This window comes from Apodemus sylvaticus, chromosome 10 (assembly GCF_947179515.1).
Source record: "Apodemus sylvaticus chromosome 10, mApoSyl1.1, whole genome shotgun sequence".
Taxonomy (NCBI): Eukaryota; Metazoa; Chordata; class Mammalia; order Rodentia; family Muridae; genus Apodemus; species Apodemus sylvaticus.
In genome coordinates, this window is record NC_067481.1 from 81684391 (window position 1) to 81801890 (window position 117500).

The 117500-nt window shown below is 47.0% G+C and overlaps 2 protein-coding genes across 3 annotated transcripts; one reads left to right on the forward strand and one right to left on the reverse strand.

The window, feature by feature from the left end:
- Nucleotides 1-11735: 11735 nt before the first annotated feature.
- Nucleotides 11736-17576, forward strand: Fabp6 (fatty acid binding protein 6). The gene is made up of 4 exons (XM_052195976.1): nt 11736-11802; nt 14459-14634; nt 16182-16271; nt 17492-17576. Exons 1-4 carry the CDS (start codon nt 11736-11738, stop codon nt 17543-17545), a joined length of 387 nt encoding a protein of 128 aa, XP_052051936.1. The 3' UTR covers nt 17546-17576.
- An 8180-nt stretch (nt 17577-25756) lies between these two features.
- Nucleotides 25757-88746, reverse strand: Ccnjl (cyclin J like). Of its 2 annotated transcripts, none has more exons than XM_052196896.1 (6): nt 88529-88746; nt 88038-88142; nt 59395-59608; nt 34080-34382; nt 31244-31403; nt 25757-29538 (listed from the first exon to the last, which is right to left on the reverse strand). In XM_052196896.1, exons 2-6 carry the CDS (start codon nt 88098-88100, stop codon nt 29118-29120), a joined length of 1161 nt encoding a protein of 386 aa, XP_052052856.1. In that variant the 5' UTR covers nt 88101-88142; nt 88529-88746; the 3' UTR covers nt 25757-29117. The 2 variants fall into 2 exon arrangements, with proteins under 2 accessions (XP_052052856.1, XP_052052857.1); XM_052196897.1 differs by lacking the exon at nt 88529-88746 and adding an exon at nt 88334-88425.
- Nucleotides 88747-117500: the final 28754 nt, after the last annotated feature.

A 117500-nucleotide genomic window follows, 5' to 3' on the forward strand; every position in this document is an offset into this window, starting at 1 on the left:
CAGGTTGGCTCCATCCTGCGATCTGTGCCAATGTGAGACACAGAAGGACAGACATGGGATCGGCCTGCTCACCAGAGTGCTCGCAGCAAAACCTGAATTTCCCTCAAGTCAGAAAGACAGTGATGCTTGGCCTGCCTAGGAGAAACTGAAGGGAGACTTGATCATCTTAACCCTGCCAACAGCGACTTGGCCGTACGACTGAGCAGCTGCCCAACACCTCTCTTTCTGACAGAAACTAAGGGAAAATAAGTGTGCTTTACCTCACTGGAGGATAAACTGAGGCTCCAGCCCAAAGTGAAATGTGGTGCTAAACAGGTTCAAACCCTGCTGTTACAGGAACCTGGACAGGTTTCTTAACCTCTGAGTATAGTGTATTAGGGCTGTGAATGCTTATAGCTGTGTCTGGAGCTGTCTCGTGCCAGGTAAAGGCACAGGAACTCCCGTCCTTAGGTCCTTAGGGGCATTGTCTGTCTCTGTGCCGTGGACTCGTCTGAGAAATCCCGGAGAAGCACAGGTCTGTTTAGGATACATTATCAGTGTCAACTTGAGTGTTCTCAACTTGGTTACATAAGAGAGGAGAGAAGAGTCTTCCCTCGGGGAACAAAAGAACTAGCAGAATCCAAAGGCTTTTCCATCTCTCTGAAGAAGATGTTGTCCACCAATATGTTAGTCAAAAAAAGGCTTAAGCAAAGAAGGGAAGAAGCCCTTCATTCTGACCATGATAGCTCCACACTTGCAGCTCAGGTGGTAGTTAGGTAGAGATGGTTTGGAACACTCTTGAGGCAGGGGTAATGGCGCCCTGGTGGAGCCCTCACAGAAGAAGCTCTGCCAGTGACCTTTGACCTAGCTGTTCTGCTTGAGGGGGTCGATCCTACAGATAGACTCACAGAGGTGGAAATAAAACAATGCAGGCCATTTCCAGCTACCATTTTACTCACCACAGCAGAAAATTTAAAGTCAGGCCTGCCTGGTGGTGCACAACTATGACCCTAGTATTAAGGAGGTGGAACAGGGCCAACCTCGGCTACATAGAAAGTCTGAGGCTAGCCTGACTATATGAGACCATGTCTCAGAAATTAAGATAAATTCCCTCTTTCTCCTACCAGGATCAAATCTCTACTGCTCCCAATGGCCATTGTATCTCTCTTCTCCCCTCCCCTCCCTTCTCTTCTCCCCTCCCCTCCCTTCTCTTCTCCCCTCCCCTCCCCTCCTTTCCTCTCCCCTCTTCTCTATTTTTGTTTGTTTTTTGGATTTGGTTCTTTCGAGTCAAGGTTTCTCTGTGTAGCCCTGATTGTCCTGGAACTCACTCTGTAGACCAGGCTGGCCTCGAACTCAGAAATCCACCTGCCTCTGCCTCCCAGAGCGCTGGGATTACAGGCATGCACCACCACTACCTGGCTCTTTTTTTTTTTTTTTTTTTTAAATAAAAGAACACACTATGTAGACCAGAATGGCCTTGAACTTAAGGCGATCCTCCTACCTTAGCCTCCCAAGTGCTGTGATTACAAGCGTACACTATCACATCCATGCCTGGCTTTCTTTCTTTGTACTTTATTTTCTCCCTCTGCCCCTCTCACTCTCACATTTATCTTCCTCCTAATCCTTCTTTAATTAAAACAATTAAAAAATTAGGTTTAGTCATTTTTATTTTACTTGTGAATGTTTACCTCCACACGTAGGCATCTGCATCTTATGTGTGCTTGGTGCCCTAGAAGGTCAGAAGAGAACACTGAACCACCTAAAACTGGAGTTACAGATAGTTGTGAATTATCCGGGTGCTGGGATTGAACCTGAGTCCTTTGCAAGAACAAGTGGTCTTAAGTACTGAACTTCTTAATTTTTTTTAAATTAAAAGTAAACATTTTAAATGTATGTAGGCGTGTGTGTGTGTGTATGTGCATGCATTTATACATGTGTGAAGTCAGAGGATAACTTATGGGAGTCTGTCATCTCCGCCATGGGAGTCCTGGGCATTGAACTCAGGTTAGCAGGCTTGGTGTTTAAGTGCATTGTCTTTTGGCCTCTCCTTCCTACTTTCAGACAGACTCTCATTCTGTAAGCCAAGCAGGCTTCCAACCTGTGGCCCTTCTGCTCGACCTCCTGAGCACTTGGAGGACCGGTCCTGCGGGACCACACCCGGTGCCACCGTGTTTCCTTATTCTAGAACACAGTGTGGTGAGTGTGGAGAAGCCCTTCCCCAGGCAGGAGGCCTCACCCTGCTAGCATCCTTGAGCTCTGACTTCCGGCTCTGAGAGGAGAGATGGGGGGTAAGGAGTTTTACAAGCATCATGGGTGGGGGAGGGAGGGTGGGAACAGGAAGGGAGTAACAGCGCCAAAGCTTTCCCACTGGCTGCTAGGCCTGGAGGTTGTTTAAGGCATGAAAGCAATACAGACTTCTACTTCTTTACTGCTGGTGTGATGTTTTTGATGGGTGTGACAGGGGCAGGATCTTCCGCTTGGCTGGGGACCCAAGGCCTCCCAGTAAAAGACGAGATCCCAGTTATGATTAAGTAGCTACATCATCAGGGATCCTAGCCAAGAAAGACTCTGCTGATGAGGGTCAGCCCTGTGAACTTTCTCTACTAAGCATGCATACATTTCTTTTTTTCCTCATGCTATAGCCCCTAGCTCAGGATAACAGAGAGACCTGTATGTGTACATCTCTTCATGTGTATAGGCAGACACAGTTCTTCACTCATGCCCAATCAGACCTGTCTGCTAAACAAACAAGTGCACACTCACATACAACACCCACATAGACATCTCCTATTCAGCGCACACCTTCAGACACACAGTGTGCCCAGACAGCCACCCTGACATTCAGTACAAATTCCCATTGTGGCAGTGGCCAAAGGTGGCTGCCAGTGAGCCTTGCATATTCCGGCATCACCTGTCAATAAGAAAAAACAATCTATTCTCTTCCTCTTGAGTGTTCATGGAAGCAATGTTCTGACATTTCTGCACCTGTGCTTGAAGAGGACTGGGAGGGGGGTCATCTGTGAATGAATCCAGCCAGCCAGAGGCTGCTGTGTTGGAAGGAAGCTCCAGCTAATCACTTGAAGAGAGAGGGGAGCCATACTGGGGAGCATGGATATGCCAGGTACCTGAGTGAAGCCCGCCCAGCTGCTACACATCACACCCATGGGGTGCCATCTGACCATTCGACTCCGCCCTTATCCAATTCTTCATCTTTCGGAACCATGCAGAATGTTTTTTATTCCAGGTGTTATTATATTCTAGGCTGGCCCTTTTTGGTCAAGGATGACCTAGAACTCACGACCCTCCTGCCTGCACCTTGATGTTTAAGCTTGCACTGCCAGGCATCCAGGGCTTTACTGTAAAGCAGGCAAGCACTCTATCAAGAGGGCTATCAAAAGCCAGCCTCGGAAATGGGTATTGTTATGTACTCCAGAGAGATCTGAAACTCTTGGCAATCGTCCTGTTTTAGCCTCCCAAGCACTGAGATTATAGGCATGTACTACCAGGCCTAAATCTGGACTACTCCATACCATGAGAACTCTCTGTCTCTCAAAAGAACTCCCAGGCTCCTAGCCATTGTGTAAAGTAACCAGGAGCCCTTGCAAGACTTAGTATGACATTTGAAGTTTCAGCATGTTAAACTATGAGCAAAGTACATTTCCTTTCTTTTTAAAGTTACCTAGCCTCTGGTATTTTGTTATAGCCATAGAAAAACATGCGATACACGATGCAAGCAAACCGCCTGGATGAACCATTAGAAAGGGCTCATGTGAAACTATGAGACATACACATCCGAAAACCATAGTTGGCAAGAAACGAGAGGTAAGCTGGGAAGAGAATCAGTGGGTGTGGGCTCTGGAACTCAGTCGCCTCACCTCTGTGAACCTCAACCTCCTTATCTGTCCAAGGGGTACAGTGATAGCAAATGGTGTAATCCGATGATTAGATGAGATAAGCTATCTCTTACTGCTCTGTGGACTGTGCTATACATCACCTTTCAGCCTGGAATGGCACTTCAAATACAAAAGCATCCCTCCCAACATTAGAGATCCAGGTCTAAACAGCAGACGGAGAGATGGGGCATGTATCTTCTGTGGATAGGACCTTCTGGATGACTTTAAAACATTTTGACCTTCAGGTACCCCAAAGAAAGAGGAATATAGGAATTGCCAGGCCACTTCTTGGCATTATCCGCATGTCTAATCCTTTCCATAATTTAGCTGCCTGCCCTACATAATTACTTTTCTTTGCATCTGAGCTTAGAGCAATAGTAGTTCCCAATAACTAGAGGCTTAATAAGGCTAACTCATAATAAGTGTCCTGCAGAATTACACACTGCATTAACACCAAATGAGTTCATTAGAAATTCATTAGGCATGATTCCTGTGGCTGCCACAGGAATTAATCACGGTTAGCCAGAGGCAGGAAAGTGGGTGATGGATAATTGCACACGGAGTGGGAAGTTCCCTGGCATTTGACTTTGGCCTGAAGCAGCAGTTTTCAAGAGTCATAGATGGTGTTTAGGTGTAAGTTTGCAGGTGAGGTTACGTGGATGTTGTCGGACAGCCTTCACTCTTCCTTCTCCCTCTTGGATGTCGAATCTGTAGGCACAAAGTTAGGCCACCTTCTCTTTTAGCTCTGATTGTAAAAGGTGAACTTGGCACAACTGAGTCCATGATGGAGGCATCGTTTAAGCCAGCCATAAATCTCAGTGTGTAGACAGTTCCACTGCCGAATGAAAACAAAGACCCAATCCAATTCCATAGTTCTGGAAAAGTCTCTAAATGCACAAACCCTACCTTCTGATATCTGTAGTTCCACTTCTGTTCTTGTTAACGGAAGCATGTCAACCCAAGAAATGGTTTTTATGCTTAAGAGCTCACCCTGGGGGGCTGGAAGGATGGCTCGGCAGTTTGAGAGCACTGGCTGCTCTTCCAGAGACCCTGCGTTTAATTCCCAGCATCCACATAGCAGCCAACAACTGTCTGTTAACTCCAGTTCCAGGGGATCCCATACTCTCACGCATACATGCAGGCAACACACACACACACACACACACGCACACACACACGCTCACCCTGTGCCCGAGAGGTTTTCTCTGGTGAATCTACCACAACACTTCTGGGAAGTCTCATTGTGCTCTAGTCTTCTGGCCTGTTTACTATCAATCAGCTATCTTCCAACGCAATCCTACCATGTTCCTCAGAGAGCTGATCTTTGAAGATACTGCAGCTAGTGAATCTTCATGGCACTATCAATCAAGGCTCCCCACAGTCTCTCACTGGACCAAATACACCTTCGTTCTTGGTATATTTTTGAGACAGGGTAGCCTAGACCGACCTCCAGTTTGCTATATAGCCAAAGATGAATGTGAATTTCTGATTTCCCTGCCTCTACCTCTAGGATGCTGGCATCACAGGCATGAGCCACCACATCTAGTTTATGTGATGCTGGGGATTAAACCCAAGGCTCTGTGCATGCTGAGCCTGACAACTAAGGAGCTAAGGAGCTGCCTTATTCTCTCAATTCTTCTTCTTCTTCTTCTTCTTCTTCTTCTTCTTCTTCTTCTTCTTCTTCTTCTTCTTCTTCTTCTTCTTCTTCTTCCTCCTCCTCCTCCTCCTCCTCCTCCTCTTCCTCCTCCTCTTCCTCCTCCTCTTCCTCCTCCTCCTCTTCCTTCTCCTCTTCCTCCCCTTCTCCCTCCTCCTCATCCTCTTTCTCCTCTTCCTCCTCCTCATTCTCCTCTTCCTCCTCATCTTTCTTCTCTTCCTCTTCTTCCTCCTCTTTCTCCCCCTCCTCTTCCTCCTCCTCTTCTTTTTCCTCCTTCTCCTCTTCTTCCTCTTCCTCTTCCTCCTCATTTTCATCCTCCTCCTCTTTCTCCTCTTCCTCTTCCTCCTCCTCTTTTTTAGACAGGCTCTCACTATTTGCTCTGGCAATCCTGTAATTGAATAGATACGTAGACCAGGCTGGCCTCCAACTCACAGAAATCTGCCTGCCTCTGCGTCCTGAGAGCTGGAGTTAAAGGTATGGGCCACCACTCCCAGCCCATATTTTCTTATGAGCTAATATTTGTTAAATTAGGCTGCTGCTGGCTTATGACACCTTACTTACAACTTTGGTATAGATATAATGTGAATTTGGTAGAAACCAAACTTTTGGGGGTACAGTGCTAGGGATTCAGACACAGGGTTAGTGTCATGCCAAGGATTTTTGCACTTTGTCTGTACTGTACACACCTAGCCCCATACTTTAATTTTGATCTTTTTCTGGGCTAGTGATATGCCACATAATAGCCGCTATCCTCTGTTTGCTTATTATCTGAACATCGGTGGAAGTTCAGCCCCACCCCACATGCCTCAACTGTTCATGTCAATGCCCGGTCGTCTGTACTGCTTTTATTGTCCTTCTTTATGCATGCACTTTCCCTAACCTTAGTCTCCAATGCTAGGACTCACTCTGGTTGAATAACTTGTGATGTATCCACACAGCGAATGACAATTTGTCTATCCACAGTGGTGTCTGGAACTTGGTGTGGTGGTGCACTGCTGGAATCCCAGTAACCAGGATGCTGAGGCAAGGAGAGGGTTTTGGAGTTCAAAGCCACCCTGGATTACACACTGAGATCCTATCTCAGAATAAAACACAACGACAAATGCCAGGTATGGTGACACACATCTGTAATCCCAGCACGGGGATGGCTGGGGATCAATCCAGTCTAGGTGTATTAGTGATTGTTCTCATCTATGTGACAAAATACAAGAGAGAAATGACTTAGATTTGTTTTGTCTCATGGTTTCAAAGAGTCTCAGCCCATCACAGCGGAAGGACCATGGAGACGGGAGTGGCTCATTCTGCCCGGAGGAGTTTGTGGCCACAGCTTCTCACACAGGACAGACCAGGACACAGAAAGGAGGCCAGAAGCGGCCATGAGCATAACCTTCAAAGACCTTTCCTCAGTGGCCTGCTTTTCCACCATCCTGATTCCACACACTCAAGATTCCAGAGCCTTCAAAATGCCACGAGCTGGGAACTGGCTATTTAAAGTCGGAGCCTGTGAGGACTGTGTACAATAGAGCCCTGTACAAAGATGGTTGGAGCCAGAGGTGGTAGTGTACGTGCAGCCAAGTTTCAGACGTCCAGGTGAAGCCAGGCAGCAAGTGCCGTTCTCTGCTGAGCCAACCCACAGATTCAGTGCTTTCTGAACTGACAAAAAGTCAGTTTTGCAACACACATACCAGTCTCTGGTCTCCAATCCTAGAATTCCTTATCCCGACCAGGTTTTCTTCTTTTCTTTTCTTTTCTTTTCTTTTCTTTTCTTTTCTTTTCTTTTCTTTTCTTTTCTTTTCTCTTCTCTTTTCTTTTCCTTTCTTTTCTTTTTTCTTCTCTTTCCTTTTTCTTCCTTCCTTCCTTCCTTCCTTCCTTCCTTCCTTCCTTCCTTCCTTCCTTCCTTTCTTTCTTTTTGTCTTTTTGCTCGTTTGTTTTTCTCTTTTAAGATCTTCAAGGAAATATGTTTACCAGACACAACAGGGCTGGTGCACACATGAACTCACAGCGCCCTGGGCAGCATGCACAAGACCTATGTAAACTCAAGCCAGACAAAATCCAAGCACAGAGATGGGGAAGTGGCACCAAGCCCCCTCCCTAGCCAGGTTGCTATTTGCAATTGACAGCTTCTAGGGGAGGAAAAACTCTGTTTTCTTCAATGGAGAGCAACTGAATGTGTCGTCGGAACTCCAGGGCAGGCCTTATGCCCAGCAGCAGTTAGCAACAACACAAACCGGACTCTGGGTTTGTTATTTTTTGGTGTGTGTTTCTTGTTTTAAGAGAGAGAAAGGACACGAATTGGGTGAGCAGGGGAACAGGGGAAGATCTGGGAGGAGGAGTCGGCAGGGGTTGGGTGAGGAGAAGACGATCAAAATATATTGTATGCAATTCTCAAAGAATAAATCAAAACATTTTAAAAAGTGAGTCTTGGGGGACTTTCTAGATGTGAACCGTAATACTGGGCTGTATAAGTAAGTCCCAGGTCATCCTGGGACTGAGACCAAGCCTCTGAACGGTTGGATCTGGGTGGCCCCAGCTGGTGGGGATGTGGTTGGAGAGCTAGTAGGAAGGTGGCGTGTACTCGGTAGCTGTTGTTCTGAGCAGCGAGAGTGGGGTGAACCCAGTGCTGAGGGGGAGGAGAGCTGAGCGGTTAAAGCCGGCCGGAGCTCACTGGACTGCGGCTGCGCTGTAGCTCAGCTGTAGAGTGCGCAGTTGCCTTGTGCGCAGGAAGCTCTGGTTCTGGTCCTCAGTGTTAGTTTGAGTGTCTTTGAGTGTCTTGGTTCATGTTCGCTCGGAACCCCCAGCACTGAGGAGGTGGAGACAGGAGCAGAAATTCAAGGTCATCTTTAGCTACCTAATGAAGTTGAGGCTAGCCTAGACTACATGAGATCTCCTTCTCCCAACCTCCATCCAGAAATTAAAAATGGAAAACCCTGAGGGAGGAAGTGGTATATCCAAGGGAAGGAAGGAAGCTAAAGGTTAGGGGCTACAGAGGAGGTGTGGGAGGGGGATACGATGCCAGGCTAGACTACCTGCTATGTCACTCCTCCCTTACACATAACCCAGGGCTCAGGAACTTGAGGTAATTAATTGATAAATATACTTCACACGACCTTGTGAGGACCTGGATAGTGAGTGTGAAAGGAAGTCCAGGGTTCCCCCTTTGGCCGGGCACCCAACATCCAGGTCCCTACTCCTTTCTTTACATATTCTCCTCAGGATGGTGGTGGCTCTTTGAGACACAGCCAGAGTCTAGGTGAGAAGTCCCGGTGCCCAGGAAGAGCAGCCTTGAGATCATCCTTATCTCCATGGGGCCATATTTGCGCCTCTGGTTCGATGACCCCCATAAAACCTGCAATTGGAGTTCATTTACCTTTCTTGGGAGAATGTTCAAGCAGACGAACCTCAGAATAAGAGGATAGATATGGGTGTGGGTGGATGGAGGGTGGTGGGCCAGATGCACCATGGGAAGAGGGTGCTGTCGAGCCCGCCCCCACAGGTGCTAGCTTTGTTCTGTACCACTCCCTTTCCTGTCCTTGATGGCTGGAAGAAGCGTTTCTCCCAAACTGGGAGAAGTTGGTGGGCGGGGAGCTAAGTGGCGACTAGAGAAGCCAACCCGCCAGCTTCTCACTCATGACTTCTGGCCCCACCGCTCTGAACTTCTGTTTGCTACTTCACACACTTGTTTTTGAAGAGTCCGGTGAAATTAGCCGCAAATGCCCAATTCCTGTTAGCTATTACTGTCAGTGCTATTTCATCAGTGTTGTCATTCTGTAGGGGAGATTCTCATATGGCTATGGGAGAGAATTTATTACCTTGCCCTGATTGTGTGTGTGTGTGTGCGTGTGTGTGTGTGTGTGTGTGTGTGTGTGTGTGTGTGTAGTTCTCTCTTTTTATCATGTGGGTCCTGGGGACTGAAGTTGGGTCATTAGGCTTAGTGGTGAGGGCCTTAACCTTATGAGCCCTCTTGCTGACCCTGCTTTATTATTTCTTAAATTAATCAATTATTATGTTTTAAGATATTATATCACTTGATGGCACCAGCTGTCCTGGAATTCTAGATAATCCTCCTGCCTCAGTCTTCTAAATTCTAAGGTTACAGGCATATACCACAATGCCCTTCCAGATATTAATATTTTAAACATGAGACCCTTTTGGTGTGGTGTGGTGACCTACGCCTTTAATTCCATCCCAGGAGTCAGAGGTAGGCAGATCGCTGAGTACAAGACCAGCCTGGTCTACAAAGTGTGCACCCTGTCTCAGACTTGTTTGTTCCAGGAATAGCATGCTCAGTAATAGATCCCTTTGGTCTTTTTAAATTTGTTGTGCAAAACAATAGGGGTGGGCGGGAGAGATGGCTAAGGGAGGTTGAGAGCACTGACTGCTCTTCAGAGGTCCTGAGTTCAATTCCCAGCCACCACATGGTGGCTCACAACCACTTGCAATGAGATCTGATGCCCTCTTATAACATGCAGGCATATGTATGCTCAAGCAGAACCCTGTATATATAGTAAATTAATAAATCTTATAAAAGAAACGATATGGACAACATCTTGAGCTTTCCTGTGTACTTCATGCTGATTGGTCCTTCCCTCCTCCCCGGAGCTCTCTCCTCATCCTCCTTGCCTTCCTTCCCATGATACCCTTTGCCCCCAATATTTGCCCTTTCTATGTTTCCTCTCCCTTGGAATCTTTTTCTTCCTAGTCATATGGGCCCCTTGCTTGCTTAAGAATCTGTCCGTAGCAGCTGGTCCTAACGAATCATCCGACATACATACACCCAGAGGTATACACAGAATAATTATGTGTGATTGATTGATTGTGGTGCTGGAGATAGACCATTCCCTTGCTAGGCAAGCTCTCCACCACTGAGCTATTTAAAATAATACAAACACCAAATGTGTTGGTGTGCGCCTATAGTCCCACCTTTAGGGAGGGTAAGGAAGAAGAATCAGGAGATTCAGGTCATCCCTAGACCACGTAGGGGGTTTGAGGCCTGCCTGGGCTGCTTGAAACTCTGTCTTGAATGAGAAAAGCAAGTAAGCAAACAAGACAAAAAGGAAAGAGGAAAAACTCCTGGTGGGGATAAGGAGTTCTAGGATTGGAGACTGGCATGTGTGTGTCAAAGCCGACCTTTCCCTTTCGTCAGTTCAGAAAGCTGCATCAGAGAGGTGGCTCAGCAGAGAAAGGCACTTGCTGCCAGGCTACTCCTGAATTTTTGAAATTTGGTTACACCATGGCACATGTGTAAGCACACATGAGACAAATAGACAGAGACAGAGACACAGACACAGAGAGATGGATAGAGACAGACAGACAGACAGACAGACAGACACACAGACACACACACAGAGAGAGAGAGAAAGAAAGAGAACCCACCAGCCCCCCTGGTTTGGGAGCAAGTATGGTCAATTCTGCTCTGAATAGAAATGACAGGATCTCATAGAGGGAAGACCCCAGAACAGGAGGGTTTTTGTTTGCTTGCTTTTGGTTTGTTCCTGAAACAGGTTTGTGTCCTATAGTCCATTCTTTCCTTGGCCTTATGACAATCCTCCAGCCCCGGCCTTCCAAGTACCAGTATCATAGGTGTCAGCCACAGTGCCCAGGCGAAACTTTGTAATTAAGAGTGGTAACGGTGAAGACGCTGACGCGGGCTTTTGCATTGCTACTGTTGTGTGGCCCAGGAGCCACCCCACAAGCAAAGCTGGCATCTGTCACCCCAAAGACAGGAGCCCCATGTGTAAAGTGGCACCTGTCACATCTAGCTTACAGACTGCACTTGTGTGCCTTGGGTCTGGCTTGGCCTGAGTGCTCCCTGGGTGCTCCCTGGGTGCTCCCTGGGAAAGGCTTGTGCCTCGTTCTTCTGGATTGCCACATACAGTTCAGTGCACAGGGCTTGGTGAATGAAGGCTGAGGAGAGCTTAGGGATGAGCAGAGAGGTGAATGACCACACTCTGTGGCCGTCCTGGCCTTGGCCTTGCTGAGACTGGTAGTGGGACTGTAGGTGGTTTTCCCCAAGGTGAATAACCCTTGGGGTTTTCTCCTGCCCACATCATAAAACATCAAGCACCTCCCAGTTAGGGGCGGACTGGTAAGTGGGGTGACTTTGGGGCTGAGCCTTGGCAGTTGGGAGTGTTTATAAGCTGGGACTCCAGACTCCTCAGTACCAGCCTTCTTCCTCAGCTGCTCCCTGCTGCCAGCTCTCCTCCAGCACTATGGCCTTCAGTGGCAAATATGAAATGGAGAGTGAGAAGAATTACGACGAGTTCATGAAGCTCTTGGGTGAGTGAACTTCTTTGTATCCCTTCGCTGGGGCTGGCTGCTTATAACCAGCTCTCGGATAGGAGCCCAAACTCTTGGGGTAAAGTTGGAAAGAACTCATCCATCCATCCATCCATCCATCCATCCATCCACCTACTCATCCATCCATCCATCCACCCACCCACCCACCCATACATCCATTCATCCATCCATCCATCCATCCATCCATCCATCCATCCATCTATCCACCCACCCACCCATCCATCCACCCACCTACCCGTTCAGCCAACCATCCATCCATCCATCCATCCACCCACCCACCCACCCACACACCCATCCATCCATCCATCCATCCATCCATCCATCCATCCATCCATCCACCTACCCATCCATCCATCCATCCACCCACCCACCCTCCCACACACCCATCCATCCATCCATCCATCCATCCATCCATCCATCCATCCATCCATCCGTCTATCCACCCACCCACTCATCCATCTATCCACCCACTTATCTGTCCATCCATCCATCCAACCATCCATCCATCCATCCACCCACCCACCCATCCATCCACCCACCTACTTGTTCAGCCAACCATCCATCCAACCATCCATCCATCCATCCATCCATCCATCCATCCATCCATCCATCCATTCACACTTTTGTTGAGCAAACACTCTGTTCTGTCTCTAAAGATAATCAAAGCTATAACACATCCTTTCATTTTAAAAGACTTAAAAGAATTTAGTATCTCTACTTCATGTATGGGAAGTGTGAGGTTAAAACAAGTTGGGTCAACATTAAAGGCCACAGAGTAGTAACTGGTGAAGTGGAGATCTGATGTTTATTCGTTTAAATGTTTATTGTTGTTGTTGTTGTTAGAAGCAGGGTCTCATGTAGTCTAAGCTGGCCTCAAAATCACTATATAGCTGAGAATGACTTTGAAATCTTGATCCCTTTGCCTCTCTCTCTGAGTGCTGAGATTACAGGCATATGCATGTCTTGTTTTATGTAGTGTTGGTGACCACAGCTGGGGCTTCACTTGTGCTAGGTCAGCATTGCATCAAATTGAGCCTAAGCCCTAATCCCGCTCAAAGTTATTGAATGTCTGCTACATGCAAAGGCTGTCCCAGTATTTGGGTTGTTTTGTTTTTGATTTTTTATTTTTTTTAAATGCCATCTCTCCAGCTCACTGTCCCAATATTCTTGATGAGGCATTCTTGATGAATGGTGTCACTATATCCTGCTAGGGAGAGATGACCAAGGAGTTAATGTAGACACCGAGTTTAACAAGACAATCCACATAGCTCAAGTTCATCAACAAATTATTTTCTTCCCTTACTGTACTATTTCGGGAAGAGAGACCAGTTTATTATTATTATTATTATTATTATTATTATTATTATTATTACTGCTTGCCTTTTATCAATGGTCTGTTGTGAGTTGACCTTTGACACTGGTTAGTTACAAAATGTCAAAGGGAGAGTAGATTTGACTATCAACATTTCAGTGCACTAGCATTGAGGCTATGCAATTGTCAAGGATCAGATGGAGCTCTGGTGGTAGAACGGCCTAGCATGCATGACACTAGCACTGTGTAACCCAGGCATTGTAGAGTGTGCCTATAATACCAGCATTCAGGAGACTGTGGAAGGAAGGTCAGAAGTTCTAGGTCATCCACTGCTCAAGGCACTTGGGACTGTCTTTAAAAAAAAAAGGAAGGGCGCTTCCAGTTCCATGAGACCCGTGGCCATCCTCTTGTGGCGTTTGTCCTTTGTTCTTCTGCTGTGTCAGAGTGGCCCTGAAAGCAGAGCCCTGTCCCTCTGTCCTGTAAAGCCTTGTGGACAGGTTACTTTTTTTTCTGAGTCTTCATTTCTTTGGGGTGTGTGTGTGTGTAAGATTTATTTACCTTTATTTTATATCTGTTAGAGTTTTGCCTGTGTGTATGTAAGCACCTGGGGGTCCCCAGAGGTCAGAAGAGGGCACTAGATTCCTTACAGCTGGAGTTACAGATGGCTATAAACTGCCATGTGGATGTGGGTGCTGGGAACCAACTCCTGGTGCTCTGCAAGAGCAGTAAGTGTCCTTAACTCTTGAGTTCTCTCTCCAGCCCCAGATCTTATAGAAGCATTAGAAGACTCAGTCTGAAAGGTTGCATTCATTCTAAAACTTCCTGGGCTTGGCAAGTTTTTGCAATATTGATATGTTACTGTAGGAAGATTTGTTATTTTTTAATTAAGATTGTTTTTATGTATAGAAGTGCTTTTCTCCTATGTATGTCTGCTTACCAGTGTTACAGAAGGTTGTGAGGAGTCATGTGGGTGCTGGGAATTGAACCCAGGTCCTCTGGAACAAGTGCTTTTAACTGCTGAGCCATCTCCCAAGCCCTCACAATTTGCTGTTATTGAAGAGCACCAAATAGTTGGGAGGAGCTGTGAGAGATAGGACCACATCATATCAGCTCTGGACCTTACTGTCACCATTTTGTGAATGCAACCATAGTGAGATGGTGTTCTACTCAAGCACTGGTCTCACAGCAGAGCTGGGCTTTGAAGCATGTGCTGTCTGTCTCAATCACCTGCAGGCGAGCCTGCCTCTGGGGAGGAAATCTCCCTCCCCAAATCCCAGGGCTATACGTAGATCCCGTGTGTTCTCTGTTTGTCCCTGGGCCCAGGTCTTCCAGGAGACGTGATTGAAAGGGCACGTAACTTCAAGATCATCACAGAGGTCCAGCAGGATGGACAGGACTTCACCTGGTCCCAGTCTTACTCTGGGGGCAACATTATAAGCAACAAGTTCACCATTGGCAAAGAATGTGAAATGCAGACCATGGGGGGCAAGAAGTTCAAGGTGAGAGACCCCTGGCTGCCCTTCCCTGTCTCCCCAAGACAGAAGTTGGCTACTCTATTTCAGATATGACCCCTCTGCTCCCCAGGTTGAGCCTTCAGCATGAAAAGCGTTCTTACTCGGTAATTTAATGTTTCTGCTGGGTAATGGCAGCCAGCAGCGGGAAACACAAAACTGAGACAGAGCAAATGGCTGGTATGATGGGGTGGCAGTGCACAGCATTAATCCCAGGACTTGGGGGACAGAGTTCCAGGCCAGTCTGATCTGCATGGTTCTGGGACAGCCAGAGATACACAGAAAAATCCTGTTTCAAGAAACAAGGAAAGAGAGAGAGAGAGAGAGAGAGAAAGAAAGAAAGAAAGAAAGAAAGAAAGAAAGAAAGAAAGAAAGAAAGAAAGAAAGGAAGGAAGGAAGGAAGGAAGGAAGGAAGGAAGGAAGGAAGGAAGGAAGGAAGGAAGAAAGAAAGAAAAAAGAAAAAAGAAAGAAAAAAGAAAAAAGAAAAAAGAAAAGAAAAATGCTGAGCATTTAACATAACTCACCTCAGACACTTACTTAAAGGTCTATCTATCATCTCCCAATCTATTATCTACCTGTCTATCTATCTATCTATCTATCTATCTATCTATCTATCTATCTATCTATCTTATCTATCATAATCTCCCTATCTATCTGTCTGTCTGTCTATCTATCTATCTATCTATCTATCTATCTATCTATCTATCTATCTATCTATCTATCATAATCTCCCAATCTATCATTTATCTATCTATCTATCTATCTATCTATCTATCTATCTATCTATCTATCTATCTACCTATTTATCTATCTATCACATCATCATTATCTATCATCTTCCTATCTATCTATCTATCTATCTATCTATCTATCTATCTATCTATCTACCTATTTATCTATCTATCACATCATCATTATCTATCATCTTCCTATCTATCTATCTATCTATCTATCTATCTATCTATCTATCTATCTATCTATCTACCTATTTATCTATCTATCACATCATCATTATCTATCTATCATCTTCCTATCTATCTATCTTCCTATCTATCTATCTATCTATCTATCATCTCCCAATCTATCTATCTATCTATCTATCTATCTATCTATCTATCTATCTATCATCATCATCATCTCCCAGTTTATCATCTATCTATCTCTCTATCTTCTATCTGTCATCTATTGATCATCTATGTCCCCCAGAGAGGGTGGTGTGGTATGGGGGTAGTGTTAGACTACTAGACACACTGCCATGACCAGCTTTTTTTTTTTAATGTCAGTGCTGGGGATCCAAACTCCAGTCTCTTTACCCGCGCAGCAATCTCCCCACTACCCTCCCTTCCCCTTGCTTTTGAGACCCTTGGGCATGGCAGGCAATCACTCTGTCAACCGAGCCAGCCCTACGTGTGTTATTTTTAAAACAACCTAAGAGATGCCAAATCAGAATCATTAGGCCATGACTGGAGGCTTCATATTCAATGCTTCCTCTCTCTCTCTCTCTCTCTCTCTCTCTCTCTCTCTCTCTCTCTCAGGCTATCGTGAAGATGGAGGGTGGCAAGGTGGTGGCAGACTTCCCCAACTATCACCAGACTTCGGAGATCGTGGGTGACAAGTTGGTGGAGGTGAGTGTACCAAAGTTCGTACTATTTCTATTTTAGAGAGCCACTTGGTGAGGCTCAAGGACAGCCTGTGGCTTGCCCCAGTTCACACAGCTAGTACATGTCGGAGGCAAGGCTATACCAGCTGACATCCAGAGGACGTTCTCAGCCTCTCCTAGAGGATCAGTGAGGCTCTACCACACTGTCATGTTTCTTTTCTCGTAGAATAAAAAAATACATCTAATCATGGTGGCAAATGCCTTCAATCCCAACACTCAGGAGGCCAAGCCAGGAGGATCTTGAATTTCAAGTCAGCCTGGACTAGAGTGAGACAATGACCCCCAAAATCACACACAGACACACAGACACAGACACACACACACACACACACACACACACAGAGGTCAGGGGATATATCTTAGTGGAAAGTGTGTGCCTACCTGCATGAGGTTCAACCCTTAATGCTGTCAAAAGCAAATAAGAATTAGAAAACCAACAAAGTGGTGTTGAAGCATTGACAAGGAAAAATAAAAAGAACCAAGGTGGGCCAAAGGGTAGAGGGGCTTGCTGCCAAATCCGAGGATCCGAGTTCAATTCCTGAGACCCACATGATGGACAGGCGAGCACTAACTCCTGGTTGCCCGCTGTTGTCTGACATCCACATGCACGCTGTTTCCATCCACACACATAGGAAAAGAATCGAAGTTAGTATCTTCTGCTCTGGGTGAAAGCTAGCCCGGTGGGAGTAGCCTTGAACAGTTTTTAATGAAATGCCAGTCTGTGGGTTCTGATTTCCAAAGCAATGTTCCCAGGCCTGGGGTGTGCAGGGAGAACCGAGGGCAGGGGACGCAGAGCAGCAGGTTTGTGTCCACAAGACTTAATCTTCAAACACTGAGCCAACCCTCAGTTTGTTCCTCTGTACGATGGGAACAACCACGTAGGTCTGTGGGACCGTGTAAGGGGATTAGAGATAGAATTCTTGGGAATTAGAGATGGAATAGTGTGGAAAGGGGCCTGGCATGCAGCGGTCAAAAAGAACTGTGATAGCATAGGGGTTAACATGCCTGCAGCCCGCCATTCTGGCCCCCGCTCAGCAGTTTACCACATTTTCTCTGCGGCATGACTCCTGTAACTGACAGGGAATCTAAGGCCCAGAAAGCAGTGCGCCTGCCTTGCATCCACCCAGTGCTGGCGATGGTGGCTGATGACACACTGACTCCCTCTGGTCTGGTTTCTTCTTTCAGAACTCCACCATCGGGGATGTGACTTACGAGCGCATAAGCAAGAGGCTGGCTTGAGCCACCAGGCTGGGCTCGGAGGGGCTACAACCCACCAATAAACGTGGTCCGTGGTTCACCATTGCTAGCTCTAGAGTTGCTTTGTTTCTGTTTCCGGGAGTCTTAGGGCCACCCCTGCCTGAATCGGAGTAGGAAAACGCTCGGGATGACTGCAGGGGCCAAATGTTAGCCCTGAGGTGCCCGAGGGTTCTACTGTGGCAGAGAGAGGTGTGGATGTTGAATGTGGGATGCAGGGCTGTGTCCTCGGGAGCCGCCACAGGTGGAGCGCCGGGGCACACTTCTGCGGACCTCTTGCTCCATCTGCCATCCGCCATGCTCTTTAAAGGCTCCTTTAAGGGCACTAGATCGGAAGTAAAGGAATGGCTGAGAGGGTAAGAATGCTCCTCAACTATGAAGACTTGAGTTCAAATCCTTAGCAACTGAGTGAAAAGCCGGGTGTGGCTTGACTGTCCCTGTAACTCCAGCTTTGTCGGGAGTAGAGACTGGAGAATCTCTAGGACTTCACGCCCTCTAGCCTACCTCCAGGTTCAGTGAGATATCCTGGTTCAAGGAAGTAAGACAGACTTATGTGGCAGAACCCCCCTCCCATATCATCCTGGGGCTGCCACACATGTGCACATACACCACACCCATACCTCACACACACACACACACACACACATACACACACACACACACACACACACACACCTAGACACACACGTGAGAAGACACTGTTGTGCAAGGCACAAATATCCTCTGAGCCCGAACAACTGGCAATTTTGGGGAGTTTTGCCGTGCCCACGTGCAAAAGGATTATTCCCTTGTGTAAGGGGTAGGGAAGGTCACAGGACCCTTAGGACCCAGCCTAGCTCTGTCACCTGTTGTATTCGATGGGGCCTTAATTGCATATGACTTCAGGGAGGGGCTAAGGATCTAGGTCCTGGACGACTAGGGAAGGGAGACTCCGTCTGTGTGGCTATTCTGAAGCCCTCATCTCTGCTGGGTAAGGCTTTCTAGGTAGCCTGTTGCGGAGAGGAGTACCCATCCCCTGTAAGGAACCCGTCACCTATGTTCAGTAAGGGAGCCTAATAACCTCTCTGGATCCCTGGAGTGAACTTGGGCAGAATGGAGCCTTGGTTTGCTGTTGGGACCTTACAAGGTGTAATCATAATAGATGCACTCGTCTGAGATGGGTGACAGAATTTTCAAGACAGGACAAGCCTATCCTAACTCTTGGTGGGATGGTGGTTCCACCATCAGGAAGGGCCCTCCCTTCCAGGCTCCAGAATATGGCAGCCCTGGGCTCTTCAACAATCACCCAAGGCAGCCATTTCAGCTTGGCTGTGGAACTTCTCTCAGCCCCAGCATATCCACTGGCGAAAGGGAGCCATGAGGACCAATGGCTGGAAGGAAATGGTAGTTTATGATACAGCAAAGGTTCATAGACAGGCAGGAGGGAATTCCCCACATGTACTGGACTGGAACAGGATATCCAATGAGAGAGGCTTCAAACTAGCAAGCCAGGAGACTAGGTCTAAATTTCTGTTTCCCAGAACTGGACAAGTCCAGGCAAGTCAGTTTCTAGAAAAATCCCCTTGAGCAACCAATCAGAATCTGCCCTGCCACTTGGCTTGAGGCAAGGGCATAGACAGCGACGGTTTCCAGGCTTCCCCAGCAACAGTTTCTAGCCCACCAGCAATGGTTCTAGACTGTCCTAGATATAGAGACAACCAATTAAGATAAAGGTCACCTACCCTTTCCCGGAATTTCCCTAAAGTGCTTTAAATTGGGTCTGTGTGCTCACTTGGGTGTCTCCATCTTGGTAAATGGAAGACGCCAGGATACTGGGTTTCGGCGTGCTGCAGAATAAAACACCCTTTTCTTTTGCACATACTGTTTGAGTCCGGGGTGTCCTGCTTCGATGAATCCTGGACCTCACACTGGGAAGCGTGGTCAGGAGGCTGCTCACTCAGGGTGGGGGACTGGAGCTCTGGCTTGAGAAGTGCTTGAGTTTAGCATCTGGGTTTGTGTCTACTGACGGGAAACTGAGTCTGTCCAGGCACAGAGCAAGTCAGGCAGCCTGCTGGCCCCCTCACTACAATGGGCCTAACCCAGGGCACAGAACAGGCCTGTTTCCATCTTCTTTTAAAGTGTTTGCCACATCTGGGTATTCTCTCAACTTCTTTTCATCCAATAGTTTTTTTTTTTTTTTTTTAAATAAAGTATTATTTATTTTTATTGTGAGAGAAAGTTGAGGTCTCTTTTCTTTCTTTCTTTTTTTTCCAGATTTATTTATTTTATTATATGTAAGTACGCTGTAGTTGTCATCAGACACTCCAGAAGAGAGAGTGTCAGATCTCGTTATAGATGGTTGTGAGCCACCATGTGGTTGCTGGGATTTGAACTCAGGACGTTCAGAAGAGTAGACAGTGCTCCTAACCGCTGAGCCATCTCTGCATCCCCTGCCTCAGCTGGGATGACAATAGTGTGCCACAAGGCCTAGTTGATAATTCATGTAGGAACACATCCTCTTCCAAGAAGGCTTGTACCACTGTGCTGCCTTAGCAGCAAGCATTCCGGTGGGTACTGACATGACCCTGTCTCCCTTTTTACAAACGAAGGCGGTGGCTCAGGGCTGGGAACAGGTAGCAGAATCCTACCTGCAAGTCGGCATCACTCACCTTTGACCTTTTAACAGTTTCGCTTTGCCAATAGCAAATGAGCTTGAGTTTCCACATAGAAAAGAGACCTTGGGGCTGGAGAGATGGCTCAGCGGTTAAGAGCACTGACTGCTCTTCCGAAGGTCCTGAGTTCAAGTCCCAGCAACCACATGGGACAACCATCTGTAACGAGATCTGACTCCTTCTGGAGTGTCTGAAGACAGCTACAGTGTGCTCACATATAATAAGTAAATAAAACTTTAAAGAAAAAAAAAAAGCCTGGTGGTGGTGGCACACGCCTTTGATCCCAGCACTTGGGAGGCAGAGGCAGGCAGATTTCTGAGTTTGAGGCCAGCCTGGTCAACAGAGTGAGTTCCAGGACAGCCAGAGCTACACAGAGAAACCCTGTCTCGAAAAACCAACCAACCAACCAACCAACCAACCAAACAAACAAACAAACAAACAAACAAACAAAAAAAGAAGAAGATGCTGAGGCAGGAGGATTGCAAATACAAGGACTATATAGTGCTTCTCAACCTTCCTAATGCTGCAAGCCTTTAATACAGTTCCTCCTGTTATGGTGATCCTTAACCATAAAAATTATTTTGTTGCTACTTTATAACTATTTTTGCTACTGTTAATGAATTATATAACAGAAATATATGATATGCCCGATATCTGACATTCGACTCCCAACATGGTCAAGCCCACTGATACAGACTTAGTGTGCAAGTCTGAGGTCAGCCAGGGCTAGAACGAGTTCCGGGCTAGCCTGGACAACTTAGCATGGCCCTATCTAAAAGTAGAGAGTGCAGAGAGGACTGAGACTGGAGCCTAGAGGCAGAGGAGTTGCCCAATCTGTGTGAGGCCCTGGGTCCAACCTCCAACACTGAAAAAAAAAATAGATCATCTCGGATATACAAATACTGCATGGAAGACACAGGAAAGAAAGTTTAGTTGGATGTGGTGGCACATGCCTTTAATCCCAGCACTGAGAAGTAGAAGTAGGCAGATCTCTGTGGGTTTGAGGCTAGCCTGGTCTACAAAGCAAGCATCAGGCCAGCCAAAGATTCAAAACAAGGCCCTGTCTCAAAAGAGCAAAGTTTACCCATCCTCAGTGTGGCATCTGGCTTGCAGCACAGGTACCTACCGCGTGGTCCTTCATGTAATCTCTAGTCTTTAGCTTACAAAGCTTCTTGGTCTGGGACAGAGGCTCTGCCCAGTTCACTGGCAGCATCCCCTGCCTTTCCTTGCTCTATCAAGACTCTGTCCATCCTTTCAAGAACAGCATCGCAGTCTCCCAGGCAGCCATAGCCAGAAGCCCGTGAATTCCATCATTTTGCCAAGACTTATTGCTAATTAAGTGAGCTAGGTGAGCGTTAAATGAAAGGTGCAGGGAGGATGTTTCCCCTCCAGGCGGAATAATCACTTGTAGTGGGCCTGGATAGTAAGCTGTGGAACAACAGTTAACCAAAATTAGGCTGAAAATTGTAAGAGGGAGTAGGAGGAAGGGAGGGAGGAGAGAAAGCCAAGGGAGGAAGCCAAGGAAGGAAGGAATAGGGACATGGGGACAGAGGGCAGGAGGCAGAGGAGAGGAAGGTAGGGAAGAGTTCATCTCTGTAATTGATTCAAAGATAAACTCGAGGGTTGGTGACAAGGCACAGCTGGTAATGTGCCTATGTTGAAAGCATGAAGACCCGAGTTCGAATCCCAACAGAACCTTAAGAGCCAGGGATGGTGGCATCCGCCTGTAACCGGGACACTAGGTGGGTAGAGATAGGTGGATGCCTGGAACTCAGTGGTCACACTAACTTAGATGAGTAAGTGACCACAGGTTCAAGACTCTACTCAAAAATAAAGGCAACTAACCAGATCCAGTGACTATACAACTTAATGAACTTACATAGGTAGAGTTGGCATTCAAGTATTTTTTTTAAAATGGTGTGTGTTATTTTATTTATTTCCAAGTTTTTTTTTAAATAATAAAACAAAAGCAAAGATATCCAATATTGAACTCTGTCTTCCATATGCTTAACCACACGACCACACTAACAAGTACATACTCCCTACACAAATAACACACACACACACACACACACACACACACACACACCAAAATAAAATAAATTATTAGAGTTGACAGAGAGGGAGGCAGTTTTATTGTAAGTCTCCTGAACCCAGGAAGTATGTAATCAGACAACCTCAGCTCTTGACTAAAAAATGTTTCACAGATAGAGAAACAGGTTCAGAGAGGGATAGAGATCTGCCTAAGGTCACAGAGCAGCAACCCAGGCCTGAGAATATGTGGGCTGGGCTTCATCCCCTGATGGAGACCACGGTTTTGCAGGTACCAAGGGCAAAGTGTCACCTTGCAGGCCTGCGAGCAGGTAAGGGGTTAAGGTCTTCTACACTGGAGTTCAAGTCCCTCTTCCATACTGCCAGGGATCAAAGACCCTCTTTTGTCACCCGGTAGCTGTGCCACCTCTCCTGAGTCTGTCCCCTCTCTGAGCCTCTTTCTCCATCTATAAGTGGGGCTCTGGTGAACTTACCCTAATAGAGTCGCTGCCTATAGCAGCTCACCCATTGTTACAGCACCACTCTCAAGTCAGCGTCACGCGGAAGCATCACTGGGCGTTGCTGAGCCTCTCGTGACCCACCTTGTCGCTGTGTTCAGGGGCTTAGCTAGGCCTTCTCTTTCTGAGCCACAGACAGTTAGGTTCAGGTATTATTTATTTTTTGAGATGGGGGGTCTCACTATATAACCTTGAACTCACAGTGGCCACCTGCCTCTGTCTCCTAAGTGCTGGGGTTAAAGGCGTGTGCCACCATGGCCAGCAACAGCTCCTTCTTTTGGAGGCTCCTAGGATGGTTATGAGAAATATTAACCAGGGCCTGGAGCAGAGTAAATGCTCAGCTAACTCCAGTTGCTGTGACCCCTGCCATTATCACCTGTTGTATTGAAAGGAGGTAGCTCACATCTCAGATTTAAAAAAAAAAGATAACAAATCTGAGCCTTTGCCCACGTTCCCTTGGCATACTTCTCTCTAGCCTTTACCCTGTGCATGCTGGCATGCCAACATTACCAGTGAATACTACCTGAAACATCTCAGCTCAGATTCCAGACTATTTTGTAGATGAAGTGTTTGTCTTATACATACAAGGTTTCTTTCTCTTACACAAATGTAATGGTTCAGTTATGGGAAGCAAAGGCATGCAATATTTTCCCATTCTTCATCATGTAGAAACTAAGTGTATCTTTGAATTGTATCATGTTTCCTCTGTTTTGTTTTTGTGTTTGGAGACAGAGTTTCTCTGTGTAACAGTCCTGGATGTCTTGCAACTGGCTTTGTAGTCCAGCCTGGCCTCAAACTCACAAGAGATCCACCTGCCTCTGCCTCCTAAGTACTAGGATTAAAGATGTGTGCTACTATATCCAGTAGAATGTTTTTCTCTTTTAAAAATTACATTTGCTTATTGGTTGGTTGTAACAAGGTATCTAGTCCAGGCTTGTCTCAAACTCACTATATCAAAGATACTGGTATGTTCTGTAGTGTGAAACATTCAGCCAGAATATTAGCTCTTTATGTAAAAATTCTAAAAGACACTATCTATCCCATCAGTATGCAAATCTACTTTCTTTAATAAGTGCTAAATTTTATGTACTTAGAATTGTTTTGAAATAAATGTGGCTTATTATCAGTAAATGTTTTTTTGATTTGTGTGCTTTTTTAAAAGAGATTTATCTATTTATTATATGTAAGTACACTGTAAGTACACTGCAGTTGTCTACAGACACACCAGAAGAGGGCATGAGATCTCATTAAGGATGGTTGTAAGCCACCATGTGGTTGCTGGGATTTGAACTCATGACCTTTGGAAGAACAGTCAGTGCTCTTAACCACTGAGCCATTTCTCCAGCCCTTCTATATCCCTGTATATCCCAGTCATATACAAAATTTCTTATGTGTAAAGGGCTTGTGAGCGGCAAGCAGGAAACTTCCAAAAGTTTGAGATTAGGGCATTACTATTACACCAAGTGCATCTCGGGTGGTTTGATGCAAATACAGGAATAATGAGAATTCAAGAGTACTGCAGGGTAACATAAGCCAAAACCTCAAGCACCATTCTCAACCCCAGAATACAGCCATTTGCAACTAGTTCATTCTTTGCCATGGGGACTGTACTCTGCATGTAGTATGATCAGTGGCACCAAATAATTCCTTTGGCTCCCAACATGATCTTGGCTGCAGTTTCCTGGGACAATGCGCAAGGAGCCCATTGCATGGGGATGAAGTGAGAACACTCTAGATGAGAAGTCAAACAGCTTTGCTGTCAGGGGCCAGGCACTTACAGTATGAGCCCAGAAGGAAGCAGCTTCTCCTTGGAAAAGGAGTCTGGGTGTCACGACTCTTCACACAGCTCAGCTCAGTGAAAGAAATACTGTATGGAACCAAGGAGGAGTTTTGGGTTTGTTTGTGGAGAGCTCCCCTTACCAGCCTCCCCAGGGCTGAGATTACAGGTGTGTACGCCTGTACCTAGCTGTGCAACAGAGAAGCTGAGAACTCACAGGGTCCAGATGTGCTTTCTCCTCTGAGCATGGGAGCCAGGCCTTGTATATTTAATCATCCTTGGATCTTCGAAAAATTCTCTTATGAGGAAGCTGGCTGAACATGCAGAGTCTGGGGCCCTGTCCTTCTTAGAGAAGACTCCAGGTCACTCTGTCCCTTGTTCGGGGTTTGATCTGCTGCATTCAGGCAGACAGCCCTTGGGAGCCTTTAAGGCTACTTCTGCTTGTGTGTGTGTGTGTGTGTGTGTGTGTGTGGTGTGTGTGTGTGTGTGTGTGTGTTTGTGTTTGTGTGTGCATGATGCCATCTCTGCTTTTTAACCTCTTCTAGTCATGATCTGGTGTGGCAACAAAGTCAAAACAGAGCATCCGTGTCTGGAAGAAATCAGTTGTTCTTTCTGCTTGAAAGCTGGGGCTGTGACTCTGTGGCTCAGCTTTGTCTAGAGCTCATACCAGGCCAAAAGTTCAATGGTCTCCATGGAAACAGATGGGGAATAAAGCCACAGGAAAGGATGTGTCTGAAGAAAACTCGTTACTCTTCGTACACTCAATTTATTTTATCTGAGTCCCCTCAACCCAGAGCGCCTTGCCTCAGTGGGTCTTGCATACAGTGAGTGTGAGTGTTGTTCCAGCTCTCTACCAAGACACGATTCCTGAATGACATCCTCAGTCTGGTCTTAATCCTCGTGCCTTAGAGTATCACCCAGCAAGCCACCTGTGCTGGGCAAATACCCCTTGACCACACATGACGGCAGCTTTCATAATGGTTTTCCTGCAGGACAGAGCAGAGGGGTCATGAGCAGACTGTGACATTCTCCACCACAGTGGAGACTGCGGTCCACAGTTCTACCACATTCACACATTGTAGTTTTGAACTAGGGTCTCACAGTGTAGCTCAGACTCACCTCAAACTCACAATCCTCCTGCTTCAACCCACTGAGTGATAGGATGGCTTGGTTTTAACCGTGTGTGTGTGTGTGTGTGTGTGTGTGTGATACATGTTTCTTCAAGTGTACCTATGCCACGGCATGTGTGCAGCCTTCGGCACTGGTCCTTGCTTGAGACTAGATCTCTTCTTACTTGCTGCTGCGTATCCCAAGCTAGTGCTGGGATTACAGACATACAATACCGTATCTGGCACGAAACAATATGCTTTCTGGAGATCTAGCCTCATGTTTTTGCCCTTGTAAGACATGTACCACCTAGATATCTCTTCTGTCTTTTGCTTTCCCTTTCTTCTTTCTCTCTTTGCCTTTCTCACCTTCTGTGGTACTGGGAATGACACCAGATCTCTGCATAGTAGCCGAGTACTCTGCAGCTCAGCCAGAGAGCTACCTTCTCAGCCCTTGAAAGGTGTCTTAGCTACGCAGTGGCCTCCTGCATCTATCTTTGCTATTTGGGAGGCCAAGATGGAAATATCAGTTGAATCCAGGTATTCAAGACCAGCCTGGGCAACATAGTCTGCTGTTACTGCAAACCAAATGCAATTATTATTATAATAAATAGCAGTCCATCGTATGTATCATTTTAATGATACTGGCCTTGATGTGCATTCTGTTGTTGATCATGAGACCCCAGCAGGCAAGTGTGGTCACCACCCCCATTTTAACGGGTAAGAAGACAGGGTAGGAGAGGCTGCCCAATTCTCTCCCAACAGCTACTAACTATAGTTAATTATGTGGGTTCACTCTGTGAAGCTATGGTGCTGTTGTTTAATGAAAAACTAGTCTAGGCATTGCTGTGATGATATTTTACCCCCAGATGTGATTATTTCTTAGATGTGTGACTTCAAGAACAGCAGGTGAATGGGGTCTCACTGAGCTAGCTAAAGGCTTTTAGAGAAATGACTAAAGTTTCCCAGAAAAGGAAATGTTGCCTCAAGGTTGCAACAAAGAAATTACCCAAGTTCCTGGCTTGATGGCCAGCTCTGGGAATTTCAGACTTTCACTGCTGTGTCCTATCAACTGTTAACCTGCTGGCATGAAGTCTAAGAATCCCGGGTTTGCCAGCCTCCAGGTTGGGAGGTCATGCCCCACTCATTCTTCCTGCTTAGAGGGAACGACTCAGGTCCAGAAGCACTGGTCTTGTTGCTGACAGCTCCAATACTGTAAAAGGTCTCTCACAGCCTCCTGTGAGACCACACCTGGTCCTCAGCTGGTGGCTTTGTCTTGGGAGGTTGTGGAACCTTTTGTGGTTGGGACCTTGCTGGAGGGAGTAGATCCCTAGGGACCCAGCCCTGACACTGACAGCCTGGCTCTACTTCCTGTCTCATTTCTGCTCCTGATCCGTGAAGATCTTCCTGCCACGGCTGTCACAAGCTCCCCTTGCCCACCATGGCTTCTCTGCCACCGTGGACTGCATTTCAAACCATGAGCTGAAATAAACATTTTCTCCTTTAGGTCGCTTTATTGGCTCCTTCTGTCACAGACACGAGAAAGCTCATACACTTCTTGATCTCTTTCACCTCTCACCCAAAGGACACTCCCACTGAGGTAGAGCAGAGACAGGCGGGAAAGGGCTGACCTGCTAAGAGATGTCCAGACAAAGGCAGCAGACATCAAGAGCAGGCGATGTATTTATTGCAGGACATCTGGTCCTGAGAATCAGGCTAGTTCTGGGGCCCCAGTGGAGATGCTTCTCTCAAAAGCCCCAGCCCGGAGACAGATATAATAGACTCCAAACCAGTTACACACACACACACACACACACACACACACACACACACACACACCAAACGAATGTGCAGGTTCCTATGCTAATTGAGAAAATGGCAGCACCTCCTCTGCATCTAGCTGTTTCCTTATTCTGTCTCCACGAGACATTCATTTGCTCAGAAAAGCCCTATCGCCGTGAAATCTGACTCAGTAGCATGTGGCCACCTTCCTGGCAGTCCCTGCTGTGGTCTCTTGGATTCAGACAAAGAGAGTCAAGACGGGAGGCGAGGTGTGGTGGCGTACATTGGAGGTTGAAGTGGGAGGATTGGGAGTTCAAAGCAAGATTTGGCTATGCGCTAAGTTTGAGTGTAGCCTTAGCTACATCAGATGGATCTCAAAAAACATAAAAAAGAAGTCTCTCCCCGTCCCAAGAAAAAGACCAAACAAAAACCAATGGAGACACAGTCTTTTCAAAAAGAAAATTACAATTTGTTTCTGTGGTCTTTTGCACCTCCCTTCCAATTCTGATGGGTGAACAGCATGTCCCCTGACCAGAGGGGTAAAAAAACAACCAACCACAAGAACATCTTAAGCATAGGCTATGAGTCATAGTCATAACATATTGCACACGGTGACAGTGTTCCTGAGCCCTCGCACTGCAGCTCCCAGACATGGGCTTTTGCTCCAGCAATCTCTTGCCTGTCAATGCTGGTGACGTATACCACGTTAGTGCCCCCCCCCCACTTTTCTAATATTCCACAGTGTGATTACCCTATCGACCAAACTCAAATCTGGGATCAGTTTAGCCTCAGCACTCTAAGCATGTGATGGAAGGAAGGACCAGTTCGAATCTTTGTCTTCCTCCAAAAAACATTCCCCCCACCAGGGGGCAGTAATCCAAGTCCAATAGGTGAACACTGGCATCCCAGGGGTGGCCTCTTCCAGAGAGAGGAGACTGAGAGGTGGTATCCGGCACTGTTGTTATCCACCAGTTGGTCCCAAGTTGGGTTACTAAAAGATACAGCCTCATGTGGGACAGACAGTGTAGCAATTCAAACTTTTTGCTCCTACGGAAATTTTCAAGTATCACAAAATTCCCTGACACGGTATGTAAACAAGATGGTTCTTTTTTTGTTTTTTTTGTTTTTTGTTTTTTTTCAGGATAGAAAGCTAGACTGTTCCAGGAAGCAGCAGCATGGGAAATATCTAGAAGAATGAAAAAATTTGGGGTGCAAAAACAAAGGACAAGATAGCCAGGCACTGAGCCTCATGGGGTCAGTGCTCAGGCATAAAGACGGGCCATGGGGCCCTTGGAGCAGAGCTAGGGAGAGAAAGACACTCGGGATGGATCTTCTAGGGACGGAGACAAATGTGTCAGGTGCCCCTTCTTTTTCAGTGGCATTGCTGTGAAAAGTAGTCTTTGAGAAACCTGGATGTACGCAGTCCCCAGTGTCCAAGTCTGCTATGCTCCATCAGATACCCCAGCTCAAGGGAATGGTCACAGAGCCATGTCTTGGTCCTCCAGGCACACAGGGAAGAGGTTTCCCAGACAGATGCATCCCTGGATGTGTCATTTTGTTGGCTTGTTTTTGGAAAAAGCAAAGACCCTCTCTATTGAAAGGTTCTTTGCCTCACCTGGATGGGCTCTTCTCTTAGGTATTTCCTTTCTTTGTCTGGGTCTTCCAGGATTCTCCCTGCGGTCCACACGTGGCCTAGCTGTCAAAACAGCCTGCGGGGAACATGTGGCTCTCGCTGAAGTAGCTGCTTCCGTAGGTGGCAGTAAGGCAGTGCCTGGGTTCAGCTGCTATGGCCATCTGCATGCTAAGGGATGCGGGGACGGGCACGGGACACATATCCAAGGGCTGGAGAGCTGGGTATGGCGTGTGGAGGGATGGACCAGTGTCTCCTGAGAGCAAGGTCCCTGAGCGGTGGACCTGCAATGAGTCCCGATATGCCAAGCACAAGTCCTGCGCTGGACTCTGGAACTGGGCTAGTGTTGTTGGTGGCTGGCTGAGGGTAGGGTAGGTGGGTGGTTGGAACAGCACTTGGGCAGGAGCTGATGACGAGCCGGGCACCATGGCCAGTGCCTGGCTCTTGACGGCCACGGCATCCTTGAGGACATTGTCATATGCTCTGAAAGGAAAAGGCTCAGGTGAGTTTGGGAGATCAAAGGCCACTAGACACCTGCTTACCTTCCTCAGTAAGTGGGACAGTGCTACCCCAGCCGATGAGGACACATTATAACACAGCCGCAGCTATCTGCCGACTCCACTCAGGCCTCAGGTCTCAGTGTGCAGCGGTCTCTGTCCCCAAACCTCTCTGATCCTGTGGCAAGATCAGCCAAACTTGTCCCGGCAGCCCCTGTACCTACACATCTTGGCTGTTAAAGCCTCAGAAGATAATTTGGGTCCCACCTGCTTCTGTTCATTTGGCATTCCAACACTTGGTTTGTTTGAGACAGGGTTTCTCTGTATAGCCCTGGCTGTCCTGGAATTTGGTTAGCCTAGAACTCGGAGATCTGCCTGCCTCTGCCTTCCCAGTGCTGGCATTGAAGATGTGCACTACCATCACCTGGCTTGACTTGGGGACACTAAAAGCATACATTTAAAGACTCAGCTAGGGAGCAGGGCTAATATCTTAGAGTAGAGCTCCGTTATCACAGCAAAACTGCTGGCATTGGGACATTGAGAGGTGGCTCTTTGTGGACTAAAGGACTTCTGCTTCTGCTCCCCAGACTGAGTTAGTCAGGTCAGCATACAGAGGTTGTCACTACCCACTGGTGGAAGAGAGAAGTAGCCACTCAAGGGCTATTCTGGTCTGTCTGCCGTCCTCCTGGTAGCATTATTGATGTCTGTGGCTGACAATCTCTATTTCACAGTGTTAGATCTAAAATGACCCTTGATCCCTTAAAAGAGGTTACGATCTCTTAGTCGAAGCCACTTTGGACCTGGTTGGCGAAGGGGTCACTTTTGCAGCTTGCCTGAGAAAAGGAACTTATGAGAGAATGAATTCACAAAATCACATTGGGACTTAGATCAATTCACCCAGACGGGATGGAGTTCAGTTGATAGAGTACTCCTAGCATGCATGAAGCTGAAGTTGACCCTTAGCAGTAAATCAGCTGGCCGTGGTGGCACACACCTGTAACACCAGCACTCAGGAGGGAGGGGCAGAAAGATCGGAAGTTCAAGGATAGCCCACTAACTACATAGACACATTATGTATGTTAGCCTGGGCTATGTGACACCCTGTCTCAATAACAAAATACAACGATAGGATGAGTGTAGACATAAATATAGGAGCAGGTGTAGAAAATCCCCCCTCACATTAGTGGGGTCCCCCAGAGCAAATAGAAGGTCAATATTTCAGAAATGCAGCCAATCAGGAGAGGACTTACACCAGCAGGATTTCAATACACGTGCCGAGATGCTCCTATATTTATGTCTACACTCATCCTATCGTTGTATTTGAATGTCCAGACCCATTCCTCTTTTCCCTCTCTCTCCAGACATAAAAATACAAAGAGAAACAGCCAACTCTCAAAGCCCCATTCTTAGTAGACAAAAGTTTTTCTATTTCTCCTAAGCTGGCCTCCAGCTTTCAATCCCCTGCCTCAGTTTCCCAAGTGTTAAGATTTATAGTTGCATACCGCCATACCCGCTCTCCAAATACCACTTCTGTTGGGAGTCACTCTGCCCATTTTGCATGCAACACCTTATCTGGGGGGAACTATTATCTGTCCCAGACTCAGAAAATACCCCCCCACATTAGTGGGGGTCCCCCAGAGCAAATAGAAGGTCACTATTTCAGAAATGCAGCCAATCAGGAAAGGACTTACACCAGCAGGATTTCAATACATGTGCTGAGATGCTCCAGGGAGTAGTTGGAGACCCTCTGCAGGTCTCTGGTCCAGTAGGGAGAGAGCTGAAGGCAGATCCTGGAGGCCCCGACACAGGCTGCAGCGACCACGGAAGGCTGGAATTTGTAAAATATATGATCTGAAAGAAAATTGCAGAGCGTATTAGCGCTAGAAAGTCACCCCACAGAGTCTCCTGCCTGGTCTGTCGAAGAGCAGACAAATGAATCCACTCAAGGGTTACACAGTGCTGGCTTTTTACAAATGGGGTAAGAAACTAGAAAAGATCAGGTGCCATTGTTTGGGCTTATTAAAGGCTTTGGTGTTCAGTTTGTGGCTCCCGGCATCAGCCTAGAGAGACGATTTTTTTTAAAAGCATTGTCTACATTTCCAGAAAGCTTCAAGATGCTTGCTGATGGACTACAAACAGAACCACAAAAATCTTTCTTCTTTTTTGATTATTATTGATGGACAGAATCTGGCCAACGGCTGCTTGCATAGCAACAATGTCTGGTCCTCAGCAGGCACCGGAAATCTGATGAAAAACAAATGAATGGCTATATGAGTCTGATATTAATAACTTTGTCTAGGCTTACAAAGTAATATTAAAGATATTTAAATCACATTTATTTATATTACTCTGCAGGCACATGAAGTGTGTAGGATATTTGTACATGCGGCGGTCAGAGGACAACTTGGTATAGAGTTAATTCTTTCCTTGTGCCAAGTGGGATTCCAGGGATCCAATTCAACTCCATCTTTGGCTGGACAATCTCACCAGTCCCAGAACTTTTCTGTTTTCTTAAGACATCTGAAGATAGGTTAATGGATACAGTGGATATCCTGTACTTTTCATGGATGATATTTGATATATTACTATTTGCTATCAATTGCTCATAACTTTGAATTACTTCAATTTCTGCCTTTGAAAGTATCAACCAGTTCAGGGCCGAAGAGTTATAGAAAGTCACAGAGTCAGACTTCCAGGTTCAAATCCTGCCACTGACCTTCGGGGAAGTGATTTCAGTGCTTGAGTGTAAACTTCCTCATTTGTATAATGGGATTGACCGAAACAGCTTTGAAAGGGGTCTGTCTTACTTAGGGCTACTATTTCAAGATGGAGCACCATGAACAAAGCAACTTGGGGATGAAAGAGTTTATTTGACTTATATCCTAACTCAAAGTCCACTGACGGAAGCCAAGACAGGAACTCCCACAGGGCAGGAACCTGGAAGCAGAAGCTGATGCAGAGGCCATGGAGGGTGCTGATGACTGGCTTGCTCCCCATGGCTTGCTCAGCCTGCTCTCTTATAGAACTCAGGACCACCAGCCCAGAGATGGCAACCAATCACAGCAGGCTGGGCCCTCCTATACTAATCACTAATAAAGAAACTTCTCTACAGGTTTGTTCATAGCTCCATCTTATGGAAGCATTTTCTCAATTGAGGCTTTCTTCTCTCAGGTAGCCTCATCTTGGGTCAAGGTGACATAAAACTAGCCAGAACAGGGTCACTGTGAAGTCTAAATGAGTTACTGCACACAAACTTCTGCAGCAAGGGATATAGTAAGTGCTCAATCAATGCCTAATAATCTCAAATCACTGATATCCCTGCTCTGGGCTATTTGTCTTATGGTGTGTCAATAGCATTCTGACCAGCATTGAACCTAACACTTAGATTTAAAAATCTGTTTTGGGGGGGGCAGCAGGCAAGGCTTAGCTTTAGCGTGTTTACTCTACAATCACGGGGTAGAACAACCCCAACTGTGATGAGAGCAGAGGCGGAAGAGCACGGTGGCTTGCTGGTTTCTAGACTAGCTGAGAGCAAACCCCAGGGTCAAGAGACCCTGCCTCAAAGGAAGAGGTAGAGCGATGGGTCTATTGCCCTCTTTGTGTGTGTGTGTGTGTGTGTGTGTGTGTGTGTGAATCTCTCTGGGGCTCCACATTGCAAGGGTTAGTGGCACCTAATGAGGTTTTCGTTTGGGTCCATGAGAAAATGCACAGGCGCGCACACACACACACACACACACACACACACACACACACACGCACGCATACACACGCACGCACGCACACAGCATACACACATGGAGAGAGACAGAGACACACAGAACAGAGAGATAGACAGGCAGAAAGAGTGAGAGAGATTACTGTTTTTCTCCAAACAGGGTAACTTTGTGTGAGAAAGTATACATTTGCAGGTACACGTGAGGTCAACCTCAACTGTTGTTCCTTGGCAGTCATCTACCTTGCTTTTGAGAGAGGGTCTCACACTGGTACCCAGGGCTCATTGATCATGCTGTTGGCTAGCTAGCAAGCACGGAAGATTCTCCTGTCTCTGCCTCCTTAGCTCTTGGATGGCAGGTGTGTCTGCCACTACATCTGGCTTTCTCTGTGGATTCTGATGCCTGAACTCGGAACTCCTCACACCTTCACAGCAAGCCTGTTATAGCCTGGGCTGTCTTCCCAGCGCTCCAGACAAGCCAACTCACTGCCGATGCAGATGTGAACATTATCACATTCCCTGTCCTATTTAATCTGTGCGATGATAGCTCCTTGGGAATGAGCTACTTGTGAGCTGGTGCGATTTGAGGGTTCCCATATGAAAACTTCCTGGGTAAGTTGCTAGTCTCTAGTTACTGGTGAGGTTTTGGGTAAGCTGCTATTTCGTTTCTGCGTTATGCTATAGCACTGGGTATATCCTGCAAAGTGGGAGTGATATGGGGGTTCTAGGCACAAGGGAAGGCCCTCTCTGAATGGCACCCCTCTTGAGGTGGCTGATGCCCCTCCTCCCTCAGCCGGCTGCCTCTCTGCTCTCACCTTGCAGGGTAACTTCCAGGAAGTAGTGGGCATACTCCTTGAGGCACTCTTTGGTCTTTCGGAGGCAGGGGGTTGGCCAGGCGTGGCAGTGGTGGTCCTTCTGGCTGATGGAGGCCAAGAGGTAGTAGTCCAGAAAATGGGCGGGCGTGGGCAGGCAAAGGTCCCAGTTGAAAGCCTCCAGGAGCAGAAGTTCTGTGGTCAGCAGCTCCTTCTTGGTGAGAGAGAAGTTTTGGCTGCTTAGGATCCTTGTGTTGTTTATCTGCTCCAGTTTGGGCACGCGGTCTTCCCTGTCCTCAAACTTACCTAAGGTGAGGCAGAAGCAGAATTTACTAGAGGAATCTATACCCAGGTAAGTAAATGCTCCCCTATGATGTCTGGATGCTGTTGATGATATATATGGACAGGAAGGGACAGGGAGGAGGGGCTGCCAGGGAATAAAAGGTCGCATTTGGATCTGGAATCCTCAAGCCATATCACATCCTGCTATGTCATTGTGATGAGATGCCTCAATCTCTCTGTGCCTCCAAATCGCAGGGGGAACTGATGGTTTAATGAGGCTTTTGTTTGAGTCCACAGAGAAAATGCAGAGGAATACTCAGATAGACGCTTAGTAATCTAGAACATCAAAGGCACTGGAGAGCAGTCAGGAGCAGCTTTTAGGTTCTAGGGGAGAGGTTCCCACATTCTCTCTCTGGCCATCACCAGTCCAGGCAGAGCCATATGACCTTGCAAGGCTGACCCCATCTTTCTTGGTGTGGAAGAGGCTGTCCACAGCTCACCACTGTCCTCCATGGACCTCCTATTCTTACTGTGTCAGTTTTAGTTTGGCTTGGAAACAGTCAGTTTTGTTGCCTTGGAAACAAGGTTGCTTGGAAGGCGAGTTCAGAAAAAAGACTGGCAAACTGGGGAAGGCAAGGGGGAAAGGAAGGGAGCCCCAAAGGAACCATTAAGAGGTGCAGCGATGGACAACTGGAGCCTGACCACATACGAAGGGATTCTGAGAAACGGTTAAAAATACAGGCTTTAGACCTAGGGTTATACCCTCAACAGCCATAAGTAGGGGCTTCTCCACCACGAAGGGCCAAGACTAGAAGCTCACTTTGTGAGGCTCTACATGGTCGAGATCTCCAGACTAGGCACTGCTTTCTTAAGATACCACTTTATAGCTGGCAGTGGGCCCTATCTGTCTTACTAAGGGTTTCACTGCTGTGAACAGACACCATGACCAAAGCAACTCTTATAAAGGACAACATTTAATTGGGGCTGGGTTACAGGTTCAGAGATTCAATACATTCTCATCAAGGTGGGAGCATGGCAGCATCCAGGCAGGCATGGTGCAGGCAGAGCAGAGAGTTCTACATCTTCATCTGAAGGCTGCTAGCGGGAGACTCACTTCCAGGCACCTAGGACTAAGGTATTAAAGTCCATACCCACAGTGACATACCTACTCCAACAAGACCACACCTCCTAATAGTGCCACTCCCTGGCCAAGCATATACAAACCACGACACTATTATTGAAGGTTCTTTCAAAGCATTATGTCCCCTGGCCTTGTCTGCACAGCTGTGTAGCCCAGAATACCCTTCTCCATCTCCTCTTCACTCAGTCAAGCTGGATGTGTCCTTCACTTCCAAGTGACTCCCTCGGGTAAGCCTTCCCTAATTGAGCCACTTGGGGGTCAGCCTTGGCCTGGTAACCTGTGATCTCTACGCAGCCTCATAGGGCACAGAGCAGCTGCTGAGCAAATGTGGCGGGAAGGGCATGGATGCCTCTGCCTACCTAATCATGGCTGTGGCCACTGACTCTCGGACCAGTCACCACCTTCTCCATCTCTCAAAGCACCCGCCCCAGGATGCTCTGCAGACACTCCCATTCTAAACGCCAAGGACGCCAGGGCAAAATGAAATGAAACTCTGAGCATCCCGGGATCTGTCTCATTAGGGAGCCAGCAAGAGCCCTGAAAGCTGGGTGGGCATGAGAGGGTGCGTGGATACACACACAACGGGGCGATCTCATCTGGCCAGGGTCAATCGCCTTCCAGTCTGCTGCTGCAGTGGGGATGCCTGCAGAGGGTGTGTCCTCCATGGAAAGCTGGGGTGGGTAAGCACAAACTGTCCATGCAGGTAAAAGCTTCTCTATGGCTGCAATTTGTGCCCCACTGGCATGTGAGCTCACCTCCAGGTGCCCTCCTCCTCACCCTCAGATGTGGTCCCATGGACCAAGGACCGTCCTCTGTGGATGCTGTCACTCATCCTGTGTCTTTTAAAGCTTAGTTGAAAACCGAGTTAACAGCACCACTACCCAATTCTAAGACCTCTTGTAGATCCACTAATGAGTGGGTGAGTGTTTCTCTCTTGCACCGGACCTATACTGTTTATAGTTTTTTGGGGGGAGTTTATATCCCTTATGTTTTTCTCCAATAACCATATATTTGTTTAACTTCATAACTTTTTTTAAATTTACTTTTAATAAGTAAAGAAAGATAAGGAAATTTGAAACAATTTAAATTTTTCTTTAAAGAATTTTTATCAGTTTTTTCCCCTCTTTTGTTTCTTTTGTTTTGAGACATGGTCTTACTATGTAGCCCTGGCTGGCCTCGAACTCACAGAGATCCACCTACCTCTGCTTCCTGAGAGCTGGGATTAAAGGCGTGTACAATCGTACTCTGCTTTTTAGTAGTTTTAATTGTGTGTGTGTGTGTGTGTGTGTGTGTGTGTAAGAGAGAGAGAGAGAGAGAGAGAGAGAGAGAGAACCCATGAGTACAAGGGCTCTCAGGGGCCAAAGAGTATCAGATCCCCTGAAGCTTCAGTTAAAGGTCCCAGGAAAAAGTCTTCTGCCAAGAACATCACAAGCCACCTTTAACTACTAAGCCATCTTCCCAGCTCTTGATCCCCCTTTAAAACAAGTCAATTCACTAATTATAAGAGTGCAATAGGCAAGATAATATATTTTAAATAAACTACTTAAGATGCAGCAATTTTGCCCCTAAACTGCCCAGCTTTCCCCAAACCTTATACAGAATTTAGCTAATCTTTGTCACATATATTAAATTGAACAGCCACTTCCCCCCACCCCACCCCCAATTTGCTGCTGGTGATTGGATTCCCATCCTCACACATGCAAGGCAGTGCTCTACCACTGAGCTACACCCTGGGCCCCATGAGGTTATCTGGAGTGGGGGTGAGGGGCTAGTGGGAGCATAAAGTGGCAGAGTAAGGTTGCTAGCCTAGGCCGGACTGCACGCTGTGCTGAGGGTGGCCCTGAGACTTCACAGCGGCATCCCTGGCAGCCAACCATCTATCTGGAGGCACAGGCTGATGTGTTCAATCAGATTAGTTTCTCTGTCCCTCCCTGCTTTTCAAACCTTTCAGAGCCTTGCTGCCAGGCCTCAGAGGATTAACCCCCCAAAGGTGGGGGGGGGGTCACAGCTTACTGAGAAGGGATCTCACTCTCCTGGTTCCCTCTACTCCCCATACACACAGGGGAGGCCTCTTGGGGGGACCCTCCACATTGCAGGCTGCAGCCAGCCAGGTCTGGGCCTGAATCCTCAATGAGTTTGCTCTGGTGCTGGCGGCACCCTCCAGGCTGTTGTTTTGTTTATGACTAGGAATCCGCCCCACGTGGAAAGACAATGATCTTGCAGAATGGAAAGTGCATCACCAGCACCCAGCACCCAGACGCCACCTTGTCTCTCCAGCTGAGACCTCAAAGGGATGCCTAGCATTCCCAGGGCTCCAAACACAGATGATGAGAGAGATGTGGTCTCCAGCGCCAGAAGAGCCTCGGGAGTCCCTGCTCCCCTTTGTTACCCACAATGACTTCAGCTTCCACATTGTTTCCCAACACACACACACACACTTAGCAGCCAGGAAGGGCTGCTGTGAGTTTCCCAGCTTCGCACGTGCCTAGCAGACATCTCCTCCGCCCCTCCCACATCTTCAATGATCTAGCCCTTTGTCCCCAGGGCTGCCACCACCAAGCACCATTATACTTAGCTGCTTCCTCTTTGTGGGCAAAAATGTTCAAGTCTTTCAAAAGTATACAAAAATGTATAAGTCTTCAGGGCTGCGCCCAGAGAGATGCTAGGACAAAAACGGGAGGGGGGCCAGTCTTCCTTGGCAAACTTTTATTTTTGAAATCAATAGAAATCAGAGAATGAGGAACACTCACAGCTCGTCACACACTCCCCGCCCCCTTCCCCCAGCTGTAGACAGTTGCTTCACACTCCGTTTCTGTGTGCTGTATATAAATACTGGCTTTGCAAGTTACAGATGGGATGTGCCGCCATCTCCAGCACCCCAATATCTCTTCTGAAGAATATCTTCCTATAAACAGTAAGATATTAATAGCACTAGTACACCATCCTGAATTCAATATCCTATCTTTTGTTCTTGAGACAGGGTCTCATGTAGGCCAGGATGGCCTCAAATTCACTATGCAGTTAAGGCTGTCCTTGAACTCTGGTCCCCTTGCCTCTACCTCCCAAGTGCTGGGATAGAAGCCTGCCAGTAACAACATTCTCATGCTCAGTCCACATTTAACATGTGCCAGGGATTCTGAAACACATTTTCTCTCCCTGCTGGTTTTGGATTCCAGAGCCAAACTAGGTTCACACCATGAGTCTAAAATCTTTTCAGTCTTATTTCTCAAGTGCTTTGGGAACATAGAGTCCAGCTATCTTTTAAAATGTTCCCAATTCTTGATTGGCTGGATGGTTTTCTTCTGGTTAGGCACTGTTTGAACAGTGTGCTGGAAAAGCACAGAGGTGATATCCAGTCCTCCATGCTGAGTCACGCTGGGATTTACAGATACGGTCGATGTAGCCCAGAACCAGACAGGCCAGGTTCTATGTCTTAGCTAAGGTGAGAACACGGGTTCTTGCCGTCCTAGAATTCTCCCTTTCCCTGTGTGATTCACAAGTAACCTGTAAAGCCAAGGTGATACCCAGAGATGGAATGTCCTGTTCTCCAACGACTCTGTTTCACGGGCTTGTCATCTATGGATGATATTTTCCTGAATAAATTACTACCCTGGAATGAAAAGGATATTTTGCAAATGCTGTGATTGCACGGACATTTTTCCTTTTAATTTTCTGTTTGTCTCAATTTTAATGGCTAAGAGTTCTGTTGACATCTTATTTATTTATTTATTTATTTATTTATTTATTTATTAGAGACAGGGTTTCTCTGTGTAGCCCTGGTGTACTGGAACTCACTTTGTTAGACCAGGCTTGCCTGAAATCATAGAGTTCTGCCTTCCTCTACCTCCTGAGTGTTGAGATTAAAGGCATGTAGCCTGGCTGACATTTTTCTAATACTAAAAGCAACCATGGACTTATAGAAGAACTCACAATGTCTCCCAGAGATCAGGTATGTAAGCGAAGCACTTCTTGTCTTCCATTTGCACATCTAGCTACTAAATGGCAAGCCTTAGGACTGGTGTGCAAAGATCAGGTCACACTAGCAGACTAAATGGCCAGAATCTCAACCCACTGGCTTAAAACCCCCACTTCCTTAAAAAAGTATTCAGTTTTTATAAGACAGCGCCTCTTAACCCGGACTAGCCTGGAGCTTACTGTGCATCCCAGGCTTCACTCATGGTAATTCTCCTGCTTCAGACTCTCAAGTGTTCAGATTACAAGTGTGAACTCCCTTCTTTTATTTTTTTGTTTGTTTGTTTGTTTTTGTTTTTTTTAGGTTTTTTTTTTTTCCCAAGACAGGGTTTTTCTGTGTAGCCCTGGCTGTCCTGGAACTCACTCTGTAGACTAGGCTGGCCTTGAACTCAGAAATCTGCCTGCCTCTGCCTCCCAAGGGCTGGGATTAAAGGCATGCGCCAGCACTGCCCGGCAGTTTAAACTCCCTTAAAAGGCATTTATCTTGTATGTAAGAATGTTTCGCCTGCATGTATTTCTATATACAACATGGATGCCTATTGGGAGAGGGCGTTGGATTCTTTGGAATTGGAATTATAGATGGCTGTATGCATATAGGCTAGAGGAATCTCTCTCCTTCACACCCTTCCTTCTTTTGTGTGTGTGTGTGTGTGTGTGTGTGCACATGCAGGTAGAGGCCCAAACACCAACATCAGGGGTCCACTTCCATGGCTCCCCACCTGATCTTTGAGTCAGAGTTTCTCGCTGAACCTGGATCTGCCTCATTAGGCTTCACAGGCTGGCCAGCAGGCTCCAAAGATTCTCCTGTCTCTAAAGACATTCTTTTGTCTCTATATAGAGGCTGTCCCTATGCAACCTCTATAGCTCTGGGGTCACAGACACGTGCCATAGAACCTGGTGTTTACTCCATGCAGTGTGGAAAATCTGAATTGAGGTCCTCTCGCTTGCGCAGTGAGCGCTACCTACTGAACCATCCCCCCCCCCAGGCTTTTCTTTATTAGAGAAGGGGGGAAAGGAAGGAAGGAAGGAAAGAAGGAAGGAAGGAAGGAAGGAAGGAAGGAAATGAAAGAATAGAAAATACAGCCTAACTCCAGCCTTCTAAGGAGCCCCAAACACTTCATATTCCAGAGCCAGCTCTTTGTGCTCTTAGTTAGAAACTAGGTAAAAGGTCACATTCCAGAGCCTGCCCTTTGTTCAGAGCCAGGCAAAAAGGCCTTGAATTGGTGATCCTGGCCCCATAAGGTAACTGGAAATGAGCTAAGCTTATCTTGCTTCTGTAAACTGCTTAGGCCCTTACCCCTATCCAGGAGTTCACACAGCTATAGACTCCAAGAAAATAGGAAACTAATTGGTCCACTGAGCGCGGGCTCCGATAATTTAAACTGATTGGCCTAAAAACTATGGAGTGGTACAAATCGATTGGCTTGCATTTCGTGGGCTCTTGATGCTAAGGAATGATTGGTTGGTGATTCTCGGACTTCGTTGTGACCTTATAAAAGCTGTCCCAATTCTGCACTTGGGGGTCCACGGTCCTCTAACCCTGCGCGGTGTACGGCTGTGGAACCCAGAATTCTGGAATAAAGAAATCCTCATGTTATTGCATCGAGACCTTTCTCGCGAGTGATTTGAGTGTCGCCTTTCGAGGCGTGGGGTGCTGGGGCACCCTCGGTTTTGGGGGGTCTTACAGAAGGAAGGAAGGAAGGGAAAAAGAAAGAGAGAAAGGAAAAGAAGGAAGGAAGAAAGGAGGAAGGGACTGTCTTTACAAACTAAAAACCATACAATAGGAAGTTCACCCTTGCAAAATGTACCATCCAATGCATTATGAACTCGACGGTGGCCACGGGCATTATCACCACACATCTCCCGAACCCAGCATCTTGCAAACCTGAAGCTTCGATCTCATGAAACACTCGCTCCCAGTCTCTGCCCACTTCAGCTCAGCAACTGCCTGCCATTCTTTCTCTTTACGAATGGGGCTTCTCTGAAGACTGGCTAGTCTGCTCTCACCTGCTTGTCCTGGCAACTAACTGAGCCAACCACAAGGCGGATCAGACAGCATTCTGGTCTGAATTAGAGACAAGAAAAGTGACATTGCTAATTGCCAGTCCAAAAAAAAAAAAAAAAAAAAAAAAAAAAAAAAAAAAAAAAACAAACCCAGAAAAACTCACCTCTTTTACTCTAGAAAACGTATGGTTCAGTAACAAAAGTTATTTAAAAAGAAAAGAGAGGCAGGAAGGACGTGCTGTAGTAACCCCGTGAGCACGTCACTCAGCTCCAGCACTCACGCTACCTACGCTACCTCTAAAAGAAAAAAAGTTTTATTTTACTTTACGAGTTTGAATGCTTTGCCTGAAGGTCTGTATGGACCTCACAGGTGTGCCTGGTGCCCTCAGAAGTCAGAAGACGGCATAGGCTCCCCTGAAAATAGAGTTATGGGTGCTCGTGAGACACTGTGTAGGTGAGGGAACTGAACCCAGGTCCTGAGCAAAAGGAGTCACCTCTCCCCTACCCCCAAATTCTCAAACAAAACCGCACATAGAAGGTTCTAAGAAACATTCATGACTGGCTTCATGCCTGCTGCTCACGCTGCACGTCCTTTCTCACATGCTCAGGACGCAGCCTGTTTGGTCCCCACATTATTTTATGATTGGCAGGATGACAGAGTCACTCAAGGTCCTTGTTACCCACTCAGGTGCTAAGTAAGCCTAGGCTCAGAGGAGGCCAGAGTTTCTTGGCTAAAAAGAACTGGATTTTAAGGCAGCAACAGCTGGCGATGCTTCTGAAAACAGATCTGCTTGTCATCGGAATGCTGGTGTCCATTTTTTTTTAAACCTCTCTGCCCTCATCCAAGTACAAGAACCACAACTGGATCTGGAGTTGGGACTCTGTGGCCTCCTGGTTACCTAGAGCAGCTGGTTACCTCCTAGCCAGCATGGTGATGATGAGAATGAGAGGGGAGCTGGGTCAGAAAGCTGCTCCTGGCTTTGCCTCATGCCCACGTGGGTCCTGACATCTTTCCAGTGTAGGAAACACCAGGTAGCAGAGGCAGGAACCACACGTTAAAAAGTTTTCTTGTTTCTCCTGCAGGTGACCCGAGTGAAAGCCCCCTACCAGGATGCAGCCCTTGCCAGGGACCGCGAGGTCAAGGTCCTAGGAGAGGTCAGGGTCCTAGGAGAGGTGAGGGTCCTAGGAGAGGTCAGGGTCCTAGGAGCGGCAGCCCAAGCAGAGCAGCTAAGGAGAAATCAATGACCTATCAAGTCTTTTTTTTCTCTTTCTGCCATTTTTCCTCTTAGATTCCACTCTCCTCAGAGCAGAGAGATGTCATCACCAGGAGGGGGACAACTCGGCCTGCTTTATTTATGGCAGCGGACCAGTGACCAGAGAGAAAGGAGTTTCTGGAGGACACCCTCCCTGAGGCTCAAGTTTCCTCTACTTAGTTAGCTTCATGTGAATTTGAGCAGTTGAGCTGATGCCTCACAGGACAGTGGAAAAGGCTCAAGGGACATCCCAGGGAATGTAAAAGGCAAAAGGAAACCAGGGCTGGAGAGATGGCTCAGTGGTTAAGAGCACTGGCTGTTCTTCTGAAGGTCCTGAGTTCAAATCCCAGCAACCACATGGTGGCTTACAAACATCCCTAATGAGATCTGACACCCTCTTCTGGGGTGTCTGAAGACAGCTCTAGTGAACTTACATATAATTAAAAAGACAAAGGAACCTGACACATGGGACGTGCCCATCAGCCATAGCAGCTGCTGTATTAATTCCAGTATACACTTATTTTTTGGTACCAAACTAGCAACTGTGAGAGTCCCGTCAGTCGGGCACTGATGAAATGCTAGCGCGGTAGCCAATGTCAGAAGATACATTTCTTAAAGGTTCTGAAATGGAATGGAAATCATTCCAACAAAAGGCGCCTGTGGCTCCATCCCACTGCACAGGTTGTACTGGGTTCCTCCAAACCCAGTGGAGGCAGCAGTCCTAGCCGCCTCCCTTACCTATGGTACCTTGAACTCAGTCAGTTGGTAATTACAATGCCCAGAGGGTAGACGTGAGACAGAGAGCAGAGCTGGCTGTAATCTCTTCCCACATCTCCTGTCTCCTCAGGGATGGGATTGCTTCCTGCTGGTTAGCACACGAGACAAATCTGCCCACCAAGCTGAGATCTGTGGGAGGTGGATTCTTGGTTGTTTTGCTGCACCCCAGTTGCTGTAGGCACCCACCCCGACCCCCACCACACCTGACTATCCTGCTTCCAAGCAGGATCAACCCTGGCTTCTCGCTTCATGAGGCCAGGGCACACATCCGCCACAAAAACCACCAGAGTGCAGCTTCTGGCCTAAGGATAGCACTCAACAGATAGCTTTGGTTTTCTTTCATAAATGAGCAAATGGTTTCAAGGTCTAGAACTTTCTATTCCACAAGCTTGGACCTCGTATACCCGGTCCCAAGGCAACCCGCAGTTTCTGAGGATGAACCTGTGGGCGTAGGCTTCCCTTAGGCCGGGGTGTGAGGCCAGCGGTAGCCTCTTCCTGTCTAGCCACCACCCAGTGCTCCACGAACACTTTCCTCTTCAATTTCCCTTATGCTAATGAGTGGCTGGATTCCAGAGCTTTTCTAGGGAAGACTGTGAGATCAACAGGATGTTGCTTTTTCTATGAACAATAGAATTTAAATCAAAAGGGCTATGTCACAGTACCTGATGGGGGTCCTCAGCGAAGGTGCCCTTCACCTGAAAACACACACACCCAACAACACCAGCCTTTTTGTAGTTAATGGTGGCAGTTAGGAAGGGTACTTCCTACTGTTACCCAAGGCGGGACACAAGTCTCTTTCCAGGAACTGGGCCACAGATGGAGCTGCAATACGGTCAAAAAGCCAATCAGACAATAGGCCAGAAGTCACCTAAGGACATCTTCCTCTGAAGAGATGGTAAACCACATAGCGTAGCACAGAGGCCCAGGACACACTGATGACATGTGCCTGACAAGGCGTCAGAGCCTCAGCCAGGTCACTGACTGCCACTTACTGTGGACTGAGGCTCAGCCTCTTGGATCTCTGGTTTTTGGCCTCTGAATAACAGGATGAGTTGAGGTTGCATGCTGGGTTAGTGTTCACGGAATGGTGCCCTTTCTAGATCTTGCTTCATCCAGAATCAGCAGCATCCTCGGGTACAGGTACAATGATGGGTTTCTGGCTGTGCCTTGATAAAGTGACAGAGAGCCAGGGACAAAGAGAAAAAGGTCCCTCTACATCAGTGTTTGGCGCTCTATGGGAAAGAAAGGCGGCTGTCACAACCACAGAGCTTGGGGACCAGGCAGCTCCCAACCCTACTGTTCCTACGGGCCTGCCACAGCTGGGTACAAAATCTCTGGTCTCTGTGAAGATGTTGGAATTAGGAACATGCTGGAGGAGCAACCTTTCAGTTACCACTGTCCTTGAGCTTAGGAACCTTGCTGGCAAGAAGGTAGACTTGAGACCCCTGCCTGGCTGGATTGTCTCCTCTTAAGAACAAAGAGAAAGCTCCCTTCGTCTTCCTCATCTCTCTGAAGTACAAAGGCACTCGATCGATGGCTGTCAGCAGTGTGTGCATACGGCAGGCTGGATAAATAATGCATGAGTGGACCTCGGAAGGAAGGACGGATGGGTGGAGGAAGGAGCGTTTCTGAGGGCCTGAATCAATTCCTGGGTCCTGTTTGGGGCGGGGCCTAAGGTGAGGCCATGAGTAGCTGTTTTCCTCAAGAGGAAATTGTGGAAATACCTCCCCGGGTTGGTGGTGGCATCTGGCCAGCTGGGTCACACAGAAACTTCCCTTCTCACTTCGAGGAAGACATCCCTGCCTCAGGATGCAGAAATAGGACCGATGACTTCATCGGGTAGTTTCAGCCAATCCCTGGTTCCATTGTGTCCCACTTTGTAAGTGACCTAATTAACTTTATGGACTGAAATCTAGGATCGTGAGATAGGAGACGTTTGTCACATGTGTGGCTGGTACCGGGGAGGTATGGGCTTTGTGTGGAAGAGCAGAGTCCTGGTCTGAATAAAGCTCCTTTAGTAACTGCTGAGTAAAAACGTCCCTCCCACATACACGGGATGGGTCTGATGGGGCTTCTGGTACCAAACAACAGCAAACCAAGTTTCGGGCCCAAAGGTGTAGGATCCAGAGGCCCTGGATCTTTTGTTCCAACATCTGCTGGGAGCAGAACCAAGGGACAAGAAAGGCATCGTGCGTGTCCACTGCTGTGAGTTGTGGAGAGCCACTTCCTACCACAGGGACAGTCCTGAGGGCTGATGCAATCTCCCAGTCCACGTGGGTCTGTGGCTCAGAAAGCAGAGGACTCCTCAGGAGCTCGCACAACCTGTCTGCTGACCGGTGTCTTCTTGGTACCACCAAGCACAGAGGCCACCGGGTGAAAGGCAAAGGCCGCTGCTGTGAGGCCAGACCTACCAAGCCATTCCAAGTCACCTGCCTGGTCAGCGCCCCCCCCCCCTTCCTGCTCACCTCTCTTCTTAGCTGTTAGCAAAGTTCCTGATGTCTTGAGCCTTGTTTTCTATTTCTGTTAAGTAGGGAAACAGCGACTACCTGCTTAGGGTTTGTTTGGGAATTAGCTGAGTAAAAATGTATAAAAAATATAAAACTCCACATAGCACATAAACCCTCAATAACCATTAGTGATTCCATTTATCACAGAGGGTTTACCTTCCACCTCCACATTCTGATGACAGGGGAAATACACTTCTATTTTTTTAAAAAAGGTTTTTTTTTTCCTGTTTTTTTTAAATTTCCCCAAGAAACAGAGATCACTCTCCCACAGAGGAAAAACAACCTTAGCTCCTCAGAAGGCAAGGCACCGCGGAAGGGAGCCTAGACTCCAGAAGTGGCACAGTAAAACTATCAGGAGATTCCAGAATATGAGCCTGCCGGGTCCAGGAATATCCTGGCAGCAGCCTGCTTTTAACAAGTCAGGAGACGTCAGATTTTCCTAGAAGAGTCCCAGAAACCCCACCATGCCTGGTGACAAAGAGGAGCTTTTTCCTGTCTAGACATCAAAATGCTCCTAATTAAAATTAAGACGTGAAAGGGGAGGGGCACTGCATGCTTCCTAAAGCCATCTTAAAACTACAGTTAACACAACCAATAACAGCAGCGAGTCCTCCTCTTGCCACCAGGGCGGCGCACACCCCTTGAGAATGAAATGGCTTTTTGTTTGTTTTGTTTTGTTTTGTTTTGTGCCCCCCCCCCTCCCAGGGTTTCTCTGTATAGCCCTGGCTGTCCTGGAACTCACTCTGTAGACCAGGCTGGTCTTGAACTGGAAATCAGCTTGCCTCTGCTTCCCAAGTGCTGGGATTAAAGGCGTGCGCCACCACTGCTGGGCATGAAATGACTTTTTTAATTCGGACTACAACAACCCAGGAGTGGGGGTGGGAGGGGTGGGGGGCGCATCTGAAAGGGAAGCTGCTGTGACCAAGGCTCACCCCTTGAGGCTAATAATGAAACTGCTACCCCAGGAAGCTGAGCATCCCAGGAAGGCAAGGCGTGGCTCTGATCTAGAAAACTCTCAACATGGCTTCCCTGGAGAGCAGGGCATATAATAAAGAAGGCCCTCTGGATTATTCTTTCTGGATGTCAGAGAATTGGGCACAGGGAAGGGAGGGAGTGACTTGGTGATATATTGAAAGCTTAGCATCAGGGGGCCCTGGGTTTGGTCCCTGAGCCTGCAAAACAAAAGGAGAATGGGCGTAAGGTAGTCTTGGCATTGATAAGGTGTAGAAGGAGGTCATGATGCCAATATTTGGTGCTGGAGCGATGCCTCAGCAGTTAAGAGCTCTGGTTGCCCCTTCCAAAGGACCCGGGTTCAATTCCCAAACGCAGACACAGTGGCTTCAAGCAGTCTGTCGCTTAGTTCTAGGTTATTTGAAACCTTTTTAAATTTTATTTTAAGACTTATTTCTTTATTTTGTTTTATATGATTGCTTTGCCTGTACATATGTATGTGCACCATGTGTGTGCCTGGTGCTGGTGGGGGGTCAGAAGAGGTGTCAAATCCCCTGGAACTAGAGTTACAGAGGGCTGGGAACCACCATGTAGGTGCAGGGGGGTCAAACCACTGAGCCATCCACCCTTCCCTCCAGCCCCCTGATGTCCTTTTTAAGTCTCCATGAACACAGCAGCACATGGCGCACAGCCGTACATACAATCAAACAAAAAACCCAAACCAACCAAACAAAACCCCTCATATGCATAAAAAAAAAACTTAAAAATATGCAAACATTCAGCACAGAGGGAGTTTATAGCACAGGCCGTCACCAGCTCTCAGGTAGTGAGGACACCTGGGCAAACTGCTCATCTCCTAACAGCAAGGACACCTTGCTCTCTTAGAAGGCTTTGTTCCTGTGTTCCGAGACTTCTTGGCCATGCAGGCCTAAGCCTGCATCTTTAGGAGAGTTTTTCAGAAAGATGGGGCTCAGTTTATTTTATGGCTCTCAGCCCAATGCCTGGCACAGACCCACTCTCTGTCAAGCAGGTACAAGGCTTCAGGGTGAGTGGTCTTCACCCAGGGGTGTGGTGGACCTCACTTCCGTTCATTATCACCTCTCTAGAGCCTGCTGTGTCTCTTAGAGAATGGGGGGAAGGGGGCCTAACACCTGTGTAGAGCGGCAGCTGTTGGGCACTGCACATCAATCAGTTCAAGCAGTTGAAATCTAAGACTCAGTTGGGGAGTGGGGGCTACAAATATTCAGAACCTCAGTTCCCGGACAAAACAAGTCTAGGCTCAAACCTGCTAAAACTGCATGTTGTACAGTTTAAAAGCTTCTGGCCCACTCAGCTGTCTGACAGGCAGCTCACACACAAAATCCCTCTCCCGAAAAGACTCCCAGCCTGCCAGCCACAGAGATGGGAACAGGAAATGGAAAATCACCAGGTCCCCTGCTTTCTGGGCTGTCCTGTTGGAGCTGCTGCTAGGATCTGCTCTACACAGCTCTACCCCCCACCCCCCAGGCTTTGTGGCCACCACCCAAACGCCACCCACTGCTGAGGAGAGGAGCCAGACACTGTAGCAGCTTTTGCATGGCACTGGGTGGGGGGGAGTGGGGGGGATGAATCACAAAATGTAAGGCCCCCTTGTGACCCCACCCCTGAGTGCTGAACCTTTGCAAATGTTCCCATGGCAGGACAGAGGAAATGCAGTGTCCCTCCTAGCCACCTTTCCATGAGCTATGAGGAAGCAGTAAGTTTTCCCCTCTATTTCCAGGGTCTGCTTCCTTGGAGACTTGGGTTTGATTCTGACAAGAACTCTCACATCTTGCCAGATACCTGGAGGGCAAAAAAATCGCCCCTTCCTTTTCTGGTGCCTACAGGGCAGTGATTCTCAACCTTCTTAATAATCCGACCCTTTAATACAGTTTCTCCTGTTGTGGTGACGACCCCCCAACCATAAAATTATTTTTTGTGGATACTTTGTCACTGTATTTTTGCTGCGGTTATTAACTGTAACGAAAATATCTGACATACAGAATGTCTGATATGCAGCTCTGTGAAAGGGTGGGTCGATCCCCCAAAGGGGTCCTGACCCATAGGTTGAGAACCACAGCTACAATGTGGCATCTTAAGCATTCTTAGCTCTGGGTGTAGTGCAGGGAGGAGTGAGGTAGTGGGGTGTTGGGGGGGAAGCTGTTGTGCTCAGCCTCCCCAGGCTTAGTTCTTCCCGGCTTACCACAAGGGATTAAGACAGCTTTCAAGTTCCAGAAATCTTCCCCAAGATCTCCAAAGGGTGCCCCCCTCCCACTCCGTGGTCAGAGCAGCAGTTCAGGCAGAGGCAACAGTTACCGAGTGATTAAAGCTAGGGTGGGGTCCACGGGTGAGGGGGACACTGGGGTTATGTGAAGGTGACTTCCTGGGGGAAGGCCAGGCTTTTCCTAAAATCTCCTGAGATCCACGCAGGAGCCTGACAGGCATTCTGCTGGTCTTTACTGGTTTCTGCCCGAAGAGACAAGATTATTGATTTCTGCTTTAAGGAGCCCTCAAAGCAACTAGTATCTTTTCATTCCTTCTCTGAGCATCCAAGACAGGGCAAGGATGTGAGTAAAATGGAAATGCTCCCACGTAGGGAAGGTCGGCCACCAGAGCACCCTGATGAGAGCCAGGGCAGGCAGACACACAACTCAGCTTTGACAATTTATTGCTTAGGTGGAGACTTCATTGATGGGAGTGGGACATGCTTACAGCCCGGCAGGGGGATGGAGAATTTGAAGCCAGTCTAGGCTATATAGCAAGTTCCAAGCTAGTCTGTTCAACAGAAAGAAAGAAAAAAATTCCTCAAAACAAACAAAAAGGGATCACGTAGACCTACCTCCCAGTTCAATGCAAACTCCTACCGACATAGTTTAAAACGATTTTCATTTTTATTTATGGGATGAGTACCTGCATATAGCATATGATAGGTGTGCAGTATCCAAGGAGGCCAGAATAAAGCATCAGACACCCTGGGACTAGAGTTATAAAAATTGTGACCTGTCATGTCTGTGTGAAAAGCTGAACCCAGGTCCTCTGCAAGAGCAACACATGCTCTGAACAGCTGAGCGTCCACTATAACAAAATCCAGAACAGGCACGCGGTGTTCTCTCTCTCTCTCTCTCTCTCTCTCTCTCTCTCTCTCTCTCTCTCTCTCTCTCTCTGTGTGTGTGTGTGTGTGTGTGTGTGTGTGTGTGTGTGTGTGATATTGGGGATTAAGCCTGGGGCCTCACATATGATAGGCAAATACTCTACCATCAAGCTATGTCTCCAGTCCCTTACTTGCCCAGTGGTCAAAAGATTCTAGGCGTGGGACAGGACTTCATCTTACAGACAGACTCCTGTGAGCAGGGATGCTACAGGAACAAGACTGTTCCTGTACTGTAGCTTTCTGGCTGTAAACAGCAGGGGGAAAAGTGGATGCCAACCTAAAGTCTCATCAACAGAGAGCTCATTAAATAGATGCTGGTGATAAAATGGAGGATTCATAGCCAAGAAAGAGCACAGGCAACTCCCTCATAGACTGAAGAAGACGCTGTGTCTAAGAGCCCGCTGAGGCACATTTATTCATTTGATATTTGCTTGTCTATTTATTGTTGTGTGTGGCACATGTGCCACAAGCACTGCACACATGGAGGTCAGAAGACAACTCTGGGAAGTCAGTTCTTCCCTTCTATGGTTCACTGGTTGGGTCCTGGGAACCCAGTAAAGGGCTTTTTACAAACTGCTTGTACCTGCTGAGGCCTCAGCACTCAGGCCCCAGTGAGGTGGATTTATCCTGATGAGTGTTGGCATCAAAAGACCAGTTTTGCAGACTGTCTCCAAACTCAGGATGTCACACGTATGTGACACCCGTTGCTATGACAACCACATACCTTCCCAGAGCCCACTTCCCACACTCACCTGTGAGTGAACAGGCTACCTCACAACCTAAATAAAATGGAGACCCTTCCCCACTTTCTCTTTTCCCCTTTGTCTTTCTCCAGTCAAACCTCTTACACTGGAACTGCTTTGGCCTGGTGTGCTATGCCCAGACAAGAGCTACTATTCTAACACATCAGTGAGTTTTTGTTCCTCATGAAGGTCACATTCTATAAAGTCACCTTGAACCACTGCCCTTAGGAGAAAGAGATGGGGAGCAACCACATTTCATCAGCCAGTCAAAACACAGCTTATATGACTTTGTATTGTTTATTTCCATTTTACAGGAGGCGTTGGTAGCTCGTTAACATTGAACTTAGGGCATAAAAGCACAAGGAATGTCTAGGAGGTCATACATCTACCTTTTCTCCAAGAGACACAACACAGCTTTTCTGAGCATAGGAAACAGGACAGTAGCCTTGGAAGGCAGGGCAGGGGTGGGGGGAGCGCAAGGGGGCGGGCACCTGAAATAGCAGAGCCGCCAGTAAAATCCACAAACATTGAGGAAACACAGCTCTTACCCAGAGGCAGAAGTATACTTGTTTAGCACAGGAGAGATGACAGAAAGGCAGAGCACCGCCCCCTTCCATCTCAGCTGGGAATACAAACATATAAAGGGCAATTAACAGTTCCAATGCTCTGCCCATGTGCGTGCCTGAAAGCATCCGCATTGATTTTTGCTGAATTTTTGTTTCTTAAATGAAGGGCTGGGAGTGGAGCTCAATAGCAGAGTGTTTGCCCAGCACACACCAGGCCTTGTGCGCCGTTCCCCAGCACCAGAGGGGTGGGCGTCAGACAAACTCATGAGCCTTAATCAATGGCTGGGGAGGGTCAGCTGACTGTGTGCCCATACAGACATAGAACATCTTCACAAAAACACACTAGGTCTGTTTGAAGGAAGATATGGAAGCCTTCCAGAGGTTTCCCCTGTCCAGTAGGGTGGAAATTGATTGTATTTCATTCTTTGGATCTCACTTCTAACTGATAAAGCATTTCTAATTTTAAAGACCTATACTGAGGCTCTGGGCTAAAACAAAATAAAAAATAAAATAAAAAAAATCCCTAAGAAAGGACCCTATCAGACTGGAGAGATGGCTCAGCGGTTAAGAGCATGACCGCTCTTCCGAAGGTCCTGAGTTCAAATCCCAGCAACCACATGGTGGCTCACAGCCATCTATAATCTGGATCTGATACCCTCTTCTGGTATGTCTGAAAACAGCTACAGTGTACTTAGATATAATAAATAAATAAATCTTAAAAAAAAAAAAGAGGCCAGGCAGTGGTGGCACATGCCTGTAATCCCAGCACTCTGGGAAGCAGAGGCAGGCAGATTTCTGAGTTCGAGGCCAGCCTGGTCTACAGAGTGAGTTCCAGGACAGCCAGGGCTACACAGAGAAACCCTGTCTCGGAAAAAAAAACAAATCCAAAATATCAAAGAGAGAGTTAAAAAAAAAAAACCAAAAGGACCCTATCCAGACAGGGGGTCCTTCCAGAGAGAGATCACAACGTCACCTCCCACTCTTCTCTTTCCTGGGGACTCCTGAGGATGGAATAGGGGCCTGAGAACTCAGTCTCACCTGTTAAAAACTAAGATCAGGGGCTAACGAAATGGCTCAGAGGGTAAAGGCACTTGCGGCCAAGCATGATAACCTACTTGAGTTTGATCCCCAGGACTCGGGGAGGAAGGAGAATGATCCTTCTACGAACTGTCCTCAGACCCCCACATGCACAGCATGGAATGTGAATGTGTGCAAATGCTCACGTGCACACACACACACACACACACACACACACTGTCAGAACTTGAGCCCAAGAAGCAGGAGGACCATTATCCCACTACCCCCACCTTCCATAGCTTTCCAGACCTGAGGTGGTCAGCCAGGGGCCGGATGGGCTTTTAGCTCACAGGAAACCACTCGGCAGTGAGCACTGTTTTCCCAGGGAGGGTGTGGGATCCTGGAAGTGGCCACGAAAGGCAACAGAAATCTGTGTAGACAAAGCCAGTGGGGTTGAAAGAGGGGGAAGAGCGGAGGAGGCCGGTGAGAGGGAGCCTGGCTTTGTGTCTACTGGGGTTGACGAGGATATGACAATCTATAGCTTGTCTTCCGGCCAGGAAATGAGAACAGTTTCTCTCTTCCCTTCAATTATAAAGATACACTAAGTCAGGAAGAATAAAACCCAGTTTGTGGATATGGACTCTGAGTATGGGGGGACATTTACATTTTGTGGTTTGTACTTCTGTAGCATATATATAATTGTAAAAACTGCTACTGTATATGCATACGCATGTTTGCTCATGATGTTTATATATAAGTATGCAAACCATGGGGTGCATGGAAGGATCAGAGGACAATTTGGTAGAGTGGTTTGTCTACATTAATGTCTGTGGTTTGTGAACTCAGGTCACTGGGTTCAAGCCACAGACATCTTTGCTCACTGAGCTGTTTCAGCAGCCCTGTAGATTTTTAAATCATTTTTAAAACAAATAATAAAAACATCTTTCATTTTTTGTTTGCTTGTTTGCTAGGCCTTATGTTTAAGGCCATGGGATCTGATACAAAGGCCACTCTGGCCTCTCTGGCTTTCTGTCCTGAGTCACTCACTCTCCCTCTGGTTCCTGTCCAGGGCTAAGGACTCAACAGTCTAGTTACTTTTGAGCGTCAGCCGCAGGTGTCTTCAGGGTCACCAGAGGGACCAATGCAGCCTTAACATATGATCTGGAAAAGGGCTTCCACTGAGATGTGTACCTGAATGGTCACAGCAGCCACAGGAAAGCGAAAACCACCCAAGGATCTGTGGGCAGAGGACTGGATAAATTCACTGCTTCATTCACAGTGGGCACAAGTCAGCAGAAGATCCGATATGAGCTTTAGCACGGACACACGGAAAACACTGCACTGTGCACGGTCCTCCCAGAGTGCACAGGCCGTGCAGCTAGAAGCCAGGTGGCCAAGGCTTCAGAGTTAAGGAACAGGAAGTGCCTGTCTATGAGAACAAGCGCTCCATCACTGAGCTAAATTACTCACTTGTAGCCCAGGCTAGCCTTGAATTTACTTGTAGCCCAGGCTGGCCTTGAATCTGCCTAAGTCTCTGGAATACTTAGGAATACAGGCCTGAGCTGCCATCATCACTAGGGATAAAAAGAAAATATTCTAGACCTATACAGAGTGAGAACTACACACTAGATGGAACGGACTCATTAAATCCCATTGATCTGTACAATTTAAAGTGGCTACGCTGGTGACATATTAAAGTTTCAATTTTATCTTAAGTATAAAACAAATAAACAACAACAACAAAATCCCACCCAGCTGTGTGACTTCGAGGTAAGTTACACAGCCTCTCTGAGCCTAAAAATCATGGGCATATGAAACACGCCCTCCCATGCTGGTTGGGTGGACTCTGAAGTGGGTCTGTGGAAAGAGACCAGGACAGAATATAACAGAGGCCACTTGGCATAACTATTGGGGTGTGCTGAAGCAACTCATCCAAGGTTTGGGAGTTCCCATGTTGTCAAGTAATCCTTTTAATTAGCGGGGACACCAAAAAGACAGTTGGGGTGAGGAGGACAGGTAAGATGAGAGATGAGAAGGCGGGGACTCTATAGCACATTTGCTGTTTTGTTTTTATTATTGGAACAGGGTCTCCATGTGCAGCCCTGGCTGGCTTAGAACTCACTACAGAGATCAAACTGGCCTTGAACTCACAGAGAACCGCTGGCCTCTGCCTCCATAATCTCAGTGCTGAGATTAAAGATTTGTGAAACCATGATGCTTACTGAGGGTTTTTTTTGGGGGGGGGGGAGTGGCTTGCACATGCCAGGCAAGTTCTCCACTGCCAAACTCTAATCCCAGCCCTTTATGGTATTTATGAGTCTACTGTGCTAAGGTAGGAGACACAGTTAACTCAGTCAGAGAGGTTAAGGGGCTGCTTTGCCGTATGTTGGCTGTGTGATTGCCTAAGATTCTTGCTGTTTTGCCTTGTCCTGCAGGCATAGGCCCTGGCTCATTTGATGAGAGCAGAGGGACCTTAGGTAGGAGAGAGGCTCCATCTATGCAAAATTCTTTACCGGCAAACAGCATTATAAGAACTCAGAATTTGGGGGGCTGGAGAGATGGCTCAGTGGTTTAGAGCACTGACTACTCTTCTGAAGGTCCTGAGTTCAAATCCCAGCAACCACATGGTGCCTCACAACCATCCATAATGAGATCTGATGCCCTCTTCCGGGGTCTTCTGGGGTGTCTGAAAATAGCTACAGTGTACTTACATGTAATAAATAAATCTTAAAAAAAAAAAAAAGAACTCAGAATTTGGAGTTGGGAAGACGACTCAGCCAGTAAAGTGTAGCAAGGTTGAATCCCCTGCATCCTTGCACAAAGCTGCAGGTACTTGTAATCCCAGTGGTGGGGAGGTTGGGGCAGGGGGACCTCTGAGCCAGCCTTCCCAAATTGGCAAGCTCCTGGTTTGGTGAGAGATCCCATCTCAAAAAAATAAACTAGAAATCGACCGAAGAAGACACTTGGCGTGGATCTCTGGCCTCCGTGTGCAGGTGCATGCATGTGCATATGCACATACACACAAACACATACAACCCCGAGAACTTGGGGCTGGAGAGATGGCTCAGCCGGTGAGACTGTGCTTGCTTTTGCAAAGGACTCCAGTTTGATTCCTGTTTTCCATATTAGGCTGTAACTCCAATCACCTGTAACTCCAGCTCCCAGGAGATTAGGTCCTCTGGCTATACAGACACACACCAACACACAGACACACACACACACACACACACACACACACACACACACACACTAAAAAAAAATCTTAAAAAAATAAAAAGCAAAACTCTTCAAACTCACAGGTGGGGACACGGATGCCAGGCTTTCTTATCTCAGAGAACTTTGGGACTGAATTAGCAGGACTTCAAGTTTCCCCAGACAAGGTGTCCCACCACCCCTGTGGCTGACAGTGAGCCCAGGAAAGAGGGGAGGAAGGGCAAATAGGATTTCAGGCTGTCACGGGAACTTTTCTTTCCCTGGGCCCTGAAGCATATGCCAGGGGTTCTGAAACTCCATTCTTGTCTGAGCCCATCAACGTGTGGGTGGGGGCGTCTGCCTCTCCATCTGGAAGGCCCTCTTCCTCCACCGTGGCGACAGCAATACAATGGAGTCTCCACTGTGAGCCCTGCATCCTGGCTCCCCAGACAGACGCTCAGGGGGAACTCCATGGCCTCAAGGAAATATAAGTCCCCTGCCCCCAGCAGGCCTCGACGCAGCCCACAGATCACAGAAGCAGCAGGCCAAAGGCCATAGTGTGCCTGAAACATGACGCCTGCTCTGCCCTTCTCTGACGGAGACATCTCATAGGTCTCTGCCTCTCTTCCTGAGATGATAAGATGCTACAAAAGGCTGGGCTCTGAGCAAAATTAGCTCCCACTGATAACTTGCAAATTCTAGCTGGCCTGGGTTAGAGACGGCGCACAATAGGGTCGAGGTCCTAGGGGAAAATAAGACCGAGTTTGGAAAACTTGAAAGCCACTCTCTTGCCAGGCACTGTGGCAGATGCCTGTAATCTCAACACTGTGGGGGAATCACAAAGTTTGAGGGCAGTCTGATCTGTACAGTAACTTCCAGACTCACTAGAGATACACAGCAAGATCCTATTTCAAAAATCAACCAACCAAATTACAAATTATTTTTCCATCCATCCAACCAACCAACCAACTAACCAACCAACTAACCAACCGATGAACCAAATAAATAAAACTCTAAAATAGCTGTGTGGTATACACACACACACACACACACACACACACACACACACACACACGAGTGTGTGATGACCATCACCAAGTGATGGTGACCATAGGGCTTAGAGTGATATGCCAGGGTGAGAAAAAAGTCACAGCAGAAAGTGGGTGCCACCCTCCTATAGCATCAGCTAATAAATATTCAACAACAGACGGGGTAGTAGCACTGCATGAAAGAGAATGTAAAATCTGATTGCAAGTTAAGTGCCAAATATTAATATTAGATGCCAAGGCAAAGTCCTTAACGGCTGCTGTTGAGTTTGAACCTAAGACCTCACAAACATTGCACAGAGGGGTAGAACCCCAGTTCTGAAGGACCCCCAGGCTTCACTCATTTTGCTATTTCCACAAATGCTCTTTTGAGGATTTATCATGTGCCAAGCTCCTCTTTTCTCTCTCTGCAACTCTCTGTGTGTGGTGTGCACGTGTGTTCAGGTATGTATGTGTACATGTTAGGCGCACTTGTGTAAGAAGGCTGGAGGTTGACAGTAGACTTCTTCCTAGATAGTTCTCTACCTTACAGACCAAGACAGGATCTCTCACTCGAACCCACGGCTAGTCTAACCAGTCAGCTTGCCCTGCAGATTCCCTGTCTCAACCTCCAGAGTGCCAGCATTATCACTGGGCTGCCACATTAGCCTGGCGTTTATGTGCATGTTGGAGATTCAAACTTCCAGCAAGCACCTAGTAGATGTCAATTCTAAGTACATGATCCTGTGTGTCTATAAATGTGTGACCTCAGCTGTGCAGAAAGATGGGGGGAGGGAGATTTCCAACAGGGGTGGGCAGGCCAAGTCTACAAAGGCAGCAAGAAACAATGAAGGCAGAGGGTGTACCATATGCAAAGGTCTGCGATAAGACAGAGCTTTTCTGGTGTGGCTGCCATCCAGGGAGCAGCAAAGAGAAAGACATGAATCCAGAAGGGAAAGAGCTTGATAGCTGGACATTACACTGAGGCTCGTGGTCCACAACAGAGTAGTTTTAAATGGCAAGGTGACAGAGCAGATGTGTGGTCAGGAGCCCATCCAAGGTAGTACGGTGATACAGTAAGCATGACCCAGAAGGACAGGTATTGGTCCCAGTTCCACCCCTCTGCTGGGGTGCTGGGCACGACCACTGAGGAGGCAAAACTCAAGGAACTTGACATCGTTTATCCCAAGCCACTGCCCTTATGTGCAGGGCTTCAGGAAAGCACTGAGATACCAGTCACGGGATTAGAGAACACAATCAAGGTGTGGGCAGGCCGGCGCTGGAGAACCACACAGAGAAGCAGGAAAAAAGTGTCGGTGGTCTACAAACCCACAATGAGGCCCGGACAGGGTGCTCCTAAAGTCCTGGACATTTAGATGCTGCTGAATCTCGAGTTGAGAGCAGAGTCAAGGGCCCTCAGGCTAAGGACGGTGACTAGCCTAGGGCTGGGGAGAATGGGAACTCTGGCTTAGCTCATTGGTGATTGTCCTTAGCTTGGTGACTGTTGTCTGGAAGGGCAGAGAGGCCTTCTACGGGAGACTTCCTGTGGCTCTGTAGGCAAAGGCCTTCTCCATGCTCCCCAGGGAGGTTTTGATGGAAGAGACAGTCCAAGTTTCTCTATCCCTTGTATTGACTGTTCATTGTAGAAAATGGATGCATACCCACTTCCCAGGGTGGACCAGAGATTAAATACCTTTTGCAGGGAGGAATGTCCAGGAAGGGAAGTTTATTGGCTAAACCCTCAGGGCCTCTAGGTACCTCATTAGCATGGAGAACTCAGTTTTGGGCTACATGACCAATGTGGGGAGTGTAGACATGGGTTCTAGGCCAGGAATCTAGCAGGGAGAGCGGTTTACCATTTCAGGTGGATACCCAGGTGCCGGGGACTCAGACCCACTCTACCTGACCAAGTTTCCTGGCAGGTTCACCATCTCATAGACAGGTGCCCAGAGATCGGCTGCTCTCAGTGAGGCCTCTTTGGAAGGTGTAAACCCCATAAAGAATATATGTGCTCAGGCCTGGGTACTCCATCATGGATTCAGTGTAGGTCCAAGTAAAATGCTCTATCTCTAGACACCTTGAAAAACAATGCAGGCTGGAGAGATGGCTCAGCAGCTAAGAGCACTGACTGCTCTTCCAGACGTCCTGAGTTCAATTCCCAGCAACCACAGAGTAGCTCGGAACCATCTGTAATGGGATCCAATGCCCTCTTCTGGTGTGTCTGAAGACAGCGACAGTATACTCAGGTACATAAAATGAATAAATCTTTTTCAAGAAATTTAAAACATGTTTGTTTGTTTTTTTAAATATCCCCCCCCCACACACACACCAAACAGTGAATGCCAGGGCCTATTCAGACAGCCCTCATGGAAAAGCAGGAAACACAAGGTCAAGGGCACAAGCCAGGCATGAGGAAGCTACATCTCAAATACTGTCTGCTATATATACCAGCTGGGCAACACAAAGCAACTTTCTAAGCTTCTCTGAGCCTGGAAAACACAGGGTACCAAGACTGTCTTTTAGAGACATCCTGTAGATTCATTACGATCAAGCTGTGACTATCCTTAGTAGTTTCTCTGGTATAGTTTAGGTACAAGAAAGAACAGCAGTTATCAAGACAACTCACACCCAGCAAAGGATGAACGCAGAGACCACGGAAAGCGCAGAGATCAGCGATGGCTTAGCAGCCACTCAGAGGACTGCAGGAGTTTCTACTTACTTGCCAGCAGGAGGCAGGAGACAGCCACCGTGTACAGCTGCTTGGGGGTGGTGATGTTGTACAGGTCCATAAAATGGTCCAAAAGGTAGATGGCGAGGTGCCGGGCTGAGGGGCAGAGGTGGCAGTGTCTGCTCAGCAGGGTCAGCACGTCTACGAAGAACCGACGGCTCTTCAGGAGCGGCGAGCGGGCGCGGAAGGTGGGCAGCTTCAGTTCCTGGAGGATGGGGAACAGAGAAGGCTCAAGGACACTGAGACCTCGGGGCCTGCCTGTGGACTGGTGGGGCGGGCAATGATTCTCTCGACACCCTCGCTCATTTGTTTAAAATCTCAGATGGTGATGCTTCTGTTCCAGAAACTCTGGACCAGTTCCCATCCATCCTCCCTACCCACTGGCCCATTAGGATGGCATTTCCCTGGGAAAGGCAGCGTGGAGACACCCAAAGTCGTGAGAGAATAGTGGCCAGAGGTAGGGACCCACACCCAAACTCTGGTTTCATTGCACAGCCGAGTCATTTTTCCTCTTTTGCTTCTTCTTTGGTAGCTGAGGTTTATTGAGAGCGTATGCCAAATATTGATCAGGGTTCTCTGGTAATTCCCTCTGTGCATAGGATTAGGAGTGATCATTTCCCCCACTTTGGGGAAAACAAAACAAAATTAAACAAAAATAAACAAAACTATAATAAACTAAACTAAACAATACTAGAATATGTTGCTGCACATGACTGTAATCCCAGAACCCAGGAGGCAGAGGCAGAGGCAGGAGGATGTCGGAAAGTTTGAGGCCAGCATGTTCTACATTGTGAGTTCTGGACAATCAAGGCCACATAGCAAGGACATGCCTCAGTAAACAAGCAGATTTGAAAGACTAATTCAAGGAACCAGCAAGTCCTGTCGGCCATGATCCCTGACATTCTGCCTGTCTACACCTTCACACACGGCTTCCTACTCCAGGTTCTGAACACCCCAATTCTCTCTCTCCAAGAAGGTAACTTCTATTTTGTCATTCCTACACTGCCATGTTTTCTGAATGTATCTGCTGAACACAAGAAAAACAAGAGAAAGAAATATTGAACTAAGAATGTGCTTATTTATTTTGGAGGCGGGTCTCACTCTGTGGCTCAGGTTAGTGATAGCTATCACACAGCTGTGGCTGGTCCTGAGGTCATATAAAGCCTCCTATCTCCCCTTCCCAGCTGCTAGGATTTCAGACGTAAGCCATCAAATCTTTTTTTTGAGATTCATTTTTATTTTATGTGTATGAGTATTGGCTTATACATATGCATGTATGTATGCTTGCATGCATTCTGTCTGTCTCTATGCATGTAGTTTGTGTGTGTGTGTGTGTGTGTGTGTGTGTGTGATACATTCCTTTTGGTCTCAGAGGCCTTGGGTCCCGTGGCAAGAGCAGAAAGTCCTCTTAACTACCAGGTTATCTCTCTACTCATTCTTTCTTTCCGTTTTCTCTTTCTCCCTCTCCTTAAAAGAAAGGAGGATGTATATATACATATATATATATAGAGAGAGATAGGTATAAGTATATAGATATAGATATCTGTCCCAGGCTGTGTAGTCCTGGCTAACCTGGAACTCACTCTATAGACCAGGCTGGCCTCGAACTCACAGAAGACCTACCTGCTTCTGCCTCTGATACAAGGTATGCGTCACCACTGCCCAGCAATAGTTGCCTTTTAAGCAAGGTAGGCTAGATACTATTTGTTTAGGAAATATCTCAGTGCTCTTAGCTTTCGTGCGATTTTTTTCCCTCCTAGAAATTCCTGAGTCAAAAGAGCAAAGTGGAGGAAGAAGGGAACAGGCAGGCTGGAGTCAGGAGAAGATGAGGCAGAGGTCAGGTTGCCCATGCAGGCTGCAGACACAGAGCTAAGGGATGTGGGAGGCTAGATGCCGGCCCACGCTGCTGGGCTGTCAATAATGTGGCTCACTGGCTCTGGAACATCACCACCATCTGATTGCCAAAACCACCTCTGAGACTGCATTGCTCACACCCAAGCATCCTTGTTGATCCTCTGGCCTGGACCTGAGGCATGCTGGACTAGTTGAGTTCTCACACTTGGCTGAATGCTGTATTCGAACCTGTCTGTCTGTCTGTCTGCCTGTCTGTCTCTCTCTCTCTCTCTCTCTCTCTCTCTCTCTCTCACACACACACACACACACACACACATTTTAGTGACATTCTGTCAAATAGGGAAACAGAAAAGAACAAAACTAAAGAATATGGGAGGGAAGTTGGCAGGTAAGAGATGACAAGCACCTATTAGTGACATCAAGTGAATTGGCTCCCCCATTCTGTGCCTGCCCACCCTCCAAATTGTGTTGAGGACTGAATCCAGACCCAGGCACATGCTAGGCAAGGGCCCTGCTGCTCTGCCCAGCACGGCATCCCTCTAACCCTTTACTCGACCAGGCGCAGACCAGGACTAGAAAGAAGTGTCTGCTCATTCATTCACCAGAGATGTGAACTCATTCATCTCACTCGGTATCACAAAGTACACACTTCACTATTGACACATTTCACCCCGTACGCACTCTCGAGGCATCATTTTAGGCCCTGTGTGTGTGTGTGTGTGTGGCTTCAGTAAGGCAGACTCAGACACAAATGTAAAATGTGAAACTGTGAAATTCCTAAAGGAAAACAGAAGTAAATACATACAACTTTAGACAAAGCAATGGTTTCATTTTCTTTTTCTTTTTTTCAAGGCAGGGTTTCTCTGTGTACCCTGGCTGTCCTGGAACTCACTCTATAGATCAGGCTGGTCTTGAACTCACAGCTCCTCCTGCCTCTACCTACCAAGTGCTGGAATTAAAGGCATACTTCACCATTGCCGAGCTTAAAGCCATGATTTCTTTCTTTCTTTTTTATTTTTTAATTAATTTAAAATTTTCATATGCATTTGTGTTTTGTCTGCATGCATGTCTGTGTGAGGGTGTCAGATTTTTGCTGTTATAGACTGTTGAAAGCGGCCATATGGGTGCTGGGATTTGAACCTGGCTCCTCTGGAAGAACAGTTATTGCTCTTAACTGCTAAACCACCTCTCCAGCCTCCAAAGTAATGGTTTCCTAGACATGATTCCAAACATAGAAGCATAAAAAAGAAATATAAGCTTGATTTTAAAATTAGACTTTCATGCTGGCTGAGTGATTAAGGGATTGCTGCTCTTCCCGAGAGGACCTGAGTTAGATTCCAAGCCAACAAACCACAGCCGCTTATGCAAATCCAGCTCCAGGGATTTACGTAAGATTTGATACTTTCTTCTGGTCTCTGAAGGTACCCTCACACATACACATATATACACACATGTAAAATAAAAAACACATCTTAAAAAAATAAAACAAATAAAAAACGGGCAAAGGATCGAAAAGGCATTTCTCTAAAGAAGATTTAAAAAGCCTAGAAAGCAAACAAAAACCTATGAATATTGCTAATCCGCAGGGAAACACAAATCAAATCACAGGGAAATAACACTTCACATTGCCTGGGATGGATACTGCTTTAAAAATAGAAAAAACAAAAACAAAGCAAGCAAATATCAACCAACCAACCAACCAAACAAACAAAAAACTCAAGCAAAACTAGGCAAAACAGCAACAAGTTTAAAACAAACAAGTGAAAAAACAAGTGTTGGTGAGAATGTGGGCAAATTGGAACCCTGTATATAAGTAGTAGGAGAGTCAGAGTGGGCATCTTCTGTGGGAAGCAAATCCTCCTATTACATTGTTATCACAGGAGCCAGCCCTGATACAGACCTAAGGGAGACAATAGAAAAAAATGGCTGTGCTACAAAGTTGCAGATTCATGACAGTCCGTCTTCCCTAAAGGGTGGGAGGCTAGGTTGGTTGAAACTTAGGTTCTGGTCTCCTGACCATTTCTTCTCTTCTGAGTTGTCCTCAGAGGTCAAAAGGTCAGGATCAGCTAGCTATCTCTGCAGTCCTAGAGGCCTTGCTCACCCAAGACACACAGAGCCTGGATAAATTCCTTCCTGTCTCTTAGGCTCACTCATTAAGAAACAGAGTTTGAAAGCTGGGTGGCGGCGCACGCCTGTAATCCCAGCACTCTGGGAGTCAGAGGCAAGCTGATTTCTGAGTTCGAGGCCAGCCTGGTCTACAGAGTGAGTTCCAGGTCAGCCAGGGCTATACAGAGAAACCCTGTCTCGAAAAAAACAAAACAAACAAACAAACAAACAAAAAAAAAAAAAAAAGAAAAGAAAAGAAACGGAGTTTGAAAAAATCCTTTAATCTCAAGGCTTTATGGAATTAGCCAGGGAGCTCTGAAGGCAGAAGACTTTTAAAATAATGGGTTTCATTCTGACATTTTCGTATGGGTGTATCACTGTACATTGGTGTGTGTGTGTGTGTGTGTGTGTGTGTGTGAAAGAGAGAGAGAGAGAGACAGACAGACAGAGACAGAGACTGAGACTCATTTAGTCTAACCAGAGAGAGCCATCTGTGTGAGCACTAGATTGGACCTATCCATTACAGCCTGGTGTGGTCACCAGTGGGTACACAACTGGGCACAATGTCTACCAGTAGCTCTTGTGAGTAAGTGTTCTAAGCACACACCATTTTGGGGCACTCAGCTATGCCCTCTTGCAAAGGGATTATCCCAGCCGGGCTTCTTGCCTGTTTATTCCCATTCAGGGTCACAAAACTGTCACCTAAGTATCTAGCCATCCTCGACCATCTGACTCAATGCTGCCTTTATTACACATGGCTTCTGAGAGGGGATAGACTATATAGGATTGGGGAGCCTCTGGGAGGGAGGCTTCATCTACCAAGCCATCAGAAGCCATCATCCCTGCTGGGTCAAGGCTTTCCAGGTATGGCTTTTCCAGAGGAGGTGCACTCACACCCTCTTAAGTAATCCCTCGTTTACACTCTGTTTTTTTTTTTTTTTTTTTTTTTTTTTTTTTTTTCCCGAGACAGGAGACAGGGTTTCTCTGTGTAGCCCTGGCTGTCGTGGAACTCACTCTGTAGATCAGGCTGGCCTTGAACTCAGAGATCTGCCTGCCTCTGCCTCCCAAGAGCTGGGATTAAAGGCGTGTGCCACCCCTGCCCAGCTAATTAATTTATTATATGTAAGTACACTGTAGCTGTCTTCAGACATACGAGAAGAGGGCGTCAGATCTCATTATGGATGGTTGTGAGCCACCATGTGGTTGCTGGGATTTGAACTCAGGACCTCCAGAAGAGTAGTCAGTGCTCTTAACCGCTGAGCCATCTCTCCAGCCCTCGTTTATACTCTGTAAGGAAGCCACCTAAGCACATTGGTTCCTCCAGGGTGAACTGTGGCTGAGTAACGCACCTCTGTAGTTGAGACCTCAGGAGAAGCGACAGACTAACTTCTCCCCCTGGAAAGGAATTTTAACCAACAGTATCAAATTCTGGAGAGAGAGAGAGAGAGAGAGGATCGAGGCCCCCTGAGCCTCTCCCCTGTCCATGCCTGACTGCTGACACGCCCATTCTTGTGAAGACCCAGTGCAGGCGTGAGTTCAGTCATTCCGATGGCTCTGTGTGACCCAGTAAATGGTTTGTCCTTTTTTCCTCTCTAAGACAAGGTCTCCTGCAGCCTAAGACGGCTTCTAAGTCACTGTGCAGCCCAGGATGACCTGAAACTCCTGATCCCGCCATGATCCTCTCAGGGGCAGGAATTACATGTGGGAGTCACTGTGGTTGGCTGATTTATTTATTTATTTTGTTTATTTATTTATTTATCTATCGAGTCAGTCTCTTACAATGTCATCCAAGCTGGCCTCAAACTTGCTAAGTGGGCCCAGGCTGACTTCAAATTCCTTCCTTAGTCCAGGAGCTTCTGGCATTACAGATGTGAGCTTCCATGAGGAGATCAATATTTTATTTTTTAAGTCATGAAGCTATTCTATTCCCAGCTTAAATTAAGAGCATGGATGCCTACGTTACCATCCTTTTGCCTACTTTGTTTGGTGGATTTGTGTGGCTATTCTAAGAGTCCAAACTCCTTTACTGTGGGTTTCAAATGCCAGCACCTCAGGATGAATAAGACAGCAGAATGCTTGATAACTAGCTGTGAGGAACAGAGGGAGGAAGGTGTATTCAAGGCACAGCTCTGGGCCTGGAAGATACAGGAGGTGGGGTGGGGGTGGGAGGGAGCATCAGAAAGGAAACAAAGACAAGCTTTTCTTTGGCTTGGTCTGGCCTTGAATGTTAGCTCCTCCTGTCTCTGCTTCCTGAGTGCTGGAATCACTAATGTGTGTCTTGCCCGTGCGAATTTGCCTGGGAAGATGGAGAAACAGAAGGCTGCAAAGTAATAGTACCTGCAAAGCATAGGTAACATCTAATATGGTTAAAAGCCAGGCAGGCTAGTAATCCCAACACCCAAGAGGCAGAGGCAGACAGAAGCGGAAGCAGAGGTGGGGCAATTGGATCTCTGGGAGTTTGAGGGCAGCCTGGTCTACAGTGTGAGTTCTAGGACAGCCAGGGCTATGAAGAGAAATCCATGTGCAGCACCGGCTCCTTGTGGGTCCCCCAACAAGGGCTGACTCTGGCTCTGCAGCCTGCCTCTCTTGGGATCTCTTTCCCTGTGTTCTTGCTGCCTTGTCTGGCCTCAGTGGGCAAGGATGCATCTAGCTCTGCTGCAACCTGATGTGCCAGGGTGGGTTGGGTACCCATGAGGAAGGGGTTTCCCTTCTCAGAGGAGAAGGGGAAAGGAAATGAGGGTGGGACTGGACTGGGAGAAGAGGAGGGAGTGGGGACTGCGGTCAGGATGTGAAATGAGTAAATAAATAAATTAGGAAGAAAAGGAGCCAAGCGGGTTGCATTTAGGTAAAGCAGACTGAAGAGGGGGTGGGGTACCAGCTTTGTAGCATCTAAAAAAATCTTGCCCTGAGAAAAATGAGGAGCCATAGAAAGGTTTAGAGTAGGGTTTCCAGATGCCTGAGAAGCCTTCCCTAAGATCCCCGCATCAGCCAGTTCTGGGCTCAAGCCCGGCAGGCAGGAGCAGCAGCGGCTGCCCTGTGCTCACAGCCTCCTCAGCATTGCTCCCAGCCTTCAGCAGCTGCCTGGGTATTTCCTCTAAGGACGGGGCTCTAAAGTCAGCCCACACAGTCTGTCAGGCTGCAGCTGCCGTATTAGTCTTTGCCAAGTGACCTTCGCCCGGACCACGCTACCCTCATCAGGGCAGCGCAGAGGCCCCGGCTTCCCTCCCTCAGAGCTTAAGACAGCCAAACTCGGGGAACCCAGTTCCCTCCCTCTTGCCAAGTGAGAAGAAAAGACTCCCCGGAGCGAGCGAGGAGCACCCTGTGTGCTCCCTCACAGGGAGGCTTTTACTTAGAGCAGCTTCTGGAAAAGGAAGGAAGATGCAAGAAAAGGTAACAGGTGGCAGCGCCTGCCAAGGAGCAGGGGCGGGAGGGCTTCTTAGAAAAAACGAGGCACAGGCTGACAAGACCTTGAACTCCTGATCCTCCCGCTTCTACCTTCCAAGTGCTGGGGTGACAGATCACAAGTGTGTGCAACCACACGCTCTTGTGATGCCAGGGATCCTGTATGCTAGGCAAGCACATAACCCACTGACCTACATTCCCAGTGTTTGTTCATCATGGCCGAAATTCTGCTTACTTTCGAGTCTTTCCACTGAACGACAGACTCCAGAGAGCCAAGGCCAGGCGCTAAGTATACAGTTTGGCCCACACCCAATTTAATGGTGGACCCACGAGCAGGTGCTAAAAAGAAATGTATGTTGAGCAAAAAAAAAAAAAAAAAAAAAAAAAAAAGAACGGCTGTCCTTCTTTCTGACTGGGAAATTCAGTTCTGCCATTTACTAACCTTGGGTAGGGATTTCAGCGACCTTGTCTGAGAAAGACGGGTCATGCCGCTGCAAATGTAACAGATTTGGCACCCACCAGTCATCCAAGGGAGAAAGGAGAATGGCCCTTCCCCAGAGCTGAACAATCAAACTCCAGATAAGCAAGGGTTTATCTGAGGCCCAGAGCCTAGTGGAAGGGTAGAGTGCTTTCAAAATAAAGGTAACTTACTTTGCTTAACGTGTAACAAAGTTGTCTACCTTGGGGTGTGTGGACAGCTGGGACCGAGGAGGCCTCTGGTGAAAAGGACAACTGTCTATTAGCCTGCTCTGCGGGGTCCCCAAACCAAATGAAATTAGTCACACTGAGCCTGGGCTTCTTCCTGTCCCCCCCACCCCCACCCCACCCCCTCACCAGAAAAGGGCGCTACTTTGTCATAGGAACAGCAGCAGTAGTACAGGGCTTACATACAACGTGCTTGCCCTGTTTAACTTTGGAAGTTCAGCTGATTAAGCGCCTAACCCAATTAGCCGGGGAGAGGCACTCATTACAGGGCTTTGCCCTAAGGATCTGCATTCTTTATTCCCCAAGCACTCTTGACCTAAGCCTTCGAGGGCTGCAGCGGGGCCTGAGTACAGGAAGCAGGCTGCCCTGGCGAGTGGCCTGGATTTCAGGGACAAAGAAGCAGCCTGCCCAGGGCGGCTTGCAAAGCTCTCTCAAGATCAGACAGGCGCTTGGCAGGCATCTACAGCCAGCTTGGCAGGGTGGGCGGCAGGACCGTTGCCAGGCAGGGTGACCTTCCTCTCAGCACCAGGAGAGCCAGCAGCAAGGTTGCAGGAGGGAGGAGATGACAGGGACAGATTGGAAGGGGCTTCCTGAGGGACCCAGCTCCCCAGATGTTGGCCCCTTATCACCCAAGCCAGGCAGGAGTGCCTTCTGTCCCAGGTGCACGTCGGGATGAACAGATGGAGTCCAGGGACAGATGGCCATCATCATCAGAATTCAGAATCCTTATAAAAACCTGCTTTTGTTATCATAGCAGTTTTCTGTTTGTTTGTTTGTTTCTTTAAAAAATTACCATTGGCTAAAAAAAAAATTTTTTTTTGTAATGCACACACTAAAATGCTCACAGTGGTTATCTGGGCAGGGGCTGAAATAGACCCATATTTTGCATGAGTTTTGCTTTCAAACTTTTCAACAGTTTGAATTTTAAAAAAAAATTTCAAAATAAAATTTTATAATTCAGTTACTAGATTTCCAGCTTGGAGAAAAGAAAAGGTATGGAGGGGACCATGTCACTCCTGTATTGAGACCAAGCTCAAAGGTCCTCTCTCCTGCCCCTCTAATCGGCTCATTATTTGTAACGCCGCCCTGCCTTGCGAGCATCCCATCCACGCGTCCCATCACACCCTTTACAATGTGCACAGAGTGCATCTTCTTCAGGAGTCTCCAACTACTGAGTACTTAAGTTTTATGTTCACGGATGAAGTTTAGGATTTATTTGTACTTGTATGCAAGTGTGTGCCCACACGAGTTTAAGTGTACCGTTAGTGTGCAGTGCCCTTGGAGGACCGAAGAGGGCGTGAAATGCCCCGGAACTGGAGTAACAGGCAGTTGAAGACTGCCCAGTGTGGATGCTGGGCATTGAACCTGGGTCCTCTTCAAGCTCATCAAGTGTTCTTAAGCCCTGAGTCACCTCTCCAGCTTTTCACCGGAATACCCAAATGATGCTTGGTTTCTGATTCAGAGGAATTCACAGCGAAGGACAGTGGAGTTCCTAGAGTTTTTTTCATGCGACTCTCAGAGCAGAGGATCGCACAGCAGCTTCCTGTTCACGAGGGCTCCTGGAACATTTGCCATGGTTGCATAGTATTTCATGACCATGTTGTGCGGTAAGCCCTGATTGTAGAAATGTGGACTGTTTCCTTTCCTTGAGCCCTCTGTTCTGCCACTGCTCTTTTAGAGAGACCTTCCCCAGCCTCTGTCCCATGTGATGGCATCTCAGGAGTTTCTCACAACCAGAAGGTATTTCAAACAAAGTGTTAGTCATTGAATCCCTGCATCTCATGAAATGCAGCCATACACTGCCCACCCAGTAAGGGCTAATGAATACCTATTGAATCAGTGAAGGCATGTGTGGCTAAATAAATGGAATGTCTCGGGGGGACATCTTTCCTGGGTCTTTGACCTTTTGTGCTCCCTTTTCCACTCAGGCTCCCTTAGCTATCCTACATCCTTCTCTGGGTAACCAATATAGGGGTGTCACTGCCCAAAGAGGGGCTCCCCCCTGCTATCACATCGGAGCAACACGTCTGAGCCAGGAAGGGGGAGGTGGTGATGTCAAGTCAGGCTAGATCTCTTTAGAACCACTGTTCCTGGGGCCAGGGAGAAATCTAGTTCAGAAGGTAGAAATGCTTGCCACCATGTCCGATGACTCACATTGTGAAAACTTGCGATCCAAGCACTGCAAGGTGTCCTCTGACTTCCACACACATGGCGTACACATCTGTGCTCACACACAGATACAGACAAGTGCATACACAAAACGAGGGAACATGGACGCAATATGTATTTAAAGGAACCACTGTTTCTGCTGCTCCTCAGCTCTGCCTGGGGCCCTCCAGTGGAAAGAGGGTCACTCCAGAAGGAGAGCTGGAGGGAACAAGCAAAGATACATGAATCGCAACCTGCACACAGCCCCCCACACTGAGTCACATATATCGGCAGCGGGAATGTCTGGCCAGGTCTGCAAAGATCCCAGACATCTGCCCCATCCCCTCTGCCACCCCTCCCTTGGGAGAGTAGCAAACTCTTTGATGTCTGTGCTGGCAGTGCTGGTGTGCAGGGCCAGCCCCAAGTGCAGGTGCATAAGACCACAGCTCAGAGGCAGCTGTAGTTACTTAGCCACCAAGGTCAAAGACGCCTTGAAACCTTGGCATCTGGTGCATCCCGTCTCCACTGGCTTCCTCTATCAGGGGTGGAAATGGCACCCCCACTTTTCACCCTCGGTGTCCTGTTCTGCATTACTTTCTTCAGACATTGGCTTAAAAGTCCTTTCCCTGCCAAACTCTGCCAATCCCTCTCTAAACGTCTCAGAGGTTTCATTTCTTCATGGCCACTAGGTCACTCCCACTGTCCTTCCCTGATGGACTTACTAGCATGGGGGTGGGGATTGGGCTCACATCATTCAGCTTGTGAGCCCAATACCCCATTCAAAAGAGATGCGCAACACTTGCCCAAAGCTCCCATTTTCAAGAATGTCACTAACTAGTAAAACCAGATGGGTGAGGGCAAGGTGACATACTCATCACAGTGGGATCTTCACACTCACAAAGACCACAAGGGAAGTCTGACAAACCTGGGGAATGGAGAAGTCCAGGGGAAAGAGGGAACGTTTTTTCTTGCCTAGGTATAGATAACACAGGTACTTTCACGGAAGACGATGAACCACAAGAAGGATTGTAAACATGTGCAGAGTAGCATGATGCACATGCATGGAAAGGTCACAATGAAAGCCATTATTTTGTATGTAACTAGGCATATTAAGAAGACCATGAAAAAAAAAAAGATATACTATCTATCTACTGATCGGACAGTTCAAAGCCAATGTTTCCCAATGCATGTCCCATGTGACGTGGTTCTCTGGACCAATTTTGGAAACAACGCATATCAAACATGCACACTCCGAAAACACACGACAACACAGTCCCTGAAAGATTTGTTTGGCGTAGAGCATTCATACAATTTTGGGGAACGTTACATTAAATTTATTTCGCCACAGAATACCACCGTTACCACCTCCGCTGGGGGAGGGGCGTGCAGAACGCCCAGCATCCCAGAAAGCCTGGGACCGAGTGCTCTAGGGGTTTGTCTGACGAGCGCCAGTGAGTGCTGGGAAGAGGAAAGTCCTGAGCATTCCTCAAGGCAGGATTCTGGTGGAAATCCCTGTCCCAGGGCTTCATAATCCAATGATTCCTCTAAGCCCGGAGACTTATGAAAAGCTTTCAGAGATTAAGAACTGTAGCTTCCACTTGCCAAACGGCCGCGGTGAGAATTTCCCCGTGGCCATGGCATTAGCAGTGTAAGAGGCATCGTTGAGAAGCTGCGGACGGACGGATGGACAGACAGACGCTGGTATGAAGAAGCCCCAGGCAGCTGAGGGTTGGGTGGCTACCTAAGGCACGGGGACTAGGGTCAGGATGAAACGCACGCCATGCTCCATTTCATACAAAACACTTTCTATACAATTCTGGTGGTTTCCAGTCCTCTGTAAACACTGACCTGCTGCCTCTAAGGAAACCTTGTGCTACATACTGCTTGCTAGACTAAGGGGACATGGCCACCTTAAGGCAAGGAAGGACGCGGTCTTTCTTTTTACTCACTGAGATCAGCTCCCTAAGCTTTTACACACCTGTCAGGATTTCATGTGTGTTTGGCTTTCTCAGTATGAGAAACTTTCTTCTTTTTTTTTTTTTTGTTTTTTTGGGGGTTTTTTGTTTGTTTGTTTTGTTTTTTGTTTTTGTTTTTTGAGACAGGGTTTCTCTGTATAGCCCTGGCTGTCCTAGAACTCACTCTATAGACTAGGCTGTCCTCGAACTCAGAAATCTGCCTGCCTCTGCCTCCCAGAGTGCTGGGATTAAAGGCGTGCGCCACCACTGTCTGGCATGAGAAACAATTTTGCACCGCCTTCTGATAAATACAGAAGTCTATTTGACAGCCATACACTCAAACTTAAAATACATCATTTGGAAGGCTATATATTTATCATAAAGCAAGGGGTGAGGAAACACCATAAGCAGCTAAGGTGACTGGGAGGAAGTGGGGACTTGCAAACCACGAGAGAATATGCAAAGAGGGGAAGGAGCTCTCCAAAGGTCTCTGAGCTAGATCCCAGCCTCTGCCTCTGCTCTCAGCCTACTGTTTCAGCCTGAGGAAGCATCTTCAGGGCACGAACAGCCACTACTCAGACACCGTTTCAACATTCTTCAAAACCAACAGTGCCAGTAACATACCGTTCTGCGGAAGTTGGGCCCAGTTTCCTTCCAGGGGGTGGGAAGTCGTGCCTGCGACATCTGTCACGGGCCCCCTGGACTCCTCAGCAAATGCCATTTCCACATTTGAGTTCGACATAGCTTCTCATTCCTGGGAGCCACAGCCAGTGGCTCTCTAATCAGCATTCAGTACCCGGGTACAGCCAGGACGTCTGACAGTGACTGCACACTATACATGCCTGCTCACCCTTCACTGGTATGCATCCCACGCATGGCCCCGAGGCCTCCAAACACCCCCATAGATAACATTCAGGGTGTCTTTCATCACCCCCTCCCCCACCAAGGTCTTCAAATCAGCCAGCTTCCTGATAGGACCACATCCCTCACACCTCCTGGACTGAGGATACTCCTCCTCCTACACCCTCTTATCTAGGGTCGGATCAGTGTGACCCTGCTTCACTGATGGTGTCGTAATTGATCTGGTTCTTAGAATTCTCTTCTCTGTGTCCCTCCTCCATCACCCCCTTCTCTTCATCTTTCCCTCCCCACTCCTCTCCCCTTCTCTTTCTCATGGCCAGCCCAGCAAGCAGAACCTTCTTCTCTTTCCTCCTTGTCCCCCCTCTCTCTGATGGGGAATGAACCAAGGCCTACATATGCTAAACAAGTGCTCTAGGAAGCCAGCCAGCCTTGCTGCTTACTCTTCGGCTAAAGCGCTTCACTGAGACTCCAGATTCCTTTCATGGCTTCTCCTAGGCACCTTAACGTGAAGCCCACAATGGGTTAGTGGGAAACTAATTTCCAACATTATTTATGAGTTGGGGCTCTGCATCCCTGCTCACCCACTCCTGAGTCTCTCAAGTGGTGATCAGTTGACAACATGCACCAGTCGTTACTGAAGACTGGCTTACAAACAGAGGCTCCTCCCTAGACACAGACCATAGTGCCTCCTTCGAATCCATGTCTACCTAGAATTCCAGATGTGACTGTACTTAGATAGTGAATCTTCTCAGGTTAAATCAAGTTAAAAATGGGTTCATAACAGATTACAATTCTTCCTTCCTTCCTTCCTTCCTTCCTTCCTTCCTTCCTTCCTTCCTTCCTTTCTTCCTTTCTTTCTTTCTTTTGTTTTTTGGATTTGATTTTTTCAAGACAGAGTTTCTCTGTACAGTCCTGGTTGCCCTGGAACTCACTCTGTAAACCAGGCTGGCCTTGAACTCAGATATCCGCCTGTCTCTGCCTCCTAGAGTGCTGGGATTACAGGCGTGTGCCACCACTGTCTGGCAGGATTCCTCCTTTAATGGAAAGAAAAGGCTATATCAGTGGCTCTGTAGTTAAGAGCACTTGTTCCTACCAAGAATCAGGGCCCAGTTCCCAGAACCAGAACAACTGTGGCTCACAACTATTTATGAGACCAAGGAATCCAATGCCATTTTCTGATGTCCAAGGGCACCAGGCATGCAAGTGGTATACAGACACATACAGGTAAAACATTCACACATATAAGATAGATCTTAAATCTTTCTTAACTGGAGGAAAAAAAGACAGACTCACAGAAAGAAGACATAAGAGAGAAAATCTTGTTAAGACAAACAACAAGAGAGATGCAACTGAAAGCCAAGGTGAATCACGGACCGCCTTCAACCACCAGAAACTGGGAGAGGCAGGAATGGAGCCCCTCTGTGACAGCATGATTACACATTTGTATCTCAGAACCAGGAGAATGCCTTCCTGCTGTTTAAATCCCAGAGCTCCTTCTTTGTTACAGCAGCCCTGGCAACTACATTCATCTCCCCAAACTCCTGACTCTAGGAACCGAGAGTTCAGGAGACAGCCATAGATCTTCCGTGTACTTTGCAAGCCGGCTCAACAAGGGTAAAGGGCTCTACATTCCAATCACGGGAGCTCCTGGTGCTTGGTGCACAGTCAGCTGAGGAGGAAATGAAAGGTAACCACAGAAAAGGGCTGCTAGGAATGCTTGAGCAATTATGTCTTTCTCCTCCCCCTCTTCCTTCCTTCTTCAGACAGGGACCTAGGTTGTCTTCCAACTTGCTATGTGTCCAAAGATGACTTTGAACTTCTCATTCTCCTGCCACCACTTCCTGAGAACTGGAATTATAGGTATGTGCCACCACGCTGTTTTATGTGATGCTAGGGATACAATCCTGGTTTTTGTGCATGCTAAGCAGGCACTCAACCAACTGGGTTACAAACATTCTCAGTGTCTCTGAAGGAACTTTGATAACCAGATGAAATCACGTGTACAAAGGATTCACTAGGCAGTCTCCGGCAGGCACCCTGTCAAGGTGTCCTGTACAGAACAATTGTCTGCAGTGGTCCTTCAACATCACTAGACAGTGTTTCCTTCTGGGACTCTCCAAGAACAATGCTGTGGAAACGATGGGACATAGCCAGGGACAGAGCTCCTGTATTGCAACCGGGGAGCGGCCTGCAGCTTCTTGCTTCTGTTCACTGGTTCTCTTGACTCTTGTACCTAAACCTAACACCATACATGCTTCCTGCCCTGGTTCACACACCACTGCCTTGGATGGCCACAACACCCCTGCTATGCAGGGTCCAGTACCTATGAGCTGGCATGCCTGACTCACATTCTTCCCAAAGCTTTTTTCCATATGCTTCGGGGATCAGGTGTGAACTTCTAGGGAGACCACACGCCAAAAGCCAACACTCCTGGTCCATCTCCCTACCTTCCTCCAAATCACCAGGCTAGTCCCTGTGGGGTTCATGCTTTGTATGACTGTCCCACAGTGCCCTGGGCCGCGCTAAAGCAACCCCTTCATACCTGTTTCTACCTGCCCCAATCTTTCAAACAACATCCTTTATACTTCAATAGGCAAAGAGGGTGGGGGGAGGGGTGAACATTGCAGAGTCATACTGAATTTTGCAACCTACTAGCTTTGTGGACTTAGGTAAGTTACTCAAGGCTCTAAACTTAGCATGTTGCATATGTAAAGACATGGGAGCCACTAGAGGGGGTTGCAGGAGGGCTTAGCACCTGAAGGGAAATCCATCTCTTAGCAGACAGGTGAGCGCCCATTAAATGGTAGCCTACAGACATCAATGTCTTAGCATATAGTAAGCGCCAGTTAAAGGTCTGCTGTCATCCAGTTCTTACAGCCACTAGTATATGGCCGTAAGTAGTTTGATACAAATGTCCTCCAGTATGCTAAGGTTCTCAGGGCAGATTCTGGGATATGTTTTCCCCTGGCAGAGCATCAGGATGGCAGATTATATGTGTAGCTCATTAAATGCTGCAGATGAATCGTCAGGCTCTGGAGTCAGCCACACTGAGTGCCAATAAAACTACGATAATCCAAAGAGATCTCTGAAGTCTGCTTTCCCCCCACCCTCTGGACTCAGAGGCAGCAAAGCCTAATAGTGGATACACTTTCTTCTTCTCTCCTGAGTAGAATCTCCTCCAGGAGAAATGTTACCTCCTGGGTGGTCCCTATCCACGGCAAGATATCCCCATTGATCTGACAAGCCTTCCCAGAAACAACTTCACGGTTAGTTTTTAAAGTAACCATAAGAGATGGACGAAATTTTACAAGATTATCATCTCTGGAGGCTAAGGCAGGAGGTTGGCAAATTTAAGGTGAGCCTGGGCTACATAGTGACTCTGTCTATAAATACACAGAACTAGGAGACCTAAATGCATTAGTATTCAGGGTGATGGAGCATTGTCTCTGTGGCTGGGCTCAGGAAATGTACGTCGAGGATAAGAAGGCACAAGTGTTAAAAGTTCACAACATGGAGTCTTCGTTTGCAGCTCTGTCAGAACCAGAGTTAGCAGGAAAGGAGACTGCAGCACAAAGTCAGAAGTATGTATAACTGACACCAGTCTTCTCGCCCAGCTCAGCAATGACCCAGGTGTCTTCTGTTCGAGGGCTGCCATCCCCAGTTGCAACTAACTGTCTCTGCATATACAGGACACCAACTTCTTGACTCACTGATCAGACGCCCATTGAAAGTAAGTCTTAGGTCAAGCCTTTAACCCCAACACTCAGGAAGCAGAGGCAAATAGATCTCTGTGAGTTAGGGGTCAGTCTGGACTACATAAGAGTTCTAGCCCAGGCAGGGATGCACAGGGACAACAACAACAGCAACAACAACAACAACAAAGCTATGTCTTGGCTAAGGTGAAACTCCAGACACAACAGGTAGCAAGGCGTCATAAATATAAGCTTCCTACTTACTAGGGGGCCTTGGGCACATGTTTCAGATCTTGAGGTTGTTTTTCTACAGGAATGATAGTTACTAGGACCTGGGCTACCTGTCCTTCCAGACTGTGATAATAGGGAAGCCCAGGGAGTCAACAGTGAGCCGTAATGCACAGTTCTTGGTTACATTAAAGAATCTGTTGTGAGCATGCCCAGACAAGGACCCCTGTGCAACAGCACCTCCCGCTTAGGATAAGGAGATGCAGTCCTTGCCCTCAGGAGTTAACCATATAGAAGGGAGGCAGGGACAGGTGGATCTCTGGGCCTTGATAGCCATCAGTGTAGGAAATAGACGAGCTCTACAAAGCTTGTCTCAAAAACATAAGGTAAGCAAGGCGGGGTGATACACATCTTTTTGTTTTGTTTTGTTTTGTTTTTTTAAATTTTATTCGATATATTTTTTATTTACATTTCAAATGATTTCCCCTTTTCTGGTTCCCCACTCCCCAAAAGTCACATAAGCCCCCTTCCCTCCCTCTGTTCTCCCACCCATCCCTTCCCACTTCCCTGTTCTGGTTTTGTCTTATACTGCTACACTGGGTCTTTCCAGAACCAGGGGCCACTCCTCCATTCTTCTTGATACACATCTTTAATCCTGACATTCAGGAGACATAGGCAGGCAGATGGATCTCTGTGAGTTCAAGGGCAGACTGCTCTACATAAAGAGTTCTAGGCAAGCCAAGACTACATAGATAGGTTCTCCTTCCCTCCCTCCCTCTCTCCCTCTCTCTCCCTCCCTCTCTCCCTCTCTTTCTCTCCCTCCTCTCTCTCTCTCTCTCTCTCTCTCTCTCTCTCTCTCTCACACACACACACACACACACACACACACACACACACACACACACGACGAAGCAGACAGACCGAGAGACAGAGGGCGTGCAAAATAAATTTGTCTAAAAAAAATTTAATAGTTAAAAAATCAAGGGCAACAGACCCGACAGATAATAACAAAACAATCATAATGGTTAGATCCAGAGTCAGAGAGGCTCTGAACTGATTGGGCTCCCCCCCCCCGCCCCCTTATGACTAAAAGTAGCCGCATTGGAAAAGATAAGGCTATCTATAAGGTTCACTCTAATAACTCCAGACTCTGGCACCATCTGCTCCAGTGACCTGCAAGGGACCCCAGAGCCTCAGGATAATTGAAACTCTGCTTCCAAAGCATCCAATTACCGAGTGCCTGCCACTTGCAGCACACGCTGCAGCTCACGGGTTAAGAGGGGGCAAGAGTTTTCCAGCAGAGACTCCCAGCAGCCCCACCCAGCCCCCCACAGGGTCTTGGGTCCATTGCCTGCTACAATTGGTAGATCATGGGCATCTCAGAGGCATCAGAGGGTGCCTTTGCCCATGCTTTTCTGGCTTGGGGTCTTCTTGCTCTGGGATCCTGGTCTTTTTTACACATAGCCAATGAGGCATCATTTTAGCTAATCCAAAGGGCACTAATTTTTTTAAAAGATATTTTATCTAGGCCAGCAAAGTTACTGGGAAGCAGGCATCCTCACCAGCAATAGTATATGTATTGCCATACCCTCTTGAGAATTTGACCAGTGACATGTAAGGTTCTTAATATCTTGTCACACAACAGCTCCACTTTAGGAATTTATCCCTAGACCGACGGATAGATAAGGCTTATCACCACAATGCTATAGACAATTAAGTGATTCACTTGAAATAATGCAATAGACATTCAGGGGAAGAAAGATTGATCAAAAATGGTCCTGAAAAGCAAAACCGGCACAGACGAATCACAAAAACATCACATTAAGCTGGAAGACAGAGACAAGGGCATGAGTGACTCCATTTATAAGCACATAAAACTCTGGGAAAGACTAAGCCTGAACCATAAGAGGAAGCAGTCAATTAGGGATGGTCTGGGGTTGGGGGTCAGGATTGGACAACTGAGAGGAACAAAGGGGGCTTCTCAGGTTCACATAACATCCTCTGTCTTGATTGTGCTAGTTACATGTTTGTATGCATCTTTGAAAACTCGCAAGGCACTCTGTAAACCGCATGCACGCTTCAGACCTGTCCATCCTGCTCTCACCAGTATGTCAGTCACACTTGATCTTGATATAAGCAAGTAAGCTTTGGAACGTAATCCTACAGCAAGAAGAACAATCAGATCGTGGTACCACAACAAAATAAAACATGGCGCATGACGTTGGCAAGGAAAATTTAAAGACGCAGGCTAGACACGGTAGCATTTAATCTCAGGACTTGCAGCTACAGCCAGAGGATCACAGGTTCACAACTTGCCTGGATTTTTTTTTTTCTGAATTGTGAATGGGAGTTTGGCCTGTATGCATGTTTGTGCCATCACATGAGTGCAGTACCCAGGAGGACCAGAAGAGGGTGTTGGATCCCCTAGAACTGGAGTTAGAGATAGATGTCATCTACCAGGTGGGTGCTGGGAATTGAACCCAGGTCGTCTGGAAGAGCAGAACAGCCAGTGCTCTTAACCACTGAGCCATCCCTCCAACTTCTCTTATGTTTATCTTTTGCAATTTTCTAAACAGACAAAACCCCTCACCCCACCTCATGTGTATGTTTGTGAGAGTGTGTGTGTGTGTGTGTGTGTGTTGTGGGTTTGGGCTAATGTTATTTATTTTAATTTGGTCTCCAAAACTACCCAGAAATCCTCATATCTGTATGTAAGATTGGACCCTGCCCCCAAGTTGGTTTTGATTGGTAAATACAAGTGGCCAATGTGGCCAATGACTGGGCAGGGAGACAAAGGTGGAACTTTTAGAATTCCCAGGCAAGGGATTGAGAGAGAGAGGCAAGGAGGAGCTGCTATGCCAGCAGGAGAAGTGAAGGACAGAGAAACAGCGAACAGGTAAGAGCTGGGGAAGAGTGGGCTTCACGGAACAGGCCTGTCATTTGTGTGGGCTTCACGGAACAGGCCTGTCATTCCAGCTACTTGTATTGCCTCAAGACAAAAAGTAAAAAAGGGGGTGGGAGGCTGAGAATATAGTTCAGTGGTGCAGTGGTGCAGGATTTTCCCTGTCCAGTCACATGGAAGGAAAGGGAGACGGACAGGTCCCAGGAAGAGAAGGAGGAGAACCCAGATGGCTTCAGATGTGGACCTGCATGGCATTTACCAGCCACAAATAGCTATGTTTTTATAAGGTTAGAAATAAAGCTTTTATCATTACCAATTGGCTCTAAAATTATTGTATTAACATCTTGTAAATTGTGATATTATTTATATATAAATCTGATTGGTTAATTAAGCATTAAGAGTCTTGATTTTACTGGGTAATTAGGTTATGCGGTAGAAGATCGCGGGGTGTGGGGGGTGTTGCGTGGTAATGAGAGGAACTCAGGGTCTCCCACTAGAGAGATGGCAGGCAGAGGGACCACCCAGGCAGGATCCCTGTGGCCCGGCGTGAGCTCTGTGGTTTTCCAGGTTGCCTTTCCGGCACTAGTGCAGGGCACTAGTGCGGCAATGTGTCGACTCTCTTTTTTAACATTTCCTGCAATACAACAGCATTGGGTGCTCTACTAGCTAGCACGTGTGAGGTCCTCAGTTCAGTTCCCAGTATCACACACACACACATACACACACACAGACACACACAGACACAAATAGACACACAGACACATACACACAGACACACACAGAGACACACAGACAATCACAGACACACACAGACACATACACACAGACACACATACATATACACACATACACACAATCACAGACAGACACACACACAGACACAAATAGACACACAGACACAATCACAGACACACACAGACACACATACACACACACATACACACACACAGACACACAGACAATCACAGACATACACACATACACACAATCACACAGACACACACACACTCACACACACACACACACGATTCACTGGAGTCCATGGCTGCATAACTGGACAGCCAAATGCCATCTAGGCCCCAGCAGCTTCCCATCTTTCATGAGCAGTCTCTCATGCCGTTGGTATCCTCCTCCCGCACAGCTCAAGTCTGGGGCCAGGAGCTGTGGGACCGGAGGAGCTGGCCTGAAGGAAGACTGGGGTCAAGATGGGGATGTGCATCAAAGCAGGTCCAAACCTGGAAATCTGCCGTTAAATGGGCAGGAATAGGATTTCTCCCCACCACTGCCCCAGGCCTTAATGTCCCAGCGCACATAACTCTATGCCCCACACCTTTGCCTCCCAGAGGAGGTGACATAGCCAGTAGACAGACTAAACTTCATTTCCCCTTCTAAGATAATGTCCAGAAGTACCTGGAATTTACTCCTCATGCAGATGAGGCATCTCCGGCACCCCGGCCTGCCAATGATGTACACTTATCCCTCAGAGGTTTAAATAGCCTTTGTTCTTCCCAAAAAACAGAGCCAGTTCTTGAAGCTGTTCCCAGGTGTGTGGACTCTGCTAGTGCACACACTACTGACCAAGATCCTGCCAGCATCCTCCCCACACACAACCCCTAGCTAAATATCCCTCTCTCCAGTCCAGCCAGGCACACAACGGGGTCTGACTACTCTGGACACAGGGCGGCAAGGTCAGCTCTGCAGTTCATACAGCAGGAAAAGTCTTATCATCTCGAGTTATAGTCACTTCCAGGAAGGAGCCATGAAAGACAGCTGATCAGAGTGACAGTAAAGACCACAGCCATGAGATAGCCCTGCTGCTATAAGCAGGATAGCCCTTGACAAGACCAACACTCTTAGATCTACACTGGGCAGACTCAACCATCAACAGTGGCCAGGATATTTTTACTTGAAGAAACGGGTGTGTCTTAGACATAATGGAAAATGGTACATTTGGAAGTCAAAAGAGGAAAGGGGGTGGGAAAACTGAGTGGACAATAACCAAGAAAATATTTGTTTTTATTTATTGGCCAGTATATTTTGTTCTTTTAGGGATACAACTTAGGGTCTCAGGAATGCCAGGCAAACACTCTTCCACTGAACTATACTCTCTACCTTTATATCATTACTTATTACTTATTTAATTTGTGGTTCTGAGAGAAGGTTGTACTCTGTTGCCTAGGATGGCCTAGAGATCTCTACGTAATGCAGGCTGTCCTTAAACTCAAGGTAGTCTTCCTGACCTAGCCTTCTGAGTGCTGCGATTACAGAAATGAGCCACCCCACCAAGCCTTCCTCTGCCCTTCTGAAAGTTAACTTTTGAGACAGGATGTCAGTAAGTTGTCTTAGGCTGGCCTTCAAGTGTGCTCTGTAGCCTAGGCAGGCTTTGAACTCCCAACCTGCCTCAACTTCTTCAGTAATGGGGCTTGAAGGCCTGCACCATTAGGCCTGGCTCCTAGTCAGATTTTTGAACATGGAACTGGAGTACTTTTTTTTTTTTTTTTAAGGAGACAGTGGCTTGGCAAAGTGTAGGGAAATTAAAGGAATTTAAGAAAAAGAGTTGACAACCGCTCCATCTACCAAAGGGCAGGCAGCAGCAGAGGCCAGGCTTCTTCAAGGCAAGAGGCACCTTCACAGGCGAGGCACCAAACATGGTCATCATCAATCAGAGAGGCTGCACTTGACAAGAGCCCTTCTGAATGCCCAGCGTGAGGCCAGCCGCTGTAGCTGCTAGCTTCTGGAGGTGGTTTAGGAAAAACATAGTTCCTTGAGACCACAGCGCACCAAAACACACTACAGTTGTCTTCAACAACAGAGTTTAAATCCCCTTCCGGCTTAGCTTACGTTTCTACTCTTTGCTATAACATTTTTTTTTCAAAAGTATCTTTAAGACAGTTTGTTCACTCTGTGCCTTACTGGTCCCCACTGCGAAATGGGTGAATCCCAGCCCTGGAAGCAAGATGACGATCGACACAATAAAGAGGGACAGATGTTAGCAAGGTGTAAATTTTCTATTAAGTACAGCAGCCCCCATAGTGCCACGACAGGATGAAACCTCTGCTGTCACGGTTTTGGAAGACAACTCTAATAAATGCAATCACAAACTACTAAATATGTCTTTTACTAATCCACCAGTTCAAAAGACATGGTCTCACAGAGTTGGGGACATAGCTTAGTAGGAGAGTGCTGAACTAGCAACCACAGGCCCTGGGTCTGAGCCCCAGCAATACAAACGGAACCAAAGTGGCTGGAAACATGTCTCACACAGCAAGGTCCTCTCGGTGTGCACTGCAGTTTCAGGAAGTAGGAGAAATGTGCCTGATGGCAAGGTGCTGAAGATCTTAATCTGGGGCAGGATGACGTAGACTCTAAGGCACACAATGACTCCATTCCAGGGGACGGGAGTATCTGGTGGAAAGGCTTCTAGGCTTTAGGCTCCTTAGAGCCCAAAAAACCAGATCTACTATGTCATGTCAAGGTGGGAAATGGCCTTGTGGCTTTGGGAGGGTGAATCTACCCCTAAAACTTCCAGAGTCAGGTCTCCATGCCAAGCCAGCATTAGATCATAGGCATAAAGAAGGGTCCACAAACACCTCTTTGCTTGCTTTCATAACCCCGACTCTGGATTGGAGAGTAAGGCCTAGAAGCTGAACATACATCCAAAGAAGATGAGAGCAAGCTTTGTCTATGTTTATCTTATTTATCATTTGGGGATAAAATCAGGAAAGCAAACAGATTCCCCCCTCCCCCTGACTGAGGTCTGGGGGAAATTATTCCTATTATCTGAGCTCAATATGTAGTCATTTTCCCAAGCTCCCTACAGTGTACTTTGGTCTAGGACGGGACACCTGCTTCTGTGGCTAATTATTTTCTTATGACTCCTCCCAGCATTATCTGAGAGAAGGGTACCCAGGTGTCTGTCTAGGGAGAGAAGAAGATGTTCTCCCCCTCGGTCCTGCTCTAACCTTGCAACCAGCACTGGGGTCTGCTTCAGTTGAACCAGGAGTTCATTTGTCCAATGCCAAACACCAGATACAGTGTTCCAGAAAACACTTCTTTCTGCACAGCTATCTATGCATCCTGTCCCAGTGAAGTCCACCCGGTTCCTTTCTCTAGCCCCTCAACATGCTGTGTTTATATCAAGTAAGGCAGTGGCTCCTAAGTTCTCTCTGCACCAGACACTGGCCTGGGCAGGTTGCGGCACAATGCCTACAAGCTGCTCACAGCCTAGTTGGAGAAAGTAGCTACTAAATAGGTTTTAAAAAAGATCACAAAATAGTAAGTGCAAGATTAGAAGGGCTGCGACACATAGCCGGTGGGCAAAGCTTGCAGGATGAGCCTCAAAGTAGATGCTGTCGTGCCCACGTCTATGTGCATCCCAAGCTTATGCAACCTGTTAGGTAGAAGACCGAGGACTATTAGTAACTTTAAGCTTAGGAGGATGCACTTTCTGGGGGAACAACAACAACAACAACAAAACAGCTCTAGGTTTTAATCTGATACTCAAGAGGGTATTGGCCATAAAAAATGTCACTGCTGCCATCCTCTATGCCTTCCCAAGTATTGAAATTGTGGCTGTGTGCCCCCACACACAGCCAAGATGCCTTTTTAAAGAAAAACAAACAACTCAAATGGAACATGTGTGGCTCACATGTATGTTTACATGTGTGTGGTCATGTGTGTGAGTATGCACATGCGTGTAGATGCCTGCAAGTTAACACAGAATGTTTTCTCCATTCATGCTTTATTTATTGAGGCAAGGTCTTTTGCTGAACCTGGAACTCCCATTGCCCTTCCGACAGCTTCTCTCTGCCTCCTGGTTTCTGTATGCATGCTGGGGATTTGAACTCTGGTGTTTACACTTGCATAGCAAACACTTTATCTACTGAGCCACCTCCCCAGACTCCTGAGACACCTTCTTATAGGTATCACTGTCACATTTAGGGATCTCCATGAGAAACAAACCCATTAGCTGAACACACATTATATGAAGGGGTCCACTGGTCTCCCGAACATCCTAAAGGGAAAGACAGGACAGCAGCCACATACCTTCTACACAGCTCATATTCTTAGACTGTCTCCCTTGATCCTTATAAACACAATTTCTCCCTAGTTTATAGGAGAAAATATTGATTCATTCATTTTCATCATTTGAATATAAAAGGACACCTCCATTCTAGGTCTGGAGGCCCCAGAATGGCCTGAGATGGACTTAGGCAGATTCTTGTGAATCATGTATTTTCAGAATCAGGGGAAAGATAACAAACTAATAGTAGACAATTTTCAGATACTAGTAAATGTTATAAAGAGGCAAAACAGGGTGATCTAATAATTCCATGGGAGAATAATAAATTACTAGGAGGTTACTACGAGACAGACGGAGAAACACAGACTGTAAAAGGACAGCCAGTACTAAGCGCCTGAGGCATGAAGACGCTTGACAAGTTCAGGGGACAGAAAGGAAGTCCATGTGGCCCCATGGAAGGAGTGGGGACAGTATAAGAGAGTCGACCAGGGAGGATCCATCGGGGACTCCAGGTAATAGTGTGGACTCTCGATTTTATTTGAACAGGTGTATAGGTGTTTTACCTACAAGTATAGCTGTGTACTGTGTGCACCCAGTACCCACAGAAACCAGAAGAGAGAGAGAGTCGGATACCCTAGGACAGAAGTTTCAGATTGCTGTGAGCAGCCACGTGGGTGCTAGGAATCGAACTTGGGTATTCCGTAGGAATCACCAATGCTCTTAATCACTGAATCATCTCTCCAGTCCCCTGGGGGATTTTATTTAAAGTACAACAGGTCTTGAAGCAAGAAACTGACACAATGGAATTCTGGTTATATGGGAAAACCAAAGCACAGCATGGGGCTGGTAGAAGGTAAATTAGTCAGCTTAGGAGTCACCATGGCTAGCTTGCATACAGCACCTAGACTTGTTTATATGGTATGAACTCATCCACGTTGTCAGTACGGTGCTATACCAGACTCACTAACCAAGTGCGTCTCCTACTCATCCTGGGATGGCAGCTGTACCCTCCCTCCACAGCCACCAGGAGAGGACTGCTAGTGGTTCTACAAAAGCAATTGCATAGTCTGTATGCAAACACGCTCTGCGTTCGTCTGCAACGCTGAACAAAGGGTGACTGTCCAGCGTGTGCCAGGCACTTGTAAAGTTGTTCTGTAGCACTGGGAACACATTATTAGAGTTGATGTTTAATTGAAAAAAAAATTATCCTGTCTGGGAAAGACAAAAGGCCAGCCCTCATTCCTTAAAGACAGGAGATCAGCGGGGTACCAGTCCCTTTGCTATGTATGTTCACTCAAAACCCCACCAAGCTAAACATTCTTAAACACCTTTGAAGAGGGAGAAAAAAAAATACAGTAAGAATACAGTCTATTTGGGGGAAGTGCGACATTGTAACTAAAAGGACATGAGATTTGACCCTAAGGTCAGCTTCAAGCCTGGAGTGTCTCAGGGAAGTAACTCTGGAGTTACATTGTTTCCACAAAGCCTTTGCTTCTCTCCATGTCCTAAGCTACATGCAGAAACGGCAGCCACCTTAAATCAGGAAGGCATGCTCTCCAGTGGCCCTCACTGCCTGCATTCAGCCAATACTTCTAGAAAGGGCTAAGAGTACACTGTTTCACGGTACAGCCCCACCTCCTCTGGCTCTGCCTTCTAGCCTGGCACTTCTAACTGTCCAGCCTCTGAGAGCTTAGTTAAAGCTCCCGTGCCCTGCTTTTGCAAAGAACCACCAGGACCCAATTTTGTCTCCAGATCCCCAGACTGGAACATTCTGTTCTGGACCAACGAAAGTAACACGAGAAAGCTATGCCAGAGAGACACAGGTCAGCAGGTAGAGGAAAAAAAAGAAAAAAAAATAAATAAAGTTCTTGTATGACTAGAAGAGATTAACTCTGCAATGAGGCAAGTCCCCACCCCCCCACCCCCCCCTCCCCGCACCCCCCACCCCCCACCCCCTGCAACACCCCCACCCCCCCACACCCCTACCCCCCACCCCCTGCAACCACCCCCACACCCCCACCCCCCAACCCCCCCAAAACCTCACCCAAGAATCTGGGGACGCCATGACAGGACTTCCACAGACACTGAATATGTATATGCTGAAAGTGGGAACCCAATTCTGCAGGGACCCACGGACCCAATAAGACTACGTCTGTCCTACACTGGCCTGACAAACCAGTTGAGACTACCTCTCCCCTAAATTAATGTCCACCTAGAACCTGAGACTGTGACCTTACTTGAAAGTCCTATCCTTTCAGATATAGCCATTAAAGTTCACTTACATCCCACCCGGTTAGGGTAGGCTCCCATGAGAAAACAGACACAGTCCTTCAGACTGGAGATGGCCCAGAGGCAGATACTTTGAGGCGCTTCAGGTCATTCTGAAAGCTGAGGCAAGCTGGGCGGTGATGGTGGTAGCGCAAGCTTGTAATCCCTGCACTTGGGAGGCAGAGGCAGGCGGATTTCTGAGTTCGAGGCCAGCCTGGTCTACAGAGTGAGTTCCAGGACAGCCAGGGCTACACAGAGAAACCCTGTCTCGAAAACAAAGCTGAGGCAGCCAGACCATGAATTTGAGGACTGCTTGGATTATACAGTAAGTATACAGCTATCCTGGGCTCCATTAACAAGACTCTCTGTCTCAAAAGCACAAGGAAAGATCATCTGTATCCTTCCTATATCCAAGAACACAGTTTCGCTGCAGGATGCCCACCAGCCTCTAGTACTTTGTTACGGGAGCCTACCATGACAGCCTACCATTAGGCACACCAACTCTCCAAACAATCCTTCCCAGCCCAGGTAGAGGAAGGAAGAAACAGCAGAGCCTCCAGTCCTCTGGGTTTTCCCAGCTTCCCAGTGGCTAACTGCAGCCTCAGGAGGTGAACTGAGAGGGGATCAAGTTTCAGCCATCCCACCTTCTACCACAGGAGGCCAACTGGCAGGGGAGTTTGTGTTTTCTCCCTTAGCTTTCTAGTCTGCAACCTCTTTCAGTTAAGGTTAGTGTGTCTTTTCTTTCTCTCTGTTTTTTGTTTTTTGTTTTGTTTTTTGTTTTTTGTTTTTTTTGACACAAAGTGTCCTACTCAGCAGCCCCGTGCTTCCTGCAGTTCACTCTGATGCTTCAGCTGGCCTTGAACTTGTCTAGATCCCTTCTGCTGTCTCCACAGTGCTGGGATTACTGCCAGGCCTGACTTTTCAATTTCAATCATTCAGTGCCTGCCTTAACAATGAATCTCCACCATCTACCTAATATTTCTTTATGCAGAACTGTAACTTTACTACGTTTACATAAATTTATTTAGGCATCTGCTCTACCACTGAGCTATGTACCAGTCTAATAATTTGATTTTAAAAGTAACTGCTACAGCATTACAACAATGAGGGAAATCAGCATCGTGTATATAGTATGTGGTATTATGTGTCTTTGAATTGCACTGAAATAGATACACAATATATATTTAAAGTCCATTCTTGTACTATGTAAAGTAATCTCGGGAGGAAATCCAATGGGATAGAAACTATTCTTCATTTAGTTGTCTGGTGCTCTGCACTCCTAAAAAACCGACTTCAAGTTCTTGGGTCTCCAGGTCCTTTCCCTGGAGGAAAACCACACTCCCCACGAAGGTAAAGGAGCAGACGCACAATTAGAAAGGCACCACGAGTTCTAAGTTCCCTCGCAGGGCATCCCGAAGGCACCTACACGAGACCGAAAGTGACTCTAAATACCCAGTCCTTGCGAGTGACAAGGGCGGGGAGGAACTGACCTTCTCGCGCAGAGTGCAGTGTACGTCCGAGGCGACGCGCCCTTCCCACCACGGCTCATCCATCACCGCCACAGATATGAGGCTACCGGGATCTCGGGGTGCACCCTGCGAGGACACCAGGAGCTTCAGCGATCGGAGACACTTCCTCCACCCCGCCCTCAGTGACCCTGATCCTCCTCGGTCCCTGTCCCAGTCCCGGACGGGCGCCCCCTCCTGCCCTGCCCGGTGGAGCTGGCTGTCGCTCGCTGTCCTGAAGAGCCAGCAGTGTCCCCCTCCCCTCCCTCCGCTCGCCCAACCTGGGGCGATCTGGAACTGTGTGCAACAACTTGCAGAATATCCAATGTCCCCCTCTGCAAAAGTTGCAAAGTTGCCGGCTGCAGTAGCTCTCTCGGGGCTGGCTGGGTCACTGGCTCAGAGTCCCCAACTCCTCCCCCGCCGCCTAGCCTTTGTCCTGCTCGCACATCCTGCCCTCGAGCCGGGGCGAGACTCACGCATCGCTGTCCCCGCGTGGGGGGCCGGGGGTGGCGGGTCCCTTCCCGCACTGGGCACGTAGTGCCCTCCGGTGGCGGCCCGGCCCCTGGCCTCCCGTGCTCGCGACAGCCGCCTCCGCAGCCCGTCCCGCCCGGCCACCGGCGCGCCCCTGCGTGCGCTCGGTCCCGCCGCGGCTCGCAGTTCGGGCCGCCGGGGGCCTCCCTCCCTCGCTCGGGGAATTGGGGGCCGGGCCTCGCGCATGCGCCGCCAGCGCCCCGCGCCCCGCGGGGCGGGGGGCTGGGAATGGCAGTCTTTCTTTTCCCGGCGCTGGGCTACGCTTCCTGCCTACCCTCTTTCCTCGCCCAGGCGGAAAGCTAGGCTTCACCTTCCCTGGGACTCTGGAGGGGGGGGGGAATCCCCAGTCACCCTGCCCCCTTGATCCTGGGGTGCGGGGGACGCGGCACCACCTGCGTACGCCGCGCGTGGATCCAGCGGCCAGGACGCCCCCAGAAAGTTCTGACTTCCGCATGCGCTGCTCCTGCCAACCTGCAGACGCTTCCACCTGTCTTTCTTTCTTTTTCAGCCTGTCCTGCGATGGGAGGTAGATTTTCAAACAATTCCCACAGGAGCCCCAGAAAAGCCACCGTTGGATACGCACGAGTTCCTCTGTATAAAGGGGGCTCAGTGAGTATTTTATTGTGCTCTTAAGCGTGCATCCATGCCTAGCATTGCAGCGAAACAGTCCTTTGGCAGGTTGCGGGATAGAAAGCCCTTTTAATTCACTTGTTTTCAGAAAGGCATTTTCTGGAGTCCGCAGTATAATGACATAACGTCCCTCTGCGCTGATTTTTGTGAGCCCTTTGGTGATTCCACTAACTTGAAATCAAATCCACCAAACTACCTGGGTGTTTTTGCCCACCCAGTGTCTCAACCACTTAGAGCTTGGCTTTAGGTAATAGGGGAGGGGGAATACAAACTACAATAATCTGCTGGGGATACATTATGATTAAATGAGAAATTACCACTAGGCCCGTTAGAAAGTCACCAGTAAATAAATAATTACACAAAAAAAAGACATTAGTTTCTGCCTAGTTTTCTACAAGATAGATATATTTGTTGTTGTTTGAGACATGGTTTTTCTGTGTAGCCCCAACTGTCCTGGAACTTGCTCTATAGACCAGGCTGGCCTCGAACTTGGAGATCTGAGGGAGCTCTTGGAGGACTACAGAGTCCTGAGTGCTAGTTCTAAAGGTGTGTGCCACCATCACCAAGCTGAAAGTACAATTTTATCGGTTAAAAATATAATTTAGTTTTGAAAGCCTATCATAGTGATGATGTATGCCTGCGATATTAGCACTCGGAAGGCTGTAGCTTAAGAATCAGGAAGGAGTTCAAGGGTAACCTGAGTTACTCAGAAGTTTGAGCTCTGTCTAGGCTACGTGAGGTTTTGTTTTGTTTTGTTTTTAAAGCTTTGATGAACTTGCACTGAAAAGTAGTTTTAGCGTTTTTGAGCCCTCATAAAATTTTTAAATAAATATCTGGGATTAAACAAATGTGATATAAATATGCATGCATGCATATCTTTAGATTCATGTGACCTATGACCTTTATGCAGAAGCAGATGCAAAGCATGGATAGGCAGGCCATCAAAGAAAAAACATCCGAATGCCCTGTTCACTAACAGACGTTTTAAAAACTGGAGCAGATCTTTATCAAGGATGTTTTTAGTGTTTGTTAATGTTTTAGGCTAGCACAGAAAGTAATGGGCTCATTGTGGCATTTCACACCTATGTGTCCTCATGCTATGTTCTCAGTCATCACACACACACACACACACACACACACTGCCAAGGGTTTATTTTTAGCACCGGACTCCTAAGGTGGGTAAATATGCAATTTTCTTGGGAATGCAGATGCCACCTTTCTGAAAGACAACATAAATCAACAAGTTTAAAAGTATCATTTGATCCAACTCTTCCACCTCCATGAGTTTGAGGCCGGGTTGGTATAGGTAGTGAGTTCTAGGCCAGCCAAGGCTTGCACAATGAGACCTCATCTCAAAAAACAAAATCAGACACCACACACACACACATACACACAGACACCCACACACACACACAAACATACACACAGACACACACACAAACATACACACACACACACACACACAAGGGCAGTGGCAAACTGAACAAGGAACTGGCTAAGGATGATCTTCTTATAAAGATGTTTTTGAAAGGAATGAATATGTAATGAGTTGGGGGTAGGGTAACATTCACAATCTATTAAGTAAGCAGGAGGCTAGAATATGGTTTTACTACTTCCTCCATACATATTTATTCACACACAAAAGAAATTGAAAAATATCCATAAAAGCATTGACTATAATCAGAGTGGTAATTATGGGAGGAAGAAAAAGGAAGGGGAGGGAGGGAGCGGAAGGAGTTGGTGACAGCTATTGAACCCAGGGACTGGCACATCCCAGGCAAGCATTCTTGGCCTCCGTTTCATCTTCAGTCCTGGAAATCTTTAATTTACCCCCTGCCAGTATATCTGTGTTTTCTAAATCTCCTACAAGAAACATATATTGCTTTTATAACTAGAAAAAAAAGAGTGAATGTTATTTTCAATACCCAGATGCTACATTTGCTGGGGAGGCCTAGTTTGAACAATAAATGACTTGCAGTATTTGTGTTGTGCTAACTTTTTTTAAAAAAAAAAAAAAAAAACCCACCATTTCTTTTGTGATAATTGCCATATTCTGGCTATATGGAAAAAAGAGAGGCCTTGATCCTTCACTAGTTTATTTTAGTCTTCCCTTTCCTAAGCATCAGCTATGAGTTTATCGAGGAAGCTGGTAACGGAAGGAGGAACACACACTTTGGGCTTTTCTCTAGGAGCTGTTTTAAGAGGAGTCTAAACACACTCACCCGGCCCTCTTTTGTGTATCCTCAGAGCTCCCTCATTTTCCCACTATCTCCGAAGAATAAAAACACATTGCACCAATAAACGGATGCTTTTAGAGGCTGCTGGCTGCTCACAGGTGCCCTTAGCAGAGGCGATTTCCTGTGCCGGCAGCTGGAAACAGTGTTGCTGGGCTTACTTCTCCCGGTCGGGCCAAAAGGTTTTGATCATTCAAAAAAATAAATTCTTAACTAAGTGCTTATCAGGACCAATGAATGCTCTTCCACCCTCCACGTCAAACGCTGACAGTTAAGGAACCATAGGTTTGAAACAAAAACATTCTAGGTACCTTCAACTTTCCCACGTATAAAGTGAGAAGAAAAGAGAAGAAAACTCTGTCCGTTACAATCTCACTTAGAGACAGCGAGTCTAGTATTTCCACCATGTTACTATTGACTGTTAACTCCGCAATAAACTTTCTCTCCCCTGCCTCCCATCGCCCCCTTTCAAGTGATACAAGCTCTTCCTGGTCCCATTCTGTTACTAAGGATAGCCATTAGCTTGTTTCCTTCAAAAGTGACTTTTGGGGATGGGACACTAGAGAGAAGGCTTGGTAGTTGAGAGTACTTGCCGCTCTAGCAGGCAACTGGAATTCAATTCTCAGGACTCATGTGAAGCAGCTCACGACTCTATAACTTCTGCCCTCCTTGGGCACTGGCACACAATTGCACATATACACACATGGGCACATACATAAAAATAAAGAAATCTTCTTTAGTGGCTGGTGAAGACAAGGCTGAGTTAGAGTGGGTGTCTCACCTGCACAAAACCCTGTGTTTACTCCCCAGAATCACATAAACCAGGTGTGGGGGCACACACCTGTAACCTTAGCACTCAGGAGGTAGAGACAGGAGATGCAGAAGTTCGGCGGCTGTGTAGTGAGTTCAAGGCCAACCTGGGCTACAGCCTGGTTCTTCCTTCCCCCTCGAAAGTGACCAGTGAGATAGAGAGGGGCTATCCTTTCTACCTCATTACTCAGTAGACTGGGACAGGAGGATTGCTGTGAGTTTAAGAACACCTTGAACTAGCTAGAAAGTACCAGGCCAATACGAAGTATATAACCAAACTTTATCTTACCTTTTCTAGTGTCCAAACATGCACACTCGTGCACACAGAGTGGCCTATGTTTACCAACATAGACATTGTTCCTTTAATGGTGCACGTTACAAACATCCTTCTATTCTTGTTTTTTCGTAGCCATGTCCACAGCTGCATGGTACTCTGGTGTCTGACAGTTGGATCCATTGTGATGGGCATTTTCTTTTGCTGAACACCAAGATTGCTTGCAGCTTCTTGTAGCCATAGTCCCACTGTGGAGAAGATTCTGGGTCTGTAGGTAGCATAGTAACACAATTCCTTCAGTATAACTTCTTATGGGAAGGTGAGGCCAACACTTTGAGTAGCATTTCCTCTGGTCTTAGTAGCTCACACTGCATTATTCAGAACCCAGAGCATGAGAGCTGGCTGCATTAATAGCAACCGAAGGAAGACACTTGCCTTATCACACTTTGGTCTTTGACCAAAGCGAAGTAACCCTTTCAAACTGTTTCCAGCCATGTGTTCAGAAGAACCAAAAGTCCTCTAAGATCCTGGCCTAGATAAGAATTCTGCAAATTAAGCTCAACAATCAAACAGGAAGAATAAAAAAAGGTAGTGTTTTGCTTCAAAACACAGAGTCTAGGACATTTGCAAAGCTGGTGCATATTACCCTTTTAAATTAAAAAGAAAAAGTAAAATCAACAAGATACAAAATGGAAGTGCATTTCCTTCAGGACCAGCTACACATAGATGTCTGACCTATGTGGTTGTATGGCACACAGTGCCAAAGGGGCTATTTCACAACTCTCCATCTATCTATCTACTATCTATCTATCTATCTATCTATCTATCTATCTATCTATCTATCTATCTACATACAACATGTATGCATTATCTAAATGTATTATCATTTACATAATACATTTGAGCTTCTATTTGGCAATTCTGGGAATCAAATTCAGGACCTGACCCACTCTAGGCACTGAACTACATCCCTAGTCTGTTGACACTCTTAAGAGTTTATCTTTGATCCCGGGTTCTGTAATGACATTTTCCAGAATACCTGACTGTGTGGGCGAAGCCAGCAGATATGTGCAATAAGTGTTGTGTTCTTATAGCCCACTGGGACATTACATCCCTTATGCCTTGGGAGCCCAGAATTCCTGCAAATCTGTGATACATGGGATGCCAAGGGATTTAAAGACAGATGGGCATTGGGTGGACATCAATGGCGACCTGGAAAGGCCATGTGTTCCATCTGAAACAGAACTTTCTTTGAGCAAAGAAAGAAAGTGTTGTGAGTTTGGAGTCCCTGTGACCAAGCACCTCACTGGGTGGCTTAACATCACAGAAAGTGATCTCTCAGTCCTGGAAGGCAGAAGTCTGAAGTCCATTGTCAGCAGGGTCATGCTGCCTCTGAAGACACTAAAGAACCTTTTCGGCCTTCACCATTATTCTGTGGGTGACCTTGGTGCGTAGTCACGTGACACCAAACTACACTCCATGGTGATGTTCTTCCTCCTGTCCTTACCGGGACATCCAAATGTTGTACACCACTTATACTGCACTATGAGCCACCTTACTTTTATGAACTTGTTTTATTTTTCCATTTACATGGGTGTATGTGTGCATATTTGAGCATGCTGGGAACTCATGTGAAGGGTAGACACGTACCTGGGTACATTATGGAGGCCTGAGGCTTATCAGAATCATCCTTGAGCACTTTTCCTTATTTACTGAGGCAGGGTCTCTCAATCAAACTCAGAGCTACCCATCCAATATTGCTGTTTTTATAAGTGTTCTCTGAGGAATTCCCAGGCTCTGGGCTTTAAACTATGGAGTGACCTTCCTACTCCCAAGAACAGCCTCCTTTTAACCAATGAATGACCCTGTTTGTTCCCAAGATAAAGTCACTTCAGCACATCATTTGGGGACACAGTTTGTCCCCATAGAGAATAGCATTTTAAGACCCCCCCTCGTGATATGCCTTCTTATGGGGAACGGAAACAACGGGGCCTCCCATATTCCCTTTTCTTTCATCTCTGCTTAACTCATCCATGAGCCAAAGGCAGGAAGTGTTGATTGGAATTTTATGTATCAAGATGTCAAAAAAAAAAAAAAAAAAAAGCAAATTCATTTGATGTAGTATTTCCACCGTTGTGTAAACAGTAAATATCCATGCCCAAACACTACAGGACGGGAGGTTGTGCAGTTCAGTGGTTCTGTGTATAAGTTAAAGTTATGTTTGTGATTACATTCTTTTGCATTGGCTTATTTTATGAGTTCCCCAGGCATGAGTTCTTTCTCTCCTTCCACTGTGTGTGTCCTAGAGCTAGAACTCAAGTCACAAGGCTTGGCAGCAAATGTCTTTATCCATTGAGATCTCAGGGCCTATATTTGCATTCAAGATGGGAACTTTACAATATAAAAATGAATGATAGACACACTGATAGGTTGAACTTATATTTGGGCTGGAGAGATAGAAGGCTCATCAGTTAAGAGCAGTGGCTACTCTTCTAGAGGATCTGGGATTGATTCTCAGATCAATGTGGTGCCTCACAACTGTCTTTAAGTCCAGTCCCAGGATCCAGCACCCTCTTCTAGCTTCCAAGGGCACCAGGCATGCCTATGGTTTACAGACATACAGGCAGACAAAATAGCATTTAAAAAAAAGAATTGCTAAAAACATCATGTCACGTTGAGGGAGTTAGGAGGAGAGGGGAGAGAAAGCCCAGATTTCTGTAACTTCCGACGGCACCACTTCCTGCTGTTTGAACAAAGGCCCAGGATTTTCACTTTGCACAGTGTTCTACAAATTATGTACTCAGGATCCCATTGTGTGCCCCTTGAATTTTATCCCTGGAGGAAATTTATACTTCCTTCTAAAGATATACCATGCTGACCTGCTATTAACCTGAAATTTCCATTAACCCTGTGGAGAAATCATTTGAGCAAAATGTTCCTATTTGCTGGCTTAAAAATTATTGTTTAATTGCTATGACAATTTCTCCTCCTCCTCCTCCTCCTCCTCCTCCTCCTCCTTCTTATTCCTCTTCCTCTTCCTCCTCCTCCTCCTCCTCCTTCTTCATCACAGGATAAACCATGGTGTTTATCTATTAATGGAGATGAACACCTAGCTGGGGGAAGGGAGATAGAGGAAGAGGTTAACTTTTATTTTTTTTTTTTTATTTTATGCACATTGGTGTTTTGCCTGTGTATATGAACTGGAGTTACAGACAGTTGTGAGCTGCAATGTGGGTGCTGGGAATTGAATCTGGGTCCTCTGAAAGAGCAGTCGGTGCTTTTCTTTTAACCATTTAGCCATCTCTCTAGCCCTGCTACGCTAATTGTGTGTGTGTGTGTGTGTGTGTGTGTGTGTGTGAGAGAGAGAGAGAGAGAGAGAGAGAGAGAGAGAGAGAGAGAGAGAGAGAGAGAAAGAAAGGTATACCGTTTGTGGAGCACTTAGTAGATGCCAGGCACGTGCCACATCCCAAGCTATTCCTAGTTTTTTTCTTTTTACAGATTTTTTATTATATGTAAGCCCACTGTAGCTGTCTTCAGACACACCAGAAGAGGGCATCAGATCTCATTATGGATGGCTGTGAGCCACCATGTGGTTGCTGGAATTTGAACTCAGGACCTTTGAAAGAGCAGTCAGTGTTCTTAGCCGCTGAGCCATCTCACCAGCCCCTGTTCTGTTCCTAGTTTTTAAACAGTGGTTCATTCCTTCTTCTCTCCTCTAGTTCTCCATCCATCTCTTCACGATGCTCAGGACCCTTGAAGGCCAGGACAGCGTGTGTCTCATTCACACTCATATCACTGCCACACAACACACGTGAACAGTAAAGACGGTACCAGTGCAGGTTTTCTGAGTTAGTAAACTGTGGTCATACAGACAGCAGACCAATGGAGACAGATGACTAAAGGAACCACGTTGTAAAAAATTATTGTCCCCATTTCCCAAGTGAGACAGGGAAGATAATGTCTCCTTGGCCAAGCCACTTCTGCTCTGTGACCCTTCTTGGTCATATTAGCCAAAGGAACAAAACCTTCCTTATAGGATCCATACAGCAGTGAAAGGAGACTCGAGAGTATCTACTGTAGTCTAGTGTTAAATAAGTCACTCCACAGACTATACATTCTCTCCTGCTTATTAGCAGATATATTGAAAATGACTGTAGCAATTAAATAATTCGATTTTATTATTAAGATAAAATTCTCAGAGCGTTGCTTTTCACTACCCGAAGCAAGTTCTATGTAAAATCCCTGTGGTACCTGAGTGATATCTATATTCCCCAATTTAAAACTATAGTTTTTCTCTCCAACTCCACACAGGCCACACAGCCCCAGGCCCAGGCCCAGCCTGGGAGCCAAGAACAAGGTTTGTGGTGGGAGCCTGCTAGCCCCATTAGACTTCTGCTAGGAATAGTGGAGTAAGATGCGAGAACTTCATGACTTTGGTGGGAGGAAATGAAAGGAGCCATTAACTTCAAAGACCCCAAGGGAGTCTTCCAGACCTCCCTCCCCTGACAGACAGACAATGGACAGGAAGAAGGCTGAGACTGGACAGTAAAAAGTAACTAGACAAGACCTCTTCAAGCTGGGGAAACTCTGACTGCCAGCCGTAGAGCGCTATTTCCCTTGGGCCACCAGGAAGCCAAAGCTTCCAGGTGTGCAGTCAGGAGAGAAAGGAGCTGGAGACCTGAGGAGAGGCCTGCTCAGCAGAGCAGCGTGGAAGGAGGAACCAGTAAATCTATTTCTTAAAAATATAGTTGGGCGTTGTGGCTATAATTCCAACACTCAGGAGGCAGATGGGGCGTCCCAGGCCAGCCTGGGTACACGAGGCCCTAGTTCCAAAGGAAAGTTGACCTGGTGGAAGAAATGAACGGTGTAATGAGGAACCAAGCTGAGTTGAATTGAAAACCTGGGCTGCTAGGATTGTCAGGAGGACTAGATGAGGGGGCGTGAGGGAAAGAAGGTAGTTTTACTGCCGAGGACCAGAAAAGGGAAGATAACCTTACCTGCCACGACATTTAGATGGATGGCCTTGCGTTCTGCGTTTTCCACCAAGCATGCACCTGCAATTTCCACCACGCATGCGCCGCTATGGCCACGTCTCACTGGCTCAGAGGGGAGGGAGTGAAGGCTTCGAGTAAGACTGCCTCGGATTCACTTTCGGCTCCATTCTGTCCCACTGATGATTGCCGAGAGGTCTGCTGACTCCAGATTCCTCATTTGCAAATGGTAACTGTCACAGTGCCCATCTTATAGGGCTATACTAAGTACGAGTGGTTGTTTTAATGCATATCACGCAGACAATAACCAGATAAGTTTGAGTCAAATTGGTATGGAAGTAGTAAATTGCCATCAGATGTATACATAGTTTAATATCTTGCTATTTTTAAGTCCAAAATTGCCTCCTGTGGATTTTTTTTTAAAAAAGATTTATTTATGTGTATATATATATATATGTGTGTGTATATATATGTATATGTATATATGTATATGTGTATGTGTATGTGTATATGTGTAAGTCCACTGTAGCTATCTTCAGACACTCCAGAAGAGGGCATCAGATCTCATTACAGATGGTTGTGAGCCACCATGTGGTTGTTGGGATTTGAACTCAGGACCTTCAGAAGAGCAGTCAGTGCTCTTAACCACTGAGCCATCTCTCCAGGCTCCCTCTTGTGGATTTTTATAAATCACTTTAAAAAAATCTTTCAAAATGTTTACATTTTTTGGGTTAAACATTTATGTATGTATGTATGTATGTATGTTTGTATGTATGTATTAAGTGTGTGTGTATGTATGTATTTAGTGTGTGTGTGTGTGTGTGTGTGTAAGAGCATTCATGTATGGAGGTCAAGGAACATGATCTTTCTGGCTTCCAAAAACAAAATGGCTTTATAATATTTTAACATAAAAAGTATTTGTCTGTCTGTCTATCCATCTATCTATCTATCTACCTATCTATCTATCTATCTATCTATCTACCTATCTATCATCTACCATCTATCATCTATTTATTAATCATCTATCTATCTATCTATCTACCTATCTATCATCTATTTATTAATCATCTATCTATCTACCTATCTATCTATCATGGCAGTAGAGACTGAGCCTACAACCTCACTCAGGCTAGACAAATATGATCCCACTAAGTTACACCCCTAGCCCAGTAGTGTATTTAGCCAGTTCTTAAATTGTTAAATATTTTAGAATTTAACTCACCTCTATCAGTAACTGTAATGTAGATTCTGGCTTTTCTCTCTGTGGGATAAACACTGAAATAAAAATCCTAAAACATAGGATTGGTGTGGAGAGATGGCTTAGCAGTCAATAGCACTGCCTGCTCTTGCAGAGGACGCAGGTTTGGTATCCAGCACCTGCTCATCATAACCATCTGTAACTCCAGTTCCAAGAATCTGACGCTCTATTCTGGTCTGCAAGAGCACTGCATGCACGAGGTACATAGACAAACATACAGGCAGAAAATATACACATAAAATATACTTACTATATGAATTATTTATAAGTATATGTGAATATATGAAATGCAAAACTATGTGTGAAATATATAAAAATATATAAATATAAAATGTGTGTATTTCAACTTGCCCTTAAATTGATTGTGAAATTAAATACACAGTTTTTATTCAGACTTCTTTTCTCTCCAGAAAAACTAGAATTTTAAAAATATGAGTACCTGGGGTTGGAAGGAGGATGGCTCAGCTGTTAAAAATACATACTGCTCTTGCAGAGGAATGGAATTCTCTTCCCAGCAATCCTTTTGAACAGCTCATAATTGCTTGTAACTCCAGCTCCAGGGGATCCAACATCCTCTTCTGGTCTCTGTGGGAACCCACGCCACATTCGCACATAGAAACAGAAGCACATGCAGATACATAAAAATAAAATAAAACATTTAAAATGTACGATCACCTGTCATTTCTAATTTTTTTTATTTTAGAAACGTTCCTTAAATTTAAAAAAAATTATATTTATTCATTTTATTCTATTTGTGAGTGTTTTGCCTGCCTGTATGTATACCATATGCACGCTTGGTGCCCTCAGAGGCCAGAAGACAGTGCTGAATTCCCAGGAACTGGAGTTACTAGGATGGTTGTATAATACCACGTGGGTACTGAGAACTGGAACCTGGTCCTCTGCAAGAGTAATAAGTACTTTTAAAACACTGAATTCTCTCTCTAGCCCCTAGAAACTTATCCAACTTTGACATACTAGAGTCTTGCTAAGGAAAATAAGGTTATAAGTTAAAACCAGTGGGTCTTGTTTTACTGGATTTATTGCATATTAAGTTTTTCCGTCTGTCTTCAGACTTTATGTTGGGTTGCTCTGACCTCAGTACGCGGGCGGCCAGACCTCCAATTTTCTTTTGTGAGAGTATATGGTTCCAAAGCACGCTGACACGCATGCTCGTGGGAACACGGGTGCCAGGCCCACCTCTGCCCTCACTAGCTGTGTAGTCTAGCATCTGACATCTCCTTAGGTGCAGCTTTGCCATCTGACACTGGGAATGGCATTGCCTTGACCTCCAGGTTTCGTCTCTGCTTTGGCTTTCTGTGATGCAGTCAGAGAGCCGGAAGCCCTTGGAGCTGGGGCTCGGTTACAACAGTCTCCTCAGTGTGGTCTCCTCGCTTTGACTGCTCCTCGCCACGCGGTCTTTAACTGTCCCTGTGAGCTCCAGTCTTCCTGAGTCCACTGCGCAGGGTCTCTGTAGTAACGTACAACCCATTGGTACCATCTTGGTCTTCCTCCCGCTGTCCCCACCTTCTCACCATCGTTCCTTGTGAGAAGGAATACTGTGGTTCATACTGTTGCGTCTGCTGGGAGTGCTTCCACATTGCACTGCCACAGGAGAAGCCTCGCTTTTCTTCTAAACCTCAGCTAGTGCCGTCTCTTCTGGAAAGTCTTTGGACACGCTTTCTGCTTTAGAGGAGTTTTTTAAAAAACAATTTTTTTAATCGATTCTTTGTGGGTTTCACGTCGTGCACCCCCGTCCTGCTCATCTCTCTGTCTCCTTGTACTTAATCCTTGCAACCTAGCCCCCAAATAAAACACACACAAATAACAGAAACAAAGCATAGGAAAAAAATCTTAATGGTGGAAGCCACAGCACATCGTAGCGTGTCTCACAGTTTGTCCCTCTGTCCACGCATCTTCACTTGGCAATGAGTCATCGGTCTGGTTTGAGATCTCTGGTTTCTGCTATACCATCAGTATCGGATCCTTTATCGGGACTCCTCCTGGTTAACCGTTGTTGCCCTGTGTCATAGAAATCCAGCAAGTTTAGACAGCAGGAGTGGCCCTTTCACACGTCCTAACCATTCCCAGATGATATAAATTTTGGGGTGGGCCAACTCCGTACCCCGAATCTGGCCTTGGGTGGTAGCGGAGCTGGTCAGCCTGTAGCTCTCCTTTATCAGCATCACCAGGGTGAGCTCTCCAGCACTGCTGAGGCCAGGCCATTCAGTGCTGCCACAGGCAGGTGACAGGGTCAGCTCTCCTGCTCTCCTGCCCTCTGGGCCGGATCACTCGCACCCACGCCTCCAGAGCCAGCTCCACTGTGCTGCCCAGGCAAGGTGCAGGGTCTGCTCCCCCAAGTGCAGCAGCCTGTGACCGGTGGGCCAGCTCCAGGGCACTCACACCTGTGGAGCCTTTGCCATCAGGGCCAGCTCCACGGTGCTGTCCAGATGAGGTTCACAGCCTACTATTCTCACAAGGGCTGCAGTTGGTGAGTGGCAGGACAGCTCACCCATTCTCAAGACCCCCAGGGCCAGTCCTCCCAACTACTGTAGATAGTTAGGGGTGAGCAAGTATTGCCCCTTCACCCTGCCATCTTATAGCAGATGAGTCACAGGGCCAGCTATCCCCTGGGGAGTGGCTCCCCCTCACTCTACCACCAGGACCAGCTCTGCTGTGCTGCTTAGGCAAGGTGCAGGAACTGCTCTTCCTAGTGCTGCAGATGTTAGGGGACAAGGGCATCTCTCCCATTCTCATGACCCAACTGCCACATGTGGTGAGGGGCAAGGGGGGAGCATCGCTCCCACTCCCACGCCACTTCTTGGCAGACAAAGTGACAGGACCAGCTCTCCCATGCTCTTGCCCCAGGGCTGGCTCACCCGTGCCCCTGACACCATGGTCAGCTCTGTGGTGCTGTCCAGGCGAGGTGCAGGGCCCACTCTTCTGATCGCTAAAGCTGCTGAGGAGCAGGCATAGCTTTACCAACTGCCGGAGGTGGCAAGGTCGGGGTGGCACAGGGTTGGGGGAGGGGTAGCATCACCTGTGAACCTGTGCCATGTGGCAGACAAATGGTGGTGTCAGCTCTTTCACACTCATGCCTTTCGAGGCTGGCCAACCCACACCCCTCCACCAGGGGTGGCAGGACAGCTCCACTGGGCTGGCCAGGGGAGGCTCGGGGCCTGCTCTTCAAAGGGCTGTGACTGGTAAGAGATGGGACCAGATCTCCAGAGTGCCACACATCCAGTTACGAACATCTCCTGGGCATCCACCTGTTCCCTAGTGGCTATCCTAACTAGGGACTTCTCCACCATCTCTAGTGGTACGTGTGAGCCACAGACATTGACACCAACCCTTGATGCTGTGTTGTGTGGTGTAGTGGCAAGTGGGTGTCTATGACTTGCCTGTGCCACATGCTGAAGGACTGGTCTGTGGGTGGCATGGCAGTCTGTAGATCTCTGTCTGTCTTCCTTTTCCTGTGCTGTGCTACCTGGATTCGATGGGATTTAATTTGATTTTTATGAAGCCTAGGCACAAGACGGTTTTGGCCACTAAGCCAGGCACCAAGCTAGGATGAACAATTGATTGCCATCTGTTCTACCCCTGACTAATATATGAACAAGGTCACCAACAAGGTATCTCTTTGCTCATTGCCAAGGGGACAGGTAGAGGCATTTTTTTTCTTCTCTTTTGAACTGCATTATTTTCACGTACTATAGGCATTTGTGGTGGTTTGAATATGCTTGGCCCATAGGGAGTGGTACTGTTAAAGAAGTGTGGCCTTGTCAGATGTGTCACTGTGAGGGTGGGCTTTGAAGGTCTCCTCCTATGCTCAGGCTCCCTCATTGCAGAAGAGAGCTTTCTCCTAGCTGCCAGAGGATGCCAGTCTTCTTCTAGTCAGAAGAAGCAAGATGTAGAACTCTCAACTCCTTCTCTGACACATCTGCCTGGACACTGCCCTGCTTCCTGCCATGATGATAATGGACAAGACGTCTGAAACTGTAAGCCAGCCCCAATTAAATATTGTCCCTTATAAGAGTTGTCTTGGTCATGGTATTTCTTCACAGCAATGGAGACTTAACTAAGACAGAAGTTGGCTTCTAGTGGATTTCCAAGGAAAGTCTGTAAGAACCCACTGTGGCTTATAGTCTTTCTTTCTGTAGATGGCTTTTGATGCTTGGCCACTGTCTTAGTTAGGGTTTCCATTGCTTTGAAGAGACACCATGACCAAGGCAACCTCCACCTTCTCTGTAATCCTGGTGAGTCCCTCTGCCTCCACTGCCCCTCCCAGTACTGCCTTAAGACCCTACTGCCTTGTGACCATGAGAAGTTCATCCTCCTGGATGTGCCTTGTTCATTTAGACTCAAGTCCTCTCGGTCTACTCTGTCTTATTCTGACATTGTCTCCCAAGAAGCACCACTAGGCCAATCCTCTCAGCACTCTCAGCTTCTTAGCTCTTTCCCAGGGCTGTTCATGCAAATTTCCTGAGGGGTTTAAAAACAGCGCAGAGCCTGGGCTCCTGGCCAGACCAATTATGTGCTTTACGTTTCCCAGGTGTTTAATTTAGAGGCCAGGGGTGAGCCGCAGATGGACAGATGGGCAGGTGGACAGACAGGCGGACCCTGGCTGCTCCTGCAAAATTCATGTCTCTGGCAGTCACCTTACATGCTACATCTACACAGTGGGCTTGGGTGTGGTGTGGGTCCCTCCTTGGTCCCCTGACTATCACCGCTTCTTTCTCTGTTGTGGTGGCTGTAAAATCTTCTGGCCGTGAAATCTGTGCCACTGGAGGGCACCTCCCATCTTTTTGTTTTCATCACAGTCACCAGGCAGGCCTGACTACTTGACGATTTTGATGCCTGGCTCACTGTCACTCTCTAGCACAGCATCTGCTTTGAATCTTGGTGGTTTCCTATAGGCGTCCCTTAAGGAACTCTGTCCTTTCCTGCTGTCACCAGCCTTCCCCCACTTCCTGCTCTGGTGCCTCCCTACCCACAAACCCATCTTTGAACCACTCACTGGGTCCATTTCCCACCATCCCCAGCTCACTTCCTCTAAGCCCTAGACACCAGCCATCCTTGAAGGCCTGGATGCTTCCCCGATCTCCTTGTCTCTCTTCCTTTCTTTACCTCTTCCAGATTCGACTCTAAGATATCATCCCAGTCCATCAGCCCCAACCCCAATAACCACCTTTAGTGCTCTTGCCTCTTAGGGGTCTTGAGGTGACAAGCACTCAGCCGGAGGAGTTTGACTTGGGTTGCAGTCTGCTTATAACACCAGCCCATGAGCAGCAGAGCCTGGCTGGAGAGCCACAGCGTCACAGTGCACTCATCATCCAGAGCGAATGTTCCACTGTAAACCTTCCACGCAGCCAGCCAAGCCTCCTGGGTTCTGCTGCAGCAGCTCTTAAAGGCAGTCCCTTGAGCAGTAACATGGGTCTAACCTGGGATTTTGTAAGTGATAAGCATTCTCATGTCCCAGCTCGGCCCTCTTGAAGTCTGGCACTGGCCCTCCAGGTGAGTCTAATATGTGAATTTGGAATGAAATCCTTGTTCTGGCTTATCCTCTCTTCCTTCCTCTTAGGTGATCACTTCATTCTGACTCCTCTCCACGCAAGTCTTTAACGCTTCCTTTTTCTATGTGAGAGCACAGGGAGGAGCAAATCCATTGTGCTTATAAAATGAACTCTCTTTAACCTTCTCTGAGAGAGTGAGGACTTTCAAGATTCTTCTGACAGCTGACAGTTCTAAAGCTTTGTCCTCAAACACAGGCCTGGTGAGAGCTAAGTAGCCTGGGGTTAAGGATGAGTGACTCACCTAAGACTCCTGTTGGCACACCTGTGACCACACCCTCTACCTATCCTTTGTTAAGGGTATTCTGGAGTCAGAGCAAGACTCCCCTCAGTGAGCCTGCTCCACAGACATGGCTACTCACACCTGCTTTTTACACACCAAACTGACTTCACAAAACTGAAGGTAATCAAGCAAGAGAGTTTGCTAGCCGAACAAAAGGAAAATTTGCATCAGGGAAGGTAAGAGAAAAGAAGCTGACTGTGGCTCAATCCCTAATGGCATGGTAGGAGACACCTCCAACTTTGACAAGAGAGAACGAGTTATGCTCTGGACTTCCATCTTGAAGTACCAGGCCCACCATGGGGAAATCCACTTCTGGGCAAAGCCGTGGGACTTCTGCAGGGTCACCACCAACAGGAGACTGCACAGGGTGCATTAGGGAGTCACCCCTGGGGAGTAGAGCTTGAAAGCCAGCATAGACAAGCCCACCATAGTGAGACCCAATGCCTTACAGACACCAAGGCCGCGTGTTCATCCCAGGCTTCATAATGGAGCCCCAGGGACTCAGCATCAGATGGAGATCTGTGTGCATTTCCAGCCTTGTTGTGGGTTTGTTGGAGGTACTCATGCTCCTAAAACTGTGCCGGTCACCCTCACTGTGAGATTCAGGCTCCATCTTGCTTACCGACTGATGGGTTTGCTCCCGGGTTTCAGCACCAATAAAGGGGGCATAAAAAGAGTGAGTGGGGTTTAGGGAGTGTGGCACGGCGGTGTGGGGGAAATGGGGTGCCTAGGCCGGCCCATGCCCAGGCACCTCTTCCCCCTGAGGGACCACACGCACACAGACACGGTATAGAATAGTTTATTCAGGGCAGAGGATGGGGGCTAGAGAGAGAGAGAGAGAGAGAGAGAGAGAGAACTGGAGGCTGGCTATGACCAAGTGGAGGGGGGAGGGGAGGAGAGCCCAAGAGGGGCAGAGAAGTGAGAATGCCAAGAGGGATGAGAGAGAGAGAGCGATGAGAGAGAGAGCGATGAGAGAGAGAGAGGAGGGGCAAGTAGCCCCCTTTATAGTGGGCCAGGTCTATGGGGCCGGGCATACATGGCTATTGCCAGGTAGGTGTGGGGTGACAGAATACTAACAACAACAACCTTGGTGTCCAAGGGACTCTCTCCACTGCGCATCCGTCCCTAAATCCCAGGTTGCTTAGCTCTCCTTTGAGGACAGAGCTTTAGAGCTGTCACTCACACAGAGGTGGATGCTGCCGGCTCTCACTCAGCCCAAGAAGGCTGGAGTTCATCTTATGGAAGTCAAGTAGACCAGCAGCTTCCAGGGGCGAGGAAGGAGATGTGTAGAGGGCTGGGCAAAGTGTGAACAATGGCCAGGGAGTTACAGTCAAACAGGAAAAGGAAGCCATGGGGTTTTATTCCAAGGCAGGGCAACTGTAGATGACAATATGCTATACATTTCACTGAAAAAAGAAAAAATAGAGGTTGTTTGCTTTTTGGGGTGTGGTCTCAAGAAGTCAAGGCTGGCCTCTAATTTGCTCTGTAGCTGAGGATGGCCTTAAATTCCTGATCCTGTTATAAATGTGTGCTTCCTTGTTCTGCCTTAGCTTTTCCCCCTCCCTCTTTCCCTCCTTCCCTCCTCTTTTTCTTCCTTTGTTTCTTTGAGAGGGGATCTTGCAGTGTAGCCGCCTTTGCTGACCTGGTCAATACTCACTCTGCAGCCCAGGCTGGCTTTAAACCCTCAGTGAGCCTTTTGACTCAGGTGTCTATAGCATTACAATTGCAGGCATGAAGTACCATGGTGATGGTTTCTGACGCCTCTCAATCAAAGAGTGATAATGTTTGAGGGCATAGATATTTTTAACGTTGTTAGGACATACAACATGTATCTTTACCAGGCATTACATAGTACCTGTTAATGTGTCCAATTTAAATAATTTTAGGCACTTTAAAGACCCCTCATATTCAAAATATGCACTGACTAGAATACCCAGGGCAGGTCTCACCATTGTCTTCTTCAACAATGTCCATGTCCGTTACACATGTACATGGTCTTCACAACTGCCATATTGTTAAGAGCATTACCATTCTCAAGATAAGAAAGCCAAGCTGGAATGGTGCCAGGCTCTGTAGTGCCAGCCCTTGAGAGGTGGAGGCTGGAGGATCAGAGATTCAAGGTCACCCCTAGCCACGCAGCAAGTTCTAAGCCAGCCTGAGCTATATGATGTTCTGTATGAAAACACACATGCGTGCGCGCATGCACACACACACACACACATACACTTCCTTTTAAATACTTAAGTGTGTAGTTCAGGGTCATTAATTATAGTCACATAGCAATGAAACTGTAAGTACTAATTTTAAATCTTTTCCTAAATATAGAAAAGCCCAAGGAATCCACAGACAGCAAGTAGAGCTAATGTATAAATTTATCTAAGTCACAGTCCAAATCACATCCCTCCTCCACTCCTCCCTGTGACCACCTGGATCCAGCCATCACCGACTCTTGTTTGGATTATAACACCAACCACCTTTATTTTTTGTTTTTGTTTTTGTTTTTTGTTTTTGTTTTTGGATTTGGTTTTTTCAAGACAGGGTTTCTCTGTATAGCCCTGGCTGTCCTGGAACTCACTCTGTAGACCAAGCTGGCCTTGAACTCAGAAATCCGCCTGCCTCTGCCTCCCAGAGTGCTGGAATTACAGGCGTGCGCCACCACCGCCCGGCTTACCAACCGCCTTTATAATGTCTATTGTCCTTGCTCATTTCAGTCTATAATCTAAGTCAGACTACATCTCTGTTCTACCCAGAACTCTCCAGTGATTCCCATCTCTAGGCCCAAGAGACAAGAAATATCAAAGAAGGGCCTTTGTGACCCGGCGCTTGGAAGCTCTCCACTGTCTTTTGTCACTTCCATCACTCAGACTCCAAAATAATCAAAGTGACCCCTCACTGAGAATACATGGGGGCATGAGGAAGCTAGTAGGGATACCAGGGAGCAGGTTGTGCCGTTTGAAATTTGTAGACAGTGTATGTGTGTGTGTTCATGAGCGTGTGTATGTTCGTGAATGTGTGTGTTCATGAATGTGTGATTGTATGTTTGTTAGGGTAAGTTAGATGCATGTATGTGTTCATGAATGTGTGTGTCTGAGTGTGTGTTCATGAATGTGTGAGTGAGAGTGTATGTGTGTGAGGTTGAGGGAGATGTGTGTATTCATGAATGTGTGTGTGCTCATGAATGTGTGAATTTGAATGTATACATAAATTAACGAATGTGTGTGTTTATGAATGTGTAAGTGTGCGTGTGTGTGTGTATGTGTGTGATCATGAATGTGTGAGGGTGAGGGAGAGGTGAATGTGTATTCATGAATGTGTGTGTTCATGAATGTGTGTGTATCTGTCTTTTCATGAATGTGTATGTGTGTGTAGTTGAGAGATTGACATCATTTGTCTTTTTCAACTTCTCTCCCTGTCTTTTTTTTTTTAAGACACACTTGCTGCATCCATGCACAGTAGAAGGAACTGACTGGCAAAGGACTGGAATAAGACAAGTACCGACAGACACGCAAGTGAACATCTAGGATCGGGTGGTCTGAACTCTCCCCTGGAGAAACCACAGCACCCTGGAAGTTCAGTGAGTTTCTTGTATAGATTTGAACAGAGAGTTGGGGTCACTGAATATACTTAAAGGAGGTCAGGTTTATGCTATGCTTGAATCAAGGAGTCAGGCTTAGCTAATCTCAGTAGGAGCACTCTGTATTAGAACAGTCTTCAGGCCATAGACATCCAGGAGGAGAGAAAGCTTTGGTGGACATAGTCTGCACGTACTGTAAACACTTGGACTTTGTCCCCTGAGGAAGGCTTTGCACTGTCTCTGAACCAGACTCCAGGGTGAAGACCTTTCCATTTTTGCATGGGTCTGAAGCTCTGGGGTCTTTAACACAGCCTGCTTATGTGGACAATGCATGTTCAAGCAAGCTCTCTCCCCAGCACTGTAGTGGGATTCGCCTCTCTCGGAACTTATTCTGTAGCCCAGGCTTTCCTTGAAATCACTCTGTAGGCAACATTGTTCTTCTTCATTTATTTTATTTTATGTTATTATGTGTATGAGTGTTTTGTCTGCATGTATTCTTGGTGCCCATGAAGAGGACCTTGGACTGCCCTCCCCCACCCCAGAATATGGTGTCATGAATGACTGTAAGTCTCCACATGGATGCTGGGAGTCAAACCCAGGTCCTCAGGAAGAGTAGCCAGTGCTCTTAACCGCTGAGCCACTGAGCCATCTCTCCAGCTACCCAGCTATTCTTCAGTTTCCTTTGTAAGGGTGCGTCTGGAATTCAGGTCCTTCTTCCGTCTCTAAGAGTATACCACAAAGCTTGGCTGTTATGAATTTAAAGTGAAACTCATCAAAACAATTGTGTGTTCTCTTTCCATACTTTTAGAATGTGTGATTTGGAGAAAAACAGGGTTAGGTTTAACCAGATTAACATTTTTTTTTTTTTGAGGAAAGAAAAAGGTGAGGGGGAGCAGAGCAAGGACATTAAAGCCACTTGCATCAAGGGATGTTTACTGAGGCTGGAGCAGGACTTTGCAGCGGGGGAGAAGGTCATTAAGTTAGGTGGTACATACCCAGCACTTACTGCAGAGCTTGGCACGTTGTAAAGACTCAAGAAACATGAGCTGTTATAACCACAAGCATCCATTCTATGTCTGGGCAGAGTGTGTTTAATCCCTCAAATGTCCTGACCAAATTCACTTCAGTATTACACTCCAGCCTAGCACCTGCAATTATATTCCATTCTCTACATCGGAGAGATAGCTTTGAAGATAAAGCAATAAATTTCTAAGATGAGAAAAACATTCAAGAACTGTTTATGTACTATAGGTGAAAATAAGTAAGAAATTACTTTGACTTCACCACCATCACTACCACCACTAGCACCGAGAAAGATAGCACTATTGGTTTTCAAATCAAGAATTTACCAGTAGCATGTTCTCAGATTTCAGTTCATAAAGATATCTCTTTGGAATATTGCAGCCCAATAACAGGGTGGTTTTCTCAGAAATGTGTATCTCATTTTGCAAATCTTCCTTGACTTGGTCGGCTTCAGTCACACATTCGTGCAGATACCCAGAGTGCTTTCTCATCTGTGACCCATAGCTGCCAAGTCCCAAGCTATGTCCAGCTAATGGGATACACACAACCAAATAGAGAGGCTTTATCACTGTGTTCCAGACATGCAAGACTTTCCTTGTGCTTCAGTATTATTCAAAGATTTGGCAGAGGAAAGCATTCTGTCTTGTTTGTGCTACAGAGATGTGAGCCCGTAGAATGAGTGAGATGTAGCATCAAAAATAGAACTATGGAGCAAGGAATCAACAGACGGAAGCTTCCGCCTGCCAGACCCAGGCCCCGCTGACGAAGGGTTGAGACAAGCCCTCTGTGGTTTGTTGAGGATGCTCGCTGAATTTCTGCGCTGAGCTCTGGATGATCTGTGAGCCACTATATGGAGGAAACTTCTGGAAGAAATGGTTATGGGTTCAAGTCCCTTTCCCATTGCTGCTTCTTTATTACATTTTTATTTTAAGTGATGTGTTTGTCTGTATGTAAGGACTATGTAAGCACAGGAACTTGTGGAGGATAGAAAAGAGTTTGGGATCCCCTGGAGCTGGAGTTTATAGGCATTTGTGAGCTACCTGATGTGAGTACTTGGACTCAAAGGTAGTACACTGTGGATCCAGCTCTAGTCATCATTGGCTTCTAAGCATAGGAGGCTGGATTTCATTATCTGTGAAGTGGATGTGATCGCTCTGAATTTCCTCAACTCTAGCGTTCATTTTTGACATTTCTGCTCATGAGAATGTGCGTGGAAATTAATCTACTAGAAGAGGTAATGGGTAGCTGGGCGGTGGTGGCACACGCCTTTAATCCCAGCACTTGGGAGGCAGAGGCAGGCAGATTTCTGACTTCGAGGCCAGCCTGGTCTACAGAGTGAGTTCCAGGACAGCCAGGGCTATACAGAGAAACCCTGTCTTGAGAAAACCAAAAAAAAAAAAAAAAAAAAAAAAAAAAAAAAAAAAAAAAAGGTAATGGGAGAAAAAATCGAAGGTGTCTCCTATAGGGAATTGACCCAAATAGCTAAGACTTAGACCCTATGATTGTTGTACATATGGTATTTGTTTAATTGAGATATTGTCTAAAGGCTGTGGTGTGACTCAGTGGGCAGAGTGTGCCTAACAGGCACCACCCCTTTAAGGGTCCTCAGCACCTATAATCCCAGCACTCAGGAGGGAGGCATCAGAAAGTTCAAGGTTGTCTTACTATACGTTGAGTTTGAGGTCAACCTGGGCTACAAGAGACTTTTTGCCACAAAAACAAAGAAACTGCACAATGAGATGTTGCTTGAAAAGCACCTGGGAGAGTGTCTGGCCCTGGGGTGAGGTGAGGAGGAGGGCGGAGCTGCAGGCCCAGGATGCCCCACTTCCCAGGATCCAGGCTGCTAAGATTTCCATGTCAACTCATCAGAGCACAGGTGATGAAGGAGAGAGAGCCTGGCCCGAGGATCACCTCTTATCCATAACTTGTTGCGACCAGGTTCAGGGGCGTGCATGTCCATCGAGCTGTTTCCTACCCATTTGCTTTTATGTTTAATCCTGAGACCTATTTCAGTGCAAGGTCATACTCTGCTCCCTCTGAGTGGCATCTCTACAGGGCCATCTGGAGCTATCATTTATTTTCTGTTCATGGCGAACTATTTATTTAAAACCGTGGAATCACACAGTTCCCAAGGCGAATGTTCGATGGACACCCCACTCTCCCTATGTGATCCGCTTACTGAGACCTCTCTGATGGGCTCCACTGGCCACAGTTGCTTTCCCTTCAGCTCAGACACCGTCACTGTGACAGATGCTGGCATTTGACACCCAACCCCCAACCTCCCGTCTGGAATACAGTCACCAACAGCAGCCTTATTTACATATTTCCTTAGATGTTCCCATCTTATCCTTAAAATTCCACCTCTGCAGTAGCGAATCCTCTGACCAGTCCCCTAAAGTTGTAACCCACCCATTGGTTCCCTGCCCCGCCCCCAATTTCCTCCCATAGCCCCACAGTCACCTAGCATTCCATTTTACCTCTTACCTGGCTTACTGCTGTGTTACTCAGTTTTATCCCCTGTGCCCAGAGCAGGCCCAGGAACATATAGGCAGTAAGTACTTACTTCAATCACTATTATTTATGTGTTTAATAGTTTCTTCTTTTAGGTGGTCTTTGGGTAAAAATAATAAATAACAAATATTTGCTTATTTATTTATTTGGGTACGCCCTCCCCCCCCCACACACACACACGTTCATGAGACACAATCCACTTTTGAAGGTCAGAGGACATCAGTGGGTTTTGGAGACTGAATTCAGGTCATCAGGCTGGGGGCAAGCTCCTTTACCCAGTGGCCTCAAAGACAGATGGAAATTTTAAAAAGCACTTATTTATTTTTTTAATTGGTGTTTTGACTGCATTTCTGTCTGTCAGGGTGTCAGATCTTGGAATTATACACAGTTATGAGCTGCTAAGTGAGTGCTGGGAGTTGAACCAGGATCCTCTGGAAGAGTAATCAGTGCGCGTAACCACTGAGCCATCTCTACAGCCTAATGGATGTATTTTTCATAGTTCTTTATCTGGCCGTTCCATGTACCGATTGTCTGTAGCTTTTTACTACTATTTTCAGTAGCCTTTCACAGTATGGATGCGCGGGCTTGCTGAACTGTTCAGCCATCTACTGGAGAACATGTGGGCTGTTTCCAGTTTGGATCAACCGACACCAGGGAAAAAGCCGTCCCTGACTGTCACTGGTGTGAACACACTCCCTCTTCTCTAAGATAAAAGCTCGGGTGTGTGATTATTGGTCGATGAGTGGTTTATTATTCCCTTTTTCCAGCAAGCAAATGGTTTGTGCGAGGCTGTGGCACGTGCGCATCTTCTCCAGGAATGGAGCCGTTTTCCTGCACCCTTGTCAGCCCAAGTCAGGGAATGGCTTGCAGGAGTTTGCTCTTCTTCCACCGCATGGTAGACTCCTGGATCAAACTCAGGCCATCAGGCTGGGCAGCACGCACCGTTAACACACCGAGCTATCTCACCAGCTCTGTTATCATGAAAAATGTATGTGTGTGCATGTCCTGCCTACAGACATGTGTGTGCATTGCTGTGTGCTCCTGGTGCTCACGGAGGCAGGACATGGGTACCAGAAACCCTGGAACTGGAGTGCTGGGAACGGAATCCAGGTCCTCTGCAAGAACAGCGAGCGCTCTCAACTGCAGAGGCTTAACATCCTGCCCCTCCCCTTTTAAAAGAATATAGATATTTTGATGGGCATGTAATGCTCTTCTAATTTTCATCCCTCTTATGTGCAGGATCCTGAACATGTTGTGTATTTGTAATATTTCTTTTTTCTATGTATGTTCTTCAATATATTGGTTTGAATGAGATTGCCCCCTCACCCCCACCCTCCACCCCACCCCCCACTCCCCACCCCCCACTCCCCACTCCCGTAGGCTCATATTTTTGCATGTTTAGTTCCCAGTTGATGAACTGTTTAGGAAAGATTAGGAAGTGTGTCCTTACTGGAGGAGATATGTAGCATGAGCTTTTATCTACCCTGCTTTATGTCACCGGTGGGTTGAGCTTCTAGCCACCTGCCCAGGGAATCTTTGGATCCACAAAGAAAACACACATGCACACACACACACACACACACACACACACAATCTCTCTCTCTCTCTCTCTCTCACACACACACACACACACACACACACATACACACACACTAGCTTGTTTTTTTTTAAAGATTTATTTATTTATTATATGTAAGTACACTGTAGCTGTCTTCAGACACCCCAGAAGAGGGCGTCAGATTTTGTTACGGATGACTGTGAGCCACCATGTGGTTGCTGGGATTTGAACTCAGGACCTTTAGAAGAGCAGTCAGTGCTCTTAACCGCTGAACCATCTCTCCAGCCCAGAGATGCCATCTAGCTCAATGGCTGGACACTTCTAATCCTCCAGGACACTTCTAATCCTACCCTAGGCCACTGGACACTTCCCTGAAATCTCACACAGCTGGTTGGCTTTATCTCTTACAGCTCCTACATCCCACCGTATCCCGCCACTCTATGGTGATTCCTCTCTCTCCTCCATCCGTGAGTTCTAGCCTGCACAACTCTAAGCATCCTGCCCTGCCTCCTTTTGCCTACCCATTGGCCACTGGTGTCTTTATTGGTCAATCGAAAACCAACTGGGGACAAGGGACTTTAGCATTTAGACACGCAGATTCTCAATTGAATCAAAGCATTAGAACCAATTTCCAACAGAGGTGTGTCATGTAAAAGCCAGACCTGCCAGGCCCAGTCTCTCTGTTTCTGTCTGCCTGTCTGTCTGTCTGTCTGTCTGTCTGTCTCTCTGCTACCTGAAGTGAGCTCTAGGCTACTGCTTCAGTACCAAGGCTCTCTGCTTCCCACTGTGATGATGATAAACTAACCCTCTAAAACTGTAGCAAGCCCCCAGCCAAATGCTCTCTTTTATAAGAGTCCCCTTGATCCTGGTGTCTCTGCACAGCGATAGAAGAGAGACTAGGACATTCAGAGACATGTCTCTTCATTTCTTCTGTTCAGAGTCCCATTGGACTGCTTGCTTTCTCACTACTAACATTTGCAAGTTTAGACATTCTAGATAGTAGTCCTCGGTCATATTTACAGTTTGAAAATATTTTCTCTCACTTCGAAAGAGTTCAGGATGAGATTTCTTGGTGTATAATTTGTGTGTGTGTGTGTGTGTGTGTGTGTGATATTGGACATTGAACCCAGGGCCTGGCACATGCTAAGCTACTACTTAACCACTGAATCACAGCCTGGTATCTCTCCTCCTTTTAATAGTCGTTCACAAAGTAAATGTGTTTTTATAATGTTTTGGTGAAGTTCAATTTATCAATTCTCCACTGTCTGTGCTTTGGTGTCTAGGGTAAGAACTCTCTGCTTAGCCAGGCCTTACGGTGATTGCACTGTTTTCTAGCTTAATGGTTTATATTTACATCTGTGATCCAGTCTGAGGTCATTTTTTAACAAGGCTTGAAGTTAAGCTAAAAACTTTTTTGCTTATGGTTTTCTAATTTGGAACTTGTATTTGTCAAACTCTTTGAGAGTATCAGGGTATGAGGAACTGGGGTGGTGGTGGTCAGGCAGTGATGGAATGGTAAAATAGTAACCGATTTGTAGGGGAAGGGGTACATTTCCACTCTATAAATATTTACCTGCAGGTGTGAATACAACTGCCATATGCTGATTTTAAATCACCAGTGTGATGGCACCGGGTTAGGGAAGGTGTGCATACACTCAGAGCTAATAACTGCACACACAGCAAGAGGATGTGGAGGGGAGGCCAGAGTGTAGGGACCTGAATCTTTTATAAGAAGCTGCATTTTTTTTTTTTTTGGTTTTTTGGATTTGGTTTTTTGGAGACAGGGTTTCTCTGTATAGCCCTGGCTGTCCTGGAACTCACTCTGTAGACCAGGCTGGCCTCGAACTCAGAAATCCGCCTGTGTCTGCCTCCCAGAGTGCTGGGATTACAGGCATGCGCCACCACTGCCCTGCTAGAAGCTGCATTTTTTAAAAGTCTTATTTTTATTTGTGTGTGTGTGTGTCCCCAAAGTTGGAAGAAGGTATTGGATCCCCTGGAACTGGTGTTAAAGGCGATATGAAGTGCCAAGTGTGAATGCTGGGAATCGAACTCAAGTCTTCTGGAAGATCATGAGCCATCTCTGCAGTCCTATAAGTCACCTTCTTAATAGTTCTACGGAGGGGTGTGTGTGTGTGTGTGTGTGTACGTGTGTAAAAGTGACTGCCTTCAAGCCTTATAACCTGTACGCATGTGGGTGGAGCCACAGATTCCTAATGGTGTGTCTTCCTTGATTTTATTGAAACTAGGACTCTGACCCCAAAGCTCATGGAGTCTGCATGACACAGAGCCGGCTTGCTCGAGGATCTCTGTCTCTGCCTCAGAATGCTGGGATTGCAGACAGTTGCCATGCCTGCCTGGCCTTTGTGTGACTGCAGCAGATCCAAATTCTGGTCCTCCCCACCGAACCATCTGCCGCCCCTATTTTTATTATTCTGGGTAATAAGGAAGCCTGGCCTTTTCTGGAGATAAATACTGCAGAATCAAGTTTGAAAAGATAGATCAGGGGCGTGGCTCGGTGGAGGAGCACTTTCTCTACTCTGTTAGAGTCTCTGAGTTCACCCCTAGGACTCAACAAACAAACAAACAAACAAAAACAAATGCAGAACAAAGACAAAGGCGATTTTCAGTAATGGCTGTGTGTAACGGCCAGCTATTGACATTCCTGAAAATTTAACAATAGACTTTCAGGACCTGTACAAGATGGTTTATAGGAAGAATAATATCAAAGGACACCACACACACACACACACAGACACCACACGCGCGCACGCGCACACACACACACACACACACACACACGGGGTTGGAGGAGAGAGAGAGAGAGAGAGAGAGAGAGAGAGAGAGAGAGAGAGAATGGATATGTCTCTTGCTGATTTCTCTAGCTAGGAGGCAGGAAATGGGATAGGAAATTGAAGACTGTGGGTGGCTTTTTCATTATCTATTTTCTAGAACTGTTATTATTACTGGAAATTGAAATGATAACAAGAAAAACTAAAATAGATACTTTTTCTTGTCTGCTAACTATGAGTAAAGAAATTATTTGGAGGATTTAATTGGAATGTGTGTGCTTGTGTGTGTGTGTGTGTTTATGTATGTGTGTATGTATATGTGTGTATGTGTGAATGTATGTGTCTATGTGTGTGTGTGCATATGCATGTACAAGTGTGTCTGTGTGTGTGTTCTGTTACTGGTAGCTCTTCTGCTCCCCTTTTACCAACCGTAATACAGTAAAACTAAGCCTTTGGCTAAGTTAGCTCATATCCTACACTGGATATGTGTGGAGTCTGCTTTAAAATCCATGATTCCTAAGCTAATTAATTTTGAGATGGGATCTCACTTTTGCAGCCAAGGCTGGTCCTCAACTCACAGCAATCCTCCTGCCTCAGCCTCCTTCTAGGAGTGAGCTACTTTTACACCTAGAGCTCTCATTCCTCTTTAATCGTAAGTTCTACTGGCTCCTCTGTCTGGGTGACCCCATCAGTGAGGACCCTTGCATTTGCTGCTCGTCTAAGGGCTGGGCCGCAGCTCCTGTCCAGACTCTGCAGTACCAAAGCCTGGCCACAAAAGGCCCTTACACATACATAAACGTGGCTGGGTGGGTCGTCAGGCTTGCCAATCACGCCTGGTGATTCCTCAAACTCAAGCAATGGCAGAAGGAGAGAGCCTACTCCACAAAGTTATCCTCTGATTCCCCCCACCATGCTCTCTGTAGCGTGCTCCTCAACAGAATGTTCATGTGTGTACTTGTATACACACACGAATAATAAATACAAATCAAGGTAAAATAATTGAACAGGGAGCCAACAGGGTGGTTCAGTGGGTAAGAGGTTTACTCTGCAACCACAAGGACTCAAGCATCCACATCACATACCTTAGATTTAGGCGGCTCCCTGCTCCCTGCCAAATAACAGGCCCAGAACAGAGTTCTCCATGCTAACCTAGAGGCCCTGAGGGTCCCTTTCCACACATTTCTCCCTGCAAAATGTATTTAATCTTCCGTCCACCCTGAGAAGTTGGTATGGTATCGTAGGCATCCATTTGCCACGATGAACAGTCAGTGAACAGTTTACAACCATGGACTGTCTCTTTCATCAAAACCCGCAGTGGGGAGTCGTGGAGAAGACATTTGGCTATGGAGCTGCAGCCTCCTGAAGAAGGCCTCTCTGTTTCCAGCCACAACGGCAGCCAAGGTAAGGACAGTCAT

What these genes read in the sequence shown, in the direction of transcription:
- Fabp6 (XM_052195976.1), top strand. Translation starts at nt 11,736, where the DNA reads ATGGCCTTCAGTGGCAAATATGAAATGGAGAGTGAGAAGAATTACGAC. An exon ending in CGAGTTCATGAAGCTCTTGG is followed by an intron (nt 11,803 to 14,458) that starts GTGAGTGAACTT and finishes CCCTGGGCCCAG; the next exon opens with GTCTTCCAGGAGACGTGATT. An exon ending in TGGGGGGCAAGAAGTTCAAG is followed by an intron (nt 14,635 to 16,181) that starts GTGAGAGACCCC and finishes TCTCTCTCTCAG; the next exon opens with GCTATCGTGAAGATGGAGGG.
- Ccnjl (XM_052196896.1), bottom strand. Translation starts at nt 88,100, where the DNA reads ATGGATGAGCCGTGGTGGGAAGGGCGCGTCGCCTCGGACGTACACTGC. An exon ending in ACTGCACTCTGCGCGAGAAG is followed by an intron (nt 59,609 to 88,037) that starts GTCAGTTCCTCC and finishes CCCATCCTCCAG; the next exon opens with GAACTGAAGCTGCCCACCTT. An exon ending in CTCCTGCCTCCTGCTGGCAA is followed by an intron (nt 34,383 to 59,394) that starts GTAAGTAGAAAC and finishes GCCTCACCTTAG; the next exon opens with GTAAGTTTGAGGACAGGGAA.